Raw genomic sequence first — 107,226 nt, 5'->3', positions numbered from 1 at the left:
TTATTACTAATTTTAACGTTTTAAAATATATTAAAAAAATATTTAAAGTACAACACGATGTTGTACTTTTAATGTTCGATAGAGAACCGTACTCAAAAATCAATCAAGAATCTAAAATCACAAAATACTTAGGTCGTTTTATTTTATTGTGATTATAAGTGACAAAGAAGTGATTATATATGTAACTTGATGAAAACATACACATGCGAATGTTTCTTTTGTTCATGGTTTAATTTAATAGATGGGTTGTAAAGCAGAGGTAGCCACATCAAAATATGCAGTATCCAACGAGTGAAAGTGAAAGGCTCATTCAGCAGAAAAGTAAAACTCTTGTGTATACTTCTTCAATATTCTGTGCATAAATAATTCTCTTAAACCTAAAGCAATTTGAAAACCCTCATGTTCATAAAGTGTTGAAGGTCCACAGTGAGAGTGGTCCCCTTAATCTTTTAGCTTTGAAAACAATGCAGAAAGTATATATTATATACACAACATTTTGAAATTTTCATAGCATAGCTAAGAAAGTCAGATTGCAATTTATATGCTTCACTCCACTAATTGAAGAGCCAATATTTTTGAATTGTGATTTGCATTCATTGCACCTTGGCTGCCCCATATTCTTCCCACTTCTATATGTTCCTCATCATTTTGTTCCTACTCTACAAATTCTATCTAAGCAACCACCAATAACCTTTCTTTTCTTACACTGCCATTTCATGAAAAAGACATAAGAGAAACTAATCTCGACTCAAATCTTTTAGGTACGAGTATATTGTTCGAAGTTGAATAGACCGAATCATAATCGAATCGTAATACTTAGATCGATATGAAATAAAAAAAAAAAGTTGTGTCATAACTAACGATTATAAATTTTAATATATATATATATATATATATATATATATATATAATAGACCTTCAATTCAACCATTGATATTAAAATTGAGATTAGAGTTTGATTTCTAATCTACTATTTACTCACATCTACTTAATGTAAAATTTTAACTTATCTTCAATTCTTCAAGTTATAAAAATATACATTAAAAACTATCATATATTTATAATAAAATATGAAATCAAAACAAATTATAATGTAACCAGTCATAATTTGTTAGTCTTATAAACAAAATTTTTAACATTATTTTATGTAAGGGAGTAAAATAAGCATTCTTTCAATTTACAAATGCGAACACCATGTCAATTTTAAATTAGAAAGAAAAATATATTAAAAAATAAAATATTACATTGATTTTATCGTTTTTAGGAACTTATTGAAAGGAATTGACAATAAATATTTAATATTTATTGCACTCAAAAGAACCGGCCCAAGAGGATACAGTCACACATTTCTTTTAAACATTTTCTTTTGTCCCAATAGCAATTTTCTTTTAATAAAAGTATTTAATCTTCTTGAAATTTCTTAAAATTCATGAATTAAAAATATTTTTTGAAAAAAAAAAAAACAGAAAGAGAGAACATTGAATTGGTGAGTAACCCATCACAAAATTCCACATGCAACCAACCACCGAAAGCCACGACCAGCCGGCCGCCGCCTACGGTGCCTCCGCTCAACTCACTCTTCTCATATTCTTTCAACTTTCCAACTCCACACACTCACTTTTCAACTTTTACATTTTTTTTTTCTTTAAATAAGGTCTAAAGTAGACATATGCATACCAAATAAATAGTTCCTATAGCACTTATCTTTTCAATTAATATTTCTAAAAATTAATAAATTAAATCTATGCTATAAAAAAATAACCTAACATTAGAGGCTAAAATGGTTCACTTTTTTAATTCTTTGCATTTATGTTGGTGTGTGTAAATTTAGCATGCTATGGTGTTGCATATTGTAATGCTTTAGCCCAAAGTGTTAAAACATATATAATTTTTTATGTATAATTTTTAGTGCTTTAGTATTGCAATTCTAGCACTATGTGTATGGTATGTTGCATGTGACATCAATTGTCTCGTGACAGATGTCAAGTGGGTTGGGTCACAATCGAATCGTGGCGTTTGGACTGTTACACTTTAAGTAAAAAGAGTTGCACTCTGACTAATGACTATAGTTTTTTGTCTAGTAGTAAACACTAGATCCTAATAATTGGTATCAGAGTCAGGTCACGGGTTTGATTGTTGTGAATTGCACAATTGTCTCTTGGCGGAGGTCAAGTGAACCGGATCACAATTTAGTCATGACGTTTAGATTGTTACATTCTTAAGAAAAAAGAGTTACGCCTTGACTAATAAATATAAATATGGTATCCAAATACTTGAGCATAATTTTAATACAACAATTAAACTTCATTTATATTTCATTGCACCATTTTGTTTTATTCTTTTATGTAAATACTTAACTTTTTATGTGTAATGGCAATATTTACCGAAATAACTATAAATACACGTCAAGTTCCTAATTTTAACAATCTAACTAGTGACAATAAAGTACCAGCAAAACTGTAAAAGAAACTATTTAAAGAGACGTAAGACAAAATTAAATATAATAAATTTAGACAAAAGCTTATTCCTACAGGTGAAAGTGATTTGTAACCCATAACATCATCAATTAATTATAACTCTTTAAAATGCAATTATTTATTTATTTTATGTAATTATCACTACGACATAAGTGGTATAATAAAATATCGGGGTTTTATATTAAATCAGTACTTAAATTTATATGTTATAAATAAAATAGTCTGTCAAATCATAATAACATGGCATAGCTATGAAACTTTCAAAAGCTCGAAAAAAAAAATAGATTTTTCACTAACATCCAGTTATCAAAATTTTGACTGTTAAAAAAATTTATAAAATTAATAATTATTTAAGAATTTTGTTGTAATGTATAAAATTGTTAAAGATACTCAAATTTTGATAATAATAAATAAAACAAATTTAGTATTTCTAATATAAAATATTCCCATCTACCTCTAAACATTATTCAAGCTTTAAACGTTACGCTTGGATGTTCAAAAAATTGAATCTATATATTTGATAGTGTTGCATTTGATGTGAACAATGTAAAATTAATGTGTCTTATTTTGAATCATATTTATCATCATTGTTTAAAATGCAATATCTATTTTTAACTTATTTCATTACTTCTAATTGTTATAAAACAAGAAAAAATATTTAGTTGTCTTGAAAATAATCATGTGCGTTGCACAAATTAAAATATTATTTAGCACTTGAGATGCAGATGCCAAATATAACTCATAAAAAATTGATTCTAACCAAACATGATGGAAAAGAAAGTTTACATACCTAAATTGGTTAAAAAGGAGGAAGGTACGTAAAAGAAGAAGAGAATAGTTGACATTTACGCTTTTACCTCTTTAACCTTTTTTTTTTCGATTACACTACGTTTATTATGTTAGGATATGTATATCATGAATTATAGTTATGTATAATTAATTATAGGTTTAATTATTTGGAAGTGCTTCCTTCAAAAATGTTAATTGAATAGATTTTAAGTCATCTTAAAGATTTTATTTTTGAAAATTTATTCTAATTTGATCCTTCTGTTAGAGTATAATGTTAATTGTATATTATGTGTCAGCTTGTTTTTTTTTTATATTATTTAATATTTTTTTAATTTTTAATGTTTTTAACTTTTTTTTCTTAAAAAAATAACTGCACGTATCAAATTATGATTCCACTACGTGTCATTTTGTGGTTTTTTTGTTTAATTGTTACGTATCAAATTATGGTTCTGCCACGAGTTAATTAATTATGTGAAAAATATCAATTTGTTCCTTATATTTATTATTTTGTCTCAGTTTAGTACTATTTTTTTTAAGTTATAGTAATTTCACCCATTCCAAGTTCAGACCAAATTTAATTTTTATATAAATATTATAATTATATTTTTATTATAATAGATATTTTAACCAAATTAAGTTTATTTAAGTTTAAATTTTGTGTTGAACTTTATTTTAACTTTATTTAGAATTTACTTTTATAAGTTTTAGACAATTTTATAAATTTAAATGTAAAATTTTTGAACATTTTTATAACAATCACAAACATTTAAATTTTACATTTGAATTTTGTAATTGTCATTGTTATAAAATTATTTTAAATTTTACATATGAATTTATAAAGTTATTTATAAATTATTAAAACAATTGTTAAATAAATTCAATACAAAATTTAAATTTAAATAAATTTAATTTGGTTAAAAATTAAAAATATGATTATAGTATTTATATAAAAGATAAGTTTGGTCTCAAATTGGAAGTGATGAAATTACTCTAGTTTAAAAACAAATAAGGACTAGATTGGGATAACATAACATATACAATGACCAAATTGAATTTTTTCATATAAACAATTGACACGTGACAGAATTATAATTTGACACGTGTTTTTTTTTAATTAAAACATATTAAAAAAACCACAAGATAACATGTGGCAGAATTCTAATTTGACATGTGTCAACTGTTTTTTAAGAAAAAAAAGTAAAAAAAAATTAAGAAAAAAAACACGAGTTGACATATGGCGCATAATTAACGCTAGTGAGATGTCCTAACAGAAAGACCAAATTGAAACAAATTTTCAAAATTAGGATTTTATTGAGATAACTTAAAGTATGAGAATCCAATTGAGATTTTTGAAAAAAATAATGAACTTCCAAGAAATTAAACCTTAATTATATTATATTATATAATACAACAAAAAGTATAATAATACCACTCAAAATAATGTGAAAACTTAAAAATCGATCTAAGAGTAATGATGGTTGGGAAACAAATTATTTTAGTTTAAAAGAGAGTTATTACTTAAAAGGTAATTTTTGAAAAAAAAAAGTGAAAAGGAGAAGTTTACAAAACAACTTTATTTAAAAAAATCATTTTAAAAAATAAATTTAGTCTCCATATGGACATGGAGAACTAAATAAAATTGAAACCGAATTGAATAAACAAATTAATTTGAAAACTAAATTAATATAAGTCAATGATATTTATCACCATCCATATTGATACATGATATTATTACGCGTAAAAACAAAATCTACGAAATGATACATAACACGTATTTAATGTCCTTGGTATCATGCTAGAAAAAAACCTAACTACATAAAATTTTACAAAATTAAAACTTAATTAAGACTAATTTTTTAAAATTAAATATTAATAGGATAATGCTGGCCAGTGTCCTAAGAGCACTGGTTAATGAATAATTAATGTGCATTGATTCCATACTTTTAGATTGAAAACTGAAATAATTAACTCATTAATTAAAATAATATAAATGTATATAATAATTTTTGTAAAAACAAAAATATTCTTTAAAATTTATAAACACCAATTTTATAACACAAAGTAAATAGTTTGAAAATTATAAGGTCCTTGTTAACAAGTAGGAAAACATACCCCTTTAACATATTATATATCACTAGTTTTACGTATTTATAATTAATAATGTGAGATATCAAAAGATTATCTATTTCTTTAATACAAAAGATTTTATTTAACTAAGAGGAATATTACAAAAGATTATCGATATTATCGAAAAGTAAAAAATAATTTAATGAAATCTCAAATTAATATTTAATTATTAATTCTTTATAAACTTTTTAAATGTTTAACACTAATTTTTTATTGATTTTTCATATAATTTTATTTTTTTATATTTAATTATATTTTTAATTTTAACAACATTAAAATATAATTATTTTATTACTTAATTTTTTAATTTGAATAAATAAACCTTAAATAAAACATTAAACATTATAATGCTTACGAACTTTTTTTTCTACAAAATAAAATAAAATAATATTAATAGTTATTATATCATATTTCATTTAATATCAATATTAATTATTCTTTATTAATATCATAATTTCAATATTAATTATTCTTTATTAATATCTTATCTTATTGTACTAATTAGCAGGATTATATTAATATAATATCACACAAAAATATTGATCTATGACGTTAATAAATGAGTAACGTCTGGACCGAGGTGGGAACAGGTGTTCTCATTAATCCCCTTCGTCATATTAAATAATTACTCTGTGAAAAACTTTAACTCAATAGAATCATATAATTAGGGACACTCATTCCAATGTGTAACGTTCAGTTAACTGATTGAAATTTATTAGTACTCATTAATCTCATTTATTATATTAATTAATTAATTTGGACATATTCAAATTTAACTGAACCAGACAAGTATTAATTCATTTAGTGTTTAAGCTGAGGTGGATTTACGCGTACTCATTAAATTCGGTTTGTAACATTTAAGCTAATGTGAAAAAAGAAAAAAAAAAAAAGAAGACAAAGTGATGAGAAGCACTTCAAACGCGTTTCACACACATGATTCTCAAAAAGAAAAATATATTTTTTACTTTCTTGATAAATATAGTTTTAAGAAATTATTTTTTATAATTTGTTTTATATTTTTCATGAATAATTAAATTCTTATTTATACTAAATATTATAAATATATTTGTTTATTAATAACGAAAATAATAAGTTTTTAAAATAAAAGAGTGAAAAAATAAATTTAATATATTAAAATTTTAAAAATTTTAAAAAATAAAAAAGATAAACTATTTATTGTAATGTTGTTTATCTGGATTTGATTTCAAAGTTATACACGGATTTTAAAGAAATAATTTTGTTAATAAGAGACATTGAATTTTGAGAAAACCCACACTTCAATATAGTTAAGGAAAAAAATGAATTTTTGAACGTTGGGAACCTGACAATTTTTTTATTTAATATATATTTTTTATAATGAAGGCCTAAAATTATTCATTCAAATTATAGAAACTATTTAATGTTTACTTTAAAAAAATAATATACCTTCTACAGTTCTTTTACATCTCATTTTCATTTTTGCTATAATTAGTTTTTTTCTTACTTAGTCAGAGATATAATTTATTTTTAAATAAAATATATAGAAAAAGTGAAAAAAAATGTAATATTAATATATTAAAAAGTATGTGAGCTCAATGTATTATTGAGATAGAGATATTTTAGTGAGAAGAGAAGAGAAGAGATTAATTAATTAATTAATTATTTAATTATGGTTTTTGTATTATATATAGCAAAGAAATGAGAAAAGATAAAGAATAAAAAAGGGAGCAGTAGTAGAAGTGAGAAATAGAGAGAGTGGTGAAAGAAAGAGAGAAGCACCCCACCCACCAAGAACCGAAGCTGAGGTTCGGATGGTGACAGCCAGGCTCGGACCTGACTGAGCCTCTCGAAAAAAGCCAAGGGAGGCACCCTCGAAAATAATGGAGTGTTCCAAAGCAAGAGGAGAGAGAGAGTGAAACAGGGTTTTAGAGAGAGACGCAGCACCAACAACACCAGCCATAGATTAGATGATGGGTCAGATCGTGCGGAGGAAGAAGAAGGGGCGTCCCTCCAAGACAGATCTAGCACGCCGCTCCGCTCAATCTCCGGCAAACTCCCAGCCAGACCTACGACGGAGCCGCCGTCGCCGGAATGTGCGCTACAACATCGACTACGACGACTACCTTGACGAGGAGGATGAGGACGAGGAAGAGGACGAGAGGAGGCGCGAGAAGAAGAAGCTCAAGCTCGTGGTGAAGCTCAACAACCACGAGGAGGAGGACGATGACGAGGACGACGACGCGCCGAGTCATGTAGGGGCGCGTGGGGTGCACGCGCAGGAGGAAAAGGGGGAGGAGGAGGAGGAGGAAGAGGGAGAGGAGGAAGAGGAAGAGGAGGAGGAGGAGGAAGGGAATGAGGAGGCGGAGGAGCAGGAAGAAGAGCGTGAGGTAACAGACACAAGTGCTGAAAATTTTGTGATTAGCGAGAAGAGTGTGTTCAGTGTCCACCTCGGAATTTTTTGATACCAATTGGTCCATAATTGAATTATCTTTCTCTCTCTCTCTCTGTGGTTTTTGTTTCTCTCTCTAGGGCTTTCTCTTTCTCTCTCTGTGTCGGGATTTTGGGGGAGATAACTAACGCGTCAACTGTCAAAACTATCACACACATGCAGACTCTCTCTGATTGTGTTTTCTTTCATTTTATTAACCCTCTTTCTCTCTCCCTGTCTACGACTAGAGATAAGATAACCTAGGACGCCTTGTTGTCTGTCTCTGTCTCTGTCTCCATCGCATCATTTTCTTATATAAACGCAGTATTTGCCTTTTTTGTGGTTTTGGGTTGCGTTATTAATTGTGTGGTTTCTTGTGACAGGCAAAGGGCAGAAAAGTGGATTCTAAAGGGCTCCACTCAGTTTCAGGTGTGTGTGTATAGCGATTTATGGTTTCTGTTGTAATGTAATTCTTATTTGATATTTCACAGCTTTTTACTTGTGTACCTTGTTCGATACTGAAATGGGTTTGCCCATGTTTTTGTTACCGTATCGTCCGCTGTGAGTTTCTAAACTGGGTTCGTTTGTTCTGTTCTGTTTCTAGTGTTAGGAACTCCGTCGAAGCTTCCACCTGGGATTCCGTTGCCTGACAAGAGGACCCTGGAGTTGATCCTAGATAAGCTTCAGAAGTAAGGGGATTTCGATGGACATTTTCTTTCCTCTTGCACTATTTTTGGTTTGAGTTGTGGTGAATGGTTATTATGGCATCTTCAACTTATATTGCTGAATGCTGATGTGATGTCTTTTGGTGAATTGTCAGGAAGGACACATATGGTGTGTATGCCGAGCCAGTTGATCCAGAAGAGGTGTGCGGGCTTTTCTTCCTTTGAATTTTAATCATGCTTTTGGAAGGCAATCTAAGTTGAAAGCTCAAATTATGTTTCAATGCAGCTTCCTGATTATCATGATGTGATTGAGCATCCAATGGACTTTGCCACAGTGAGGAAGAAGTTGGCAAATGGATCCTATCCTACCTTGGAACAATTTGAGGTGTGTAAATCTGTCAACTGTTCATGATGGTTAAAGTTGGGAGAGGTTTCTTTTCTTTTCTGAGATTGTGATTTTTTTTTTCTATTTGATTATAAGTGGGTTGAGAGCCGGAGGGTGCTTGCAATTGGTGTGAGGGGAAGCATTTAAGTGACTTATTTTTCAGTATAATAGAGTCTGTCTCGATTTTACTCACTCGTGTTGACAATGGGATGTTGCTGGAAGTAGCGATTTGTGTGTTTGTGATTGATAGTGGGAAACTTTTGCAGGAGTAAACTAATGATGGGATCGTATGAAATTTAGCACAATTTATTACTGGAGTTTTTATTTCCTGGAAAGGAATATATTTTCAATGTAATGATAGATTGGGTTATGGTTAAGGCATTGACATGGTGTAGCTTGTCTATTTTGGCATGAATAAATGATAGTTTCTTAATTTAGTGGAAATTTTTCCGTTCAGCACCTCAGTGCCTATAGCCCGAAAAATGTCGGGGGTAATATATCCTGGTTAGTTTGTCTGTTGTTTATGGCTCTTGGTTCAACCCTATTTTAGATGATAAAAAGGTGTGCGAGAAGAAAATGATTTTTGTGATTATTGTGGATTTTCTTTATAGACAACCTGTTATCATAATGATGTTTAAGAAATGCAAGAAACGAACTTGTTTGCTCCATCATCTGAACTGAGGAGAATAACACCACAGTATGATTGTTGCCTTTTGACCTAGAGGTTCAAATTTTTGGAAAACAATCTGTTTGTGTGGGGTCAGGTTGTGTGCATCAATCATCCCAAAATTCAGCTAGGCACCTTGTGCACTAGGCAACACTTTATTATCATCTTAACCGGTTTTAAACTGTACGTTGTATGTTGTCTTCCTAGTTGAGTGATATTTTGAAAGGTAAATAACTTTTACTGTATTACATTAAATTTTGATGCAATTGTTGAACGCAGAGTGATGTATTTTTGATTTGCTCGAATGCAATGCAATACAATGCAGCGGAGACTATATACCACAAACAGGTATAGAATTTACTGTTCTTTCTTGAAAAAGGATTTCAAGTAGCTTTTTTGTTGTGCATGCTGTATGATCCCTATATTTGTTTCAGGCAAGATCGATACAAGAACTGGCTAGGAAAAAGTTTGAAAAGTTAAGGTTTGACTTTGATCGCTCTCAGAGTGAGCTGAAGTCTGAACAAAAAACTAGGTCTAATTCCCTGGTTAAGAAGCCAGCAAAGAAGCCACTGGGTCATACTTCACAGGAACCAATTGGCTCTGATTTTTCCTCAGGTGCAACTCTTGCTACTATTGGAGATGTATTGCCAACATCCCATCCAATGCAAGGTGTCGTTTGTGAAAGGCCTGGCAATATTGATGGCCTTGTGGAGGGGAATGCTTTCATTATTGATGCAAATCAAGAGAAAGCAGAAGACTACATATCAGGTATCACAGAAGAGACTAAGCCCTTTCATGCCTTCATTGTTCAATTTTGCTTAATTTCAGTTGGATAATATTACTGTCATCATATAGCTATTCTCTTCTGAGACTGTTGCTTTATTGTTTCAGGGAGGGGTCTGCTCTCCAAGTTGGGAAGGAAACCATCTATGCAAGATGTGGAACGTCGTGCAACTTATAATATGCCTAATCCACCAGTTACTAGATCGGATTCTGTATTTTCGACATTTGAGGGTGAAGTGAAGCAGCTGGTTACTGTATGTATCTAAAGAAGTGAATTCTAATCCTTGAATAAAGCTTTCTTATTTTGTTTAAAGCATCAATGTTGTATATTTTTGGCACCAGGTTGGACTTCAAGCTGAACACTCCTATGCCAGGAGTTTGGCTCGTTTTGCTGCAACTCTAGGACCTACAGCTTGGAAAATCGCTTCCCAGAGGATTCAGCAGGCACTGCCACCTGGTTGTAAATTTGGTCGTGGTTGGGTTGGAGAGTATGAACCACTTCCAACACCAGTATTAAAGCTTGATAATCTTGCCCAACAGCAACCTATTTTGGGGACTAAGATGCAGTCTACTGCTGAGTTAATAAAGGGCGACAAAAATTGTAGGAATGTGGAATCTACCATGGAACATCCTGTTAATGGACCAATCCATGAGGGAAAACAGCCTTCTGTATGTTCTAGTAGTGGGCTTACATCGGATGGCATATCATCTTTGTTTGGTTCTCCTGGATCAAGACCCAACTCTCATGACAATCTCTTTTATCAGCAGCCCAATGTCCAAACTAGGAACCTCAACAAGTCTGAGAACAAGGGTTTGAAACAAGTGGAATTAAACTCTTTACCCTCCAGTGATCAGAATAATGCTAGTCTAGTCGCAAAGCTTACAAGTAATACTCCTGCAGCAGTGCCTAAGCCCAGAGAAATGATACCTAGTAACTTGACTATTTTACCGTCTATGCCTTTCAAGCAGCCAGATACCAACGGAGTTGTTGGTGGAGAGTTGCCCAATGGAAAAGTAAGGAATACCAGTTTAAACAGACGGATGCCTGGTGCATCATCCGAAAGTACATCAAATCAAACAGCTAGATCAGCTCCCTTTGTTTCCCATGGACAGGAGCAGACTCTTAGTGACCCAGTTCAGTTGATGAGGATGTTAGCCGAAAAGACACAAAAACAACAGACTTCTAGTTCATCCAATCATTCCCCTGCTGACACCCCACCAGTGACACCATCAGTTCCATCAGGGCGGAGAGAGGATTCGGGCAATGCTTCAGCAGCAGCTGCCCGTGCATGGATGTCTGTTGGTGCAGCAGGTTTTAAACAAGGACCTGAAATTTCTAGTTCACCCAAAAGTCAGATTTCTGCCGAATCATTGTACAACCCAGCGAGAGAGTTCCATCAGCCCTTTTCACGAATTAGGGGAGAGTTTTCTCCTGGTGGAACGCCTTTCCAGTCTGAGAAGAACAATTTTCCCTTTCAGGGACTTGTACCCCAATCTCAACCTATTCAACCAGTTGGTGCTTCACAGTTTCCAAACAGACCTATGGCTTTCCCTCAAGTAGCAGCTTCTGACCTGTCAAGATTTCAGATACCACCTTGGCGGGGTATCCGACCTCACAGTCAACCAAGACAGAGACAAGAAACACTTCCTCCTGACCTGAACATTGGTTTCCAACCTCCTGGTTCACCTGCAAAACAATCATCTGGTGTGCTGGTTGACTCTCAGCAACCAGACCTAGCTTTGCAACTGTGACATGTTATTGTATTTCTGTTGTGGATGTATCCACAAGATTGACTGATTATGGAATTTCGGCTCCTGTCATTGGACGTCAATTTTGATCCCAAAGGCCTTGTTGAATGAGGAAAAGGCTACCATTTTACTACCTTAGGAAGAGATGAAACCAATTGGGAAGATTGCTTTCCCTTGGATGCTTATGTTGGGGGATCTTATGGATTTCTTGAAAAGGATTTGGCGCTGGGTAAAAATCCAATGAGTTTGCTAGTTTCAGAAATTTGAGTGGATTTGCCAGAGGACAAATTCACGACTTTTCATCTTTTCCAGATGAGGATTACCTAGTGAATGTAGCTTATCTATGTTCTATCCAGGAGCTGAAACCATATAAAACATTAGGAGTCGTTCATGATCAAGCGTTGCTTAGATTTTTCACAATTAGCGGGCAAAAAATCCTGTTGATGATGCCTTGTACATTCTTTACAGATGGTTGAGATTCGGTTGATTTCATTAGATTATGATTACTTGTTAATCTGAATTGATGGGAAGGCATCACTTCTTAGTTCTTAATGCTCTGCTATTATTCTGTACATGTCTCGAATGCAAAACCTCAACTTCTTTTTCCTTGTTTACCCGTTTCTTCAGCTTCAGCATTTTAAGCAGCACCATGCACCCTTTCTGAACTAGGGTTACGGGTGTCTAGTGTAAATTTATTTTTAATCTGAGAAACAGTATGAAAGCTGGAGTGGTTTGATTAGAAGTATCAAATCAAGCTGTTCTAACATGGAAATATGGAGGTTGAATTTGATTATAAAAGGCTGTTCTAGATTGATTCATTTATATGAAATGATCTAAACTTAAAACAGATGGATAAATTATGTTTCTTAATTCTCATAAATACAAATTTATTCTGTTTTAACTTTCTAAAACTGTTAGCTGTAGTTATTGCAAATAAACTTTTAAAACATTTTATACCAATATTTAATGCTAATGGGACACAGATTTATTTCAGTACATATTATTTGATGATTATCGATGTAGTATGAATTGAACATTTATGTGAGTCTTAAATAATAACATGAAGCAATCTCATAAAGTGGGTGAAAAAGTGGTTGAAAAGAGAGATTGGTAAATAAAGATTTTGAATGAAAATTATTGATGAATTAGGTCAGAAGCTATGGGTGACCTGCACATTACTCATTCCCATCCTTGTCTCACCCCTAAAGTGGAACTTTCGTGTTTTGGAAGTACATGAATAATAGCTTTTTGCAAAAATGGCGCTATATTGAGCGATGATGGTAGGTGAAGCCCATAATTGGAGTACAAAATTAGTTTGCGATATGGGGACACTCAACTCAACCAATGAAACTTACACTAAATAATGAAACCAAAATTCAAAAGTATTGTGCTTCCCATTTCCAATTTTGCAAGCCTTCGTGGCTCATATATCGTAATGCCACCTAAGCATAACAATTTGACGTGGACGAACCTCGCTCAGATTTCGTGTCGCAAAACATTTGGACTTGACTAGGTTTATTTATTTATTATTTTTCTAAAACTAAAAAAAAGAACATTTTTTGTAATTAAAAATAATTCATAGAGCATGCATCACCATCACAAAACAGCAAGCTGTTTGGATTCCAAGAACTCTGAAAATCAGGTGACATAAGATATTGTTAGATAAAGATGAGAAAGTGTTTATCATAAATAATAAGATTTATAGATTCATCTTTTAAGGTTTTAAGTTAAAATTAATGTTAATTTCTTATATTTTGAATTAAATTTATTGATGTTAATTCATTCTAAAGATAGTTTAAAGAAAATCATCGATACACAATAATATCGTAAAAAATTTAATATATCAAAATGTATTGATTTAAGTAGAGGAATCATGTTGTTTAAGAATGTGATTTTAGTATAATTTTGAAGTTCATACAAATTAGTATTTGAATAAAATGGTTAAGATTTATTTTAGTGCGATTTTGACCTATATAGGTGGTTAATGAGTTTTCTCAACTTTTATATATGATGTTTCTACTATGAATTCAAAATGTTCTTAGTAAGTGTAGTAAAAGTTTTATATCGAATAGAAATAAAATAAATTTATAATATATAAATAAAATATATATTTTTTTAAATTAATTTTATAAGATCAAGTTAAATATAAAATATTTTTTAAAACTCTTTCTTGTGCCGAAAAAATACATAAAGTATGTATGATAGATAGTAACATATTCGTTGACACGAGTGTTTATTTTATTACATTGATCACATCTATATCATACGATATATGTCTATTGAAATCATTGATACGTAATCCACTAAAAAGTGAAACAGATTTTTTCAATGGTTTTTCAAACTTGGAAACCCTTTTACTATCGGCTTATATTTGTCTGAATTAAGAAAAACAATTTTCTAAATTTATGAGAAACTATTAAATCAAATATTAAATTACTTACATAAGAAATATATACACCAAAATTTATTCTTTCCTTTTACCTCTCAATTGTTTATGTTTTGAAATGAATTATTTCCTATCCCTTTAACTTAGTTAATTAGATATTATTTCTATAAATTTCAGAGTGTATTGTCCAAAATGAATAAGCTAATAACCAACCATGAAACTTTAGGTTCTTCCAAATTGGTAAACTTTTTAATTGTGAATTAATTAGTAATATGGGTGTCAAATATTGTGTTTGGATTTATTTGATTTTAGAGATTTTGATATCACGAGACGTGTGAAGTGTTAGAGAAAGTTATCTTTTGAATTGCCATTTTTTATCTTTCCATATTTCCCTTTCATGCACTTCATTTTGAAAAAGAAATAAAGTAATTGAAGAAATAAGAAAAAAATAAATAAAGTTCTTTGCACTTTAGAAATGTCTTCTTCAGAAAAAGACATCACACAACAAAAAATGCATTTTATTTCATCCTAAAAATGTATCATATAGATAAATTGTATAAACAAACAGTTAAAAATGTTACCTTAAATAAGAATATTTATTTTAAAAGGAACATATCGACAACACCATTCTTAACTTTTAATTTTCAATTTCAATTTCGTTTATTTACTTTTGAATGTTGAAACTAGTCATTTAAAATTCTAAAACTTCGTATTAATAATTCAAATTTTATTTAAATAAAAAATATGTTTCAATTTGTAAGATAATAGACGAAATCACATTCTAAAGAACATGAATTCACGAGGGAGGATATGACTAAAAATTAAGATGTGATGAAGTATTCATTGTAAAGTAACCACAACAACCAAACATAACCACAAAATTTATAGCTTTTCTTCACTTTATTACTCTTCTATGGCCATGTACTTCATTCTTGTGATGGTTAATTAAGCAATATTACTTATTGTTTGTTTTTATTAAACCAAAACCAATATTAAAGTAAAAAATTATCTTATGAATATATTTATATATAATTTTCATTACTATATAAATATAAAACATTTTTGTGTTATGCGAGTTCGTGTAACCATATTTCATAATTAAGAAAGATAATTATTTATATAACTAACTTAATCTTTGTTGGATTCTTAAAAATAAGAATACATGTCTAATTGCTTGAAACATTATAAACAAAATCCAATAAACATGCCCAACTTATTCAATGAGACTTCATAATAGGTTTGAATAAAAAAAAAATTAACAACTTTCTCTTATAATTTAAGTGATATATTTTAAATGATTTTTTATTTTTTATTTTTTCATTTCTCTATATTTCAAAATCACATCAAATTATAAAAAGAAATTGTCAAAAAATATGTTACCTTTGCATAATTAATTCATGCATATGCATGTTGGTGAGTTGAATCACATCATGTCATGTCATATCTTCATAATATTCAATCTAGACAAAAGGGATAATCTCACATCGTGTCCTACATGCACCCCATACTCAAATCATTGTTCTTTTTGCTGTTTTTCGTGGTTTAATTAATGTTATATTAGAAAAAATATCAATCAATTGAACCAATCTAACTATAAATTGCGTTAGATGAAGTATACTAAAAAAATATGTAAAAAATTAATCTAATACAACTTAGAATATCCAAATTGATCTCGCAATGTAGTGTGAGTTTAAATAATAAAAAAAATCTAATTCAATACATCATAAATCTTAATAGTTTGGAGTTCAATTAATAAATAATATTTAACTTTCTCTTTTAAATAATTACACGCATTAAAACCTTCCCAATTTCAACTTTTTTTGTCAGCATACTTTTTTTATAAAATTAATTAATAATTTCAAAATATTGTTCCTTTATTAAAATCCCTTAATCACTATAATCACAAATATAGGTTCACATTCTCTCGATTACTAGGTTGTGAAACTCGTTAATTAATCGGCCACTATCCTTTGAATTTATAATATCTTGCAAATGATTGATAAAAACTCTCATTTTAATTCTATATACACACACACACGATCAAATACATCTTCAGCAGATATACTTCACATCGATCACAACAACGTAGCATATTTAACATCAAAATTTCATCAATATAACTGAATATAAAAAATTCCAGTGTTCGATATCATAATGTATATATTGAAGACAAAGTTGAAATGTCTTTATTAAGAATCTAAGATTGATGAGTATATATATAGGGTATAGGATTTATACATCAGAGTATGGATAAATGGAATAAACTATATATATATATACCAGAAGCTATCTACCACCGTTGTCTTTTCTATCCTTCAAGAATAACTCTCAAGACAACAAATAATAATACAATTGTAAACACAACCAAAACATCGAATCGAATCGAATCGAATCGCAACCAACAAAAACGTAACCTGTTGTGTGTTTATGCGACACAGAAACTACGAAGACCTTTTGAATCTACGGCCAAACGGACTTCGATGGTTTTGCTTTCGTTTGTTGCTGTCGGCGAGGTTTTGTCGATTACCGAGGTTTTCCTTAGGGTTCTTGAGAACACAAACATTGCCATCGCATATGTATCTTTTAGATTCTGTTGAGCACTCGGAGAAGCATCCAAAGAAGTTTGAGAGATACAAAGCCATTGAGAAAGAACAATATTCTCAAGACAATGCAATGTGCAATGCAAATTTAACACTCTCGATCCGATGCGAAACCACGGTGTCGTCGTATGTTCATATTTACAGCCACCAGTTCTGCGATGTGTGGTCAATTTTGGTTGGCTCGGAATAAATAACCTAAACAAAATGTGTGTTCCTTATTTGTTTATGAATTTCAGCTACGCGTTGCCTTCACACACGAAACAGAAACTTCGCATTGGTCAAATGCTTTTGTTTCTACCAAAAAGCGTGTTGGATTTTAGTTGCTTATTTTTCCACCACCTTCTCCTATAAATATCACTTAAAAATTGTCAAGGAATAAAAAAAAGTAAAAAATATTTGTTGCATTGAGACATAACAAAAATTTAAGATGGTTATTTTATTTATTAATAGAATTTAAGATGTGTTAACCGACCACACATGATGATGAAATCGTTAAGAGTCTAATTTTGCTTTTGAAAGAAGATAGAATGTGTGTCAGATACGTTTTGATAGCGAATTATAATACAAAAATCTTGGTGGGTTAAATAAAATATTTTGGTTAATAATGGTCAAAATATGTGGTACAGAATAGTTAATGTTTGTAATAAAAAAATTTCGTTGTTATACGAAATAGTCAACTTGCATGGGTCAGAAGCACGTGGATTTGGAAACAACAAAAACAACTCAACTAACTCCTCACACGTATCTAATAGTGGAGTATGTCATAAATTACACTAAAAAAATATTACTGAAGATTCTTGTTCTGGTCAACTCTTTTATTAAGATTATTGATCGGAGAAAAGGGTTAATCTATGTAGAAAAAAATATGTTATATCTAACTAATTAAAATTTTATCTGTGTTGTGTAGATCTCAAGAACAAAATCACTAGAGTTTAGAGAGAATTGAAATAGTTTGTGAAAAAAACAATATCAATAAACCAAACTCAATGACTCTCATGTACTCAAATGAGGCCCAAGTCCATGAAGTATTTTTGGGCCACTATTTGGGCCGGGAGTGCTGCGTAAAGGAGGTTGTGGATGTGAAGCTCTTCCCCCACCATGATTTTCCATTGATCAGATTTTTTATATATTGTTTTCAAAATTATTTTTTTAATTCATTATTTTAATATCTACTATTGTGATGACATGGACATAATTCACATTGCTATGATAACATTTTATTGATGCACATTACATATATATTTTGATGTGTTGTTTTTCATGATAAGAGGGTAATGACTGAAAATCAATGTTAAGAACTTAAGTAATATAACTTTTAGGACGGAAAATTTAAGTAATATAGTTATATTCAATGTGCTTGTAAATACCAGTATGTTTTCAAATAGTTATAATATATGTGTGTGTGATATGTTATAATGAAAATTCAATTATATTTTCCAATGCATTTGAATTTTAAGTATCAATTCAGAGTTCAAAAATATATATACTCCCGAGATTAAGCATATTTAGGTTCAAACACTATTTAAACTTAATTATTTTGATATCCCTATACATTTGCACTCAATTACTCTCTTATTTTAAGACTTTGATGATAAGTATGAAAGAACTTCTTTATTTGAAATCCTACGATGTTAATAACAAAACTAGAAGTATTTATTTACTTTTTATAATATATATATATATATATATATATATATATATATATATTAAATATCTGCCATTAAGATTTTCTCTATATTACAATACATATACTCTTGTCGCAAATAAACACCATCTCCTCGGACGGAAAAGAACAAATATTGTCCCATATAAAGAATTAAAGTAGTCGTTTGTTTTTTCAAGATTATTTTTCCTTTGAATTTTAGGAACATTTATATTAAATAAATGCATTAGAAGAATATTATTTGCTTTTGGCATTTGTAGTTAAATGCCATAGTTTTAAACTTTGTCCCAAGATAGGAAAATCATCGTGGACATGAGACTGGATACAGTGTAAATTCAAATTTTAATCTTGGATTATTACCAATAACTTTTGTTAAAAATATCATTCCGTAAATATGAAATTTTATCATAAATCATTAAGGTTCTTAATAACAGATAAAATTACTATTTCTTATATTTGTAATTTTTGGATTCTTAACAAATTTATTTTATTTTTTATCCAGATACATTCTATTGTAACTATTGTGATATCCCTAATAATACAAATTTTGTGTGAATTTGTACATCTATTAAATTGAAATTTAGTCTCAGTCACTACATAATAGATCTATTAAGAAATAATATTAGAATTATTTATTTATCTGACATGTATTTTTTTGTTTTGTCATCCACTAAGCTAAAATGGAATTTGATTTGTTACAATTTTAGCAAGTTTTTCATATGCATGTGTTACAAATTCCGTGGGTCTTCTAATTTTAATGTGATTAACATGATTGTCTTGATTTACAGTGATTTCTTATTTTAAAATTTTAATTTAAAAAGTTTCTTTTTGTAGTAAAGGTAGCCGTTAAAGATGTTCTCCTTAGTATAGGATAAAAGCAATCATCTGCAAATCAAAACATAAAAACATAAAATCTTACATAAGATTGTTATCTATGATCTGAGACAGATAGAAGAAATCTTTGTTGGATAGCAAATATTTTTCTTCGATTTCTTTTGTTTTGACTAGATTACTAGATTTGATATGATGATATCTGGTAGATGTGCAGCATGCAAGAATCAAAGAAGAAGATGTCCTTCAGATTGCATCTTCTCTCCATATTTTCCAGCTAATGATCCTCAAAGATTTGCTTCTGTTCACAAAATCTATGGTGGCAGTAATGTTGGAAAAATGCTTCAGGTATATATTTCATACTATATATGCATATAAATCATAATGTAAAGAATGACATCAAATTCCAAACCTTCATTTAGTCGAATTTAGTAGTTCAGTTCACTTAAGTAGTATACTAAATCTACATCAACATAAATAAGATAAATTTTGTAAGATAATAAGACTTAAAAGTCTACTTTTTCGAGAAGTGGTGCATTATTTTTATGTCATGTGTAGGTTTTTTTTCTAAAATTCTTAAGTATCAAATATGATGGAATTTGGTAAATTTGAAGTGTTATAAGTAATATAAATCTCATTTTACAGATAATTTTTTAAGTTTAAGATAGACTATTTTTTAAAAAGTAATGTATTAGTTTTGTTATCATGTTTTTTCTAGAATTCTTATATACGAAATATGTTGAAATTTGATATTTTAAAAGTGTTATAAACAGTGTAAATATTTTTTAGGGTTTTTATGAATCTGTAAAATTAAATTATATTTAAAATTCACTTTTTAAAAATAAATGTATTGTATTTTTTCTAAAATTCTTAAATATTACATATTAGTAATTTAAAGATGTTAATGATTTAAATCTAATCTTAATTTATTATTCTTGATTATATGTATTTTTTTTTAATTTTTAAATATCAAATATGACGGAATTTGATAATTTGAAAGTGTTACAAATGATATAATCTCATCTCACAAATCTATTGAATAAAGTTAAATTAGATTTGAAGTCTATTTTTAAAAAAAAAAAACTATGTATTATTTGTTAGAATACGTAGTTTTTTTTTCTTAAAATTCTTAAACATTAAATATGATAGAAATCTGATAATTTAGAAGTGTTATAAAGGGATCTTCTTAACTATAATAATAATATTAACATTTGATATCAATGTGATTTTAAGGTGAATTAAATTAGTTAACCTTTGTGATTCATGATGTTGCAGCAAATTCCACCATATTTACGAGAACAAACTGCAAACTCTTTATACTTTGAAGCACAGTGTAGGATTCAAGACCCAGTTTATGGATGTGTTGGGATTATCTCAAAACTATATGAGCAAATTCGCAATACAGAAGTTGAACTTGCCCAAATTCAAACTCAGATTACCTGTCACAAGCTTCAACATCTGCAGCCAAATAATGCACAAACAAACTTCAATTCGTTGCCAACAGTTCAAGCTCAATCCAATTTTCAAGTACCAGCAGAAAGCACCAACTCTGCCCAGTTTCAATGGCCAGATCAAGTTCCTTGGTTTAATTAAAATTCATGTTTTTCATTTGATACAAATAATTGTTTTATTTTTTTCTTTGATTTTGCTGTTCAAATGTTGAGGAGTTTTTCTCTCTTATTTTCTGGTAAGCATAAAAGAATGTCCCAAGGGCAGTGATTGGTTATTGTACTCAACTTTTCAGAATAATTCTTATACAACGAGAAGATAGCTAGCGTTATTACGTATCCCGTTAACAAAAAGTTATGTTGTGTTACGTAAAATAATGTGTCACGTTAATATATATATATATATATATATATATATATATTAATTATAATATTACTAACATAAACATAAACACATGCCCTATCATGTCTTTATATACGTATTTTTAAAAAATTAATGATATTATATTAATAGATGATAATATTTTAATGTTATTAAATTAATATATAAAATAAAATTATATTTATTAAAAATAAAGTGAAATATATATAAAAAAAAGAATAAACAAGAGGAATTATACGAATTTTCATCACATAGACCACATAATCATAATCATAATCAACTTAATAATAAACACACGATTACACAATGTCTTGTCGTTATATAAGAGACTTCAATCTCTCATGCAATGCAAGGAAAGAATAAACAAGAGGAATTATAAACCTCTCTAAAGAAGTTAACAACACATTATAAAAAAATATTAAAAGAACTTGGAATTGAGCATAAGTTGTGTTCAAACTAACAAGATGAAGCAGTGAAAACATAGAAGTGGGCGGCAAGGTCCACAATCTCAATTTCATGAAGCCAAAATGCAGGAAAAAGTGTTTTTTGATTGAGAAATTAACTTTTATTGATGATTCACTACAACACTCATACATCATCCATTCTCAACATTTAATATGACATGATTGTGCCTATCAAATGAATTTCATATGGAAAGAGCTGGGAGGTTAGAACCACACGATCTTGATTTCATGAAGCAAGAATATGAAAAAGTGCATAGTCACGGAAAAGTTTTATGATGAAGAATAATATAATCCGATTTACTGGAGTAAAAATGCAGAAAACGTGCAAAGACATGGACAAGTGAAGTTAATAAAGAATATAATCTGCTTTCATAGACTAGAAGAATTTGAGTAGATGAAACAGTTACTTTCATGTGTTCTAATCTCCACCTTAGATTAATCTTAATATGCAACATCAGAGGATCCCGATCCATTTAATAACTAGTTGGTTTCACATATAAAATGTTTTAAAATGTAATATCAATTATTGCATTTTGATACTTAAAAATCTCATCTTAAATTTCATAGTAAATTTGTCATAATCATATCACAATATAAAAAAGTTAAATTGGTGAAATTTACCAGTCGCTGTAAACTTATGTACTTGATCCACCAAAACAAATAACCTAATAGTCAAATATGAAACTCTGGGTACTTTTAAATTGAGAAGGTTTGAAGTTCGGAGTTCATTACTTGAGATCACTGTTTCGGTCCGTTTGCAAAATAAATGACCTAGATGATTAAGCACCTGTAGCTGGTTTCTTTCCATCAATGAACAAGCCCATCGTTTTGAACCACCGCATCAGATTTCGATGTTCCTTCACATATAGCCACGCTTGAAGAAATTTAAAGAGAGACTCGTTCACTCCTCGTTCCTCAATGTAATTATGAAAGGCATCTCTCATTTTATCATCTAGTTCCCTGTCAATTTACAGAAAGCCAGTCAAAACTAAAAAAAATTCATAGCATTTCCAGTTTCCACGCTTGAAAACATGAGAATTGCGAAAAGAAAATTATCAGGTACATGTACATGATAAAACACAAAACGGGTACTCTTGAACAACACAGTATTCATATGTTCTAACAATGTAAGAACTTTTTGTTCCCCAAAATTCAAAATACAATCCCACAGTTTCTTCTCCTCGGCCCAGCCTATCTTTTTCTCGCTGGGAAGAAACATCAAAATGAATCACATAACACCGACATTGACATGGACCTTAATTAAAACCTCACCTCGAGCTTCAAAATGAATGAAGAACTCAAAGGGTAGAAATACTTTCAACAATAGTTGAGACTCTAAAAAACAAGCCACAATTCTGCTACGTGTTAGGCTTCCACCAATAGAGGAAGGGTGCTGCTGAGTGGAAGGCTATTCTCCTTCAACACCTTTCCTCAAATACACCTTCAAAAATTAATTAAAAGCTTCAACCTATTACTTGCATCTTAAGGCTAATAGAACTCGATCATCTTAGATTTTAGGTTCGGATTTAACTTAACTCCAAAAGTTTATTCGTAGGAGGACTCCTCAATTATATATCTATATCTATATCTATATATATATATATATATATATATATATATATATATATATATATATATATATATATATATATATATATATATATATATACTACTCTTTTCATGTCACTCATCTATGCAAGTTCTAAAAAAACATCTCAACTAGAACACTAGACATAGTTTGAAATTTACAAGACTGGATATGTGCTAAGCAATTTGATATAACAAACTGGCCTAATAAGCCCAACAACGATCATTGAAAATCTAATAACACCCTCAAATTTGAATTTTTGACATGCTCAATTTCAAAAGCTATCTCTCCCCTTAAATCATACCATCATATAACACTAACAATTGTGAGTTTTACGTTTACATATTCTAGAGGTTGCAATGACAATAACTCCCAATCTCCAAACCTACACAAACATAAACCCCAAACAAAATTGAAAAGAAGAAAGAAAAATGGAGAGAGGAGTACTGACGCGAAAACAGGGCCACTGTATTGCGAAGGGATGAGGAGGTAGTGGGAATCTTGGAGCTTAGGCCTCATGGAAACAGAGTGAATCCCCAGAGCATCCTCGTACAAACCGCAGAGGAAAATCAACGATTCCTTCTGCGAGGGTTTGGAGACGTCGACATGGATGAAGAGCTGGTCCATTGCAGAATCCTCCTCCTCGGGGGCCGACAACCGCATGACGTAGACACTCACCTCTTCCTCGCCGTAGCTGCGCTTCAGAACCGGACCCTGTGAGTCCAGAGCCCCCTTCACGATGGTGAACGGCGACGGAGGACTCACTTTCTGCAAGGCACGTGCCACTGTCACGTGAGCCGATATCTAAACCTAGAATAAAACCCTAACAGACATAGAGAGTGAGAGAGAGAGAGAGCTTACAGGGGGCATGTTCATTTTGGCGACTTCTTGATAGTGTTCCTTCAGGGAGCGGAGAAGCATTGAGTTCACGGCGGGGGAGATGCCGCCACCTTCCGACGAAAACGGCCGCCGGAGAGCACCCACGGCGCCTACCACCGCTCTCTTCCACATTTCTCTGTTTACTTTTACTTTGCTTCTATTCCTGCGCCGTGTGTGATTGTATTGTGACAACCCAACTCAGAACTCACTTCAAAACTAATCACACTATTATATTGTTGTTTAATATTTCATTATTACATTTACAGTTTAATTTTTGTTATGTTAGAAATAATGTACTTATTGTTCGGAACTAAATACTATATTCTATATTAAAATGATACACATAAAAAAAAAAACTAAAAATGATATGTTGCATTGTTTTTGTAAAATTATAAATCAAAATTACAACGAAATGTCTTTTAAAATGACGCGAAAATAAGATTTATCATTCACAATCAAGATGCTCTCTTTGATGTTATAAAGTATTCTAACACAAAAAAAAAAGTCGACAATCTTTGGAATCTAACATGAGCAATATGTGAAAATTGAAAATTTAACTAATTCGTAAAAAAAAAAAAAAGCTTATATAAACATTAATTTTCAAAAACAATTTAATTCTCTCTTAATATAATTTTCAAACAATCTTCAACGCATACAAAAAAGGAACGGTATAGTTGAAAGAGAAAAATGTTATCTTAAAAGTTTAAAAATAAGAAACAAAAATAAACAATCTTTTATTCAAAAAAAAAAAAAAAAAAACAGGTCAACTATACTTGTTATTATTACCTACAAGTAACTCGTGAACAAAAATGCTGAGTATGTATTGAATAAAAACGTCCAAGATATGAAAAGGAAGATATTAAATGATTAGTTGACAATATTTACACAGTTAAGTTAAAACTATGCATCTGAAAGCATTTTTTATCAATATTACGTAACAACATTGATTAGACAAAAATCGTTTTCTCGTAAATTTCTTAAACATGAATCAATTTATGAATACCCTTCTCATGGATTGAACTCCATGATTTTCTGCGTCCAGACAGAGGTTACCAGTTGTAACTTCTATCATTCTAACATCTCAACAAAAGTTAACACTTTTTTAAGTCACAAAAACGAAAGCTCCGATCATTCAGAATTGTAATAGGAGAGATATCATAAGATTCAAAATCTGTCTGACCAAAGCTTCTTATACTATACACAGAAGTTATTGGTACATTTTGAGCAGCTGAAAAATGCATGTGATGTGAGAATTCTATGAGCTTCGACCATGAAGAGACTTGCTTACTTGTGAGGCTAAGACCATTGCCTTGGCTCTCGTGCTCATCAGCATCAATTCCCTCACTGCACGACGCTGATGTTGCCGAGCATTTTTAGCTCTCTTCGGAGCTAATCGGTTGTCCCTTTCCACAAATGCAAGTCTGAATTTTTCAGCTACTGATAATTCAGTGGAGCCTGAAGAAGATGGAGTGATGTGTTTCAAAGCAAACCTATGCACTGTCCATGTTCTGGGATCAATATCCTTGACAACTTCGTTGTCCAATATGATATCTTGCAATGCTTCCCTGGGAACCTCAGTTCCCATGAATCCAAATGGTGATGACTTAGGATTTACAACAACACGTGGGCACTCAGTAGAAAAGTCCTCCAAAGAAATTTTATCAATGTTTGGCTGCATATAAAGTAAAACAAATCACTTCTTGAAGAAATCTCAGGCAAGAAATATTTAAGCAACTTTGATCTTCCAGGCAAAATTTTAAGGTCATACCCATACTAGCCACCTGAGTGATTGTGCACCACTAGCAAGTTCTTTTGTATCCAGCTCCTCCCAAGAATCCTCCTCCACATAATCATCAAACCTTGGTTTAAATATACCCAAGCACCTCCGTGCAGTGTTGTCACTCCTTGTACACCCTCTGCATTATTAATCATGATTCATTGCCTCTTATGAGTTTTTGTACTGATGCAATCCTACTCAACACATTCTTGTATTCAGTGTGATTACAGCTTATGATTATATGAAAACCACTATGTAATAAAAGAATGAATACAACTAGAATAACTTTCAAGGTTCATATAACATTTCCTTCATGAAATTAGACCAATCTTTAAAGCCAAATTTTGACGTTATAAAATATTAAGTAAGCATGCTTTGCTCATCTTTATATACGAACGCAGTAAACAGATTCTAACTACAAAAGTATAAAAAGAATATGGTACCTAAAGGGCCCATCGAAACAAATTTTTCAGAATGACTTAAATGAGAAACGAAATACTTAAAACAACATTGAAGAAATTGCCTTAACAAAGAAATAAAACTTGAAATGGACAACACTAGATATGTACCCGCATCTCAATGTCTCCAACAAATGGCAGTGCTTCACAAGCTCAGATATACCAGTAGCAGTAATTTTGGTGCATCGGCTGCAAATAGTCTCAATATATCAAGTGATTCTGAAATAGAGAGAAGTATAATATAAAAAAACACAACGAAACCTCAAATATTTTTGTTACCATGATACACATCGACAATGTGATATTCTAATTCCAAGGCAAGTTGACCAAATAAAGGCAAATAAAATTAATAATCATCACATCCAGTAGAGTAAAATCATGAAATACAATGGAATTTACAATGAAAGAGGAAGGTCTAAGCAGAAAATTCAATCAGTAGTGATCACCAGCTTCGAATCAACTGATGATATAGATTAAACAGAAAAAAAAAAAAAATTCTCAAAAGTGTGCCTGTCAGCTGGTCCATTGCAGGGGACATATAACATGCTCTTGGAGCATCAAATAACCTTAAGAGTTAAGACTAGAAGCCAGAGCATATAGCATGAAAGTCTCATAAAACTGGAATATACATGAAACAACTAAATATTACGAAAATTCATGTTTATTTCGAGCTCGTGTATTTTAATACATCAAGGCAAAATAAATTGTTTTATTATTTTTTTAAAATGGTTATAATTCTATACCTTATATCCAGAGCTTTAATAAATCTACATACTTCAGCAGCTTTGATCAAGCCAGAATCAGAGACATCCGAGCCAGAGACATCGAGGATTTCCCAGGAAGTATCAGCTAATGCGATCAGGACATCATCATTCAGCAATTTTCTTCTTCTAGCAATAGCTGCCACCGCTATCTGTGATTAAGTGTAACTAAATTATATATTTGTATGTGTGTATAGTGCACACGATCCATGATGAAAGATTTTATTTAAAGTTCTTTTTATGTGGAATACACGCATAATCAAAGGTTTTTATCATCGGATAAACAAGAAGTGTTTAGGACAGTGAGCAGAACATAAAATTCAACTAAAGAAGCACACTCCTGTTCACCAAACAGGTGCCCCAAGAAAGGATACTTTCTCTACCAAATAAAACGGGCAATCCTGGAGAAACCTTTGTTTCCCACACATTTGCATTGAACACACCATAACTTTACACATGTATGAGCATTAGGATAAAAATGACCTATTTAAAGATTTGAAGAAAAGAATCATTTTCCAGTAACCTACCTTTATATCAGCTGGCAAGTTGTCAGCAATCTCACTCAAATCTACAATAATATCCTCCAGATGCCTTCCAATAACTCCAACGCAAAGGCTGACTAAACTCGGAGGCTTTGTCTTCTTAGATAGAAATCCTGCATAAAATTTCTCAAGAACTTTGTCAATTCCTTTTCTGTGACATATGCTAATGCAAAAAGAATTCATGATGGCCCCAAGGTTTAAACTAAGTCCTCATTTAAAAAACCTAAACTTCTCCCAACTGGCACCCACCTAGTGTCTCTTTCAAAGAACATGTTTAATCATTCTAGTCAGATGCAAAACTCAAACTGAGCTTCCATACTTCGGCATAATCAGGTCATACAAACACAGAGTCAAAGATCAAAACCTAATTAATCAATGTGCAGTACCCGCAAGATCTGGTAATACCATCTAAAACAGAAATTAATCACAATAAAGCCCAAAATGAGCAATGTCTTGAGCTTTCAACTTAAAATTAACACACAAACAAAGAACCACAGTCGTTGAAATTCAATTGATCCCCAAAACAGAGCAAGTGCGATGATCATGGGGCTCTGAAAGGTGAAAGCTTTAACAAAACATAAACATAACACCCCAATCTCTAAAAAGCGAACAACAGAAGCTACGTTTCATATAAAAACATATCGAAGTTTAAAAATTTACCGGGAAATTGAGGGCGGGCAATTTCAATGGAGGATTTGGATTTGACGTTGAATGGGGAATTCAAATCGAGGCTTTGCAAAGAGGTCGTTAATGCTTTGGCACCTTTACCTTTATCCATCCAAAATCAAAATGAAAAAACAAAGCAACGCAAACGTGCGCTTACACAACACCCTCAATTCCTAAGAACCAAATCTGATGATGATATCAAACTCCTAATCACTTTCTCTCTGCATCTCATTAGTGTTGTGTGTTCTGAAATAAACGTGGCCGACTTAACTTTGGATCCTCTGTTGAAAAAATTATTATTACCAACATTAATTCAATTGGAAGAAAAAAAAAATGATTTCAATATATTATTATCTATTATTTTAAGAATTAGTAGTACATGATAAATATTATTCCATGTAATTAATAAGTATACAAGTATGTTATAATTAAAAATTAGAGCAAACTTTGCTTTTGTCTCCACTTAACTTTTCCAAAATTAATTTTAGTTTTTTGGATTAAATTTTTTTTTCCTTAATTTTTAGTAAATTTTAAAATTAGTTCATTTTAAAATTTTTAACAAATTTAGTCTTTTATTTTTCAAAATACATAAATTTAATTTTTTTTAATCAAATTTTATTAAGTTTATTTGACATTTCAAGCGTATTTCATAATAATATTTGACTTAACATTAAAACGAAAATGTGTCAAACAGTATAAACAACTCAAATGAAACCCTGAAATGCATACAAAACATCAAATAAACATAACAAAATTTGATTAAAAATACTAAATTCATATATTTCGAAAGATGAAACACTAAATTAGTTCAAAATTTTAAAATAAACTAATTTCAAAATTTATTAAAAGTTAAAAAACAGAAAACATATTTAAATTTAATTTGTTTATACGTTGTTTATGTTTGATTTTGTAGTTTGAAAATACTTTCTATATTTCAACCTTAAAGTGTATTTCTGTTTATAACCGACATTAAATGTAACTATGGTTATATAACAACTAAAAAGTTATTTTTTGTAAGTTAAAGATGAAAATATAACACAAAAAATGAAGAATGAAACTAATTTGAGAAACTTTAAGGAGATCAAAAATATCCTCTACTTTATTTTAAATATGTATTTTTAGATTTAAAATAAATTTTAATATAAGTTTATATTTATTATTATTTTTCAAGAAAAATAATGTTAAACTCCTATTTACCAATGGAAACAATAAATAAAAAAAAATTAAACGACATACGTAACTAATATAAATAAATATATGCTTGAAATATTATGTAAATTAAAATATATGCTGATGATGTCGTGAAATACAACTTGATTTGGAAATTAATTTGGTTGTGTAACTATATATTTATATAAATAATCACTGAAATTATTAGTCAATTTTTATCACCGTAAATTTTATTAAATAATTTGTTTTTTAATGTCATTACAAATCATATTTGAAGTAAATTTATAATAAATAAAATTAACTAACTAAGAAACATACGACTCAAATTTTCCTGACATAATTTTATATCTTAAACGTATTTCTTTGACATATTTTATTTATGAGATTTGTAACTGTGAGGCTCAATTATTTTAGTATTAAAAAATTTTAATATAAATAATTTTGATATAAACGAGTTTTATTATTTTAAAACACAGTCTCTATAAAAATAACTTTTTAGAGTTCTCTAACTTCTTTCTAGAAGTTCTCATTCTTTCTTCGCCTAATTGAATATTTGAGACTGTGAGTAATTCTCATGGTAGACTCTTCAATCTCAACTGACTAGTCACTCCGTTTGCATAAGTTAAGTTTCAGTCTTTTTTTTGTATCTTCTTCTATTGTACGTGAGGTTTTCTCCGCTTGTAAGTGTCTTTTTATTTTTCTACATAAGTATCTGCTAATGAGTCATCAGTATATCTTTATTGTTATTGTGATGTTTATATATGAAAATAAAGCATGTGTGGAGTTATAAGAGTTTTGGTGTTCTTTAAGTGGGTTGGGTTTGTTGAGTCGCTTGCTCAAGTAAGGAAAGCTTGTTTGTGTACATGAGTTTGGTAGAAATTGATATTTTTGCATATATGTGGTTGATTGTGATTTAGTGATGAATCTTGTTGGTGTTGGGCTTATGAAAATAATGTCTTTATAACTCCCATATCACCTAGGATAAGATAGGGATTGAATGTTAGTGACTATATAATGAGCTTTAAGTCCGTGATATTCTTTGTCGCATTTAATGACACTTTAAGCTTATATTTTACTTTTCTTATAGTCTTGCAGTTGAGTGTTGTGAGGTGTAGTTAAATTATTCATTGTGAAACTATAAGTGTATTTGGGGTCAAAAGGCATGGGAGAGTAGTCTATGTGTTGTACAAATTTTCGCATAGTATTCTATAGTTGTCAAGAGACAATAGTTGTGGTTTTTTCTAGTTTTGGGGTTTCTACTAGATATTTGTATGTACCCTTGTGTTTATCTCATTTCTTTGCTAATAGAGTGATTATTGAGAGTAAAGACGAAAATGTTTTTAATTGGCGATGTGTTTTTCTCAACAATTGGTATAGTGATTTTAGTATTTTGGATTGCTTGATCAGTTAGTTATGTATGTTAGTTGTTTGATATAGTGGTAATTGAAGAAAAGTGAGATATGAGTAATTGATCAAATTGGTACTAATAACTATGTTTTAAAATTTGTTTTTTACCAATAGCTAAAAGCTGAGTATCAATTTTAGTTATGAAATAGGTTAAAATTTTCCAAAAACCACAAAATGCAAGTTGATCAACGCCGAGTGATGTCCATGCAATGTTGAGCACCACCCTCTCAGTAGGTCTAGGAGCAGCTCGGTCTAAAGGCATGAGCACCAAACTTTAGCTATATAGATTTTGTTAGCTTAGTTTGAGTATATAAATGATATATTTTTTTAATTTTATGTAAAACTGATATATTTTATATACTAAATACTACGATGAAGTGTTCTATTTTATTAGTTTCAAACTATTAAAACGAGATATTACAATTAGATAATCTAGTATGTTAGACACTTGAAAATTTTAATTCTTTTACAATTTAATATTATATATATGAGTAGTTTTTACGAAAATCAATTATAAAGATCATTCTCTGAATCTCTCTTTAGAATTTCATATTAAAAAAAAATCTAAACTTTCAATGCATAAGTATAAATCTTTAAAAGTATCTTAAATTACAAATATAAAAGAAAAAAATACGAGTAACTTATATTTATTCATAACGAAGAAAAGATAATACATTCAACCCTGCAAATAGTATTAATAGAAGATGAAAAAAAAAGTATACGATAACAACCATGAACATACCTTATTAAGGAAAACATACTTCTTCTTACTAAAAAATCTAAGGACAGGTCCCACTTTCACAGAATGCATGTAAATATCTGAACAATTATTTATCCACTTCTTCAATTATTTCTTATGAGTTGCAGTATGCACATAACTCTGTGTTTCATCATCAATTGTCTTTACATGCTTTCATCAATTTCTCCATATTTACTTTCACATGTCAAAGAAAATAAATGTGTTCAAGTGTCTGGTTCTAAAAACACAAAAATAGATTCTTAAAATATATTTGCTAAATTCATGACATACATGCAAGAGTTCAAGTCTTTTTATGATTAAATTATCAGCAATATAATCACAAGTTATCTTAGAGCTAATTAAAAAACACAAGCTTTGACTTTACTGGTTATGTAGAAAGTAAATTTATTACGATAAATATTATTTTGTGTAACATTCCTCAATATTAAGTAATCATAACTGAATTAAGATATTTATTTGTAGTAATCAATATTAAAATTACATTTAAAAATGATTTTTTTTAAAATCTTTTTAATGATGAAATATAAGTTTAAATTCATAGATTATATCGAAAATATCTAACAGTACGTGTGATTGCGACCTTTCACTGAACCTAACATGCATTTGTCATAACCCTAATAAAACAAGTTATGTCCACTCTATCAACCGTGGGAAAACGTGCCTGTTTTAATTTTTTACTTTTTACGGTGTTGAACATTTTAATGCATGAATATATTTTATTTTTACTTTTTACGTGTTGAACATTTTAATGAATATATTATTGCTGGCTTGACTTCTAAATTTACTAATATTAGATGAAATTGCGTGTAGATGATTATATTGGTCATTTTTTGATTGAAAGATTACAGAGACACTTAATTTTAATTAAGGTTACGTGTTATGCTAGATTTTTGGTGTTAAGCGGTAAAAATATATCGATGATATTATATTAACTTTTATTTAATATATTTTAAAACATTAAAATTAGTAAAATATATTATAGAAGATTAACACAAAAAAACTCAGCATAAAATTTAGATTTATGTATTGAAATAATATTATTATTAAGATACAATATAATAAAATACGAGTTAAACCCATATATAACTCATTGACACTATTTTTAATTTAAAATCAAAAGATAACAAGTTTATAGATATTTGTTTTATGTGTTATTCAACTTTCTTTTATTTTTTAAATTCATAATAATTTATTTCTCGTGAGTTTCTTTTACATTAATACTTTTATCTCAAGTTAATTATAAGTATCAAATTTCTTTCAACGAGACACATTTGTATAATCATTTGTCAAAAAGATTTTCGATATAAAAATATGTCTGAGCCAACTACCCAGACAAATATTCAACTTTGATACACCGATAAATATTTTAAAATAAGATTACAAAAAAGACACAATATCAATGAAAATATACAACTCACAAGATTATCACCACCTTTAATTTAAATCCTCAAGATAATAAATTTAGGAGTCTTTCATATTATTTTCAATTTTATCCTTATATGTTATTCAATTTTTTATATTTCTTTCCGCATAAAACTTAGACTTCGAACTATGTATTTTATCAAATAATGATAGTATACGTAGAAAATTGTATTATTTTATTAGAACGGTACATACATAAAGAGGTTAATCTTATAATCTATTATTTTGAATTATTTTCAAAAGCACAAATCATGGTTTTTCACACGAATTCTTATTTCGTTCTGGTTCGAATGTAATATAGAACCAAATATTTAACCATATAACTCGTTTGCCTACAGTTAAAGGCATTACTTTTGAATTAGTAAGAGTTTTGAAATTGTGACATTAATCACAGTTGAAACTTGCGAAAAACGTTGAAAATACAATACATATTTAGGGAATGAGTAACACTTAAACCTTCGTTAATTGGTGTGTAGGATTCGCTACGGACAAAATCGGGTCCCTTCAATATAATGGATGTTCCCTTTTAGATAACGCACTAACCCAACTTCACGTGTGTGGCTGTCACTATAAATTCTAATTTCAATTTAGGATTTAAACCCAATTTTTAGTTTAACATATTTTCTTATTACACGTGTCATCAAACACAACATTAATGGGTAATGTTATTGTACACTCCAAAATATTTTTACTAAAAAAAGTGAGAAAGAGTAAAAAATCTAGCATTATTAAAAGGAAACTAATTCTAATTAACAACCTAGTATTAACTAGGTGTCAGACTTTGACCAACATCTTAGACATACTTAGTAGTCATGAATTTAAATACTTTATTACGTTTTTTTTTGACTTATATTGATGGACATTAATTTTAATATTTTAAAATATATTGATTTTTTTTTTAAATATTAATATCAATATATTTTAATGCTTAAGAAGAAGACAGCACAAAAAATTTGAAGTAACTGTAATCTAACTTTTCCCCAACTAAAAGGCAACTAAATTTAAACCAGCTTTAATCACATGGAAAAGTTAGCACACTTAAACGGACAAAACTATCATTTTCGTGTTCTAAATTTTGGTCCCTAATGCTTTTATAAAGAAAATGATAGTTAGCAAAGTTTTTTTTACTTGATAAATTATCAGTTGATAAAAAAATACTACTTTATTACTTTATTTTAGATAAAAAAATTATTTTAGTTCTATTTATAAAAAAAATTGTTAAGTTTATAAAAAAAAATTATCAAGAAAATAATTTTCCCTTTTATAAATGAAAATGACGAATGCAATGGAAACGATGAATCGATTTTATCCATAAATACGCACTCCCATCCAGTTCTACACGCCACACACATAACTATTCTTCTTCTTCTTCTTTTTACAATGCCCGGAACACTCTTCCTCAACGCCAGCGCCACCTTCAGGGTTCGTTTCCGAGCCCAGGCCCGTTCCACCTTGCCCGTCGTCAAGCCAACGCCCCTCACAATACCCACTCCCCACCCTCACTGGGCCTCCTTGCAGGCCGACATTGAAGCCCACCTCAAACAAGCCATTCCCATCAAAGAGCCGCTCGAGGTTTTCGAGCCCATGCACCGTCTCGTCTTCGACGCCCCCCGGAGCACCGTCCCCGCCCTATGCCTCGCCGCCTGCGAGCTCGTCGGCGGGCAGCGCGACCAAGCCATGGACGCTGCGGCGGCGCTGTTGCTGAACCTGGCTAATGCGCACGCGCACGAGGAGCTTGGTCTGAGGGAGGGGTCCAACATAGCGCTGCTGACCGGGGACGGGATTGTTCCGTTTGGGTTTGAGTTGCTGGCGAACGGGCCGGGCCGTGGAAGCCCGGAGCGGGTGATGCGTGTGATAATCGAGATATCACGTGCGGTGGGTTCGGGAGGGTTGATCGATTCGCAGCACATGAAGAAAACGTCGGAGGGGGAAAACATGAAGCGCGTGGTGGAGAGAGGTGAGGGTGGGTTGCATGCATGCGCCGCCGCCTGTGGCGCGGTGGTCGGAGGTGGGAGTGAGGAGGAGATTGAGAGGCTGAGAAGATTCGGGTTTCATGTGGGAATGATGACGGGAATGGCGCAGAGGGGTTTCCATAACCGTGATGTTGAAGAACACAGAAATCTCGCACTCAATGAGTTGCAGTTTTTCAAGGACACAGATCTTCGAATGATCTCCACTTTTCTTAATTTCTACTAGCCATGGAACATCATCAATAACACCAACAACGTTCGTGTTCTGGTCCTCACTTTTTTAGTTTATGTCTATACAATATTTCGATACCAAGCTTCTGTTTGAGACAGATTTTAAATATAATGAAATTAGTAGAATATTTTAGCCCTTTAAAATACTGGTTCATTCGTTAGTTTCGAGAAAGGGATGATAGAAAATTGGGTAAATAGTGTGTTTACAATCACAGGACTTGTTTTAATTTATTTTTTGTATAATATGAAAAAAAATAATCCTGCTTTAGCTAGTTTTGTTAGTTATAATTAAGTGAGTATTGATTTTTAATAATTGTTTGATGTGTTTATTAAACTTTTTTATTATGCAATAATATTATGGATTAGACTACAGTGGAGTTCGGATAATTATAAAACTAATTATCTATTAATGTCAATTTCCTCTTTATTTTGAAGAAATTTCTCTCAAGTATGTAATATATATTGTGTCTGTAAAATAATGTTTGTTACAATATTGATGTTAAAGTAACATTGTCTTTAGTTTTGTACAAATTATTTGACATTTTTTTGTTTTTTATTTCTTTACGTTTTGTTTTCTTGCATTTCTTTGGAAGTATCTTTGGTTAAAACACGACACCAAAATAAATTCATTTCAAAAGTAAATTACACTATATAAAAATATATGTTCGGTATTAATTTAATTTAAAATATTTTAAACATAATAGATATATTTTTAAGAAGATAAAATTTGTTTAACTAACAAAGACATTTATTATTTGTTACTTTATCTGAACTCGTTCTGTTTATATACATAAAATACAATAATTTATACACTTATAACATAAAAATTTATTTAAATTTTTATATTCAATAGACAATTGTTATATCTCTTTCACTTTAGTATTTATTCATGCATTCTAATCCTTGACGGAAGATGTAAAACTACTTTTGTATGATTTTATATATCCTTCAATTAATTTTACTGAACCTCACATTGTTTATTCTTTTATAATTAAATTGAAGTAATTTCTCTATATATAGATATGTCTCGTATTATTTTTATACAATTTTTGAAAGACTACTCCGATTAAGTATTGACAAATAATTATATATATTATAATACATGGTTCTAAATTTTCATGATACTAGTTGGGTTTTTTTTTTTATCCGTCTAGCGAGGTCCATTCCGAGGTCCATTCCTATATAGACACTAGTTGGACTTTTTTTGTTGTATTTGTCTAGCATGGTCCATTCGTACAGTTAGGCCTGCCATAAACAACTCAACTCAAATGCAAATGTTCCTTCACTCACCACTCACATGCTGATTAATAATGGGGCATTTTTGTGGAAAAATGTAATTTTTACATCTTAGCATTTTTCTTTCAATGGAAAAAAAGAAGAAGGAAATTTACGATTTTTTTTAAAATTTGTTTATTATAAACTTACTCCAATAACTAAAATAATATTTTTATTTTATTTTGAGGTTTAGTTGCTTGGAGAAGTAACGGAGATATTTGTAAGCAACTTTATAAAATCAAGTGAAACCTCTTCCGTGAAAAAGTTGTTTCTAACTATCCAAATTAATCTGAAATTGATTTAATGGGGGATAAATTTCAAGAATATTAAGAAATTCACTTTTTTTTTTTATATTCCAAAATTTTCAAAAGTAAATTAAATGAAATAAGAATACATGTTTAGTATATATTTTAGTTCAAGATAAATGTGATTGCACACGAGGAGTTTAAATGAATTGAAAGCATAAATGCAAAAGAATAGCTTAGAAGCATGTGACAAATTATAGTGAAATTTCTTTGACAAAATATTGCGGGAATTTCTTCCTAGCACAATAAAAGAAAAAATTAAATTTCAAAATTACTTTTTGACCATTTGATCACATTAACATAGATCGAACCCCAAATTATATTCAGATGTCGACTTTCATTAAAAATGTTTTCAAGATGTCGACATCCGATGAAAAATTTGAAATTCTGGATGTCGAAAAAAATAAATACCAGAAGTTGATTTCCAGAAAATATATATATATATATATATATATATATATATATATATATATATATATATAACTAAAAAAGTAAAATAAAATAGAATTAAAAGAAATTCAAATAAAATTAAAAATAATATATATTAATTATATAAATAAAATAATTATAAAAATACATTTAAAGTAAATAAAATCAGAAAATAATTTAAATTATATATATATATATATATATATATTGACTTCTAGTAATATATATATTTCAAAAATTGACTTCCGATAATATATTTTGATATCCAAAAATATTCTTTACTTAAAGTCGACATCCGAAAGTAATTTTATGATTTGTGTGACTTTGTTAAAATCGTCAAAAGGTATTTTTAGATTTGAAAAAAAATTGAAGGTGTAGAAATAAAGAAAGCCCCAAACCCTACTAGCATATGGGCCAGAAGAATAGCCCTCTTATGAAATCCAAAAGAAAAATTGAATTCGATTCCCTATTGATTTTATATGTTTTCTTTATATCACTTTTCAAAATACACGGATCAACATTAGTTCTAATGTTTTAAAAATATTTTTTTAATATATCAATATCAATAAAAGGACAACACAAAAACTCAGTAGAAAATTTGAATTAAAATTTTCCATTGAGTTTTTGGAAAACTTTAGACATTTCATCTAATCCTTTTACATGTGGAGAGTTTTGGGACCCTTCTAGCTCAACTATTTCCCACCTTCTATTTGAAGATTAGAGTCTTTATCTTGGGGATTACTTCTGCTGCCAGAGAAGCTTTCCAAATTTTGAGTGTTGTATGCTTATTCATCTGTCTAGTGCTACTAAAGGAGAGATATACATGATTAGTATTTTTGGGCTAAAAGTTTGGCAACATATTAGTAGACCAAGGACAATTTACTACCTAAACTTGAAGGCTTATGCAGAAAAAGGGAACTCCTTTGTCTTTCAAAGTGATTCCCTCTTATGCAAAGCCTATTTTTCTAAGCCCTTTTGCACTTTTCTAAATTTCTTGGTGGTTGAGGAATAAGGGTAGTAGGAAAAATATGATTCCACCAGCATAGTTTGGAAAGTCTTGTCCTTTAGTAAAAAATGGTAGGGGTACCATTCAGGATTTTGCATAGATACACACTACTCATCTAGCAAAGTAGGCTTGGTGCCCTTTTTAGAGACCCATATTCATTATTGGTGTAGGTCCAAGAAGGTGCATAGTGTATACTATGCTAATCCACTATTCATGGTTATGGAGAGATAAGGTATTGTTACTAAGGGTTAAGTATGATTTTTATCCTAAAACACAGTTTTAATTTTCATCTCTATTTTAAACTTTGATTCTGATATGTTCTTATACTTAATATCATGTGAAGTGAGAAGGTGAATGTGCTCCTCTTCATAGGGCACCCTAGAGGGAATCTGGAAGGTTATTTGGAGAGAAAATGAGCCATATAAGATTAGACATTTTCTGTGGAGTGTCTGTCATCATGCTATTTTTGTCATAGGAAACATTTTCATTAAGAAGCTGGTTTTCCCATGTGGAGAAGGAGACAAAGGCCAAGTTACCATACTCTATTACTCTAACTCTGCACCTAACATTTTGGTTGGGAAATTGGGACACAATCAAATACAATGCTCCCTTACCATGTACAAGGATTAACCAACCAAACACTGTAATCCTAAATTTTTTGGTATATTTGGAAAGCAACAAAACAATACTCTTAATCCAACCAGGAATCATTTTATATCATAATACCAGAACTCATTTTTCAAGAGGTTGCACAACATTGCAGAACAGAACAATGCTTTACAGTAATAAACACAACATGTTATATATATACTTTTGTTTTTGTCATTCAATGAATATCATATATTGAGTCTAACTTATAAAACGTAAATTGTGTCTTACAACAAGAAGATAAGTTGAAAACAGTCACTTGCTGGTATTTGACCATTTGCTGTTCCTAAGATGTTACATTTAGAGAACAAAATAAAATATGGAATGTGTCATGCAAGAAGTTAATACTTGATTCCTTGAATGTGCTATAACAGCATCACCAAGAGTTACCTATAATGCCACTATGATTTTGAACAGTAGATAATTTTATTCTCTCTTTATGTGTTTCTAACTTAAAACATAAAGGGTCTTAATCAGTTTTGCATTTAGTAATTGTTTTTAGCATGGAATCATGGTGATGAAAGTCGCAATTCGAAACAGACAACAGAGGTAAGAAAATGATTGGGGAGAATATAAAACTGGTTTAAAATTGAAACAAGCTACAAAATGCATACTCTATACGTAGCTTGTATTAAATTAATGTAATGGAGATCAAAGGTGAAAACTGATAGGGACTACTACATACTGGGTGTTTCTGTTTTCTCTTCTTTTCTCACATTGTCACACGTCATTGCATACTATACATTGATCTACTCTATAATTATTAGATGACTCGAAGTTGGTGAATGTCTCTGTCAATTTCCAATGCCACACTATGATTTAATAATTTAGATCCTTTCTTTCAGAGTTCTGGTAATAAAAGTCACGTTATTTTACAGATTTGTAAATGCTTGTCACTTCTTAACTGAACAAACAAACAAGTACTTGATTTCATGCCACATTTATTTCAAATTCTAAACTCATTCAGCTTTAGACCAATGAATAGTTTATATAGATTCGAAACTTTTAAGTGAAATTGCAAAACACACTTGTTATATTTTTGGACCGGAAAACTGCAGAGTTTAACAGTGCTGATATATGTTACATTACATCTTCTTGGAAGCTATCTCAGTAATATTAGTTTATTCAATATTTCTATGGACTATGATTTCCCTTAATACAATAGCATTCAGATGGGGGAAGTAGTATTAAAAAAAAACACCTTCACTCATCAATGATTAAGAGAGCAATAATTTTATACACTTTCTGTTTTCTCACAACTCCTCCTTCTTTTTCTTTGTTTCTATCTTTTTCACTCATCACATCAAATTTCTTATTTTATCTTCCATCTCTTCTTATCTCTCTCATCATCCAATGGAGGATACACCTCACAGAATCTTTATTCATTATAGAGTAATAGAGGAGGAGGGAAGTAGGCCTAGGCTGGGAGAGGTGGACTTGTGCACAGGGAAGACAAAGAAAAAGAAAACAAAAAAAGAGTCACTCCATGAAGAAGAATAGAAAAACACTTTTATCCTTCAAAATGATTAATGGCTTTAAAATTATGATTCACATCCACCATTGTGTTTGTATGGATGCTCAAAAACACAAAGATCCCATCAATTTGGTACAACAGGAAATTGAAATCAGTTATGTTTGCCACAGCATATTTGATTCACAGTTCTCATGGCTAAAAAATGCTCTTATACCCCAAGCATGAACACAATATCTCCACTGCTAAGTAACCACCAACTACAAACTCCACTATACATCCAAAATGTGAAAGAACTAATACTAGTACATCACTACTGAAGAAAACCCCTTATAGTGATTCAAGGAAACCAGTTTTTGAGAGAACAGCATTCCTCACTTTGCTGAGATCCCTACCTTTGAGGGTTCTCCCAGCACCTTCTAGAACAGAAAATGAGGATATCTGACTCCTTGCAAGCCTTCTGGCAATAAACTCATGTGGAGGAAGCTTTGAATCAGGCTCATCATTTTCCTCTCCATCCTCATCACTATCCCCACCATAGTTACCAGCACCATCATCTTCACCATCATAATCAGCATCAAACCTTGAAGCACTATTCTTGGGAGGGTTACTCGTATAAATTTTTGACCAGTCAGGAATTTTGACCGGTGCTGATTGCTGAAGAACCATGGCTTCATTAGAGGAATTACCACTGCTATTGTTACTGCTATTGCTAGATCTTGGCACCATTCTGGCTGCACTAGGCCTACCAGGAACAGGAACAGGAACGGCAGAGGACTGATCCTTCTCTTTGAACTTGCGAACCCCAGAAGAACCATAATCACTTTTGTTGCTGATAACATCCCAAATTTCTTCTTCATCAAAATCTCCATCTCTCAACGAATTCCATATCCCACTGTGCTTCCTGCCCAGACCATATTTATCTTCCATTATCAATCAACCACTTCCTGCATAACAAAAATCTGAAGAAACTCGTTTCAAATGATTCAACAAGAAATTTCATTTCAGTAATTTAAGCATAGAACAGAAGAAAAATTGGAAGTTGAAGGGAGAAATCAAGAAGCAAAAGTGTGTAGGAATGAATAAATCACAGGAGGTGATTTTACAGTAAGATGTTTGATATTTTACTGAGGAAAAATTAGAAGAACCTTTTTTTCTGTTGTCCAGGAATCAGAAGCTTGAAATAATTAAACTTTATGAAGATTCTAAATGGGGTTCCTGGAATATGCCAAGAAAAAAAAATTGAGTTGATAAGAGTGGAGTGAGGTTGAATTGTGATAGCATGAGAAGTTGAATTTGAGTTATATGAGATGGTGAGTGAAAATCCAAAAGGTTTGGGTTACCTGAATATGTATTTGCAGAGTTTTGAAGTGTAATGAAAGCAGCACACAGAGAGAAAGTGTGAAGAGCACTGAAGCTCCAAAATCTGAAGGGGAAAGAATAAGACAGTGTTGTCCACAAAATCATGGCTCTCCAGTATTTAACTCTACAACCTCACACCATTAACTCTTTTTTCTTTTTTAAATTCTATTAATGTCAAATATATATATATATATATATATATATATATATATATTCTATTCAAAAGAATGAAAACCTGAAACCTTATTGAACATGATTGTAAGGATCGATTCCAACGCAGAAACAAAAATTAATTGATTTCTGGTTCAATGAATCTTTTATTTTTGAATTGATTTTGAAATATGTTAGAAAATAATTCTAATTAACTCCACGTACTTTTCTAATCTCTAACTGTGTAATTATTTATTATTAAATCATATAATATTAATACTGATATCATACTGCCATCTATTACTTCTTCTTTGACTTTCTTATTTCTCTTTTCATTCCAAAAATCTTTTTCTTTATTTATTTTTGCCGAATCTTTCTCTAGATTTTCCTAATAAGTGACGTGGAATCTCTAAAATTTAGATTTTCGTAATAGTTCATGATTAATTGTTATACAGAATAAATTAAATTCATAAGCATATTATATTAATACTAAAAACAAATGCATATTTATATTAAATCCTATAATAATTAAATGTAATTCATTATTATAATAAGATTAAATTTTGTATAAATTAATTATTATGTTTTTTTCCCAAAAATAATGAAGTTTCAAATTAACAGTTAGAGTAAATTAATGAAATTTCATATTAATAAATAGAGTAAATTATAGAAAAAACTTTGATTTTTTTTAATTACAAACTTTATTGTTCAAAATTCCGTCCACGAAAACTTACTTCTTATTATATTTGCAACTAGAGTTTAATACTATGCAAAAGATCGTTTCTGTATAAAAACTAATTCTTGTAAATTAAGAAGTTATTGTCATTTTTTACAAAAGAAAATAGAGAAAAAAAAAATTAAGATTATGAAATGAGTTTATTATTGAAAATAAAAGTAGATAAAGTCTTACATATGATATGGAAGTTTGAAATATGCAAAAAGTATTTCAAAAAATCAAAAAGGTATTGTAACTAATGTCTTGTATTGTTGAAGTTCCATATTATTATATAAAGATAAATTCACCTTACAAAGTGAAAAGAAAAATTTTCCCACAATTCAAGTACTATACTAATTAAATGAAATAATAAATAAAGTTAATTCACTCGACATAAACATTTAATCTTGTGTATTAATTAAATTTAATGAATAATGGTTAACTTACATAAGACGGTACTATTATTGGACATTATATTTATTAATTATGATATATTTCCCAGATATATGAACTTGCATATCAATACATATATTTAAAAAACTTAATTATAATTAGTAATTATTATAAAGTCCAACCAAGAATATTATTCTTCATTATTATATAGGACAAATCAATCGAATTTTTATTATTCACTACTTTCTGATAAGAAAGTTGATAATTTATTTTATTGATCTTGCGTGAGAAATATTACCTACAAAACATTTATTTTAATATTCTTTAATTTTTCTTAAGTGTACTTTAGAATTTAACAACGTCCTAAATTTTCAGTGTGTGTGAAAATTGTTAGAATTTGATGCACAAAATCCAAATCAATCGATCTAAGAATATTCACTAAAAGAATTCTAATTTAGTAAAATCTGAATAAAAAGAATAAATATTTTAAATTACATGCACAAGTACGACTCACGATTCGTTTTCTTCTCCATTATACCTTTCGTAAATGCGTTAGTCCAACGTGCGTGACATTTGATTATTAGCCATCAATAATGAAGCATTGAGAACTATGTATTCTTATCTCAAAGTCAAATCAACTTTATACAAAATTTAATTGTAAAGTTAAGTCGAGACACATTTATTTTTAATATTAAATTTGATTTTAATGAGTGGATTTATAATGAATTTTAAGTCTAGTTCAATTCCACCAAAATTAGTATGTAAGATGAGTTAGAATTTAGATTAGTCTTATCTTTATTCTCACTAAAATTTAAGTTTAACTCGATTTTATAAAATCGATTTGTAAGGTGAGGTAAAATTTAAATTAGTCTTATCTCTAATTTGTGTGAGACTTCTAACACGTCCTCATGTCGACATATATCCATCACATTTGTGGGATTAGACATTAATAAATGATTAAATAGCAAGTGGAATAATAGATCTAACAAACTACAAAGTTCGCTAAAATAGACTATAAACTATGACTCTACCATGTTAACAGGTGAATTTTAAGTCAAACTCTATCTCACAAAAACGGTGTATAATAAGTGGGATATACACCAACTTATATATTATGAATTGACATTATCTTTGATTGATATAAAATTTATAATAATGAAACAATAAATTCGACAAATAATAAATTTTGTTTGAATAAAATTTAATTTTGATTATGATATCATGTTCAAAATAAAATATTAAATCTAATTTATTATTAAAAAATCGATTTATAAAATAAGACTTGTATACACTTATCAAATATTGCACTTATAAAATATAAGTGTACTTTATCTCTATTCCACGTTGATCTCCAATAAATAAATATCTTTTTTCAAATTAAAATTGCGATAAATAATAAGGTTTACTGCTGGAAAAATGTGTATCCTTTCATTCATCAAGACAACAATATATATACACATTTACAAGGAACTGTTACCCTATTAAGGCCAACAGAATTGCAGCCACTAATCATGCCCCTAATTAGGCTAAATAATTAGACTAAAAATATCTCACAATATTTACACTCCTAGTATAGAAGAAATGATATCTCCTAAATATAATGGCTAACGACAATGATAATAAATAAGCATAATGACAATATCTCAATAATCTCAATATCCCCCCTCAAGTTGGAGCATGGAGATCTCGAATGCCTAACTTGCGAAGGAGGAACTCAAATTGTGTTTTTCCCAAGGCCTTTGTAAAAATGTCTGCTAGTTGTACCGTTGTTGGAACGTATGAGGGACAAATGATGCCAGCCGTCACCGCATTACGGACAAAATGACAATCAGCTTCAATATGTTTCGTTCTTTCATGAAAAACAGGATTTTGAGCTATATGTAATGCTGATTGACTATCACAATACAATCGCATCCCTGTAGAATGACTGACTCCCAAATCACCAAGTAACTGTTTGAGCCATTTTAACTCACATGTAGTTACCGCCATAGAGCGATATTCAGCCTCTGCAGAAGAGCGAGAGACGGTTGATTGTTTCTTAGTTTTCCAGGACACGGGAGAAAGACCAAGAAGCACCACCCAGCCAGTCAAAGAACGTCTTGTAAGTGGGCAGCCCGCCCAATCCGAATCACACCATCCCTCTAGGTTCAGTTTACTATCAGACCGTAGTAGAATACCCTGCCCCGGATGTTTCTTCAAATATCTAATAACCCTTAAGGCTGCCTCCCAATGCTCTTCACGAGGTTGCTGCATAAACTGAGACAAAATGTGTACAGAGTAAGCAAGATCAGGTCTAGTGACAGACAAATAAATTAATCTTCCAATAAGTCGCCGATAGGGTTCCGGATCTACAAGCGGAGTACCAGAAGCCAAGGCTAGCTTATGGTGTTGTTCCATTGGAAAATCCGCCGGCTTGGCACCTAATAAACCAGCATCTTCAATGATTTCCAACGCATATTTTCGCTGGCAAAGATAAAACCCTTCGGGATTACGAGCAACTTCCAGCCCCAAAAAATACTTTAAGACGCCCAAGTCCTTCATATGAAAACAAGCACTTAAGTAAGCTTTAAAAATTTTCATGGCTGAAATATCATTCCCTGCAATAATTAAGTCATCCACATAGGCCAGAACATAGAGATGTATTTCGCCCCTGTGCAATGTAAATAAGGAGTAATCGGAATAAGATTGAACAAATCCATAACGCTTCAATGCCGTAGCCAACTTAGCAAACCAACAACGAGGAGCTTGTTTCAAGCCATACAATGACTTTTTCAACCTGCAAACCAAATTCGGGTCAGTGTTTGTAAATCCTGGAGGAACTTTCATGTACACCTCCTCAACCAAGTCACCATGGAGAAACGCGTTATGCACATCCATTTGATGTACTTCCCACTTTTTAATTGCCGCCACTGCCAAGAAAGTACGGACAGTCACCATTTTTGCCACCGGTGCAAATGTTTCATCATAGTCTATTCCCTCTCTCTGATGATGTCCGAATATAACAAGTCTGGCTTTCAAACGTTCTATGCTCCCATCTGAGTGATATTTTATTTTGTATACCCATTTACTTCCGAGTGCTTTCTTTCCGGGAGGGAGTTTCTGCAGCACCCATGTCTCATTCTCTTCCAAGGCTCGTATCTCGTTGGCCATTGCAGCGCGCCAACCAGAATCCTTTACGGCTTCCTTAAAATTCTTAGGTTCTTTCCCTGCTGTCACGGCTGCAACAAAATTTCGATGTCTAGCAGAAAATCGTTCACAATTGACAAAGTAAGTAATAGGGTAAGGAGTACCTGAGGCATGTTGTTGAGCAGGTGAACTTTCCGAGGACTTTACTTTTCGAGTGATATGAGTGACAAAATCCTTATATCTTGTCGATGGGATTTTGTTTCGCATCCCCCTTCCCATGTCTGTCTCCATATTGTCTTCCTCGGTCGCCACAGCCTCTTGCACCACAACTTCAGCCCCATCAACTCCGTGTGGAGATACTACCTCGCCATCCATACCACTCATACTTACATCCTCATCAGTTAACATAGTAGGTCCATCACAACTTCCACACAATCCCCCGTGGGGCTGTGACTGCTCTTCTTGCACCCCCTTGGATGCACCCCCTGGTGTAGGTAATGCAGCGGAAGTCTCCCATCCAATATCATCAACAACATGCTCAATATCATAAGTAATAGGAGGAGTATAAAGAGTGTTGTGTGGTGACACAGCAAACGGAAATGCATGTTCATAAAATTTCACGTCTCGAGAGACAAAGTATTCGTGGGATTCCAAATCATACAATTTCCAACCCTTTTTTCCATAGGGGTACCCCACAAATATACACTTGCGACTGCGACTTGCAAATTTATCCCCGTCACGGCGTTGATGATGCGCATAACATAAGCAACCAAAAACTCTCATGTTATCAAATTTAGGAGCTTTACCAAATAATTTTTCATAAGGTGTGAGATAATTAAGGACATTGGATGGGGTGCGATTAATTAAATAACATGCCGCTAACACACATTCACCCCAAAATTGTATGGATAAATTACCTTGAAATCGGAGCGCTCGTGCCACATTCATAATATGTTGATGTTTGCGTTCAACCCTCCCATTTTGTTGTGGAGTGCCCACACATGATGTTTCAAACACAATTCCATGCTTTAAAGAAAAATCACGCAAACAATGAAATTCGGTGCCATTGTCACTGCGTATTTTCTTGATTTTCTTATCAAATTGTCTATCAACAAAAGCAACAAAGTTCATAAACATAGACTCAACTTCATTTTTATTGCGTAACAAATAAACCCAAACTGCACGCGAATAATCATCAACAATTGTCAAGTAATATTGTGCCCCACATGATGAAGGAGTGCGATAAGGTCCCCATAAATCACAATGGACTAATTCAAACAGGCTACTGGCATTGTGCTCACTTAATGAAAAATGATCCCTATGCTGTTTAGCGCGTGGACAGACATCACAGATTGTGTTATTATTGCTTCGATAAAATTGGCTTACATGAGGAATGAATTTTAACACTTTTTCTGACGGATGACCCAAACGGTGATGCCACAAATCTATTGAGGAATCTCTGAATGTCAATGCATGAACCTTCGGAACACCCCGAAAAAAGTAAAGTCCATCAGTCCGTTCACCCGCTCCAATCAACATCCTCGTCCTCTGGTCCTGGATTACGCACAATGCATTAGTAAATTGAACTATACAATTGGAGGCATCTATTAATTGAGAGACAGAAATTAAGTTGCAATTTAATTGAGGCACAAAGAGAACATTATCAAGCTGCAAACCACCATCCAAAATCACACTACCCTCCTTCGTAGCAGTGGCATCTTTCCCATCCGGCAATCCCACCGGTATGTTTGTAATCTTTTTCACATTTATTAGACAAGATAAATTGCCTGTCACATGATGAGAGGCTCCCGTGTCAATAATCCAAGAAATTTTATTCATACCGTGAAGGCGATCCTTGGTTTTGGGAATATTCAAAGCGTCAAGAAGTTGTTGCCACTGTGCTGGAGTGATGCCTGATATTCCTGTTGACTCACCTAAGTTCGGTAGTGCATGAGACGGCCCACCTTTAGCACCGTAGCTATTGGTACCTGCTGTGGCTTTGTGGGCATGTACAGATGTGTTGTTTGTGCCCCTACCACGTCCTCCAGAACGGCTTGCTCCTTTCATTGGTCCATGACGACCCTGTCCACGACCACCCCGAGGACGGTCTCCCCACCAGTCGGGGAACCCATGAAGCTGAAAACACGAGCTTGCATCGTGGCCTTCTCTGTTGCAGTGAGTACAAAATTTGTCAGAATTGTCCACACGGTTAGATTTACCCCGTGCATCAGGTGTAACTCGAAAAGCCATGACATTGTCACTGTTCAGATGAGGTGAAGACGGTTCCCGCAGCAGCCTTTCATCCTGTATGACTCGCTGATAGGCTTGATCAATGGTTGGTAATGGATCTTGAGAAAGCAAATTTGAGCGAATCGTTGCATAAACACCATCTAGACCAATAAGAAAATGATGCAGGTAGTCTGCCGCACTTAAATCAGCCACTTGTTGGGCAATATTACACGTACATTGTCCACATTCGCAAGTCGGCTTTTTGACATAAGTCATAAGTTCATCCCATAAACGAGATAGACGACCAAAGTAGGCGGATACCTCTTCCCCTTTGCCTTGCTTGCATTCTCCCAAAGATGTCTTTAATTGGCATATACGAGTCCCGTTCACAACGCAAAAACGCTGCTTGAGATGTGTCCACAAGGATTGCGCATCGTCATAATAGGAAAGAGTAGAGCGTAGTGATGGCTCGATAGTGTTGAGCAACCACGCTATGAGCATCGAATGCACTGCGATCCAGTCCTCCATTTTCTCAGGTGTGGTTGGTTTTGGGACTTTCCCTTCGACAAATCCGTATTTTCTCTTCGCTTGCAATGAGGTGCGAATTGCCCTCGCCCATTCATCATAATTCGGACCACGTAATTGAATTGGTGTAATCACGTTGCCTGGACTGTCACTGGGGCCTAGGAAAAATATCAAGTCGACTTTCTTCTCGCTATGTTTCTCGCCATTACCATTATTCTCAGCCATAATCTCTTATGGTACTGTAAGAAAAATGGTATTTTAATGCTCCCTAGGATTTTCCCTTGCTGCTGATACCATAATAAGGTTTACTGCTGGAAAAATGTGTATCCTTTCATTCATCAAGACAACAATATATATACACATTTACAAGGAACTGTTACCCTATTAAGGCCAACAGAATTGCAGCCACTAATCATGCCCCTAATTAGGCTAAATAATTAGACTAAAAATATCTCACAATATTTACACTCCTAGTATAGAAGAAATGATATCTCCTAAATATAATGGCTAACGACAATGATAATAAATAAGCATAATGACAATATCTCAATAATCTCAATAATAAACGTTTTAAAATAAAGAAATAAGCAACACAACAAGATGCTTAGAAATTGGAAATGGGTAGATCCATTCCCTTTGGTTGGGTGGCTGATAGATAAAGACTGGCTATCGTTATAAAAAAAAACAGACAAAAATGTCCAAGTTTCAATACAAGAACAATACAAATGTTAGGAATTTGTGAAAGAAGTATGATACACACACGACACAAGTTACACACAAAATTTTTTGTTTTTTCTTTAACTCATTGTCGATTTAAAGATACACGATTAAAGAATATGAGAAAACAAATTAAAAATAAGACTAATTTAAAAAATATATATAAAGATAATTTTTTTCAAGAATTAGAGAGATTTATAATATGGTGAAAAAAAGACGAAAAGAAGTCACGTCGGAAATAGTCCAAATATGAATCAAAAGTTCTATATCGGATAAAATAGATAAAGTTAAAAATTATATAAGATCAAAAATTCATAATTAAGTTACCTTAAAATTTTAGGATAAAAATAATATTAAATAGTTTATATGTATAAAATTATGTCATATATATATATATATATATATATATATATATATATATATATATATATATATATATATATATATATATATATATAAAAGACTATAATGTCTCGATGACTACAACTATTACTTAACCTAATAAACCAGTGATACAAGGTATATAAGATTAAAAAAACAGAAAAGTTAAAAGGCTATTTTAGGAGAAAGAAAACTGGCACACGGATAATCTGTGTTCTGTCCAGCACAACACATATGTTCTGTCAAAGATTTTATCTTATTGTTCTGAAAAAAAAAAAAGCTGCGTATAGGAAATGGTTCGTGGAAGTTGGAGGTGTTGAAGAAGAAGATGAACATGGCCCACATGCAGCAATTGGAAATCCACATTCAACGTACATAGATATACATCACCAACACAGAACAGAAAATTTTGAGTGCATTAGCCCAATCAACACTCATTAAGTAGTGGGAATCATATGAAAAGAATCTGCAACCGTTGGAGCAGAATCTTCTTGCTAAAAGCTAAGCCATGCAAGTATTGATATGGCGGCGGAAAAGTGACAGCACTGTGTGAAACCAATAAAGTTGCTTAACTGGTTTTAGCACAATGTAATAACAATGTAACAGTTGAAACTAGTGTGAGTTTTTTGGACTTGCTTTTTCTTTTCTGCAAAAGTTTATTGTGACAGACATGTTGGTGGACATTATAGGATTACGTGAAGTTGTGTATATACTATATGTAGTAGAGATATATTATTGGAGTTAGCTAGAATATATACCACACTGTGGCTATAAGAGTTTTTGTGTTTTGTTTTTAGGTGGGGTTGTTTGAGTAGAGAAGAGTGGTGAAGAAATGCGTATGGTAATGAATCTCTTGAGACCAAAGTGTAGTTTACACAGATGACAAGAACATTCATTTAGTAATGAATGAGAGAAACCCCACCTTCACACAAAAGTAGTTCTCATGCACACATGAATGATGGGAATGTAGGCCTAACCACGTGAATCCAGAGGAGTTTAGTTTGCAATTCTTTATCGAAAAATCGTATTTTGACTCCTACAATTTATGTTTCATTTTATACGCAATAACTTATCGTGGAGTGTTGATTAATGTATCATTATTTTTTTTAAAGAATCAGTGTTCAATATTAAACCATGTCACATAATAGAAAATAAGTCAAATTATGAGAATTAAAATATCATTCTCCATGATCGTGTAATAATGCTTTCTCACAAATTTGACAATTTTGCTAATGTTAAAAAATTTACTTGCATGCAGTGTTAAATATGGTGAGAAACAAAATTTAGTTACTGTAATAATGATATCATTTATCTTTATTGTGTTTTTGTAGAGTTTCCAGAAGTGAATGATTTTTGGTTGTAGGAAAGTTATTGTTAGGTTTAGAATAATTGCCAAGGAAGTGGAAAGTGTGACTGAGGTGTCAGCTTGTTAATGGTGATCATCAGATGAAAATTTATGTCCTTTTGTCTCAATGCTACATCATTTTCAGGTCTTTCTTTACATGTGCATAATATTTAGTGCTCGTTTAATGCTAATATATTAATATATGATTGGATATGTTACATGCGAATTAATACAAACATTACTTTTATTCAATGTTTGGATATAATGTGACAAAGATTAAATAATGATACGTTTCAATAATAATAATAATAAAAGTTGAAATAAAATGATAATATAAAAAAATATTATTTTTTAGCCCAAATCTTCGTTGAAATAATAAATATATTATACCAACAAGATATAACAAACATATTTTATCCTTGCGTCAAACAATTAATTATACCGCGCGTGATTTATTCGTGCTTATTCAATTCTAAAATTATGATAATATAAGTAATCAATTGGTAAAATGTATAAACATGATTATTAGTATTATTTATGTGTATTTAGAAATTGAGATTGAAACAATTTAAATACATTTTTTTCTTAAAATCTGAAATATTTTAATCAAAGTGAACCATTTATTTTGGTATGGTCTGACGTATTACAAATTAGTTGACTAATTTAATCCAACTCACTTATCAGTAAGTCAAAAAAATATATTTTTTATAAATACAAATAAATATTGAACATGAGATAACATAACTATAAATAAATTTAGGATGTAATGAACAGATTTTGGCCGAGAAAATTTTGAATTTTTTCTTGTAGTAGATACTAAAATTATCCCATAAATTTAATATGTATACAAATAGTGAAGAGTGTAACTTTATCAAAAATTACGAATACTAAATAAATTCACACACAACTAACATGATGTATAATTTTAATTCAATAATTAGATTGATTAAATTTATTTTTCATGCAACTTTTACAGTATAATATTTAATATAAGCTAAGAAACATTTTTATTTATAATAAAAATAAAAATTATAAATTTGAGATACACAAATATATATACAAGTAGTACAAGTTTGTAAAAGAGTCACATGAAGATTATAATGCAGAGGGGCAAGTTCCAATGTTGGGCCTTTGATGTACGGGCCAATTACAAATACAATGCTGGACAAGTACTACTCACACCGACTTTTTTTCTTACTCAAACATTTTTTTTAAATTACCCTTTTTAGCATATTGCAAAGGCCCTTTTCCAACTTCCACGAATACTAACAAAAATAAAATGTTAATTATTTTGAGTTTTATAGCTACACAGTAGTAGGATAATTTTCTCACAAACTAGTTTGAAAGTATGAAGTTTTTTATAACTATTTTAAAAATCAACAAATTTATTATACTCGTCACTTTATAAGTAAATGACAGTTTTATGAAAAAATAACCACAAGTTAAAAGTCTTTTAATTAAATTTGTTTACATTTTCATTATTGACAAATGTCTTCTTTTTTCCTTTAACTCATTAAGTCCACTTAAAGCTTTGAAACATCCAATTAATTACATTTATTTAAAACATATATATTATTTTTAGATTTTGTAGCATATAAATATTTTTGGGAAGAACCCATGAACTTGAAGCAGAGTGTGTCATTGTTCCCCAATTTTCGTGTGTTTAGTGTGAAGCATTGGGAAACACCAGTACACTATGCCTTCAGCTCAAGATCCATTCTATGTTGTGAAGGAGGAGATTCAAGAATCTGTAAGCATTTTCTTTTTCCCCATATGAAGTAGGTTTTGCTGTAAGTTCAATTTTGAAAATTAATTTTACTTGTTATTTTTTTCATAAATCATGTCGTTCTACTTGAAATTTCTGCATGATTTCTCTGTTACTCGTACAACTGGATCCAGTATTTTACGAGATTCCTCTTAGTTAAGCTTAGCTGAAACTATTAACTGGGATATTTTTGCTTCTAATATCATAAGTAATCGATCTGAGTATGCTATTTTTGTCTGCAAATTTGGGATTTTGAAGAAAACCCTGTTGCGATCTGTAACTGTTGTATGTGTAGTTGTAGCAGAAAACAGAAGTTGGGATTTTGTTAATGGCGGCATGAATTTTTTTTAGATGTTATGTAATTTATTGACTGATTAATTTTCATTTTCTGGTAAGATTGATAAGCTCCAATCTACATTTCGCCAATGGGAAAAAGCTGATGATGATGGCGAGCGATCTAATCTTTCAAAGGAAGTTCTTACTAGCTGTGAAAGTATTGATTGGCAGGTATACCAATTGTGTATGTTGAACCAATGACAAGTTAGTTGGCCTGTAAATTTTTGTTTTAAATGAGTTTTATTCATTCTTCCAGTATTGTGCTACCATCGATTGTAGGAATTTGGGTTTGGGTTTTATTAGATAGACATTCGAGGAATGTTTGGATTATAGTACAATCTAGGTCAGCGGGAAGGAGTATCTTTCTTTCTTGACTTGGGATATTTTTAGTGTAGGAAGGAAAATGAGGGATTTGTACTTAACCGTCCGAAATGCTTCTGTCGAAAGCTGTAATTTATGCCATGCACACGATATTCTTCTATCATAAAAACAAAAGAATATTTAACTCTGTGATCATTGCAATGATGCAAAATATATGTAAACATATTTGTTAAATTATATTGTTAATATTAAAGCTCATTAGTTAATAATAAAATGTATTATATTCATGTATTTTTATTTAATCACTCCATTTCTTCCCCGTTGTATTCTTTAGGCATCCAAGCAAGGAGAGCAAAATTTTCATTAACCTCTCTCCCTTTTCCCCTATTTGACTTTTCTCTTCCCTTTTGGCAATCTAGGAAAGGGGAAGGAGGGGAGTGAAAATGAAGTGAGTTGAAAATGTTTTGATTTTCAATCTTTGATGGTTGTTAAAGTCATAGTAGAAAACAGGTAGAAAGTTGATTCTAACTCTAGAAGCACACTCCTAGTCTATCCTCTCTTTGTCACACATCTTAGACTATTGTTTCTTTTGCAATAGAACCTATTCAAACTGCTGAAATACGATTTTTTGATAGAAAGGTAGATGAATTGGACAAAGCAATTTCTGTGGCCTCTAGAGATCCTTCTTTGTATGGCATTGACGAAGTGGAGCTTCAGAACCGGAGGAGGTGGACCAGTGATGCTCGTAGCCAGGTATCTGTAACTACTGAACTTGATTAAGAGTTAGGAGAATACTGTTACTTTTTTTCTCAACATAATGTACAATTGTTGGTGTGGTATTTTTCTATTGGTAGCTCACATTAGATTGCCTTCTCTCTCTCTTTTTATCTGTATGATGCTGTTGAATGATTGGAGTTCATTATTAGGTGAGCACAGCAAAGAAAGCAGTGGAAGCAGGAACACGCTCAAATATAACAAACAATGCCAGTCTAAATGGGATGCGCAGGGAATTAATGAGGCTTACTAATTCTCATCAATCTGGGTCTGACCCATATTCTACCCAGGATAATGACGATTTCATAGAATCAGAATCGGATAGGCAGATGCTTCTTATAAAGTACTTCTTTTCTCCCTCTTTACGTATGGCTTTTAATTAAATATTTGTCGTTTGTCCTCCTTTTAGTTGGCTTTGTGCACATCTTCGTGCACATTTTCGCTAGATTAAACTCTTTGCTAGCCTCTTTAGTGCATACAAGATGCTAAATTGTATTTTTGATTGACCGATGTTGCCCGCACCTCGGACCTTCCCTGTGCTTTTTTGAGACATAGGTCCTCCGTAAGAAATTGTGAACACATGAGCATATGCTTCTTCTGGTTCTCTTGTAATTATAAATTTCTGTTGTGTGAATTCATTGTTGCTAATTATTTGAGTTTTATTTGAATCTATTATCACTATCAAATAAGAAATAACAACTAAAATGATGGATTCCTTTTTCCTTTCCTTTGGAAGAAAAAGAAAATGGGGGAATGGAAAGACTGTGTCAGGTAGCCTTAATACAGCTAAAGGCTGGTATTAATGGTCAAGTGTCTGGGAAACAATCATCCTCTGGTTTCTACTTTAATTTTTACATATATTTTATCTATTGGTGCTCATAGGAGACAGGATGAGGAGTTGGACGAACTTAGTATAAGTGTACAAAGAATTGGAGATGTTGGACTTACTATACATGAAGAGCTCGTGGCACAGGTATACTTGGCATCTGAGAATATTTTTTGTCTGTGATCGTACCATTTTTGCTTATTGGGAATGCCTGGTTTTGTACCATGTGACTTGGAGATCACTGGTTTAAATCCCAGAAGCAACCTCTCCCCTTGCAGGTCAAGGCTGCATATTTCTATCATCTCAGAACCCCAATAGGGGGGAGTTTTGTCATGAACTGGGCTTCCCTTTTATTCTTACTATTTTGTTTCAAAAGTTGAAAGCTAGACAACACCGTTGCACTTAAGTTATGTGTTTCGTTTGAATGTTTCAATAAGAGCTGTATTCTAAATTCTAATGCCTTCTTTTTGTTTGTGTGAAAAGTTTCTCATTCTAAATTTGTCAAAACATTGATGTTTCAGGAGAAGATTGTTGATGAACTGGGTAATGAGATGGACAGTACATCTAATCGTCTAGATTTTGTCCAAGTGAGTTTCTGCGTCTAGTTTCCATTATCTCATTAAAATGTTTATGATCTATCTGGCTGATTGCTGTCATTAATTAGCAATAATATAAGGGGGAAATGTTGAATGTTAAAGCTGAATGCCTCTCATTGTTTATGATATCAGAAAAAAGTAGCAATGGTCATGAAGAAGGCTAGCGCAAAGGGCCAGATCATGATGATCCTGGGTTTGCTGGCTCTGTTCATTTTCCTCTTTATCTTGGTATTCTTCACCTAGTCATTGAGACAAAAGCTGTCGATACTCTTGTTTGTACATGAAAAAGGATCTAAAGCTTCTGTCAAGATACCAGATTATTGGGACATCCATTTTGTTTAGAAATCAAGTGCAAGCCTCTTTCGTTTGTTGAAGGCAGTGAAATATTTGTATTATGGTGAAAAGGGAAGCAATGTGCTTGAAAATATTACAAGAGGATTTGGTTTCTAGCAGTATAGACTGCTGATGTGACTTAAATGAGTTGTATTAGTTTTTAAGATTGCAATGTTTGACGTCTTTTTTTTTTCTTTTACAAGAACAGCGTGGTGTTTTGAATTCATACATGTACCAAGATAGAGATAGCTTTTGACAGATTTTTATACAAATGCACCCATTATTTACTTGCTCACAGGGACAAGAATGACGAGTTGCTGTTTTTAACACGTTGCAAAATGAAATGTGATAGAAAATAAAAAGCATACAAAAATACTGAAACTTATAAAAGAGATTCAGAAATTAAACTTGAAGAAATATATCGTAATTAAATTTCATGAAAATGTCTATATGTAAGCCTGGTAAGAAAACTAATCTGACCAGTTAATTTTGTGGGACTTGAATGTAATCTGTCCTGAAAAGTATATTAAGTTTCAATCACTTAGAATTTATAGTTTATTGTTCATATTTTATACCATTACATGATATTATTTTTTTTACGTAAAAAAATACCTCAAATTTAAATGATATGCTTCATTCGGTAGAAATCTCAAGCACAACTCATGATAAAAAAGAATTTCTTTGCAATATGATCAATTGGACTAGAATAATTTTTTTCCCCTTTTCTAAAAGGCTTTGAAATATTTCAACATAATGCAAATTGAGATCTTATCTATAACACTCAACCAAGCCAAGCATAAGACCAAAAAAAGGAACAGAATCTCCAAAGCATGCAATTTGAGTGTAAATTCTTCTTTCCATCGTTCTCTACCACACAAAGTATGTTGCGATTCTGTGCCTTCAATTACCACCACTCATCAACCTCATCCAGAATAAGATACTCCATCCACCAAAAAGCACTTTATATTCTGCTATCAAGAACCGTTACACTAGTTCCAAATATTGAAAAAAATCTTAAAACTAAGATTTTTAATTTCACTTTTGGCCATGAAAGTCAATACTTAACATCTACGGGCACAAACATTTATAGAATACTTACTGCATAAAACAAAAAGATGTTCTGCATGATGCAAAAAAAGTTGGTCCTAAAAGAGTTTCATTACACAATCACACGCACCCCTATATATATATAACAAACCACTACCTATTCTCCTCAATTCGCTTTTGCTTTCTTTGCAAGTCTTCCTTTTTCTCACAGGTTAGTCTCTCCTTCAACCATATAGTTCCTAACTTAACAACCATGGTCTGAAATATTGTGTTAGATCATGTAAAAGTTTCAACTTTATGTTTAATGTATTCACTAGTCTACGACTATTCACAAACCATGGAAATCGACACAATTTCCTAGTACATGGATAACATGTTAAACTAGTTTATTTCTAGACTAAGGAAAACTGTGATCACTGTACCATAAGAAAGACCTTTTAATCTTTGTTTTTCAGATTCTCGTATGTATACATCCCATGAAAGAAAAGAGTGTGAGGTGTTTAACGTTAATAATGATTACATGATGTAGTGTTTTAAGATTTGTTTTTATTAGAAGTCTCGTATCAACTAGATATTAGATCAATTTAAATTGATCTTATAAACTGATTTTGTGACCTTGAGTTAGATTTGAATGTCACTTCTTACCATGATATCAGATTCATAGATTAGAGGCTATTCTAACGAAATTTTCTTAAATCTATTTTATTCGTTGTCAGATGCTATCAGACCACTCATGGCATGCATGAAGCTTATGGGTTGTTTTGTACATTTTTTGTTGCAGGTGGGTGGTAAATTTGCAGGTGAATATATATGGTTGAAGTGGGTATTTTTCAGATCACAAGTAACAGTTTCGACCCATTTGCTGAGGCTAAAGATAGAGATGCCCCCGGGGCGAAGGAGTATGTGCATATCCGCATACAGCAGAGGAATGGGAAGAAGAGTTTGACGACAGTGCAAGGTCTGAGGAAAGAGTTCAGCTATGAGAAGATTCTGAAAGATCTGAAGAAAGAGTTCTGCTGCAATGGCAATGTTGTGCATGACAAGGAGCTTGGCAAGATTATCCAACTCCAAGGTGATCAGCGCAAAAACGTTTCTCACTTCCTCATTCAGGCTGCACTTGTTAGGAAGGACCAGATCAAGATTCATGGTTTTTGATCTACTCAACCTTTCTTCTACTCATCAACTACACCTATGACACTGTTTCTGAAATAAGCTAGATGTTTGGAGTATTTGGTCATTTTCTTTATGTATGAAGGAAAATCCCAAGATGGATGATCATATATGGCATAAATTTATTTACTCTATTTGGATATTGCACAATGAATCTGATATATATGATCTTTCCCTAATAACAAATATGATAACTGAAAAGATGAAAAATAACAAAATGCTTATGGTTATCCAAAGTAAAAGATTTGTTTTCTTCTAAATTTTGTGAAACCATTATTCACGAAAGACAATTTTCCTCAGTGTTGATTCTAAGCATTGCTACTGCTACGAATCTGTGTGCTAATGACTGCTGAAAGAACCATCTGTTGAATTACTTGATCAGTTCTGGCTTCCACAGCAATTTAGTGAATGGACAATTCCTCAAATCTTCCTTCAACTTGAAGAAACCAGAGCAATTTCTTAGTTGAATCAAGTTGCAGAAATTTTAAATTTTGCTGGCTATTTCCACGATTTTTTCAATAAATTCGTATTCGTACCTACAAAAAGTAGAAGGCCATTTAGTTCATTCATCTACAATTTTCACTTTCATTCTAACACTCATCAAAGTATATCTGCACAAAGTAATTGCCACCCAACAAAACACGAACAGCAAAAATCAAAGCCTTAATCTGCACAAAGTGTCTCCCCACAAGATTCCTGATTGATGAAGTCATATATAAACAAAAAATTAACAAATGGATGTCAAATTCAAAGGTTCATAGATTTTCAACAACGATGCATGCATCAAGTGATTACTATCAACTACTGCTTCCAGTAATAAAACAGACATCAATCATGAAAATAAGCAAAAAGAAGAGACAGAATAATAAATACTATTTACTGTACCCTGTTTTCATGTACCATCCTTTCAAGTTGGCGACTTGAAACAAAGCTGACCTCCATTTCTTGACCTTCTCAGAGTCCTTACCCATCACACTTTCATGTTCAGCCATGGCTTCACCATAACTATTTCTCAGATGCCTCAAATCAGACGGTAACACTTCGTAAAAGATGGGGCAAACCAGCTGGTTTTCCATCTCCATGCACTCAAGGATCCTCAGAAGATCATCGAGACAGGAAGGGGAACGAGCATAGTTTTCAGAAAAGACAATGATTGAAAGCCTTGATTTTTCTATAACCCCAACATTAGACTGTGAAGTCTGGTCCTCATCACTGATGAAGGTATGGTATCCACTTCGGCTCAAAGCATTGTAGAGAAAACCAGTGAAGGAGCGTGTATCTTCTCCACTAAAACTCAGAAAAATGCTGTAGCGGGGTACCACCGAGGTCACATGTTGCACAATCTTTTCGATGAGTTCATATTCATATTCACACCTACAGAAAGAAAAGTCCAGAAAGAGAAGCAGGTGCATTTATTTTTCTGTCAAAGTTTAAACTAGCAAGGAATATCCACTGTTCCTTTGTGTTGATTTAAACATATTTGAAAAAGTATCTGCAAAGAAATGACTTGATTTTAGTCATGTATACCAGTTTCCTCTTCTGAAACACCATCCTGATACGTTGGCGACTTCAGTCAAAGCCCACTTCCACTTTTCTACTTTCTCAGAGTCCTCCTTCCGAAACGAAGCTTCATGGTGAGCCATGGCCGTGCCAAAACTACCTCGCAGTTTCCTTACATCGGACGGATCGACATCGTAAAAGATTGGAAGAACGGCTTGGTTCTCTGTCTTCATACAGTTTAGGATCTTAAAAAGTTCATCAAGGCACCACCTGGAAGACGCAAAGTTTTCGGAGAGAACAACGATCGAAATTCTTGATGCTTCCAAAGCTTGAAGGATGGTAAGTCCAATGTGGTCGCCACCCTTTAACTCGCCAGCATCCGTGAAGGTTCTGATTCTGGCCTGCCGCAAAGCAGCATAGAGGTTACCTGTGAAGGTGTGTCCCGTGTCCGGTTCTCTGAAGCACAGAAAAACATCATAACGCGCCACCATAGCATCGCAATGAAATGAAACAACAACCACTCAAATTGGGTGTTATTGCGATTATTTAGATGTTCATAGTCAATGTGATCAGGAGAGTGCCCAGATGGGACCTACACGGTTTTGCTTAATTTCCAGATGCTGAAATAAAATACACTAATACCTACATGGTGTTTGCGAAGATCACTCGGTTAAAGACCAATATTTTAACCAACCAAGTGGCCATTAAAGATGGTTTTCTCATCAAGTTGATGTCTTTCTGGCGATTGGGATAATATTGTTTGAAGAGATTGACAAAGCGACGTGAAGAAGAGCTCAGATATTCTTAAAATAAACAAAAAAAAAAATGTTTCGGAATCCAATTTTGAGTTGTATATTATTTAGAGAAGAGAAAATTGAGTGTGGAAAAAATTAGCAGAAACTTGGTGATTGTTCGTGTTGCAAAAAGGAAAAGTTTATGGTATCTATTTTGCAAGAGGTGCATAGCACCATACATATATATATATATATATATATATATATATATATATATATATATATATATAATCTATGGTACCAAGTGCCGTGAAGCAGAAAGTGTTGCTGTGCAACATAACACAATATTACAAGTGTTACACGTATATATATATATATATATATATATATATATATATATAGATAGATAGATATATATACTCTATCTGTCTTAGTTGTGTCTGAGAAGATTGCAATGTCTCAACGGCAAGTATTCAAATTCTGATTCATGGAACCTAAGCTAATGAAAATGTCCATGTGCTAAAATAGCACCACTCATCACAAAAGAAGATGCAGAAAGAACACGAAATGTTTAAAAGGAATACAAAAAAAAAACCATTGGAACTGCAACAGGGTGCAGAAACAACACTGATAAACACAAAGTATCAGTTGCTTAAACAGTCTTCATTCATTGTTCTCTGTAGATATCATTGGAACGAGGAAAGGACTTGATATATGTTTCCCACCTTCAATATTAATGAGCCGTTCCACAATCCTTTCTATAGATTCATGTTGGAACCTGCAAAAGTAAAAGGCCTTTTAATACATTTATCCCTATTCTTTCTCCTCAAAAACTACAATGTTAAGCTCCACTGATCAATCTTCTAACTAATGGATTGTGCTATGCAGAAACTGTTCCTAACAAAACAACACACAATACCCCATGTCAATCACTGTTTCTTGTTTAGCATTTTGATGTTTATTGTTCTTTATTTTTTCTTACTATTTCTGTATTTTTGTTTCACAAAAATATTCCAGCAAACACCAATAAATACAGTGAGAAAATTCAGTGTTACAGACTCATTTTCACTGAGATGCTCTCCTTCCAAGTTGGTGATTTGAGACAAAGCAGACCTCCATTTCTGCACCTTCTCGGAGTCCTTTCCAAACCTGTTTTCATGTGCAGTCATGGCCTCACCATAACTTTTTGTTTGATTGCATACATCCAACTTTTGCACATTGTAAAATATTGGCCAAACCATCTGATTCTTGGTGTTCATACACTCGGTGATCTTGGCAAGTTCATCAAGACACCACGTGGAATATCCATAGTTTTCAGAGAACACCACGATTGAAACCCTTGAACTTTCAATTGCTTCCATGAGCGTTTGAGAAATTTGGTTCCCACCCTCCAATTCTTCATCGTCCATGAAGATTTTGAATCCCTCTCGGCGAAGGGCATTGTATAGAAAACCTGTGAGAGTGTAGCGGGTATCCTCTCCACAAAAACTCAGAAAAACATCATATCTTGGCAGGACTTGCACGGCTGCTTCCACAATCTTTCTGATGAATTTATATTCGTATTTGTACCTATAAAACCACAAACCCTTCTAATAACATTCAAAAGAGGGCTAATAAAGTTCACATTTTTCCACAAAACAAATTGGACCCAGAAGCAGAACTATAAATTTAACAAAGTCAACACTTTCTAAAAGATAAAAAGGTAAGTCATTCATGAAAATAATCATACCCCTTTTGGTAAAACCATCCACTCAAGTTGCTGACTTCAACCAAAGCTTCTCTCCATTTCTGCATCCTATCTTTGCAATAACTTTTTTCAAATCTACGCATGGCTTGGTCATATCTACCTTTCTGAAATCTTACCTCACTTGGATGCACTCCGTAAAAGATTGGCCACACGAGTTGGTTGGTCATCATCCTACACTCAAGGATGGCCACAAGTTCATCGAGACATCTTGAGGAGGATGCATATTCTTCGGAGAAAACAACTATGGAAATCTTTGACTCTTGTATTGCTTTAAGAGCAGAGGGTGAAAGATTGGTGTCATCACTGTGTAGCTCAGGATCATCTTCATGTTCTCTGAAAAAGGTCTTAATTCTCTTGCTGCGCAAAGCATTAAAGAGATTACCAGTGAAGGTGTAGCGAACATCTTTGCCACCAAGACTGAGGAAAACATCGTAGTCTTTTTGTTCATTGGACATGATGATGATTGAGAAAACAGTGGCACCAGCAGAATGGTGTCGTTGACTCTCTCACTCACTCTCGTCTCGATAAATTTCCTCACTAAGGAGAAAATTGTACACCATAGTATTCTTTTAGACTTAACCATAGAAAGATTTATTTTTAGACTTTCGAATCCATTATAATCTTAATATTTGTAATTAAATTTTTATTAGTTTATTTTATTTATTAAATACTCAAAAATTATATATTTTTAATTAAATTCTACAGTTTAAATTTTTTTATTAATTGAATGACACAATTATTATTTTATCATATTATTTTGTTGTCTTATTTATCTCCATTTAATAAAATATATGAAATTTTATGATTAATAAAATAATATTGTGATTAGTTAATAAAAAAATTAAATAAATAAAAATATATATAAATTTAATTAAAGATACTCAAATCATCAATGTATGAGAAATTTAAAATTTAACCAAGTTTTAGTTTTTATTAATCTTGGAGGTTAATCAGGGAAGCTTGTTTATAATTTTAGTCTCTTTCTCTCTAATTATTTTTTTCTTGTATAAACTAAAATTCATTAATTTCTTGCATTTTCTTTTAAATCCTATCTGCCTGCCAAATCATTTATGCCTTTAAATCATGTTTATTTCACATCACCACTAATTTATTTTTATAAATTTCTTGGTTTTTCTTAATTCAAAATCACACAAATTTTAAAAATTCGTGAGATTAATAATTAAATATATAATAAAAACAGTAATTGCGATAAAATATTTTATTTTCATAACAAATAATATCTTAGCACGTTTACAATAAATGCTGGAGAGGTTACTTACATTGTAAGGCATGATATGCGACGCAACATAAGTTCTACAATTTACATTAACAATCTCGAGGCATAGTATAAGTATTAAAAAGATATCATGTTCTTCATTCCAAACAAATTTTGCGTTTGTCAAAATAAGTAAAAGCAGAAAATTGATCATAGCGATGTTCCTTGAAAGAGATTTAACTAATTCAATTTGATATCAACTGGCCGCAAAATTTCATTGTTCGTAAAACCTCTGCTATAAAGTTCCAAAATTTGATCTATTGTTCACCTGTTTATATTCTGCACATCCTACGAGTGCATAGAATTTAACAATTTCAAAGCCAGAGCTTCTTGCTCCTCCAAAGTAGCCGCGCCGGAACTTGTACGTGCATTCCCTGCGATTTCATTTCTTTCACCCTCGTCACTGTCACTATCAAAGTATACTTTATTCTTTTTATGCCGTCTTTTAACAGTTTCGTCTCCTTCTGACCCAGAATTATCATCTTGGTCCTCCTCTTCTTCGTCATTCCCAGCTTTCCATTTCATCTTCTGCTTTATTCTTTTTTCTCTAAGCCGCTGACGCTCTATAATCTTGTCTTCCTTGTCAGCCTTCTTCAAATCATCGCGCATCCTTTTATAGTATTCAGCTTTTTGTTCTGTGTGATGACATAAAGACAGATGTGTCAAAAATCCAAGAACACCACACATTTGAGTTAACGATTTCAATGCCATAAAGTACGACAAGATTCTTGAATTCAAGAATGATTCAGAAAATATGAAATAGTTTTCTAATTGATAAACGAGTAGTTGGATGGTACATTTCCTGATTTACAAAATAAAAAAAATAAAAAAAAAAATTTGAAAACCATGCATTGAGAATTTGAGGTCCTAGCGGGCTTCAATTGATAGCCTTATACATGTACTACTAGCAGTTTCACTATACAAAAAATTATTACCAAGATTTAGAGCTTAGAATGGATATACCTGGGTCAAGCAGCAAAGCTTCTTTGCCACTTTGCGTGTCAGCTATCCTGGCTAGCGGAGGAAGTGTGTTGCCTTCATCATCAAAAACAACCCTGGTCCCCACTGGCCTGTGTACATTAATCTTGAGCTTCTTTTTCTTCAATACACGAGTTCCTGGTCTGCACAGGAAAGAACAAAATTGATAAGAACAATGAATTTGAAGTTCCACATAAATGGCTCCCACCAAGAAACATGACAAATGCAACTTCATGCCCAACAATACTATACGTTTGAACTTTTTATTAGCCATCATAAGATTTTTTATTTAAAGATCATTCTGCATCCGCAATTCAAAACAAGAAGACTTGTCCAGCCCCTTCAATAACCATATAAAAAGAAACCAACGCAGAGAATTATCAGAAGGTAATCTAAATTTTTTATCAGTACCACAGAAAACACATAAACATACATTATTTCTTCAATTTCAGATGACTTCACTTTGTCTTCATTTGTTGCAGGATCTGCTAACTGAAAAAGATCATTTTCGATTTCTTCATCCTTGAAAGGATCTGTGTCTATCTTGTTTCTAGAAACCTCCAAGACATTTTTCTTGCTTGAATCTTCTGGTTCAACTAAAATTGATTTTGTTGACACAACTTTAGATTTAATTTTCTGGTTAAGAAAACGGATTTTTGGAGTCATTGGTAAACCTAATGATGCCGAATACTCGTTAACAGGCAGTTTCATAACATCAAATATGTCTTTATCTTTTTGTAGATGGATGGATCTCATATATGTGATGAACGCCCTCTGAGCCCGATGCTGCAGGTCTGGATATTTAACCAGTAAAGACGCCAACAGAGTAGAAACTGGTTGCAGTCGTTCTTGCCTTGGCTGAATAATCATCAAGTACAAAAGCATGGAAATAAAATATGTCAGAAAAAGCATAATACTGATGAGAGCCAGACATAAAACAGAAAATCCAATGTTCAAATGAAGATTGAAATTGTTTGTCTACTACTAACTTTCAGGGCAAATGTACCTTAGTAAAATGCACTGGAACCTTTGCTGCTTTTAACTTTTCAAGCATTTGCATTTCCGATGGCAACAGAAATAAAACTGACTTTCCATCAGACTTATATCGAGCTGTGCGACCAACTCTATGTATGTAAGAAGCTACATTTTCAGGACAATCAACCTACAAATGCAAGAGAGAAGCGAGACTTAAAACATTAAAACAATCTTTCTGCTTCCAACATTTCACCTCAAAGCCCTGAGACTTGCTACAAGACAGAAAACACAAGCAGAATGAGACTCACCTGAACAACCCAGTCAACTGCCTTATTAAAATCAAGGCCTCTTGCGGCCACATCAGTTGAGAAGAGAACTGAGCGCTTCTCACAAAACTCAGAGTATATTGCCATTCTTCTTTCCTGTTTCATCCTCCCATGAAGGCACTTCAATGGTATGCCAGGGTGCAGTTTCTTAAATGCTTCAAAGACAAATTTTACCTATTAATAAGGGATGACAACATTATGGTAGATGGTCAATCTCAAGAATTTTGCTCCCAAAAAATACAAAATTGAATCAATCGAATCTAGTGATCAACAGAAGTCCTTTTAAACATAGAATTCCCCCCAGTTTCCATTTGAAGTCTTATGAGCACTTCATCCTAAAAGTCATTTAAAAACTTTCTCACTACAATAACCATAATCAGCACATATGAAAACCATAACAGAAGATTTATGAGTGTAGACAACATCCTTTGCAGTTACACGTGCAACAATGGAAATATTTGCTAAGCTACTGAATATGAAACTAACAAGCTAACTTTCAGTTTCAATGAGTGTAGACAACGTCCTTTGCAGTTACACATGCAATAATGGAAATATTTACTAAGCTACTGAATGTGAAACTAACAAGCTAACTTTCAGTTTAAATGATTAAACAAATTGCAATATCTCATTCCCTCAAACTGCATAATACTCTTGGAAATGATGACAAGCTAGTAGTAATCATGCATTTGGCTAATCATCAACAGTGCACTTTTCAGGTGGCATGATTTCCTTCATGAAAAGGAGCTTCTTTAACAGGAAAGAAAAGTGGAGCTACCTGTTTACAGCTTGAAAGAAAGACAAGTATTTTTGACTGTAGATGAGATTTTATGAAACTCCACAGCATATCTAGCTTTTGTTCAAGGGGAACAACCATCACAATTTGCTTCAAGAGAGAAGGAGTGGCTGTCACCGATTCTTCATGCACACTCAGATACTCTGGATCCTTCAAACTTAGTCTGGCAAGATCTTGAATTGACTTCGTTTGAGTTGCAGAAAAAAGCAAGGTCTGTCTACGCTTTGGTAGTTGAGAAATGATTGCATTTAGTTCCTTTTTGAACCCACTGTCTAGAATGCGATCAGCCTCGTCTAGCACCAAAACCTATACAAGGAAGACCATTCAACCATCATTAAATAAATACTTACATGCGTTGTTTCTATAATTGAAGAGGAATCCATGGTAAACTATTTTTTTATAATTTGTTTTCATAAGTTATTCTAGAAAGCTCACTAAAATATTATGATACTACCTTATGAAGGTATCATAAGCTATTTTCATAACGCTCTCTCATAACGCTTGGACAAAAATTTGTCATAAGATAAGCTCAAATAAATTACAATAAACTCTTCCAAGCATACTCCACTTCAACCTTGGTTGCTAAATCACCTAAGTACTAGCGTAGTGTCTACCAAGGATAAGAACTTTTTTCTGGCTATTATCAAGAAAGACAACTAGCACACTGAAGTGCTATAATATAAAACACACAAGGTAACAGAGTATGAAATAAAAACTAAAAATATGAATTATAACTCTAATTTCAAAGTCCAATTTGGATTAATCTTACACTATATAAGGGAAAAAAAAAGGCTATACTGACCTGCATTTGAGAACAATCAAAATTGGGAGTTTCATCCATGTGTTGCAGCAGTCTACCAGGTGTGCAGATCAATATATTGAGCTCGTTAACACGTTCTTTCTCCATTTCAACATCCTTTCGACCACCAATGAGAAGGCCAGCACTAAAATTATGGTGTTTTCCAACATCCTTCAACACATCAAATATCTGACCAGCCAATTCCCTTGTAGGCGATATAATGATGCTGCCAACGCCATCTTCAGGTCCCCATCTCTCTCTATACAACTTCTCCAACACCTATCATTCATAATCCACCATAAACAATTAACCATAACTCCGAGAGTAAATCCCACTGACACCCCAGTATTTCATGAGATTGCGCAGAACCCTTGTATCTTTTACTATCTCATTATCTCACCACTAATTCTCTTGATTGTTTAAAAATTGAAAAGCTTCCACTGACAATACTTATGTATTAAATTAACTCTCCTGAATTGTTTGAAAACACCACACCATGATCTCTGAGAAGGAAAACTGTGGTAACATTAGAAAAAACAAAAGGAGTTGATGCAATTTCACGAAACTTCAGCGTAATTTTCTCTAACTATAGATATCACAATTCAATATCCCAGTGGTTCAAAATCACATTTCCTCACTTTTCAGCAAATGCTAAGATTGTATAATTACCACAATATTTGAATTAATTAAAAAACCGAAGTGAGGAGAGAAAAAACGAAGCACTTACAGGGATAATAAAAGCGAGGGTTTTACCGGAGCCAGTTTTGGCGGCGCCGAGGATGTCTCGGCCACAGAGCGCGTGGGGGAGAGCAGCTCTCTGGATGTCGGTTGTGACAACGAACTTGGCTTGCCTCAGGGCATCCTTTGTTTTCTTGGAGAGCGGGAATTGTTCGAAGCGGGACGCGCCAGCATAGCGCGAGTAGGTGTTGTCTTGGAGGCGACCAACGGGGGAACTTTTGGTCAGTGGTGGAAGCGACATTGGGTTGGAGCCGGAGTCCGGTGGCTGGAACTGGATCCATGAATTCAACAGGTCTATCTCTTCCTGCTCTGAGACTCTCTGTTGCTTCCGAAACTCCTTCGATTTTGGTCTTTTCATTGCTCAAGCTTGAAGAAGAAGAAGAAGAAGAAGAATGAAGAGGCTTAGGTTTGCTATGTGTTGTTGGGGCAGAGAGAGAGGAACGGTGTAAGAGTTGGCGGCTAAAATACATTCCCCAATTCAAGAAATATTGGGCTGGCCCGAGTAAAGGCCTACCCGTTTTTTTTTTTTTTTAAATAAATAATACACTTCCTAATTTTCTCCTTATTTATCTTTCGATTATAAAATTTCTTCTAATTATTTTATTTCATTGTAGTGGTGAAAATTATGAATATGTATGTTCACTTTTTATTTTATTATTGTTATTATTATACTATAAATAAAAGTATATTATTAAATTTATAAAAGTTAATTATAGAATAAATCAATTTTATAATTTTAGTATAGAATTTATTTTACTAGAATAATTTAATTGGATTAAAAATAATTATAAATTCTAAAATAATTATATTAATTAAAGATAATGTTAATTAATTGAATATAAGTCTAAATCAATTTTAAAGATCAACTGAGATTTATTTATATATATATATATATATATATATATATATATATTTAAATTGATTGATGTGAGATATCTAACAAATAAAAATATATATATTAAAAAAATAATTATTAAATAATTATAAAAAAAATCTTTAATATAGTTATAATGTTATACATAAGTAGAAATTTATATTTTTTATGTTGATTTTGTATCCGTCATATAAAGTTAATCTTTTGTGTTAGTTATTATTATAATTGTTATAGGAAGTTCTTTTAGACATTGTTACTACTCAAATAATAGAAGAATGTCATTTTCTTTTGGCAAGTAACTGCAATAGTTTGAATAATCTCCAATATATACACGAAATTGTAATATCTTCTTGTTGTTGCGTAATGTCACACCCTATCTACCATCTTTTGACTTTGTGTGCTTGATATGTAATGTAATTACATAGCATTTTTTTTATCATAATTACATCACATGAAATTATTTATTTTAAAAGTGATATTGATTAAGGCTCAAGGTTGACCTTCTTTATGTTTTTCCAAAACCCTAAATGAGAGAAAAGCACCAACGAGTTGTGCGCAAACCATTACACTCATGAGAGCGACACTTAGAGCATGAAAGCAAAAGTGAAAGCCACCAAAACAATAGTGATGAAGTGTTGTGCAATAACAAAGACGAGGAAATGAGATGAGAGACTTTGAGGAGATGAGGAGGAAAGTGAAAGTGTAGCGAGAACGAGAGCAACTGATACGATAAACGTGAAGTGCAACACGAAATAGAGAAGAGAAGAAGAAAATTGAATATATTAAGCCGATTATAGTGATGAACTAGTATAATATACGTATTTTAACTTAAAAATAATATAATAAATTTGTATTTTATTATAAAATTATCGTTACTCTCACTTGTTGCGATGGTTCCAATGATAACTCGATAAAAAATTATTGTATTTTAGTACAAAATTGTCACCACTCACATTTATTATGACAATTATAATGATAGCTAACATTGAAAGTCTCACTGTATTTACATTAACTCATCACGATAGGTAGATTATAACCATTATAATAAATTGTTAAAAAAACTAAAATTCGCATTATAAATATTTAATTATTTTTGTAAGTTTACATATAATTAGTAGTTACAACCTATAATTATAAATTCAAATTTTATTACATTAAAAAACAACATATGTAATTAAAATTTATTGTTAGTATTAAATTATTAAAATAAAGAAGGACATGTATATAATTTTTCTAAAATTATAAAAGCGTAAAAGTTAAAAAAACAAAAGTGCAATTGACATGGTAAAACTATATAGAAGATAGCAAAATAGTGAAAATATGATGTATTAAAAGAGTTATCAAAATAGTATTATATTCATGTTTTTTAATTAAAAAGGTAAATAAGTGATGCAAATGTATGAAGAATCTTGAAAGAAGTAGAAAGTGTATGGTGAAGTGAGGTGTGATGTTGAACCACATGTGGCTAAAAAACAACTAACCACAATCACTTCCCACATGTGGCTAAATCTCCACAACTCCAAACTAAAAGTCAAAATATAATCCAAGGCAATGCTTTTAACTCCATCATTATGTTTGCATAAACAAATATTTTTAGGAAATAAAATAAATTAATTTTATTCCATAAAAATTATAAATTTTTTATTTTATCTTTTAAAAATACGTTACCCAAATATGTCATTATTGGTTTGGATATATTACAATTTACATAGAAACATCCATTATATTTATTATATTATTTATTATTTTGATCATAGTTGTTATTAAATTGTATAGAATATTTTAGAAGAAGACAATAGTGAGAAGCCAGATGTCACGTGTGACATTGTGAAGTTCATTTCAATTCCAATGTTTTCATCTTATCTTAGTTCTGAGGCACAAGTTCTATAGTCTCTGTTTTCTTCCTCTTCTCACTCATAACGGTTACCATACACTTTTTTTTCTTGTCTTCACTCTACCTTTGTATGTGTGGGTTTGCTTTTTCTCAGAAATTGACTCTTCCATGTTCCTTCATTTCAGCTTTCTCAGGAGCCAAAGTCAATTACATGGTTAGAACTCAGAAGTGCTTCTTTGGTGGCTCTTCTTCAAGCAATTGCTGTGTGTGAGACTGATAAATAAAAAGACTAATGGTATAAACTCCCTTCAAAATATAGAACAAGAAACCCCCACCATCTTTAGTTTTCATTTTAAAGTTTGAAACTTTAACTGAAGGAAAATGGAAGTTCTGGGTTTTATCCATTCAGTTTTCCGAGAAAAAAAAAAACTGATTTTTATCTGTTGCTGGTGTTAGTTTTTACTGTATCTTGTTCTTAAAAAAATCCACTCTTGATTCTTTTGTGCAACGTGATATTGGTATTGGTCTTTGTTCATGGGATTTCTGAATGCACATTTAAGTGACAACGTACGAATTGTTCTGCTTTTGTTTTGTTTTGTTTTTCCAGGTGGCCTCTGTTAGCGTGTAGTGCTCACAGATTCTGTCATGGTGAATACTGAAAGTGGTGTTCTTTTAAGGCACAGAAGGTTTGAGAGCTTGTTGAATACAAGATCTAGCCAAAGTGTGGAAGAAACTCGAAAAGTTGCAGTGAAAGATGGAGGAGTAGAAGAAACGACAAAGAATGATGATGGGTGGGTTTCTGCAATCATATCTTGGATCAGAATTGTGACATGTTTTGTGTCTATGATGGTCACAACATTCATATGGGCATTGATCATGGTTGTGCTTATACCATGGCCCTACGAGAGGATCCGACAAGGAAACATCTATGGACATGTGACTGGTAGAATGCTGGTAAGTTAATGGCTGAGATATGTTCCTTTTTGCAGTAGCATAGTTACATGTTTTGAAACTTTTTGGGAAGCTTTTCAAGTTATGACTGATATCTGAAACATTATGCAGATGTGGATTCTTGGTAATCCTATAAAGATTGAAGGTGCTGAGTACTCTAACGAGAGAGCCATTTACATCAGTAATCATGCATCTCCAATAGACATATTTCTTATAATGTGGTTGACTCCTACAGGCACTGTTGGCATTGCAAAGAAAGAGGTTTGTTCTAATGCTCAAAATGTAAAAGAAAAACTTTTGGAAATGGATTTTATGGAGTTAGGATTATGTACTGGTTTTGTTGTAACGTTTAATGTTCTATGCTGAGCATTAAAAATACTCATACTTTTGCATACCAGAAAAGATCAGAAACAGGACAACAAAACCACAAAGAAACAGAAACAAGACAACAAAACGCAGTAGATAATCCAAATTCGATTTTATGTGCATCTCCTATCCATGAACATTGTACATGAATGCTTGAAATTTTCAATGTGTCATTAACATATATGCATTAGCACACCATGCAGCATTGGTAACCATAACTATTTACATTAAACTTTCTAGTAAAAAAGTGCACTCAAAGCTTTAGAAACTATGCAGATAATATGGTATCCATTATTTGGGCAACTTTATGTTTTGGCCAACCATCTTCGTATAGATCGATCCAACCCAAGTGCAGCTATTGAGTCCATGAAAGAGGTATATAACCTTGTAACCTTGTTCTTGCAGCATCTACAACATCATTTTTTGTGTGTAATGTTTTAATTTGTGGTTCTAATGTTCAGGCAGCTCGTGCAGTTTTGAAGAACAATCTGTCCTTGATCATTTTCCCAGAGGGTACCAGGTCTAAGAATGGACGACTACTTCCTTTCAAAAAAGTATTTATCTAACCTCATCTTTGCATTCCATAATTTTAGTGACATTCCATAAGAAGAGGCCTCTAGACTTTTTCTATATGGCAACTCAAACTCAATTGGCGACTTTATGATTCACCATTATTATCCAAGTTTTATGGATTCATCGGAGAGACACAATAGACACAATATAAGTAATGATTGATACTACTTTCAACTCAAAACCTTAAGACAATAACTTGATGAGTCTTTTTTCTTATACAGTATTCAACCTTCTGATCTTTACTCGATGTAACATTTAGACTCACACTTGAATCAGCAAATAGTTGAACTCACAACTTCATCGATCTTATTTATCAAAATTCTTAACCGAAGAATTGAATCCACGACTTTTCTCTCCTTTCTTTCTGACCATGAAGCCACCTTATCACTCATAATCATTTTGGTCTTGTTCATATGCTGCAATCATTTTGGTTATGCTTGAGAATCCATTATTGTTTGACTTGTGATACAGGGTTTTGTTCATTTGGCACTGCAATCGCGTCTTCCAATTGTTCCAATGGTTCTGACAGGTACTCATCTAGCATGGAGAAAAGGTAGTTTGCATGTTAGACCAGCACCTCTCAGTGTGAAGTATCTTCCACCTATTACTACTGAAAATTGGAAGGTTGATAAGATTGATGACTATGTTACAATGATACACAACATGTATGCTCAACACCTTCCTGTGACTCAGAAACCTCTTCCTTGAAAAGTTGCAGGGTTAGAAGAATCAGAATCAGAATCAATTTTAAGCTGAAGCATGTCTTCCAAAAGGGAACTCTTGTTAAATGCAATATGCATAAATTGGTTCTAACAAATTAAATAGCTAAATCCTTGCAAAAAGCTTAGCTACCATGTCTAATTTATTCTCATGATCTTAACTGATGTTTGAATTAACTGCTTTAAACTTCACTCGTCAATGTTTACCGTTTCGATCATTTTGTGAAACTTGTATGTTGTTCAAATTTTGTGAAGAATGCAAGCATCACAGTATTTAAGATTTTCTGATCATTGTGAATTTCATGTGCCTACAGAACAGTATTTAAATTTAATATATGTTTATTTGTATATTATAATTTGTTTATTTTATGCTATTTTATTTGAATTTGGAATATTAATTGAGATATTTAAATTTACTGTGTAATGAGTGAGCAAAAATCAGTTTGGAAAGAGATAGAATAGGAGAAAATAAATAAAAGAAAGTCATTTTTAAAATTAATTTTACACCGTTTTTTTGAAAGCTCTTTCTGTACAATGATTGCACTTATTAATCTGGCTTTTAATCCTCTTCCTTCGTACAACACAAATTATTTATATATATATATATATATATATATATATATATATATATATATATATATATATATATATATATATATATATATATATATATGCTTTCCTACATACTTTTTGAACTTGATCATTAAATAAGAGAATAAAAAGAAATGAAAAGAAAAACCCAAATCTTATCAGAAGATAAATGACATCGTCTTCATCATCACGTTGATTGTTTTTTTTTTTAATTCATTTTGAATAAAATAATTTTAAAATATTCATATTATTTTACAAACGGAAGGCACTGGGTAAACAAACTAATCAGTGAAATATGTGAATGACAGAAACAAATGTTTTTTTTTTATTGAAAATGAAAATGGTGATAAATTATTCGGAAAGAAAAGTAAATTAAAAAAAAATTAATACGGACAAAAAGAAAAGAAAAACAAAATCACATTTCAGTCTATTTGGATATTGACCTGTGTCTTAATGCATATAAAAAAAAAATGGAGACCCAAATCAATATTTTTTTATGAAGAACGAAAACATGTTATTTATTAAGAATATACAGAAAATGAATAGATAAAAAGTTATTTAAGTATTATGGCTTCAGCGAATGAAGGGGAGATTTTCTCTCTGCTATCACAAACTAGTTATGCAGTCACCAACTGCTTCTGCATTCCACCATTCATCTCTCTGCAAACCCTTTCCCAAAACAGCTTTTTCTCCATTTTCTCTCACTATTCATATTGGTGTATCTCATTTTTTTTTCTTTCTTTCTGGGACTTCCTTGTTACATTATAAGCATTTCTTGGGTTTCATTATTTTTTTTGTTTTATTCAAAGCATTTCTTGTTACACCATGTAATTGGGTTTTGTATTTTTTCATGATATGCAAATAAAGTTTCCATTTTGATGAGTATGTTTCCGAACCTTCTTTTTTGTTGTAATAGCCCTGTGCGAAATGTTATGCTTGTATTTGTGGGCCAGCTTTATATAAAGTTCTTGGCTTTTGGGTTGTTGGTGAAGTAGAAAGGGTAAATTGGCTGGAATTAGTGTTTTGTAGTTGGGACAAGGACAAGGTGAATTGAGATGAGCGGAGTTGGGATTGATATTGGAAATGAGAATTGTGTGATTGCTGCAGTGAAGCAAGGAGGGGTTGATGTTTTATTGAATGATGAATCCGAACGTGAAACCCCTGCTGTGGTTTGTTTTGGAGAGAAGCAAAGGTTTGTAGGGTCAGCTGGTGCTGCTTCTGCCATGATGCACCCCAAGTCTGCAATATCTCAATTGAAGAGATTAATAGGTAGGAGATTTGGGGACCCTGATGTCCAAAACGAGTTGAAAATGCTCTCTGTAGAAAGCTCGGAAAGTGCAGATGGTGGCATTCTGATACACTTGGAATACTTGAAGGAGAGTCATGCTTTTACCCCGGTTCAAATAATAGCAATGCTCTTTGCGCACTTGAAGTCCGTAGCAGAAAAAAATTTAGGGACCACCGTTTCTGACTGTGTTATTGGGGTTCCATCGTACTTCACCATCTTGCAGAGACAAGCTTATCTCCACGCAGCAGCAATTGTTGGATTGAAGCCTTTGAGGTTGATCCATGATTGCACTGCAACTGCTCTTAGTTATGGAGTTTACAAAACAGATTTTGCTAGTGAAGCTCCTGTTTATGTTGCATTTGTTGACATAGGTCATTGTGATACTCAGGTCTGTATTGCAGCATTTCAGGATGGTGAAATGAAGATACTCTCACATGCTTATGACATGAGCTTAGGGGGGAGAGACTTTGATGAGGTTCTGTTTAGTCATTTTGCTGCAAAATTTAAAGAACAGTACGACATTGAAGTGTATTCTAATGACAGGGCATGTAGGAGGCTGCGTGTAGCATGTGAGAAGTTGAAGAAGGTTTTGAGTGCAAATCTAGAGGCAGCTCTGAGCGTTGAGTGTTTGATGGATGAAAAAGATGTTAAGGGCTACATCAAGAGGGAAGAATTTGAGAATCTGGCATCACGACTATTGGAGAGAATTTCTGTTCCTTGCAAGAAAGCATTGGCTAATGCAGACTTGACAGTAGAAGAGATTAGTTCCGTTGAGTTAGTTGGTTCAGGTTCACGGATTCCAGCTATAACTAGAATACTAACTTCTCTATTTAAGAAAGAGCTCAGCCGCAGACTGAATGCAAGTGAGTGTGTAGCTCGTGGTTGTGCTCTCCAGTGTGCAATGCTGAGTCCTGTTTTCCGTGTCAAAGAATATGAGGTTTGAATATTGAAACAAAACACTGATCCTTATCCTATCTTCATAATATGTGTATGTGTAGGAGAGTGGGTTATTGTGTCTGTGTAGATTGTTAGGTTCGAAATGTAACAAATACTAAATGGACTAAGTTGCTACCTTGGGTTCTAGGTTTATTTTCTGCATTTAGATTGTCCATGTCTCTTTTATCTATCTATGTAGAAATATATTTAACTTTAATTTCTCATAGATATATTTGTTTTTTCGGAATTTTGCATTAGCTTGTATTAGTCTATATAGAGTTAATGTAATTTCCTGTGTTTGTTCAGGTCCACGATTCTATTCCTTTTTCCATTGGACTTTCATCTGATGGAAAGGCAATTCCTGCAGGATTGGATAGTGTACTCTTCACGAAAGGCCAACCTATTCCAAGTGTTAAAATTCTGACGTTTGAGTATTGTGATTTGCTCCATTTGGAAGCATTCTATGCAAATCCAGATGAATTACCACTCGAGGCATATCCTAAAATTTGTTGCTTCACAGTATGACTGCTTTACAACTTTACTATGTAGTGAAGGAGTTTAGATCATCTTGTCCATGATTCCACGTTATCTATATTGCCTCACTTTTCTTTATTAATTATGTTCTTGCTTCTTCTGTTGTGTGCTTCATGTACCAACCCCATCTTGTGGTAAAAGGCTACTGTTTTTTGTTGCTGAATCTTGAGACAATCAATAGACACCCCACTTTCTTGGAGAGAAAGGGTTCATTAGTAAATAGCATTGCAACCATCGTTTGTTCTTTTCTCAAAGAAGTCATTGTTGTAAAAGTATTAGTTGTTATAGCAATGAGAATCTTTAGATGTGCACATGCTTGAACAAATCATCATGTTCTTAGGAGAAGGGGAAGCAGATATGGTGGATCTAAGACCCATATATCTATTTTCTAAGTTTCTAAAATTGAGAGAAATGACAATATTTACTTCTTTAGTAATGACAATTGGTTAACATTTGCTTATGTCTATTATATCATAGAAAACATCTAAATATCACAGGACAAACAAGTTATGATAAATAGTTCAATGCTGCCATTCCTTGTGCCAGTGATCATGAAGTGTTATGCATGCTTATGTGTGCTTATATCTGCACCTTGTTTATGTACACTTATCCATTTGTTTGTCACTTCTATTCAGATTGGTCCTTTCCACGGATCCCATGCAAGTAAGGCAAGAATTGAAGTTCAAGTTCATCTAAATTTGCATGGCATTATCGATATTGAATCAGTTACGGTAATAAACCTTATTTTTATCTCTTCATATTGCATTATTAGTTTCGAAAGATCTTTCTAAGCAGATGGACATTTTTTTGTCTTTTAGTTGGTTGAAGATCATGTGGATGATTCAGGTGCAGCAGATGATTCTTATTCAAATTCTGAAGCAATCAATATTTCACTTGTTTCTGAGACAATTGATAATGCCTCAGATGATAGTATCAATAAAAATTGTGAAGCTTCTCATCATTCTGTAAGTTCTCTTCTGCTGTTCTCTCTTCTCCCTGAACACCTTTTTTAAGTGGAAGATGTGAAGATATTAGTAAATTGTCCTTTAAACGTGAAAAATTATATTGATAAATTTTATTATCTGATTATTTATGATGCTGAATTCTGTACCATATCTGCCAGACTCGTGCAATTCATTTTTATGATGTCTGTGATGTTGTATCTGTACATTTTTATCTTGTTGAGATTGTTTTGATTGCAGATATGATTCATGTTGGTGTTTTGAGAAAATAAAAGTGTTACTATCATGCCTTGTTACAGGCTGATGGTACAAGAAATGATAAAGCTAACCGAAGGCTTCATGTACCAGTGAGTGAAAACATTTATGGTGCAATGACCAAGGCCGAGATATCAGAAGCTCTAGAAAAAGAACTCCAGTTAGCCGATCAGGACAAAGCTACTGAGCTAATCAAAGACAACAAGAATCAGTTGGAGTCTTATATTTATGAAACAAGGAGTAAGGTACACATTCAATATCTCAGTGATATGTAGACATGGCGGATTTGTGTGAGATTCAGATACATTGTATGAGTAAGTTGATGTGTTGTCATTGATGAATTGGTTTTTTAAAATTATCTGATTGCATGAATAGATCTTTAGCACATACCGGAGCTTTTCGAGTGAACATGAGAAGAAGGACGTATCTAAGAGCCTGAAAGAGACTGAGGAATGGCTCTATGATGATGGTGGTGATGAAACCGTAGATGCTTATTCTGCAAAACTAAAAGATCTAAAAGAGGTTACTTTTGTTTCTCTAATCTTTGGCAAAACATGTTTCCCACGCCACACTTCTTGTTTACATTCTTCTTGATCTACTGTAGCTGGTGGATCCAATTGAGTATCGATATAAAGACAGAGAAGCAAGACCACAAGCTACAAGAGACTTGTTAAGCTGCATTGTAGAATATCGATTGTCAGCAGATTCTCTTGCACCCCAAGATAAAGAAGTGGTAAAATAATAAATAGATGAATGAATGTAATTGTGGCAATATCAGCTTTTGTGTGACAACTCTGTTTTCAGGTCATAAATGAGTGCAATAAAGCAGAGCAGTGGCTAAGAGAGATGAGGCAGCAACAAGATTATTACCCTAAAAACTCTGATCCAGTATTATTATCAATTGATATACAGAGCAAGACAGAGGAGTTAAACTCGTATGGCTTTTACCTTTCTGTTTTCCTTTTCAGATGTTCATAATTGCAGGGTACTATGATCATTCAATTGGGTCTGAATTATGCACCTGCTGAAGCAAAGTATTGTTGATTTACTCCAGTTTAATCCGATTGTAACTAATGACTGTTATATTTTGATGGATTTCAGAGTATGCCAAAAGATATTGAATTTGAATTCCAACGGTTCTCCAGTTCCAAGAGACGAGGGTAAAGACGACGAACAGAATACTCCATGAACTGAAGATATAACATTTTATTCGAGCTAATGGCTTCTTACAAACGTGAACATTTTTTATTCTTCACACTTGTTCCCCGCTTCAGGAGTTGAAAGGGAAATCTTTTTATTTTTTGTCCCACCTTCTACTGAAGGCACACAATGATTTTATCTTGATTATTTAACTTACTCTTCAAATTGATCCTGTACCATGCATGGAGTAAATATTTATGAGCAATGGTTATATATTCTTTTAAAATGCACATGTGGTATAAGGGTACAAAAAGCCCAGTGTTGTACGTTTAGTAAAAATTTAGATCGCTTATCAAGATTTCTTCAAGCTAAATTCCTAGGAATCATGGAGTGGAAAGTCCCAGTTTTAGAATCTGTACACGCATGCCAATCTCTCGTTCATTGTTTAAGAATGTCTTTGTACACAAAACTATGCTTACTATACATTTGTTCATATAAATGCAATATAATAAACGGTGTTTCTTCTTGCTCCATCAAATTTCTTCTTGTACTTCATCACAGGCTTCTGGAATTTTTGATCCAGAATAAAGGGTGGGATGAGTGTCTTTCGGAAAAGATTTTCAAAATCGGTTTAATTTTTCCAAAATTGGTTTAATGTGTTCAGGAAAGCAAAATTCGATTTGATGGGAGAGAAATTTGATATGGTGCAGGAAGAAACACCATACAATAAATAGCGCCAAATGGAGCCCATAGAAACAGCAAACAGAAAACCCAAACAAATTGGGCGAAATATCACGTTTACTCCACTCAAAGATACAGGGGAAACAAAATCTTGTCTTAAAATTTGCTCTTATCATTTCTATCATTCATTTATTATTCTTTCATTTACAAATACCAGAAATAAATTAAGTATAATTAACAAAGCAACAAGCTCGATAAAAAGAATGAAAAAACCCTGGTGGTGAATCAAGTGTGAATCGAAACATTATCTAAAGCTACACTTTCATGGTGACCACCTTAGGTTCGTGTGCACTGTACGTAAACATTCATGGCTCACTATATATACTTTGCAACGATTTTTTAGCATCAAAACTTTCACTGATCAACAATCCCCCTTAATCAGTTTCCTCATGTGATGCTGCATACTGGATTTCTCTAGCTTCCTTGTCCCCATCCAAAACATGATACAGGAAACTTCGGGCAATTAAACAGGAATTGAATCTATGGGTTAATGCTAGTCAAAGATCCACAAGTAAATGACTGGATGTGGACCAGGCGAGTAATAAATGTCTAGCCTTCAAGTGTTCAGTTTCTCTTCTTCCTGGCTTTGGTAGTCTTGGAACCTGTTTTCTTTTTTGATTTCTTGAATCCGGTTCCACTCTCCTGAAAGAGTCAAAGGCATTTAGTCATTTAGTGCTACCACAACCAAAAGGATAACAACCACAGAATGGTATGCAAGTACATGTACCTTCCGATATTGTCCATAAGCAATCCTGCCTGTCAACTCCTGCCCACTTTTGTTGACATACACCTGCAGCGGGGAAAAAAGAATCAGGTCCTGATCGATGATACAATGACAAAATAGGTTAGGTGGAGAAAGGTTTAAATTTTTTTCTCAAATTTTGTTGTTGACCTTATCTTATAACAGTTTGATTTGAGGTCTTGTAATTTCAGAACCACTTGGAATGAGTCCCTGTCCTCTAGTGTACATTTTGACTTTGGTCCCGACACTAAGGAAGGACCAATCAATTCCTAGTAGTTATAGGTATCAAATTTAAGGATCAAAACAAATTTGAGAAATTATAGGTATCAACCTGCAAAATTAATTTAAATATTAACCTTTAAAAGGCTATTCTAGACAGCTGTACCAAAAAGTGTAAGAATGACTACAGAGTGAGTAGATTCCAATAGGATTTTGCTATTCTGTTTTTGTCACTAGACTGGAAGATACATTTCAGAGAATAATAGGAGATTCAACACAACTATATCAAGAATTGAAAGAGCATCTATAAGACAAGTAAGTCACAGCAGCATTCACAATATCAGTATTCTATTTTCATGGCTGGAAGACAATTCATGGAATAAATTGCAATCCACTGAATCAATAAAAGCAACAAATTCACACTCTGGTTATTCGAAAGTTAGCTACAGAGATAAAAGCCTCTTTCCACATTGCAATAATAACTTTGTAACTTTAGTTTCTGTCGTGAGATGTTAAAAACTGATGTTCAAGAATAAACTGAAATACTATAACACAGTATGCTACAAGCTTAATACGTTGACACTAGCAGCAAAACTTGAGACTACAAGAGATATTTATTAAAATACTGATGATATTTTAAAAAACAATAATGCAAGGCACATATCGGATATCTAATATGCATATCAAATCATGCATCAAAACAAGATATAAATCTTCAGTAACATCATGTATGAGCTTTTAGCAGTTCAATTTACGCAACAATAGAGAACGGCTCACATCTTCTAATGACCATCGTCTAACATGAGAATCTAAGTAAATTTAACAAGTTAATGCTTAATATCATTAAACTTCATTTTTTAGGATTTTCACATACCTTTCTTCCTTCTGGAGATGTATACCAATGACCTGCAGATTGACCACTTGCTTGGACCCGTCTCTTGCTAGCATCCTTTGGCGAACTGGCAGAGCTCCTAGGTTGCACCCAATCCCCAGAAGCACGTGATTGGTTTGCAGGGCTTGATTTATTAGCTTTACCTTTACCTTTTGAGACACTATTCTTCTTAGTGCTATTCCTCTTTGTTGCTTTCTTTCTAGAAGATTCCCCATGGCTAAATGGGGAAACAATTTTGGGATCCACCCAACCTCCAGAAGTATTGAAAGATCCCTCAACAACAAAATTACTTGATTTGTTTTTTCCCCTTGTCGAGCTGTTTACACAAGCATTTTGAACCCCCTGCGTGTTTGAAGCTCTTCCATTGCCAAATTGTCCCCTAAAATAAAAAAGTACACCAAAAACAATATGTAATACAAAACGACAACCATTTTCCTTTTAAATCACTACCAGTAATTAATTAAAAACGAACACGGGCTATGACTTACATGTAATCAATGTGTGAGGCATTAGGTTGTTGATTCACTCCGTTTATGGCACCTAATGGATTGAAATTCCGCAAGCGAGTGTGAACTAACTGCTGAATTCTCGGATCCTCATGGAAAAAATACTTATGAGCAGGATAAACTGGGTCCACAGATTCCCATTGTTGTTGATTCCTTTGACAGCTAGAACTGACCCCAGGATACCTCTCATTGTGACTTTCATTCACATCACCCCGGACTTCCTTGGATTTATCAGAACAAAAGTACTCTTCATACAGCTCATTAAAAGCTGGTGTTGGCACAGAAACATCCTTCAGTGGCGAAAAATCCTTCCAGAGATCCTCGTTTCTATTCTTATCAAAAGATGCTTTCTTGTTCTTTTCTAAATGATTTTTAGGGTAAACTTTATTGGCCCCGACAACATTAACATCTGAATCATCAGAATCGGAATCAATTAGTCGAAACCCAGGAACAGAATCATTCTTCAGGGGCGAAAAATCCTTCCAAAGATCCACATTTCTGTTCTTATCAAAAGATAATCTCTTATCTTGTTTTAAATTGTCGTTAGGGTTGACATTATTGGCGCCACCACCAACATCCACATCGGAATCATCGGAATCAATTAACTGAAACCTACGGAGAGGACTGGTCGTTAACTTCGGAAACATCAAGCCACTCTTCCCTGTTTCTAACCTAGAAGAAGCAGGAACATCATCCGAATGTTCCTTTCTTTTCCCATCTCTGGAAGAATTACTACAATGATGAGGGGTTAAACTTAAAACTCTACTACCATTCAACGAAACTTTTGAGCTGCTACACACAGAACGATTCGATCCCGATGGAAGCGTGGGCACTAATGATAGATATTCCAGCAAAAAAAATAACCAATTTAGAACGAAAAAGAGTATATTGTATTACTTAAAATTGAGAAGCGGAGAGAGAAGAAAAAAAAGGTTTTAGCTGACATTACCTTGATCGGGATCTTCCTGCGAGGAGAACTCCTCGATATCGTCATCCACGTCGGCGTCGAGGGACGGCGAAGGTGGTCCACGGCGGAGGCGTTTGAGAAGGGGGCGCGGCGGGTCGGGTCGGGTGTCGGGTTCGGAGTCGGAGACATGGGCGATCGGAGAAGGAGGTGGATTGACTGGGGAATGCGGGGGCGTGTCGAAACCTAGGGAAAATGAGGGCACTTCGGAATTGGCCATGGAAATTGGAAGGGAAATTGAGAACGAGAGAGAGAAAGAGAAAGGGAATTGAATTTAGATTGAAGTAAATAAGGGTTTGCGGATTCCAATTTGGGGGAAAATGGAGGGAATTGAAATTTCTTGCTGGCGCGAGTGAACATGAAGTGTGGCGAAGATTCTCTTACAATGTCTCTCAACTCTTTCTTTTTCTTCATGTTTAAATTTAGTTATTTTTTTGTCTCTTGGTTTTTATTTACAGTAAGCTCTTTTTATTCACATTTCATTGCATATTTAAGTTATTATGATTACATTTATTTATGTAATCAATTATTTTAATTGCCTAGTTTTAAATAATCTAATTATTTTAACTTGAAATCCTTTTTAATTATCTTAATGTATGTATTAATCATAATGACACTGTATTGATAAAAAAATCGCATATATCTTAGTCTTGGTTATTTTAATTCACATAAATATTGTTTCTTTATTAATGAAAATCAACAAATTCAACTGCATATCAATTGAAATAATCATATAATAATTACAAGTAATTATTTAATTATATTATTGGAGATTACTTTAATTTTATCAATTCAAATATGAATTTTGGCCTCAGTTAATTTAACTAATTTAGTTCAAAATATATGTTGACTGTAGTTAATTAAATTAACATAGTCACATGTTTTCATCTCTGAAGAATAAAATAAGTAGTTATTTTTGAATGGAAATAATTGATTATATATAATAACTCCAGATGGTTAAAATAATTATTAGAAATTGATATTTTCATTCATTCTAATTACGTATTTTACCTTAATTCAAAGTGGTCTTAATTAATTTAATCTCATATATAATCTTAATTATTTGTGAGTCATTTTGTATAATTGCAACAATATTGTTTAAATTTACAGTGCAAACTATTATAAAATGTGGTAAATGTTGCAGAAAAGTATGAAGTTATATTTTTCTGTCCCAGAACCTACTAAAATACAATCTACAACAAATCCTAAGCAACATCAATCAACGATAGAAAATCAAAATCTGCAGTAGATAATGCCATCATCTATACCTTATGACAATACTTTTTTCCCTTCACATTTGTCCTCTGACTAGAATTGATACAAGTACAACACAAGCTTACATGTTCCTCATAATTTTTCTCAAGACCCTACCTAAGGCTAGTAATACAGAATGAGCGTTTTGCCCAGATATCTCAGGGTGTGAAGCATTTGGCACAAGAGTGAAAAGGGTATCTGCTTAAAGCTTAATATGAATGATGAAGAACTGAAATAAGAACTAATACGAGGCAGAAAATGTGCAACAATTCATGACCCCTCAGCACTTTTGAGCAGATTTTCCGTGAGCAGCATATATTTGTACATTCACAATCTAAAATGAACTGCTTTTCGTCAATCATTTGGTTACCAATCTGTGCAATATGCCTATGCCCTTAACTAAATCTTCTGTTTAAGAACATGGCGCAACTGAACCTTCTGGCTTTCCATTCTAGCTTCCAAAAGTCGTGCTTTCAAACTATTCTTCTGTGCACCGCGAGGAATGCATCCTTTCATACCACCCTTATGTGCATGTGGACTTCCCGAATCAGGACTCAACTGGTATAGAAGGTCTTGGGGGCTCAATCCACCTTTACCTGATCCATGATCAGGAGACATTATGACCCCATTAGATAACCTTCCATTAGAAAGCTTCCCATTCATTTCTTCCAGAGAGATTATCTTGTAACTATCCCCGTTGTTTGGATATGACCTCCAAAGCCTTGTTATGGATGATACCTTCTTTGACTGCTTAGTTGGTATAGAGCACACTTCACTTATTTCAGTTATTGGTGTCTCCTCACCAGCAGTTTCTTCCCATTCAAGTACACTTCTCCCTGAGACATTACTGTCTCGATGATTCCTGTTCAAAGATAGGGTACTCCCTTCTGGGGAATAACTCGAGCCTTGATCGTCAACATGGCTCACAGTTTCCCATCCACTTTCATCTCCTTCTACATCCCCGTTATCATCCACAAATACATCAGAACACCTCTGAATGCCATCCTTTGTTATTGCATTGGCTTCAGGACTCACTATGTGAATATTCGAGGCATGACTAGCGGAACTGTGAGAAGCAAGTGGTTCAATCTCCCTCTCATTTGCTTCACCAAAATTTGCTTCTTCAAAAATGGCAAAAATATCATCAGAGTTAGGGGGTTCGTATGAAAATCCCTTGATGTCTTGAATGTTCATCGTAGCTGCAGCCTGTTGAAGTGACTGTGCCTCTCTCAGCTCTGTTGTGATCGGATCTGCACTTCTTGACTTGATAAAACTTTCCAAATCTGCAACAAGTTTATTCATCTGTGAATACTTCTCTTCAAGAGAAACTTTTGCATCTATCAACTTCATTTGAACACGTTCTTCACGCCATACTTCTGCCATTTGTAACATCTTCCTCTCTTCTTCCACTTCTTCCCTATGTTTCATAGATTCCCTCTTCAATGCTTCAACTTCAGCCTTGTCTTCTCCAATTTCCTTGGCAAGCTCATCACACACTTCCTCAATCAATTCTCTGGCCTTCCTTTCCTTCTCATAATCTTGCATGTAGCGCTTTGCAGAGAGTTTGGCATCCGCCAACTCATTTACCAACCTTGAATTGACAATTTCAATCCGCTGGCGATTTTTTCTTTCTCGACTCAACTCTGATTTAATGTCATCAATGTATGCATGGATTTTGTCATGCTCTCTGCTCCTCCATTGCGCCCTTTCCTCACTGACTTTCTTCAGGAAATGTTCAAGCTTCTTTTTGGAGGAGCGGTGTTCAGTCTCAAGCTCCTGAATTCGTGCTCGAGCCTGCTCTAGTTCAGCTCCGAGAGCAGATACCACAGATACTGCACTTGCCTTTTGGTCAAGAAGTTTCATGTGCCTGTAGATATGATGTGCCTCTTCATCTGATGTTTTTAAACATAAAGGATCCCATTTTGTTGCACCCTCCCTTTCAGTGTTGGAAAACCGGAAAGGTTCAGGCTGAATAGCACAAAGTAGGTTTAATATTAGCACCTTCATCGTTTGCACTTTCACTTTAATAAGTAAAAGTACACTTTGAAACTCATTGCTCATTCAGAATGTAGAGGCTAATTACACCGAGTATGTCTACATGAAAAAATTGTTGTCTAAGTCATTCCTATGCAGATCTATACTTCTATACATAGCATGGATCAATGCAATAATCAGCCTTATTTGTTAATTCCCAAGTTGCCATCAAATAAGCCATTTTTCTATAAAGCAGGTACAGGGTCCAGTTTTAACTTGAGTTATTACATGTATATGACATTCACTCAATAATCTTCTAGAAATTAGAAAATTCATACCTCACAGAAGTGTCCATTCTTTGCCCCAAATATGGAACGGGGACTTTGCAATGGATTCTTCTTCAGATCAGATTCATGGATCATGCCATTGGGATGACCAAGGAACCGGTGCCGTGCGTGGCCATTTCCATGCTGCAGATAAGTGACATCACATCAGTAATGAGACAATAATAAAGATGGAAGACAATCACTTCTCTAATTCAACTGGAATGCACAGATAACAAATAACCCAATATCGTATACAATGAATATCCAATTAAAGTCCAAACTTACTTTCAAACAAGCATAAAAGAATACGACTTTGTAAAACCAATAATATTAACACGTCAGAAACAGCATTTTGTTTCTCACGTTCTGTCAAACAAGACACAATATTAATGCAATCTGGATGGGTATGATTTAATCAAGCAAGAACGGACAAAGAATCAATCCTGCCACCAAGCACACTTTTGCGTTCGGGAAATAAATCTTAAAACAACTACAACAGAACTTCAACTATTTACACTGACAAACCCGACTCAAAATCAATTCTCCGATAATTACAAAAACTGATGATGAGGTTTCCACTGGTACCACACCGAAGAGCAAACAAAAAACAAAACATTTGAAGCCTCAAAAGACAGTTGTTTTTGCTTTCATAGAAAGCCTAATCCATAACTCTAAACACCAAAACAGGAAACTGGACAATAATGACGACGAAACAAAGATAGAATCTGAAAACCCACCATTCACAATCAACCAACAGCAAAATCATCATACAAAAATACTCCCAAACAATAAACTATAATTCTTTTCCCTCCACGAGGGAGGGCCTACCATACAGTAGATAGAATAACCTAGTAGCCTATTGCTGCAAAATCAATTTTAAATCAGAAACCGCAAAAGAATCCAAGATGAAACAAAACTCACACGGGAACAAAGAAAAACAAGGGATCTCAACACAAACAAGAGAGAAACTAAGAACGAAAGGGTCATCGACGGAGATCCCACATTGACCGTTACATGAAAAATATAGTGTACAAACGAGGGAAACAATAGTTTTTGCCGTTAAGTAAGTCTTAGTATAGAAACTCAAGTTCTACCTTATTTTCCAACCCCTTCCAGCCATCACCCGAGACAGTCTCCGGCAGATGCAACCGCCAAAGCCCGGCCGCCAGTCTCCGCGCCGACACGGCCACCTCCGTTTGCTTTTTGGCGCTTCGGGACGTTCTCCGACGAGACCCCGAGAAAGAAGACTTCTGGTCCTCTTCGAGTGGATCCTCATGGATCTTCCACTTCAACAGAGGGGTTTCAGGTCTGCTCCGTTTGCCACCGTGTCTCCTCAACCGTGTCCCCGGAGTTCTCGGTTTCCGCCGCTGGAAAGGCCGCGCCGGTTCAAGATCCCAGTCCGGCGAAGGGTTGCTCACGCCCCTGGAACCAATGCTCGCCGGGAAAGTCGCCTTGCCGGAATACTTCATCGTCGCCGGCGAGTCTCAGCCATCAGCGTTACCTACTAAATAAATGCTAATACTCGCCGCCTTGCGAAAATGAAACAATGACTGCCCCAAAAAGATAAAATAAAAACAGTGAGAGAGAGAGAGAGATAAAATCTGTGTGTTGTTGAAGTAATGAAGTTCGTGAAGTGTTTGTATGAGAGAGAGAGAGAGAGAGAGAGAGAGAGAGAGAGAGAGAGAGAGAGAGAGAGAGAGAGAGAGAGAGAAAGAGAGAGCACACGAGGAAAGTACAGAAGAGAGAGAGAGTTTCACTGTTTCAGAGATTTTGCTGAGAAAAGGACGAACGGACACAGTGATAATACAAATACATATACGGGTGAGGTGTATGTCGGGCCGTATGTTTATACGGTCAACGTATTTATTATCACGATGATTCCACGCGCGTGAAATCTTTATACGGTGTCGTTTGGCCCTACTTTGATTTATAAGCTGCTATGCTTGTTATTGTTGCTGGTGGAAGAGACGTTGTGATTTGAATGATCATGGTGGGTGGGGGTTTATTTTTTATTTTTTATTTTTTTATTTCTTATTTTTATTCTGTTTTTAAGAAAAATCACGTTCAACTTATTCATTTATATCTGGAAATCAATGGGTTCTTTTTTAAAATTTTAACTTTATATTGCTTTAAAAAATAATTGTATTAAACACTCGATAAAACTTGATTTTACCGTTTTTTTAGACAATTTTCTGATTTAATTGTGTATTTCTTTTAATCTTGTGTCACTTGATCATTATTATACACAGCATTAAGAAAACTAGAAAATTCAAAATCACAAAGGTCAAAGTCTTCAAAATAATATAACAACAATAAAATCTTTTAACTACCACGAATAATCGTATTAAATACCGATGATAATAATATCAGATGAAATCTCACTTACTTAATTTATTAGAAGAATAAAAATGAATAAAGGAACAGTACGATAAAAAAAATTCAGTAGTACTGTAACAGATATAATTAACGAAGAAATCAAGCATTTATATAAACATCCTTAATTACGGTCAATTCAGAAAAAAAAATATAATTTCTTACCAGGAATCAGTGAAATTAAAAGCAACAAATAGAAATTTTTAAACAACAAACCGTACTGCATTGATTATTTTTTTTTTCTGCAATATTGAAAATCGAACTATAAAAGAATGTTGTCGTTATCACTAAAAAGTATGAATAAAAGAATGGTAAATTAAGTAAACCTTTAATTTACTTTCTTTGATAAATATTTAAACTAAAAAAAAATAGTACGCTATAAATTATGCCACTTAAAAGTACGACGATTTAAACTATATATAATAATATAATTTAAATTCAAGAATTAATGTGACAAATGTTAGATTCTGGATAATAACATCTTTAAAATAGTTTATGCAAACTTTTTAATTGCAAACGTCTCATTGTGAAATAATTGCGAAACCGAAAAAAATAAAAAGTTTTCAGACCTAATTGTTGGAGCATTAGGGTACAATTTGGCATGGCGTGATGAGCTGAAACCAAAGCTCGGTACGCGCGAGAAACGGAGTGTGTAGTACACGCGCTGCCTTGGTTTTTCCGAAAAGGTGGTGGCGTCACTGTCTCATCTATTTGTTGCTTCCACACTCCGTTCACTCTACCTAAAAAGGCATCCGAGGGAGACTCCACGTGGCGATCTCACAAGCTGCCACGTTGACAAACACAAAACGTGCGTTCCATACTAAAATATGCACCCACATGGGTTCAAATTATTGGTTATTTTAATAACCAAAATAACGTAATTAATTAAAACTTCATTTTCATGACTACGATAACTTCAATGTAGAGAACTAGATCTATCTGGATAACGTAATAAAATTCTTAGACCATGATTATCTAACTTTATTTTTTGTTTTGAGTATCAAAATTAAATAGAAATTAATGTCTAGATTAAAGATAATTTAATACATATTTTTTATATGTTATATTGATTACAACAAGTTATAATTATTAAAGATAATTTAAATATTTTTTAAAGTTAAATATATGTAGTCTTTAAAATTTGAGACAAAATTTGAATAATTAAGATGTAGGATAAATAGAAGAAAAATGTTTAACAAAAATACATAATGAAAATTTGAATTTTGGAAGGAAGAATGAGATAAAAAGTGATAGATTTGAGAGAATCTAAAGAGAGATGTTCTAGTAATGGGGTAGTCCCTAAAATGTGGGGCACTACCCTCGTGCTTATTTACTATTTCATTTTCGACTTTTATATTTGGAATTTTGTTTAAATTTAAATATGATTTTTGTGACCAGGTTAATTTATAAATATTTTTGACTAATTTTTTATTTTTATAATGAGTAATATGACATAGGAAACAGGTTGAAGAAACTCCTAGAATACTTCACGTTAGACACGGCCATCATAATTAGGAAAAGGTTATCTCAGACACAATTATAACAAGTTCTAGACTTTTTATTTTTTTTATTTTCAATTTTTTTAGTAAATTTAAAAATGAAACCTACTGGTGGCAAGTTTGGAGACAAATTTAAAATATTGGTTTTAGTTGAAAATGGTATTTGAATTTAAAATATTGGTTTTAGTTGAAAATGGTATTTGAAATGAATGTACTGAATAATAATTTAAATGTGGTGTATAAGTTTATGAATATTTTATACGAATTTGGATTTTTGGTTGCGTTTTTTTTATTGTGCTTTCAAAATATTAAAATTTAAAAATATATTAAAAAAATATTTAAATTCAGTAAAAAATTCAGTAAAAAATATTTCAAAATGTTTAACAGACCATAACATCAACAAAATTCAGTAAAAAAATTGAATTTTATTTTATACTTTAACTTGGATAAAGATCCTGCATGCATAAGTTATATATGTGTATCATTTGGTCATTTAACTCCCATAAGTTTAATACTTTCTAAAATACGTATAATTTGCATGCATTGCATTTTTAAGAAGCAAATACGTTTTAGTCTTATTATTATTATAATGTTATTAACATTGTTAAATTTTTCCTCTTTTATGATGTAAATAAGATTATTTACACTTAAATGAAATTGACCACCCAACATTTAAGATATTTTTCTTTTTCAATGTCATTACAAGTCATAGATTTGAGTTTTAACATTTGATATCTAATATTGTTGTAAGATATGACACGTACACAAAATCAAAGTATACCATCTAAAAAATCAATATTTTACGTATCATATAAATTAGAAAGAAAAATACTGACAATATATGATAACCCCTTTACCCAACTTGCATAGCTATATATCTCGAATCTTATCAATATTATTTATATAGTTTTGATATCATTAATAATACATACTTGATTTCATCATTCCTTTATTGACTTAAAAAGGTTCCATTATTAGTCTACTTTTGTTATTTTCACATCATAGTATTTAACTTTCTGACGTCTTTTTAGTTCACACAGAATAAAAGATAGCTGTATAACGATGACGATTACGTGCAAGAATACATGTTTTTGTCTATTTTTTTTATAATAAAATATTAAAAACAAAAATTAGTGAATTGATGTAAATACCATGGTTGAACAGTTATCTTTTAAAACATATAATCTGAGTCTTAAATTATTATATTCTTATTTTATTATGAAAATAAAGAATATGATGAAAATGCAGTGTGCAGTATATGTTGTCTGCATGCATGGAAAATTGGAAATGACAAGAGGGCACGTTCAGTGGGGACTTCATGTCCTTATATATTGCAATCATAATATTCTTTTCGTTACAAACTGGGATTGTAATGATAAATATAAGAAAATGAATAAAAAAAATACGATAACAATCAACCTCAAGAAAAATAATACAAAGTATTTTATAATTTGTTGTACAAGAATAATATTGATGACTGATATATAATTTAAAGAAAATTGCTGACAGTAGTATTTTTTTTCAGCTCAGTAATTGTCAAAGTGTGTTTAGTATTCTTCAGTACATGTTTTTCATATAAGCAGACAAAAAATGAAACTTCTATACATTTTCTTCTTTCTGTATCACCTTTTGTTCAGTTTAAAGAAAAACAACCTGATAAAACTGATACGTTAAATATAATTAGATGTCATAAAATGTGGTCGAACTAACTGAATGTGTGAACTAAAAATTGGACTTTCATCATGCTAGAGTTTTATTTTAGAAGTATATGGATTGAATTTAAGATTTAACCTTTTTCACATCGAGGAGATAGGTTGGTTTGTTGTTATCAAAATTAGAAAATTATACCAACAAAAAACTTTCTTCCTTTATTTGTTTCAGAAATAAAGTTTCATTGAGTAGTGGAAAAGCAGCACATGTGACAGTGAAAGAAAGGAATGGTTGTGCTGAATTTAATGGAAATGCAAGGTGATGACAGTACCTCCTCTTCTGCCCCCCACTTTCTCGTTTAATGTTTTGCTTTCTTTTTGTTTTCTAGCTCTGCTTCTTCATCTAAGAGATCAAAATTACAGAGAATATAACAAGTTATGTGATACTGCTGCATCTGCATGTGCATCAATAATTAATTACAATTGAACAAGATATTTTGTTAGGTCAGTTTTATGACCTACCCTATATGTTTCCTGCAGTTTCTAGTTTCTAGACCACTAAAACAATAGGACACATTTAACACTATTCCCTAACCTTCCTCCACAGTACACTTTTCCTTTCTTTTTCATAACATCACTTCCTAAGGTATCATAGGAATAAATAATTAAAACTACTTCGTTCAACAAAGACTACTTTAGTAATTTCTGTAGCTCAAGAAAGAAATCAATGTCTAGCTACAATGCAGGGATAGCTTCAAGTTATATTAGGACACCCTAAAATACAATACTTCAAAAGCAAAATTATTTCATATATAACGGACAATATACAGCTCTACAACAGAATCTATGGCCATGTCCATCTTCAACCTTCAACATGCACAAGCCTTGATGTATTACTTGCTAAAAAAAGTTACAAAAAATTATGGACTTTCAGCATCTGAAGAACCGGTGTCGTTGATCTTTGGTGGTGATTCCCTCTTTAACAATTAACCATAGCATCGGATTGGATCATTGCAACCTTTAGCAGCAGATTGCCCAAAACCAAACCGACCCCCTTTCTCAAGGTACTGTTGGTGGTACTCCTCTGCTCTGTAGAACTTCTTGGCAGGAAGAATCTCAGTAACAATCGTCCTGTTCAACTGCTTCTGCTGTTGTTCCAACGATTCCCTGGCAGCCTTCTCTTGCTCTTCCGTGTAGTAGTATATTCCAGATCTGTACTGTGTTCCCACATCATTCCCCTGCCACAGAGGACAAGATCAAATAAAAAAATTGTAAGTAAGTGCTCAAGAACTAGAATGTTCAATTCATGTGTGTGCACCTGCATATCATTAGAATGCATGGATTTGGATGAAAGAGTGAATTCAAGAAACAAAAGTATGCATGCACATTGAAATGGAAGATTTGAAAATAAATAAAATATATTGAAAAAAGAGAACAGAAGATTTGAAAATAAACTTCTCCAATCCGTCCATTTCACACCCTTGGAATAAACATCCGCAAAGAGCAAATAGAAGGTTACAATTGCCTAAACAACTATTACAAAGAGACCCCTGGAATTTTATTTGACCCATATTAGAACAGAATTTACAAAACAAGACTCAACTAGATAGCAAAATACAAACGTATCTGTTAAATACTGGCAAGTGCAACAAAGGGAGGAAAACCAAAATTACTGTAGACAAATCAACCATGGAATCAGAAAAGTGTTGGGAAAACATTTTCATTGGCGATACAAAGTCCACACTTATTCAAATCGGCAAAGTCTAGATATATCAATCAGAAACCAGTTTGACTACCTCAATTTAACATGACATGGTTAATAACACAAACCAAAAACTTTATATATACCTGTCTATTCAGAGTAGTAGGATCATGTCTAGCCCAGAACAAATCAAGCAGAGACTCATAGCTACAACTTTTGGGATCGTATTGAACTCTTACAACCTCTGAGTGGTTTGTGGACCCCGAACACACATCTTCATAGATTGGATTATGCACAAGCCCCTGGGTGTAACCAACCTCTGTCTTGGTCACCCCAGGCATCCTTTGGAAGGCCAACTCAACACCCCAAAAACAGCCAGCACCAAACTGCGCAAACTGCTGGCCTGGTGCTGGTATGTCATCATCTGGACCCTGAGGAATGGATGAATCCAAGTTCTCTGGTGCCCTTGCGCTGCCAAATCCAAGTTTGTTCAATAGGTTCATGGAGGGCTTGTTCACAGCAATGCTAGGACGAGTTTGGGAAAATAAGCCAGAACGCTTGACAGAAAACCTAGAAAGTGAGGGCAGGAACTTGGTTTTGGAAGGACCGGAGAGGGAAGAAGAAACAAACACTGAAAGGGAATTGGACGTGGTGGTATAGCTGCTGCTGATTGCTGCTAAGCATTTTAGTAACATGAGAATTCTTTTCTAGAATAAATAACCAATTAAAAAATGCGTTTGTATATATGAAAGAAACAAAAGAGCCACCAAATCATGATGATGCCAAAACTGAAGTTACAAATTTCAACAAATAATCAAAAGCTTAAAACTTCTTAATCTTGAATGACTTATGTTGATCCATATGGGGGTTATTTTATTACTATAGCACAAATTTTATATAGGAAGGAACAGGGAAAATATAGTGGATACCTTTGACTTGAACAAATATTTTCTGCTTTCTTTTGAATTCTTACCCATTATTACAAAAATATCATCAAATACTGTGCTAGGACCAAATATAATTTGTTGAGCATTGAACATGCAAGATTTTTATAATTATGAAAATAAAAATTGAAGGCAGAAAACATTTTCTCAAGACTCAAACCAAACAAACTAAGACTCCCACCAATATATGTTTTAGTCCTAATCTTATATACATATTTTTATTATATCATCTGTATGTACGCGAATGACACCAAGAATGGACCACAAACTCCACAAACTGCAGACTCATATACAACTGTGCCTACTGTTCAACATTGATTTAACACTTGAAATTGCCACTTTATTTTATTCAAATTAAAAAATTAGCTGAAGTTTTTTCTTTCATGCATGTAGATAAAAACAAGTCTTTGTTACAAAATAAAGAAGTTATTTATGGTTTAACTATTACCACTAACTTGGGGGAAGATAAAATGATATACATAGTACTATTATAAGCTTATCATTTCATAGAATTTTCCGTCAGGCTAGCTGCGCAACAAATGGAAATTCGCATCGGGTCAAACATTGTGATAACAAATAAATATTATATCTTCTTCATGCTCCAATGCTTCACAGAAATTGGGAATTGCAACAGAATCACTTACAACACAGTAAAACAAAACCACACTCACATGGCCCAGAATTTTTAATAGAATTGGGAACATGAATATGAAGGAAATATGCCCACCAAATAGTAAATGAAATGAAATCCAATATCAACTCATACCTGCTCCACAAATTCTCATCTTCAACCCTTCAACAAATTACTCGAATCAATCTCCAAACAATAACAATAAGAAAGATAAAGACAACTTTTTTAACACTAAAAAGAAAAATTGAACAGAAATAAAAAGAACCCACAATCCCCTTTTTACTTCAAGATTAAAGGGAAGAGGGTAATGGGAGAGATGATTTTGAAAAACAAGAGAGAATAAGTAACTGGAGAATGGAAAACTAAAAGTAAAAAATAAAAAAGGAAAAAAAAACGTACCCAAATGAGAGCAGAAGAGAGGAATCGAAAGCTGGTTGATGATGGAGAAGGAAGATGAGGATTTAATCACTGCATAAAGAACGAGTCTTGACGCTGAACTACTATGGTTTCTCTCTCTCTCTCTCCTGGCATTAATGGTAAAAAGACTTAAAAACCCCTCCTCAACTTAACGCAAAGAACGGCTTAACCCTTTAAAGGGTAAAGGATAAGCATGTCATTTCAATGTCAAAATCACATTAAAATCCCTTCGCGTAGCGTCTAGAATATTACAGAAATTAGTGCATGTAAGGGCTACACGTCATGAAATATCGTTCATATATTTTTGTTCACGTTTAAAGTAAAAATTTGAATAAAATTATATATAAAGCGAGAAATTTAAATATATTTACTTTCTATTAAATTAATTAAAATACATTGTATATTAATAATTGTTTTCTGTTATAAAATAAAGGTAATAAGAGAGACAAAGGAGAGGAAGAATAGAGAATGAGAGAGTAGGGAGCAACTTCTGGTTTTATGTGTGTCTCATTACTGATAGGACGAGTCCTATTTATAGGTACAATATGGTAACCCAGAAAGGATATAAAATCAAATAGTAAATACAAAATATTACATCATAAAGAGTAATGAATAATATGATTATCAATCATATGAGTAATTGTATAAATCAATGGACGACCATTAATTCATAACACTCCCCCTTGGGTGTCCATTGATAAAAGAATGTGCCTCGTTAAAACCTTACTAGGAAAAACCCTTTGGGATAAAAACCTAGTGAAGGAAAAAGAGTACATCATTCTATATAATATTGTTCTTTGCATCTTCTAATTTCTCCCCCTCATGTAAACTTACATCATTAAGATGGCGGAGTCCAATCCTATGAACCAATTGCTCAAAAGTTCTCCTTGGCAAAGACTTTGTAAATAAATCTGCTAGATTTTCACATGAGCGAATCTTTTGGATCTCTACATCACCATTTCTTTGAAGATCATGAGTGAAAAAGAATTTTGGAAGAATATGTTTTGTTCTGTCTCCTTTAATATATCCTTCTTTCAATTGAGCAATGCATGCACTATTGTCTTCATATATCGTTGTTGGTTTCATTTTTCCCAAGGATAAACCACAAGTTTGTCGCACATGTTGAATTATAGACCTTAACCAAACACATTCACGACTTGCCTCATGTAATGCTAAAATTTCTGCATGATTTGACGATGTTGCTGTTATTGTTTGTTTCACAGATCGCCATGAAATCGCTGTGCCACCACATGTGAACAAATATCCTGTTTGTGATCGACCATTATGAGGATCTGATAAATAACCTGCATCTGCATAACCCATTAGATCTAATTTTGAATCATTTGGGTAAAACAAGCCCATATTCATAGTGCCTTTAAGGTAACGGAGTATTTGTTTTACTCCATTCCAATGTCTTCTTGTAGGTGAAGAACTATATCTTGCTAACAAATTTACAGCAAATGCTATATCGGGTCGAGTATAATTAGCAAGATACATTAGTGCTCCTATAGCACTAAGATATGGTACTTCAGGACCAAGTAGTTCTTCATCTTTTTCTTGAGGTCTAAAAGGGTCTTTATCAACATCTAATGACCTCACCACCATTGGAGTGCATAGTGAATGTGATTTGTCCATATAGAACTTTTTAAGCACTTTCGTTATATAAGCTTCTTGATGTACAAGAACACCTTTGTTTAAATACTCAATTTGTAATCCCAAACAAAACTTTGTCCTTCCAAGATCCTTCATCTCAAATTCTTTCTTTAAACAATCAATTGCCTTTGTGAGCTCATTAGGAGTTCCAACTATGTTTATGTCATCTACATAAACAGCAATTATGGTAAATTCATTCTCGGATCTTTTCATATAAATACAAGGACAAATAGGGTCATTTTTATACCCTTCCTTTAATAAGTACTCACTTAGACGGTTATACCACATACGTCCTGATTGTTTCAATCCATAAAGGGACTTATTCAATTTTATTGAATAATCCTTTTTAGAATTTGCTTTGTTGGGCACATTAAATCCTTCAGGGAGTTTCATATAAATATCATTTTCCAAAGAGCCATACAAATAGGCTGTAACAACATCCATGAGGTGCAAATTCAAACCTTCTTGTGCAACAAGGCTAATTAAATATCTAAATGTTGTTGCATCCAATACTGGAGAATATGTCTCCTCAAAATCAATACCAGGTCTTTGTGAAAAACCTTGAGCAACTAACCGTGCTTTGTATCTAACAATTTCACCATTCTCATTTCGTTTTTGTACAAAAACCCATCTGTACCCAATAGGTTTTACACCCTCAGGTGTGCGAACTACAGGTCCAAAAACCTTTCGTTTAGCAAGCGAATCTAATTCTGCTTGGATTGCATCTTTCCATTTTGGCCAATCATTTCTTTGCCGACAATCTTCAATTGTCATTGGTTCTTGATCATCATTGTCACTTATGACATCCTTTGCTACATTATATGCAAAAACCTCGTCAATATTGACTTTATTTCGATTCCATATTTTATGATTCATGACATAATTTATTGAGATCTCATCATTTTCAACAATTTCAGGTACCTGAGGTTCTTCTGGAACCGAATCATTGATTATGTCAAAAGAATCTTTTGGGACTTTTACCCCCTCGATTAGGCCATCTTGCCTTTTTTCCCTTTTTCTCACACGAGGATTTTTATCTTTGGAACCCAAAGGCCTACCACGCTTTAGGCGTGTTTGAGATTCATTTGCTATATTAGATTGTCCAACAGGAATATCAATTCTGATTGGAGTATTAGCAGCGGGTATATGCGACTTAGTTACCCTTTTTGTGTCAGTAAAAGCATCTGGTAATTGGTTGGCCAATTTTTGTAAATGAATTATCCGTTGAACTTCTAGTTCACACTCTTTTGTACGAGGATCAAGATGAGATAATGATAATTCATTCCAACCAATATCTTTTTCCAGTTTCTTTCTTTCTCCCCCTAACGTTGGAAAAATTGATTCATCAAAATGACTATCAGCAAATCGAGCTGTAAATAAGTCACCTGTTGATGGTTCAAGATATTTTATTATCGATGGAGAATCAACATATATTCCCAAACGTCTTTGAGGACCCATCATAGTCCTTTTTGGTGGGGAAATTGGGACATATACAGCACACCCAAAAATTCTTAAATGAGAAATATTTGGTTGTTGACCAAAAACCAACTGTAAAGGAGAGTATTTGTGATAACTTGTTGGTCTGATGCGAATCAATACTGCAGCATGCAGAATTGCATATCCCCAAGTAGTCATTGGAAGATTAGCTTTCATAAGTAAAGGTCGTGCAATCAATTTTAGACGTTTTATCAATGATTCTGCAAGTCCATTTTGAGTATGAACATGTGCTACTGGATGTTCAACTTCAATTCCAATTGACATACAATACTCATTAAAAGCATGAGATGTAAATTCACCAGCATTATCAAGACGAATTTTCTTAATTGGATAATCTGGGAAGTGGGCTCTTAACTTGATCAATTGTGCTAATAACTTAGCAAATGCTTGATTTCGAGTTGATAGTAAACAAATATGTGACCATCTAGTGGACGCATCAATTAATACCATGAAATATCTAAATGATCCACATGGTGGGTGTATTGGACCACAAATATCACCTTGTATTCGTTCTAAAAATGAGATTGACTCATTTCTAATTTTTTCTGGTGATGGTCTTATTATCAATTTTCCCTGCGAACATGCAGTACATGAGAAATCATTGGACTGAAGAAGCTTTTGACTTTTAAGTGGATGTCCACATGAGTTTTCAGCTATTTTTCGCATCATGATATATCCAGGATGACCCAACCGATCATGCCAAACAAGAAATTCATTCTTATTTGTAAGCTTCTGGCTTACAATAACATGCGTCTCAATCGCATTAATATATGTGTAGTACAAGCCATAAGAGAAGGCTGATAATTTCTCCAATACACATTTTTTATTTGACTCAATTTGAGTGATATAAAGATATTCAACATCTCCTTCATTATTTGTCTCAATATGATATCCATTTAGACGAATATCCTTGAAACTTAATAAGTTTCTATTGGACTTAGGAGAATAAAATGCATTTTTAATATGCAATCTTGTACCTCTTGGCAGAAGTACTGTAGCTCTTCCAGAGCCTTCAATTATATTTGTAGTACCAGAAATAGTACTAACATTGACTTCTCGCATTACCAAAGTAGAGAAAAATTTATTACTCTTGAGAATTGTATGAGTTGTTGCACTATCAGCAAGGCACAGATCCTCATCATTGGTGTTAATGCCAATATTCATTCTTCATATAAACATAAATATCAATATTAGAGATTACTTTGTAAGAGGAGAGAAAGAAAAAAAAATAAAATAGAGGATTTTATTCATAAAAACATAAAAACTTGTACATATAAAAGCAACATGAATTAAATATAAAACATTGTCTTAAAAATTAATCATAAAATAAAACTATTTTCTAACACTCCCATCACCAATAAGGTGATCAATGCTTCCATCGGGTTTAGAAAAGAAATCACCAATATCAAGATGAGTAGTATCCATATGACCATAATCAGAATCACCATCTTCATAAGCAAAGTGTGTTTCTACATTCTTCTTTTTAAGTGATTCTTGGTAAAGTTCAACAAGATGCTTTGGTGTATAACAGGCACGGGTCCAATGACCTTTACTACCACAACGGTAACATATATTTTCAGCCTTTTTGCCATTATTTTCACCCCTTTCTTTTTCCTTTTTCGCATTCTTGTTCCACTTCTGTTGATGAAGTTTCTCTTTGAAATTTCCTTTATAACCATGTCCACGACCATGATTAATAGCACGACCACGACCACGACCATGGCTACGACCACGGCCAAAATTACGACCACGATTATTATTATGGTCTTGACCTCGTCCATGATTATATGGATCAGATGTTGCTGCATTCACTTCTGGGAATGGAGCAGAACCAGTTGGTCGGGCCTCATGATTTTTCATCAAGAGCTCATTATTTTGTTCAGCCACAAGAAGGCATGAAATCAATTCAGAATATTTGTGAAAACCTTTTTCACGATACTGTTGTTGCAAAAGCAAATTAGTTGCATGAAAAGTTGAGAATGTTTTTTCCAACATATCTTCATCAGTAATTCTTTCTCCACATAGAGTCAATTGAGAAGTAATTCTAAACATTGCAGAATTATATTCACTTACAGTTTTAAAATCTTGCAACCGTAAATGCATCCAATCATAACGAGCTTTTGGCAAAATCACGGTCTTTTGATGGTCATATCTTTCTTTTAAATTTTTCCATAGTACAGAAGGGTCTTTTATAGTAAGGTATTCAATTTTCAACCCTTCATGAAGATGGCGACGAAGGAAAATCATAGCTTTAGCTTTATCTTGTTCAGATGCTTTATTTCCTTCTTTAATAGCATCACCCAGACCCATTGCATCTAGATGAATCTCAGCATCTAAAATCCATGATAAATAATTGTCCCCCGAAATATCAAGGGCCGCAAATTCAAGCTTTGCAAGATTTGACATGTTTTAGAACTTGATTAAGGAATATAGAGCGTTGTTCTTAGGGAGAAAGAAAAAAAAATATGCCTTCACGCTCAGTTGGATAACCCTCGTGCTGATAACGTGTTATAAAATAAAGGTAATAAGAGAGACAAAGGAGAGGAAGAATAGAGAATGAGAGAGTAGGGAGCAACTTCTGGTTTTATGTGTGTCTCATTACTGATAGGACGAGTCCTATTTATAGGTACAATATGGTAACCCAGAAAGGATATAAAATCAAATAGTAAATACAAAATATTACATCATAAAGAGTAATGAATAATATGATTATCAATCATATGAGTAATTGTATAAATCAATGGACGACCATTAATTCATAACATTTTCAATGTTGTTGAATAATTTGAACCAATTTTTTTCTGGAAATTAATATCATAGTTATTAAAAAAAATGCTTTTAGACAAGGAAGATACGTTTGGTTCTATATGTAAATTATTCTAAGAATGTGCATGAAAAGACCAATTATTTAAAATAGTATTTTCCAAGCTAGATTAAATACTATTCTTTAATAGACACTGTAATATAAAGTATCTAGTTATTGAAGTTGGGCACTCTCTTGAAAGATTGAGTTTGGGCCTTGTAAAGCCCATAGTGAATTACTACTGGCGCGTAAATTTAGCCCAGAATTGAGCCCATTAACTCAAGTGAATAAAATAAAAAATAATAATTGAACTAGGCTATTTGCTTCTTGCACTCCTACAATTACTAACTTTTTTCTCTTTACATTACGAAAAGACTCAAACACCCTTAATCGCTGCACCACACCATATCATCACCGCCGGTGCCGCACCGCTGCAGCAGGGAGAAAGAAGAGAAGGAAAACGTTGTTGAAAAGAAAGAAAGAAAAGAAAAGAAAAATGTAAAAAATAAAGAAAGAAGTTTTTTTTTTTTTCATTTAAACATGCAAGAATTAGGCACACAATCTTGGTAATTCTTTTTGACTTTTACTGATTAATATTTTCTTAATTCATGCTTAAAAAAAACAAAACCGTGATTTGATTTTTCAATAATTAAGTAAAACGATCAATCAACATCTGCTACACGCAGTGATTTTTAATCATAATTGTGGAAAATTAATTAGCAAATAAAACCTAATTGTTTTCATTTGATTAATTTAAATACTAACTCGCGTCTTCTGCAAAACACTATCATATTCATTTAAATCTTAAGCATGCAATTCAGTCTAAAAAGCTGTGACATAAAAGCAACTCAAAATAATATTTTAGCAAAAGAATGCAGCCAATTGCTGCTTAATTGAGACTTAAGAAGTCAAAGTGAAGATAGTGGTCAACATTGGGCAAGTTAAAAAAAGACACATTTAAAGTTCATAAAAACAGAAAAAAAAAAACATATTTAACGTAAAAAAAAAAAACATTATAAGTTGTTAAATTTGTAGTAATTTTGAATTTTACAATGTAGCATGTTTATAGCAAAAGAAAATGGTGTGCGCTTCGCATATTGTACCTTAAATATGAAAGTTCGCGAGATTCCTTTCGTTGGCGTTTCAACGTGGTGTCCTCGTGTAGAGTAAAAGTTAGAGTTTGGTGAACTTAATTGCTTTTTATATGATTAAACTCGAAGCACGATTGCAATTTGCATGTTATGGATTTTGACTATTTCTTTGTTTATTATTGAATGTATTTTCCACAAGAGTCGTGTAGGGAGTATATACAAGCTTCATATGTAATCATGCTTGTGATGATGATAACAAAAAAAAGTGCGTTTGGATAAGCGAAATAGGATCTGCACGTGAAAGAAAGCTACCCAAACAGCACCTTCAATCACAGATTCCTTTCCCTAATTTGTGTTCACACTTCACTCTGCTACTTTCATTTAAAAAATGCCTCTCATTTATCCCTTTCATACCTAAAACCTACCAATTAGTTTAGCTTTATGGTCCCACCACGTTATTTTCACCTTCACCAACTTATATTTATCAAAATATGTCATGGAATATAACAATTTGTTAAGAATCACGTAATAACAAAACTTCTTAAAGCATAATCATCTTTATAAACAAGAACAAAAATCGGTAAAAATCCTATATTGACAAGAGATAAGACCAATTCATAATATATAAGTGGGTGCAATCTTCACTTTACAAGTCGGTTTTGTGGAATTGAGTTAGGCTTAAAGTTCACTTTTAACCTGGTATTAGAATTAAGTTAAAGCCTATTCTAACGAACTTTCTTGGACATTTTGTTTCATTCGTTATTAAACCGCTAATGAACCACCAAATAAATTTACAAAAATTGCAAAAATCTTATGAACATATTCATAATTCTTTATCAATGTATTAATGTATTAAGATGATCACTCTCAGAATAACTCTTTATTTTCATTATAATTTTTTTCTTCCCATTATAAACGAACAAGAAGTAGGTTTCTCTCTCACACACACAATTAAAAATGATGAAATTAATATAAATAGAAAAAGTTTTGGGAAGATATAGATTCCGAGCCAAAGTTCCGTTCACACCTGAAAACTTTGGTTTGAACATTTCATCGCTGGCAACATCAAAGCAACACAGTTGTTTCATTTGAAGGGTTTGACTTTTCATGGTTAGCACAATTTACAAAACTTGGCTAAATTTCTTTAATTGTTTTAATAATATTATTTTTCACAATAAAACTTTATATTAAACGTTAATACATAATTATAATTTTGATCAAAAGAAACATTAATATTAAGCCGCGCGTCGGTTCCAATGTGATCCCGTAAGATGCTGCATTTAAGTCCGTTGGAGTCAAAGGGGCCCACACTTGCCACGTATGAAATCCGACGTGGCCTTTTCATTTTTCACATTTATATATATATGGGCAATCATATCACCAACCTCTTACCTTCATCTTCTTTCTCTCCGTCTGTAGGAAAAAAAAATGGGAAATTGCTTAAGGCGCGAGGGTTACGGCGCCGCCGCGGCGGAGGAGGAGTGGGAGGATTTTGCGGCGGAGAAGTTTTCTTACGGCGGTGGTAGGAAAGCGACGAGAGAGGTTAAGATAAAGATCACGAAGAAACAGTTGGAGGAGTTGGTTGGTAAAGTGGAGGTGAAGGAGTTGAGAGTGGAACAGGTTTTGGCACAATTCATCGATCAATCGATGGAACGGCCATGGAGGCCTGCTCTTCAGAGCATTCCAGAACATTAATAAATGTATTTTGATGGATCCATGGAGCAGTGAATTGAGCCTGTTCTTGGTTCAATCCTTCCATACATGCACACTCTTAGGGTTTTGTTTTGGGAATCTTAATGTAACTCATATTTTTTTCTTTCTTTTTCTGTAAATATTTGATCATCCAGAACATCTTTGCTTCCTTGATTTTCTTTCCTTCTCTCTTGATCAATACAATATTGTAACTAATCACTCCTAATAGAAGGTGAATTTTTGTAATATTTTTTTTTTCCTGATCATAATGTTTGTGCATAGCAAGTGTTTGATAAAATTCTTCTGTGACATGGGCACTGGGTTATAGTGGCCAGGTGGCAACCACTTTCATTCTTCAACAACTTTGAGTGATGAGTGGCGTGAATGGTTGTGAGATTCGCTTTCACAATTTGTCTCCACCAAATTGAAATAGTTTAATCATATTAGTCACAATTATAGCAGCATTGAAGTCGACGAGATAGGAGATTTGTGTTTTATAAAAAAAGCTTGGTGAGATCTTCGAAAAGCATGAAAATGAAAAATATTGTGTTAGACTTTTGACTGTGTTTACCATTTGCTCCGAAAGCCTGACTCATTATTTTAGAAATGTTGTGTGGCGTTACGTTAAAGGCTGAATGATTAACAAAACATTGCACAGTAATTTGTTTTTTTCTCCTTTATTAATGACATTGTTCAAACTTAAGAATTTCTTCACCAGGTGCTGTTGAGTTTTTCAACAAACAATGAAAAGCTATCACTTTCAAGATACCCTGGTTCATCTTTGACTTGTTAAAACACTCTTACAATGGATGCAATTGGTAGACATATGAAGAAGAAGAAGAAGATTATGAAGTTTTAGACAGTGAAAAAGGTTCCAAAGATGATGGGGCAACCAAATGTATTTGTGGTGACTATTGAAATTTGGTGGTTGATGAATAATGAAGAATTGGTGAGAGATTTGTGGATAGAATAAGATCTCAAATTCTGAGTTCACACTCTGATCCTAACCTAAGTCCAACCACCAGTGTTGTCTTCTACTTTGCCGGCACTACTTCAATCTTTCAAATAAAATATATGGCTATTATTATAACAACATTCAATTCAAATTATCACCTTTAATTTAAGATTATAAATGAAAAAGTATATCTATTTAATTTCAGAAAAATAATTTTCATGTTATATTTCAATTTCATCTTATAATATTTTCTTACTTTACTTAATTGATATATCAAACTCACATAATATATATGAAGATATATGTTAATATTGAGATGACAAATTATTTGAAACAATTTTTTGGTGTTTAATATTTATTTTGTTTTACAATATATTAATATTTTCACCGGTTTTGTTTGTATGACGTTCATGTGGCATATATATTACCTCATTAATACGTCACTCTTTCGATCTCAACACTACTGATATTAGTAATCTTCAGTTGACATTATATATATAAATATATATATATATATATATATATATATATATATATATATATATATATATATATATATATATATATATATATATATATATATATATATATATATAATTGTTATTGAAAAAGATGTTGCATTTATCTTCTTGTAATTGCATTATGTAAATGACCAATAGGAATATATCACTGCAATTTGCAAATGCATTGAGTCATTATTTTATTGGTATAAAAGTGTTGAAAGATGTGTGTATAACTAAACTATTTTCAAGATGAAATGTGGCTAAAAATAAAAACAAATAACACTGACACCATGTGATAATGACCTTGTTTAAGTTGTATGTATATGGGATACATTGAACTATTCGTCTTTTACAACAAAAATAGTATTTTTAGTACATGTAATGTAGCTCATGTATTGCACATGACAATATTTTTTATATATAATTAAAATTTGTATCAAATGGATATTTTATTATATAGTTAAATAGTTGACTTTTACAGTAAGTAAATGCTTTTGACTATTTATAAACTGTATTTAAAATTATGGTAAATAATTTGAAGTTTTATAGTATAAGATTAATTTAATTGTTGGTGATAACATAAAAAGTCGTTTGACATAGATAATTGATTA

The 107,226-nt window shown here is 32.5% G+C and overlaps 16 protein-coding genes across 28 annotated transcripts; 7 read left to right on the top strand and 9 right to left on the bottom strand.

Annotated features, from left to right (window-relative positions):
• The first annotated feature begins 7,118 nt into the window (after positions 1 to 7,118).
• Positions 7,119 to 12,663, top strand: LOC114193718. The gene is made up of 9 exons (XM_028083619.1): positions 7,119 to 7,759; positions 8,184 to 8,229; positions 8,405 to 8,489; positions 8,621 to 8,666; positions 8,752 to 8,850; positions 9,797 to 9,865; positions 9,952 to 10,285; positions 10,409 to 10,554; positions 10,643 to 12,663. The coding sequence occupies exons 1-9, from the start codon at positions 7,340 to 7,342 to the stop codon at positions 12,050 to 12,052; spliced, it is 2,655 nt and encodes an 884-aa protein (XP_027939420.1). The 5' UTR covers positions 7,119 to 7,339; the 3' UTR covers positions 12,053 to 12,663.
• A 9,697-nt stretch (positions 12,664 to 22,360) lies between these two features.
• Positions 22,361 to 24,506, bottom strand: LOC114193613 (mitochondrial acidic protein mam33). Its single transcript, XM_028083481.1, has 3 exons — positions 24,273 to 24,506; positions 23,863 to 24,179; positions 22,361 to 22,783 (listed from the first exon to the last, which is right to left on the bottom strand). Exons 1-3 carry the CDS (start codon positions 24,420 to 24,422, stop codon positions 22,603 to 22,605), a joined length of 648 nt encoding a protein of 215 aa, XP_027939282.1. The 5' UTR covers positions 24,423 to 24,506; the 3' UTR covers positions 22,361 to 22,602.
• Positions 24,507 to 25,448: 942 nt separating this feature from the next.
• LOC114193208 (protein AMN1 homolog) lies at positions 25,449 to 28,773 on the bottom strand. Its single transcript, XM_028082927.1, has 6 exons — positions 28,489 to 28,773; positions 27,814 to 27,941; positions 27,269 to 27,438; positions 26,637 to 26,714; positions 26,059 to 26,206; positions 25,449 to 25,962 (listed from the first exon to the last, which is right to left on the bottom strand). The coding sequence occupies exons 1-6, from the start codon at positions 28,604 to 28,606 to the stop codon at positions 25,546 to 25,548; spliced, it is 1,059 nt and encodes a 352-aa protein (XP_027938728.1). The 5' UTR covers positions 28,607 to 28,773; the 3' UTR covers positions 25,449 to 25,545.
• A 5,788-nt stretch (positions 28,774 to 34,561) lies between these two features.
• On the top strand, positions 34,562 to 35,764 carry LOC114193828 (heterodimeric geranylgeranyl pyrophosphate synthase large subunit 1, chloroplastic-like). Its single transcript, XM_028083772.1, has one exon. It carries the CDS (start codon positions 34,634 to 34,636, stop codon positions 35,447 to 35,449), a length of 816 nt encoding a protein of 271 aa, XP_027939573.1. The 5' UTR covers positions 34,562 to 34,633; the 3' UTR covers positions 35,450 to 35,764.
• A 4,840-nt stretch (positions 35,765 to 40,604) lies between these two features.
• On the bottom strand, positions 40,605 to 42,107 carry LOC114193369. Of its 3 annotated transcripts, none has more exons than XM_028083136.1 (3): positions 41,932 to 42,107; positions 41,737 to 41,806; positions 40,605 to 41,550 (listed from the first exon to the last, which is right to left on the bottom strand). In XM_028083136.1, the coding sequence occupies exon 3, from the start codon at positions 41,516 to 41,518 to the stop codon at positions 40,919 to 40,921; it is 600 nt and encodes a 199-aa protein (XP_027938937.1). In that variant the 5' UTR covers positions 41,519 to 41,550; positions 41,737 to 41,806; positions 41,932 to 42,107; the 3' UTR covers positions 40,605 to 40,918. The 3 variants fall into 3 exon arrangements, with proteins under 3 accessions (XP_027938937.1, XP_027938936.1, XP_027938938.1); XM_028083135.1 differs by having other exon boundaries at positions 40,605 to 41,535; XM_028083137.1 differs by lacking the exon at positions 41,737 to 41,806 and having other exon boundaries at positions 40,605 to 41,535; positions 41,932 to 42,063.
• Positions 42,108 to 53,123: 11,016 nt separating this feature from the next.
• On the top strand, positions 53,124 to 56,779 carry LOC114193326 (syntaxin-61-like). Of its 3 annotated transcripts, XM_028083067.1 has the most exons (7): positions 53,124 to 53,281; positions 53,693 to 53,803; positions 54,593 to 54,706; positions 54,880 to 55,070; positions 55,610 to 55,700; positions 56,075 to 56,140; positions 56,282 to 56,779. In XM_028083067.1, the coding sequence occupies exons 1-7, from the start codon at positions 53,228 to 53,230 to the stop codon at positions 56,390 to 56,392; spliced, it is 738 nt and encodes a 245-aa protein (XP_027938868.1). In that variant the 5' UTR covers positions 53,124 to 53,227; the 3' UTR covers positions 56,393 to 56,779. The 3 variants fall into 3 exon arrangements, with proteins under 3 accessions (XP_027938868.1, XP_027938869.1, XP_027938870.1); XM_028083068.1 differs by lacking the exon at positions 53,124 to 53,281 and having other exon boundaries at positions 54,589 to 54,706; XM_028083069.1 differs by lacking the exons at positions 53,124 to 53,281; positions 53,693 to 53,803 and adding an exon at positions 54,288 to 54,463 and having other exon boundaries at positions 54,589 to 54,706.
• Positions 56,780 to 57,632: 853 nt separating this feature from the next.
• On the top strand, positions 57,633 to 58,833 carry LOC114194399 (protein translation factor SUI1 homolog). The gene is made up of 2 exons (XM_028084588.1): positions 57,633 to 57,740; positions 58,311 to 58,833. The coding sequence occupies exon 2, from the start codon at positions 58,340 to 58,342 to the stop codon at positions 58,682 to 58,684; it is 345 nt and encodes a 114-aa protein (XP_027940389.1). The 5' UTR covers positions 57,633 to 57,740; positions 58,311 to 58,339; the 3' UTR covers positions 58,685 to 58,833.
• A 6-nt stretch (positions 58,834 to 58,839) lies between these two features.
• LOC114194398 (TMV resistance protein N-like) lies at positions 58,840 to 61,099 on the bottom strand. 2 transcript variants are annotated; one of them, XM_028084587.1, is made up of 3 exons: positions 60,227 to 60,712; positions 59,585 to 60,073; positions 58,840 to 59,235 (listed from the first exon to the last, which is right to left on the bottom strand). In XM_028084587.1, exons 1-3 carry the CDS (start codon positions 60,688 to 60,690, stop codon positions 59,184 to 59,186), a joined length of 1,005 nt encoding a protein of 334 aa, XP_027940388.1. In that variant the 5' UTR covers positions 60,691 to 60,712; the 3' UTR covers positions 58,840 to 59,183. The 2 variants fall into 2 exon arrangements, with proteins under 2 accessions (XP_027940388.1, XP_027940387.1); XM_028084586.1 differs by having other exon boundaries at positions 58,895 to 59,395; positions 60,227 to 61,099.
• A 271-nt stretch (positions 61,100 to 61,370) lies between these two features.
• LOC114193367 (disease resistance-like protein DSC2) lies at positions 61,371 to 63,233 on the bottom strand. Its single transcript, XM_028083129.1, has 3 exons — positions 62,663 to 63,233; positions 61,993 to 62,502; positions 61,371 to 61,711 (listed from the first exon to the last, which is right to left on the bottom strand). The coding sequence occupies exons 1-3, from the start codon at positions 63,133 to 63,135 to the stop codon at positions 61,597 to 61,599; spliced, it is 1,098 nt and encodes a 365-aa protein (XP_027938930.1). The 5' UTR covers positions 63,136 to 63,233; the 3' UTR covers positions 61,371 to 61,596.
• An 882-nt stretch (positions 63,234 to 64,115) lies between these two features.
• LOC114195431 (DEAD-box ATP-dependent RNA helicase 32) lies at positions 64,116 to 69,013 on the bottom strand. The gene is made up of 8 exons (XM_028085905.1): positions 68,555 to 69,013; positions 67,831 to 68,106; positions 67,011 to 67,334; positions 66,218 to 66,409; positions 65,941 to 66,096; positions 65,368 to 65,792; positions 64,920 to 65,077; positions 64,116 to 64,591 (listed from the first exon to the last, which is right to left on the bottom strand). Exons 1-8 carry the CDS (start codon positions 68,921 to 68,923, stop codon positions 64,245 to 64,247), a joined length of 2,247 nt encoding a protein of 748 aa, XP_027941706.1. The 5' UTR covers positions 68,924 to 69,013; the 3' UTR covers positions 64,116 to 64,244.
• Positions 69,014 to 71,253: 2,240 nt separating this feature from the next.
• LOC114193955 (1-acyl-sn-glycerol-3-phosphate acyltransferase-like) lies at positions 71,254 to 74,235 on the top strand. Of its 2 annotated transcripts, XM_028083964.1 has the most exons (7): positions 71,254 to 71,361; positions 71,459 to 71,568; positions 71,881 to 72,227; positions 72,336 to 72,485; positions 72,867 to 72,965; positions 73,052 to 73,144; positions 73,635 to 74,235. In XM_028083964.1, exons 3-7 carry the CDS (start codon positions 71,919 to 71,921, stop codon positions 73,869 to 73,871), a joined length of 888 nt encoding a protein of 295 aa, XP_027939765.1. In that variant the 5' UTR covers positions 71,254 to 71,361; positions 71,459 to 71,568; positions 71,881 to 71,918; the 3' UTR covers positions 73,872 to 74,235. The 2 variants fall into 2 exon arrangements, with proteins under 2 accessions (XP_027939765.1, XP_027939764.1); XM_028083963.1 differs by lacking the exon at positions 71,254 to 71,361 and having other exon boundaries at positions 71,368 to 71,568.
• Positions 74,236 to 75,038: 803 nt separating this feature from the next.
• On the top strand, positions 75,039 to 79,800 carry LOC114193324 (heat shock 70 kDa protein 16-like). 2 transcript variants are annotated; one of them, XM_028083064.1, is made up of 9 exons: positions 75,039 to 76,698; positions 77,004 to 77,216; positions 77,867 to 77,956; positions 78,050 to 78,196; positions 78,493 to 78,693; positions 78,824 to 78,970; positions 79,053 to 79,181; positions 79,253 to 79,383; positions 79,550 to 79,800. In XM_028083064.1, the coding sequence occupies exons 1-9, from the start codon at positions 75,529 to 75,531 to the stop codon at positions 79,635 to 79,637; spliced, it is 2,316 nt and encodes a 771-aa protein (XP_027938865.1). In that variant the 5' UTR covers positions 75,039 to 75,528; the 3' UTR covers positions 79,638 to 79,800. The 2 variants fall into 2 exon arrangements, with proteins under 2 accessions (XP_027938865.1, XP_027938864.1); XM_028083063.1 differs by having other exon boundaries at positions 77,867 to 77,962.
• Positions 79,801 to 80,420: 620 nt separating this feature from the next.
• LOC114195541 lies at positions 80,421 to 84,065 on the bottom strand. Its single transcript, XM_028086047.1, has 5 exons — positions 83,638 to 84,065; positions 82,671 to 83,520; positions 82,165 to 82,561; positions 81,057 to 81,119; positions 80,421 to 80,971 (listed from the first exon to the last, which is right to left on the bottom strand). The coding sequence occupies exons 1-5, from the start codon at positions 83,870 to 83,872 to the stop codon at positions 80,894 to 80,896; spliced, it is 1,623 nt and encodes a 540-aa protein (XP_027941848.1). The 5' UTR covers positions 83,873 to 84,065; the 3' UTR covers positions 80,421 to 80,893.
• Positions 84,066 to 84,776: 711 nt separating this feature from the next.
• On the bottom strand, positions 84,777 to 88,960 carry LOC114194548. Of its 2 annotated transcripts, XM_028084859.1 has the most exons (4): positions 88,943 to 88,960; positions 88,301 to 88,756; positions 87,219 to 87,350; positions 84,777 to 86,874 (listed from the first exon to the last, which is right to left on the bottom strand). In XM_028084859.1, exons 2-4 carry the CDS (start codon positions 88,673 to 88,675, stop codon positions 85,306 to 85,308), a joined length of 2,076 nt encoding a protein of 691 aa, XP_027940660.1. In that variant the 5' UTR covers positions 88,676 to 88,756; positions 88,943 to 88,960; the 3' UTR covers positions 84,777 to 85,305. The 2 variants fall into 2 exon arrangements, with proteins under 2 accessions (XP_027940660.1, XP_027940659.1); XM_028084858.1 differs by lacking the exon at positions 88,943 to 88,960 and having other exon boundaries at positions 88,301 to 88,917.
• A 4,446-nt stretch (positions 88,961 to 93,406) lies between these two features.
• Positions 93,407 to 96,565, bottom strand: LOC114194455 (peptide methionine sulfoxide reductase-like). 5 transcript variants are annotated; one of them, XM_028084679.1, is made up of 4 exons: positions 96,404 to 96,565; positions 96,140 to 96,166; positions 94,576 to 95,102; positions 93,407 to 93,965 (listed from the first exon to the last, which is right to left on the bottom strand). In XM_028084679.1, exons 2-4 carry the CDS (start codon positions 96,156 to 96,158, stop codon positions 93,714 to 93,716), a joined length of 798 nt encoding a protein of 265 aa, XP_027940480.1. In that variant the 5' UTR covers positions 96,159 to 96,166; positions 96,404 to 96,565; the 3' UTR covers positions 93,407 to 93,713. The 5 variants fall into 5 exon arrangements, with proteins under 5 accessions (XP_027940480.1, XP_027940482.1, XP_027940479.1 ...); XM_028084681.1 differs by having other exon boundaries at positions 96,101 to 96,166; positions 96,404 to 96,547; XM_028084678.1 differs by having other exon boundaries at positions 94,576 to 95,105; positions 96,404 to 96,511.
• An 8,273-nt stretch (positions 96,566 to 104,838) lies between these two features.
• On the top strand, positions 104,839 to 105,405 carry LOC114193882. Its single transcript, XM_028083853.1, has one exon. The coding sequence runs from the start codon at positions 104,894 to 104,896 to the stop codon at positions 105,158 to 105,160; it is 267 nt and encodes an 88-aa protein (XP_027939654.1). The 5' UTR covers positions 104,839 to 104,893; the 3' UTR covers positions 105,161 to 105,405.
• Positions 105,406 to 107,226: the final 1,821 nt, after the last annotated feature.

The sequence above is a fragment of the Vigna unguiculata genome, chromosome 8, assembly GCF_004118075.2.
Source record: "Vigna unguiculata cultivar IT97K-499-35 chromosome 8, ASM411807v1, whole genome shotgun sequence".
NCBI lineage: Eukaryota > Viridiplantae > Streptophyta > Magnoliopsida > Fabales > Fabaceae > Vigna > Vigna unguiculata.
This window is presented reverse-complemented; position numbering and strand designations above follow the sequence as displayed.

Bases quoted from the DNA above. Each gene is read 5' to 3' on its own strand.
- LOC114193718 (XM_028083619.1), top strand. From the start codon at position 7,340: ATGATGGGTCAGATCGTGCGGAGGAAGAAGAAGGGGCGTCCCTCCAAG. The intron at 8,230-8,404 runs GTGTGTGTGTAT...TTCTGTTTCTAG, and splicing joins AGGGCTCCACTCAGTTTCAG to TGTTAGGAACTCCGTCGAAG. The intron at 10,286-10,408 runs GTATCACAGAAG...TTATTGTTTCAG, and splicing joins AGCAGAAGACTACATATCAG to GGAGGGGTCTGCTCTCCAAG.
- LOC114193613 (XM_028083481.1), bottom strand. From the start codon at position 24,422: ATGTGGAAGAGAGCGGTGGTAGGCGCCGTGGGTGCTCTCCGGCGGCCG. The intron at 24,180-24,272 runs GTAAGCTCTCTC...CGTGCCTTGCAG, and splicing joins CCAAAATGAACATGCCCCCT to AAAGTGAGTCCTCCGTCGCC. The intron at 22,784-23,862 runs GTCAGTACTCCT...GTAAATTGACAG, and splicing joins TACAGTGGCCCTGTTTTCGC to GGAACTAGATGATAAAATGA.
- LOC114193208 (XM_028082927.1), bottom strand. From the start codon at position 28,606: ATGGATAAAGGTAAAGGTGCCAAAGCATTAACGACCTCTTTGCAAAGC. The intron at 27,942-28,488 runs GTAAATTTTTAA...AATTTTATGCAG, and splicing joins TGCCCGCCCTCAATTTCCCG to GATTTCTATCTAAGAAGACA. The intron at 27,439-27,813 runs GTAGGTTACTGG...ACTTAATCACAG, and splicing joins ACTTGCCAGCTGATATAAAG to ATAGCGGTGGCAGCTATTGC.
- LOC114193828 (XM_028083772.1), top strand. From the start codon at position 34,634: ATGCCCGGAACACTCTTCCTCAACGCCAGCGCCACCTTCAGGGTTCGT.
- LOC114193369 (XM_028083136.1), bottom strand. From the start codon at position 41,518: ATGGAAGATAAATATGGTCTGGGCAGGAAGCACAGTGGGATATGGAAT.
- LOC114193326 (XM_028083067.1), top strand. From the start codon at position 53,228: ATGCCTTCAGCTCAAGATCCATTCTATGTTGTGAAGGAGGAGATTCAA. The intron at 53,804-54,592 runs GTATACCAATTG...TTTGATAGAAAG, and splicing joins GTGAAAGTATTGATTGGCAG to GTAGATGAATTGGACAAAGC. The intron at 55,071-55,609 runs GTACTTCTTTTC...TGGTGCTCATAG, and splicing joins AGGCAGATGCTTCTTATAAA to GAGACAGGATGAGGAGTTGG.
- LOC114194399 (XM_028084588.1), top strand. From the start codon at position 58,340: ATGGTTGAAGTGGGTATTTTTCAGATCACAAGTAACAGTTTCGACCCA.
- LOC114194398 (XM_028084586.1), bottom strand. From the start codon at position 60,690: ATGGTGGCGCGTTATGATGTTTTTCTGTGCTTCAGAGAACCGGACACG. The intron at 60,074-60,226 runs GTATACATGACT...TTCTTTCTGTAG, and splicing joins TGTTTCAGAAGAGGAAACTG to GTGTGAATATGAATATGAAC. The intron at 59,396-59,584 runs GTACAGTAAATA...TTCATCAATCAG, and splicing joins GGATGGTACATGAAAACAGG to GAATCTTGTGGGGAGACACT.
- LOC114193367 (XM_028083129.1), bottom strand. From the start codon at position 63,135: ATGTCCAATGAACAAAAAGACTACGATGTTTTCCTCAGTCTTGGTGGC. The intron at 62,503-62,662 runs GTATGATTATTT...GTGGTTTTATAG, and splicing joins GGATGGTTTTACCAAAAGGG to GTACAAATACGAATATAAAT. The intron at 61,712-61,992 runs GTCTGTAACACT...TTACTTTTGCAG, and splicing joins GAGCATCTCAGTGAAAATGA to GTTCCAACATGAATCTATAG.
- LOC114195431 (XM_028085905.1), bottom strand. From the start codon at position 68,923: ATGAAAAGACCAAAATCGAAGGAGTTTCGGAAGCAACAGAGAGTCTCA. The intron at 66,410-67,010 runs GTAGCTCCACTT...CCTTATTAATAG, and splicing joins TTCTTTCAAGCTGTAAACAG to GTAAAATTTGTCTTTGAAGC. The intron at 64,592-64,919 runs GTATATCCATTC...GTCATCACACAG, and splicing joins AGCTTTGCTGCTTGACCCAG to AACAAAAAGCTGAATACTAT.
- LOC114193955 (XM_028083964.1), top strand. From the start codon at position 71,919: ATGGTGAATACTGAAAGTGGTGTTCTTTTAAGGCACAGAAGGTTTGAG. The intron at 72,228-72,335 runs GTAAGTTAATGG...AACATTATGCAG, and splicing joins ATGTGACTGGTAGAATGCTG to ATGTGGATTCTTGGTAATCC. The intron at 72,966-73,051 runs GTATATAACCTT...TCTAATGTTCAG, and splicing joins CTATTGAGTCCATGAAAGAG to GCAGCTCGTGCAGTTTTGAA.
- LOC114193324 (XM_028083063.1), top strand. From the start codon at position 75,529: ATGAGCGGAGTTGGGATTGATATTGGAAATGAGAATTGTGTGATTGCT. The intron at 76,699-77,003 runs GTTTGAATATTG...GTGTTTGTTCAG, and splicing joins TCCGTGTCAAAGAATATGAG to GTCCACGATTCTATTCCTTT. The intron at 78,971-79,052 runs GTTACTTTTGTT...GATCTACTGTAG, and splicing joins AACTAAAAGATCTAAAAGAG to CTGGTGGATCCAATTGAGTA.
- LOC114195541 (XM_028086047.1), bottom strand. From the start codon at position 83,872: ATGGCCAATTCCGAAGTGCCCTCATTTTCCCTAGGTTTCGACACGCCC. The intron at 83,521-83,637 runs GTAATGTCAGCT...ATCTATCATTAG, and splicing joins GCAGGAAGATCCCGATCAAG to TGCCCACGCTTCCATCGGGA. The intron at 80,972-81,056 runs GTACATGTACTT...TGACTCTTTCAG, and splicing joins CTTATGGACAATATCGGAAG to GAGAGTGGAACCGGATTCAA.
- LOC114194548 (XM_028084859.1), bottom strand. From the start codon at position 88,675: ATGAAGTATTCCGGCAAGGCGACTTTCCCGGCGAGCATTGGTTCCAGG. The intron at 87,351-88,300 runs GTAGAACTTGAG...ACTTATCTGCAG, and splicing joins GGAAGGGGTTGGAAAATAAG to CATGGAAATGGCCACGCACG. The intron at 86,875-87,218 runs GTATGAATTTTC...TGTGCTATTCAG, and splicing joins AGAATGGACACTTCTGTGAG to CCTGAACCTTTCCGGTTTTC.
- LOC114194455 (XM_028084678.1), bottom strand. The intron at 93,966-94,575 runs GTATATATAAAG...CCTCTGTGGCAG, and splicing joins CTACTACTCTGAATAGACAG to GGGAATGATGTGGGAACACA.
- LOC114193882 (XM_028083853.1), top strand. From the start codon at position 104,894: ATGGGAAATTGCTTAAGGCGCGAGGGTTACGGCGCCGCCGCGGCGGAG.